The sequence below is a fragment of the Phaseolus vulgaris genome, chromosome 6 (genome assembly GCF_051622355.1).
Source record: "Phaseolus vulgaris cultivar YP4 chromosome 6, ASM5162235v1, whole genome shotgun sequence".
In the NCBI taxonomy this organism is placed as follows: Eukaryota; Viridiplantae; Streptophyta; class Magnoliopsida; order Fabales; family Fabaceae; genus Phaseolus; species Phaseolus vulgaris.
In genome coordinates, this window is record NC_143503.1 from 27803133 (window position 1) to 27928852 (window position 125720).

The 125720-nt window shown below is 30.2% G+C and overlaps 13 protein-coding genes across 26 annotated transcripts; 5 read left to right on the plus strand and 8 right to left on the minus strand.

Annotated features, from left to right (window-relative positions):
• The first annotated feature begins 5445 nt into the window (after positions 1–5445).
• Positions 5446–9782, plus strand: LOC137831812 (GRF-interacting factor 1). Of its 2 annotated transcripts, none has more exons than XM_068639636.1 (4): positions 5446–5883; positions 7034–7110; positions 8849–8933; positions 9143–9782. In XM_068639636.1, the coding sequence occupies exons 1-4, from the start codon at positions 5803–5805 to the stop codon at positions 9557–9559; spliced, it is 660 nt and encodes a 219-aa protein (XP_068495737.1). In that variant the 5' UTR covers positions 5446–5802; the 3' UTR covers positions 9560–9782. The 2 variants fall into 2 exon arrangements, with proteins under 2 accessions (XP_068495737.1, XP_090159590.1); XM_090303464.1 differs by lacking the exon at positions 5446–5883 and adding an exon at positions 6138–6349.
• A 15605-nt stretch (positions 9783–25387) lies between these two features.
• On the plus strand, positions 25388–39546 carry LOC137831813 (myosin-11). Of its 6 annotated transcripts, none has more exons than XM_068639639.2 (38): positions 25388–25693; positions 26096–26224; positions 27110–27253; positions 27345–27490; positions 27573–27729; positions 27867–27925; positions 28278–28437; positions 28512–28661; positions 28767–28903; positions 28997–29143; positions 29233–29334; positions 29640–29697; positions 29783–29884; positions 30370–30407; positions 30587–30713; positions 30796–30966; positions 31130–31261; positions 31397–31506; positions 31621–31681; positions 31938–32115; positions 32280–32485; positions 32566–32685; positions 33337–33435; positions 33527–33748; positions 34903–35042; positions 35368–35479; positions 35562–35606; positions 35735–35989; positions 36079–36234; positions 36324–36524; positions 36632–36775; positions 37562–37632; positions 37727–37826; positions 37925–37981; positions 38073–38129; positions 38207–38287; positions 38419–38501; positions 39068–39546. In XM_068639639.2, the coding sequence occupies exons 1-38, from the start codon at positions 25691–25693 to the stop codon at positions 39201–39203; spliced, it is 4596 nt and encodes a 1531-aa protein (XP_068495740.2). In that variant the 5' UTR covers positions 25388–25690; the 3' UTR covers positions 39204–39546. The 6 variants fall into 6 exon arrangements, with proteins under 6 accessions (XP_068495740.2, XP_090159563.1, XP_068495741.2 ...); XM_090303437.1 differs by having other exon boundaries at positions 25393–25693; positions 29623–29697; XM_068639640.2 differs by lacking the exon at positions 31130–31261 and having other exon boundaries at positions 25404–25693.
• A 1094-nt stretch (positions 39547–40640) lies between these two features.
• Positions 40641–43155, minus strand: LOC137831814 (F-box protein At5g03970). Of its 6 annotated transcripts, none has more exons than XM_068639643.2 (3): positions 42937–43155; positions 42529–42641; positions 40641–42403 (listed from the first exon to the last, which is right to left on the minus strand). In XM_068639643.2, the coding sequence occupies exon 3, from the start codon at positions 42380–42382 to the stop codon at positions 41174–41176; it is 1209 nt and encodes a 402-aa protein (XP_068495744.1). In that variant the 5' UTR covers positions 42383–42403; positions 42529–42641; positions 42937–43155; the 3' UTR covers positions 40641–41173. The 6 variants fall into 6 exon arrangements, with proteins under 6 accessions (XP_068495744.1, XP_068495745.1, XP_068495742.1 ...); XM_068639644.2 differs by having other exon boundaries at positions 42905–43010; XM_068639641.2 differs by lacking the exon at positions 42529–42641 and having other exon boundaries at positions 42937–43048.
• Positions 43156–47812: 4657 nt separating this feature from the next.
• LOC137831815 (inositol phosphorylceramide glucuronosyltransferase 1) lies at positions 47813–52824 on the minus strand. The gene is made up of 10 exons (XM_068639646.2): positions 52251–52824; positions 51991–52111; positions 51417–51602; positions 51112–51275; positions 50091–50198; positions 49780–49917; positions 49553–49687; positions 48965–49250; positions 48722–48845; positions 47813–48181 (listed from the first exon to the last, which is right to left on the minus strand). The coding sequence occupies exons 1-10, from the start codon at positions 52500–52502 to the stop codon at positions 48040–48042; spliced, it is 1656 nt and encodes a 551-aa protein (XP_068495747.2). The 5' UTR covers positions 52503–52824; the 3' UTR covers positions 47813–48039.
• A 909-nt stretch (positions 52825–53733) lies between these two features.
• Positions 53734–56860, minus strand: LOC137831816 (Profilin family protein). The gene is made up of 6 exons (XM_068639648.2): positions 56752–56860; positions 56548–56621; positions 56347–56416; positions 54888–54997; positions 54064–54178; positions 53734–53987 (listed from the first exon to the last, which is right to left on the minus strand). Exons 2-6 carry the CDS (start codon positions 56609–56611, stop codon positions 53903–53905), a joined length of 444 nt encoding a protein of 147 aa, XP_068495749.1. The 5' UTR covers positions 56612–56621; positions 56752–56860; the 3' UTR covers positions 53734–53902.
• A 963-nt stretch (positions 56861–57823) lies between these two features.
• Positions 57824–60575, minus strand: LOC137831817 (hypothetical protein At1g04090). The gene is made up of 2 exons (XM_068639649.2): positions 60205–60575; positions 57824–59526 (listed from the first exon to the last, which is right to left on the minus strand). Exons 1-2 carry the CDS (start codon positions 60317–60319, stop codon positions 57950–57952), a joined length of 1692 nt encoding a protein of 563 aa, XP_068495750.1. The 5' UTR covers positions 60320–60575; the 3' UTR covers positions 57824–57949.
• Positions 60576–63540: 2965 nt separating this feature from the next.
• On the minus strand, positions 63541–65017 carry LOC137833513 (uncharacterized). Its single transcript, XM_068641857.2, has one exon. The coding sequence runs from the start codon at positions 64817–64819 to the stop codon at positions 63704–63706; it is 1116 nt and encodes a 371-aa protein (XP_068497958.1). The 5' UTR covers positions 64820–65017; the 3' UTR covers positions 63541–63703.
• A 14287-nt stretch (positions 65018–79304) lies between these two features.
• On the plus strand, positions 79305–85944 carry SUVR4 (SET-domain containing protein lysine methyltransferase family protein). The gene is made up of 8 exons (XM_068639652.2): positions 79305–79627; positions 80034–80442; positions 81247–82082; positions 82287–82552; positions 82797–82863; positions 82947–82997; positions 83197–83290; positions 85547–85944. The coding sequence occupies exons 1-8, from the start codon at positions 79445–79447 to the stop codon at positions 85576–85578; spliced, it is 1938 nt and encodes a 645-aa protein (XP_068495753.2). The 5' UTR covers positions 79305–79444; the 3' UTR covers positions 85579–85944.
• Positions 85945–88526: 2582 nt separating this feature from the next.
• LOC137831819 (peroxygenase 2-like) lies at positions 88527–90248 on the minus strand. Its single transcript, XM_090303465.1, has 6 exons — positions 89934–90248; positions 89594–89743; positions 89307–89392; positions 89137–89231; positions 88927–89052; positions 88527–88830 (listed from the first exon to the last, which is right to left on the minus strand). Exons 1-6 carry the CDS (start codon positions 90043–90045, stop codon positions 88677–88679), a joined length of 723 nt encoding a protein of 240 aa, XP_090159591.1. The 5' UTR covers positions 90046–90248; the 3' UTR covers positions 88527–88676.
• Positions 90249–96942: 6694 nt separating this feature from the next.
• LOC137831820 (protein PHR1-LIKE 1) lies at positions 96943–101630 on the plus strand. 3 transcript variants are annotated; one of them, XM_068639654.2, is made up of 8 exons: positions 96943–97769; positions 98626–99170; positions 99659–99803; positions 99898–99974; positions 100065–100104; positions 100549–100606; positions 101021–101090; positions 101190–101630. In XM_068639654.2, the coding sequence occupies exons 2-8, from the start codon at positions 98664–98666 to the stop codon at positions 101502–101504; spliced, it is 1212 nt and encodes a 403-aa protein (XP_068495755.1). In that variant the 5' UTR covers positions 96943–97769; positions 98626–98663; the 3' UTR covers positions 101505–101630. The 3 variants fall into 3 exon arrangements, with proteins under 3 accessions (XP_068495755.1, XP_068495756.1, XP_090159592.1); XM_068639655.2 differs by lacking the exon at positions 96943–97769 and adding an exon at positions 97798–98535; XM_090303466.1 differs by lacking the exon at positions 96943–97769 and adding an exon at positions 97865–98015.
• Positions 101631–104044: 2414 nt separating this feature from the next.
• PEX12 (peroxin-12) lies at positions 104045–108840 on the plus strand. The gene is made up of 9 exons (XM_068639657.2): positions 104045–104352; positions 104429–104568; positions 104664–104901; positions 105118–105227; positions 106225–106299; positions 107567–107653; positions 107936–108022; positions 108287–108424; positions 108607–108840. Exons 1-9 carry the CDS (start codon positions 104139–104141, stop codon positions 108676–108678), a joined length of 1161 nt encoding a protein of 386 aa, XP_068495758.1. The 5' UTR covers positions 104045–104138; the 3' UTR covers positions 108679–108840.
• Positions 108841–108886: 46 nt separating this feature from the next.
• On the minus strand, positions 108887–111369 carry LOC137831822 (uncharacterized). Its single transcript, XM_068639656.2, has 4 exons — positions 111009–111369; positions 110828–110913; positions 109512–110742; positions 108887–109216 (listed from the first exon to the last, which is right to left on the minus strand). The coding sequence occupies exons 1-4, from the start codon at positions 111084–111086 to the stop codon at positions 109145–109147; spliced, it is 1467 nt and encodes a 488-aa protein (XP_068495757.2). The 5' UTR covers positions 111087–111369; the 3' UTR covers positions 108887–109144.
• A 2951-nt stretch (positions 111370–114320) lies between these two features.
• On the minus strand, positions 114321–118888 carry LOC137831824 (Ankyrin repeat family protein). Its single transcript, XM_068639660.2, has 3 exons — positions 118513–118888; positions 116244–118251; positions 114321–115131 (listed from the first exon to the last, which is right to left on the minus strand). Exons 2-3 carry the CDS (start codon positions 117915–117917, stop codon positions 114742–114744), a joined length of 2064 nt encoding a protein of 687 aa, XP_068495761.2. The 5' UTR covers positions 117918–118251; positions 118513–118888; the 3' UTR covers positions 114321–114741.
• Positions 118889–125720: the final 6832 nt, after the last annotated feature.

Here is a 125720-nt window from a genome sequence, read left to right on the forward strand (position 1 = left end):
TAACCTTTTATAAAAGAAATTGATCTTAGTTAAAGTGTGCAAAAACTCTTTGAAATAGATTTTCACAGATTTTGACGAAACCAAGTTTTGATAGAGTTGAATTCTTTAAATAATGGTTATTGAACTTATTGATTATTGATGAAACACTTAGTGTTGGTTGAGTTTAATTTTTTAAATAATAATTATTGAACTTATTAATGAAACACTTAGTGGATGTTCATTTGCATATGATTCTCTCAAACTTAACTTAATAATAGTTAGAAAAGTTTGAAGAAGTATTTAGTGAGGAGGTAGAAGTGATTGAATGAGTAATTCTTAAAGAGTAAAACTATATATTATAAATTTTTATAGGTTAGTATCACATATGAGTCATCATTAGTTATGGATCATTAGGAAATCATCATTGAATAGAAACTAATGGAAATCATCATTGAATAGAAACTAATGGAAATCATCATCAAATAAAAATTAATTTTAAAAACAAAAAATAATTAATCACTATATTAACTAAATTATATACTATTTTAGAAACTAATAAAATTATTGGTATTTAAAATAATTTCTATTATTAATAAAATTTATAAACTAGTTTTTAAATTAGTATTTAATTAATTACTAAAAGTTTTAGCTACAAATTGTATTTGTTGAAATAATTATGATCTATGAGCAATGCATTGATCTGAGTAATACTCAACTTGATAAGGTTTTAGTTTGAATTGTTTATTTGGAGAGGCAAACTTTTACAAAATTATTGTTGCAAACTCTTTTTTAGAGGAAATAACTATTCTCTATATTTGAAGCAATTTTAGTGGTAGATACTTTTTTCAAGTGTTTTAATGACTTTGCATAACTAAAAGATGTTGATTAAATTCGAATAATCTTACAATAATTGATATACTCATATAAGATAAGATAGACAGATCCTCTCATATTCATTTGGTGTTGTTTTTTAAAGAAAAAAAAACTTTTTATTTTTATTTTTCATCGTTTTCCAAATTAAGAAATTCAAAGAAGAAAACAGATCGTTCTTTTTCAAGATTTTAGAATAATTCATTGAATAATTATATTATAAAATGAAATTTTCATTTTTAAAGATAAATACTTTTTTATTTTAAGAAGGTCGTTTAGTAAATGATAAAATTGTCACTAAAAAAATTATGAAATAAAAATAATAATGTAAAAGATAAAAAATAATTAATTACTACATTTATTATAATTAAATATTAATTTAAAAACTAGTTAATAGATTTTATTAATAATAAAAATTATTTTAAATATTAATAATTTTTTAATTTTTAAAATAATATCTAATTTAATTAATAGTAATTAGTTTTTATTTAATATTTTTTATAGTGTGTAATTTATTTAAAACACTAAATTATCTCTTCTAACGAAATCTTTTTCAACACAGGATTAAAAATTAAATTTTAATCAACAAATTTAAAGAACACAAATAAGTAATTAGAGATAAAAATACATCAAATAAAGTCTTAATCTGTTGTACAATTTTACCGTATAAACTTGATATGACTTTTATATTAGTTTGCTTTTACTTTGTGATATTTTATTTTAAGGTCAAATTAAGATAGATTTAAACTTTTTTTATAAAAGATTTTAAGAAAAGAAACAAAAAATCACTTTTTATAGATTAAAATTAGTTTTTGTAAAAAAATCATTTAATTTTTCTAAATTTTTACTTTTAATTTGTGCAAAAACTAATTCTAATTCATAAAAAAAATCATTATATTATATTATATATATTATAAAAAAAAAACTCGTCAAATGCTTTAATTACCTTAACCCGACTCTATCATAAATTTCATGTATATTGTATTAATAGTTATTTTCTATTTTAAAATAATTGAATCTATATCGATAAAGGGATTTTCTTTTTAACAGTTTTTTTTATCAATTTTACCTTTATATTAATATTTATTTTATTGTTTTATCTTGAACATTTCAGTCATTTCATTATTAATATTTTAAGTATTTAATAAATAATTAATTATTTTTATAATTAATTGGAATTTTATTTTTATAATTAATATTCTATCATTTTGTAAAAAATTGTTATCAATTTTAAATTTTGAATGACGTTTTGTACGACATGGAGTAGTTTTTTTTTCATATTTTAATATCTCTTAAAAATCGTAGTTATTATTTTTTCTTATCATTTGGTTTCTTATTATTTCTTTGCAAAAAAATATATTCTTCTTCACGGATCACCTATTCTTCCCATCGCAAATGTGGCATTGAAGCTTCTCCAACTTCGCCAATAGAATTTTGAGTCTATGATCTTTCTCGCGCGAGGAAGGAAAGAGGTTCGCAAACAGACCTTTAAAGGGTGCTCACACTCTCTTATTGACAAATTCATTTTTTATTCCTCTTTGACAAATTTATCATTCTTTCATTTTTCTTTTGTTTATTTGTTCCATTAGATTGAGAATTATTAATAAATATAAAAATATTATTTTTTTCTTTATTGTTGTAGTAATATTCTGACTTTGGAAATGTTAATGATAAAAATAAAAAATGCAGACAATTTCAATTCTTTTCTTATTTTATCTTTATATAAAGAGGATTCTCCTTTTTAACTATGATTCTTTTCTTATTTTATCTTTTATATAAATATTTGATTTTATTTCATGATCATGGGCATTGTGTCATTTTCTAATTTTTCTAAAACATTTGGTATATGGAGGGACTCTTTTGAATTGAAAGAGAGGTGGATGAGATTTTTTTTTTGAATATTTCATTCATTTTCTATTTTCTAAATAACTAATTATTCTTATAATTAATTGAAAATGTTTTTTTTAAAACTAATGTATTGTCATTTTGTAAAAAGTAGTTATCAAATTTAAATTTTAAATATGGAGTATTTTGAAAAATATGGAAAGAAATAATTTATTAGACTTGGGACGTTTCATTATACTTGGGACGTTTCATTAGACTTGGGACGTTTCATTAGTCGTGGGACGTTTCATTAGACGTGGAACGTTTCATTAGACGTGAAACGTTTTATTAGATATGAAACGTTTCATTAGACGTGGGACGTTTCATTAGACGTGGGACGTTTCATTAGACGTGTGATGTTTTGATTAGACGTGTGATGTTTCATTAGACGTGTGACGTTTCATTAGACGTGGGGCGTTTCATTAGACGTGAGGCGTTTCATTAGACGTGGAACGTTTCATTAGACGTGGAACGTTTCATTAGACGTGGGACAGTTTCTTAGACGTGGGACAGTTTCTTAGACGTGGAACATTTCATTAGACGTGAAACGTTTCATTAGACGTAGAACGTTTCATTAGACGTGGGACAATTTCTTAGACGTGAGACAGTTTCTTATATGTGGGAAGCAAAATTTTTTTATCTCTTCTTATTATTTGGTTTAATTTAATTTTTAATATTAAACATAATTATATATAAATGATAAAAATAAAAAATACGTTGTTTAATGAAAAAATAATAAAATAAATATTAATATAAGGATAAAATTGATAAAGAAATTGTTATTGATGAAAATTATTTACATAGATATAAATAATATGATGTTTCTTCTATTTGTTTACCGTTATAACTTCTCTTCATTTTATTTTAAAATAATGAATCAAATAGTGTGAATTTGGTCTTATAAAAAATGTTATTTTAAGTTTAAGTGAGAGAAAGCATTATTGTTAAAAGATAAAGACACAATTATTTATTTTTATTTCTCTAATTTTTTCTTTAAATATAAAAACGAAATGTTTGTTTATCAGTTTTGAATAAAAGTTTCACGTTGGATATATAACTACAAAATATTTTATCACTCTGCATATTTAAGATATATGTAGTAGAAATTATTTAGTGCTTCATTCAGATTTTAATATCACAGTGAAAACTTGACATAGATTAATAATTAATCTGATTGATTATTAGACAAAACAAAATATATTACTACTCCTTCTACTTAATATTAAATTCTTTTAATATAATTACACATATCAATGAAAATATTTAATTTTAGTATGAATGTATTAAATTAAAATTATTATTAATAAATTTTTAAATTATCTTCTTTCTATTTATTAATATTAATATAAAATACAACTACTCATACTATTAAATAAAGAAGAAAAAGAAACAGGAGGAAATGTAAATAAAATAAATTTAGAATTATATTAAAAAATTTAATGAATTAGAAATTTTGATTTGCTATTAAGTATCATAGAATACTTACTAACTCAAGTAAATCGCATTGATTATAAGACAAAGTATTAAATATAAATAAATAATTTATTATTACAGTTAATAAAAATCTGAGTTATGTTTAAAAATTTAATAAATTATTAAATGCTTATTTACTAGTGTCATAAATATTAAATGCTCTACAATATTAATAGCAGTTTTGCTAACTATGTACATGTGTATTACATTAGACATGTAACAAAATATTAAATATTTAACTGATATTTTAACATATATAAAGTTAGTTTTAATGTCGTTATTTTTAATCTTGTTTATTTTAATTAATTTTTAAGAGACTGGAAACTTAAATTTTGAGAACGTAAACTTAACTGATCACATTATTTCATTAACATTTCCGACTCGATTAGAAAATATAAATTTATTTAAAATTAAAGTAAAGGTAAAAAAAATAAATAAGTTTCTTAATTTGTGTGAAATATCATAAAGAAAATGAGAGAATAGCATTTAATAGCTCCACTATGATAAATAAAACTTTAATTAGTTTTTTTAAAACATTGAATGTGGAGAGAGAGAAAAGTAGTGAGATTTATTGTAACAGTGAAAGGAAAAAAAAACGCATGGAATAAAAGGAAAACTGAAAAAGAGGAGAACAATGATTTGCACGAAGATCCAGGTTAATAAGGGTGATTAGAGAGAAAAGGAGCGCGTGAAAAAAAAGCGCGTGGGGAAGCGTATGAAAGCATCGGAATCTCTGACTGAAATCCTACGTCACCAACATCTGTATAGAGGGAGACCTAAGAGGACAAGGACAACGCCCTCTACACATTGTCATGTTTTATGTTTTATGTTTATCTCCCACACTCTCAGATACTCTCTTTTACCCTAAATTCTTTTTCTATCAACCTATCAATATTCCTTTTACTTTAAAGTGTTATATATTGAAAACCATGTAATATATTACAACTAAAATGGAATAATTTTAAAATTATAATTATAAATTGATGTTATTATAGTTGGAAAAAAACATTGTCCTTAGTTTAAAACATGCTGTTTTGTAAATTTAGTTGTTTTTTTTTGGGAAATGCTAAAATTTACCTTAGCTGTGAGAAGAGTTGGTCAAATTTGTTCTCCTTGTGTCTCTGATGTCATCTATCACGTGATCTAGAGAGAGAGAGAGAGGAAGAGAACACGCAGTTCAAGAGAGAGCGACCCCATAGTGGAAGAAAGAGTCAAAACCAATAAAATAGTAATAGCCCCAAGCCCAATGTTTTTGTTTTCTCTTCTCTCTCTTTCACTTTCTATTCACGCTTTCTAACATCTTCTTCCGTGTGTGGTAGCATCATTGTAATAGCCAACAACACCCAAGGGAAGGGAAAAGTGGGAACACACAGAAAGCCAGACCAGACCCAGAAAGAGAGAGAACCCAAGTCTTGTTTCTTTCTTTCCCTCTTCTCTCTTCTCTCTTCTCTCTGCACTTCCACTCTTCCTTCATTTGCAGCCTTCACCTTTCTTTCTTTTCTTTTCTTTCTTAGAGAGAGAAATTACCCATCATAACATAACATATCATATCATCATATCATATACTATATATAAAGAGATAATATTGCCTGAGAGATGCAACAGCACCTGATGCAGATGCAGCCCTTGATGGCAGCCTATTACCCCAACAACGTCACCACTGATCACATTCAGCAGGTCCTTCCCTCTTCTCCCTTTCTCCACCTATTCCCTTCTCTTCTCTTCTCTTCTTACTCTTACTCATCACACATATATCATACAACACATGTCTATGTATCTATGTATGTATATGTTATGTGTATGCATTCATTCATCATTCATGTCCCCTCTCCCTCTGCTCAGGGCCCTTTTGTCTCAGCACTGCTTGTGGGTCTTCTATTGTATGCCACTTTTAGAACCGTTTCCTTGTGCCGCTGCTTTTTAGTTTTCCTGTTCACACCCTTCTCTTATTCTGCTGCTTCTTCCTTGTCAGCTTCTGCTACCGCTTACGCTATTTCTTTCATCTTCCACACGCTGTATAAATATTCTGTGTACATGTGCTGTATCAGAGCTTTTATGACGCCTGCTTTTTTTCTCACCGCTTAGATCACATTTTCTGTAACCTTTCAGATCATACTATCTCATTCTCATAATTTCCTGTTTGGTATGCCATTCCTTAACTCTACCAACACCTCCTTCGCCCTCTTCTTTTAATGCACTTGCTTTAACTATACCCTCTCTCTGACTCTTCAATACTTCTTTCTGCTACTTCCATCCCTCTTTCACACTTGCTATTAATGCTCTAATGGCCCTCAAAAAACCTGAAATTTCATGTATAACTCTTTCAAGTGTATATCTTTTTCTCATTGAGGTAGATTTTGATGACATGCCTGCACTTGTGTATTAGTATTCAGATTTCATCAAGGTAACAACTTTTATCATAGGGAACATTTATAAAGCCGGTAAATGTTTGATCCAAGGGTGCGGTTTGATTAAGATGGTGCAGTTCTAGTTATTTACACAAATGGTAGAACAATTAAGAAGTTAAGACAGACAGATTGAGATCAGTGGAAGATATTGATTCATATACTATTTATAGTCTTAGTATATATTTACTACATGTTATTAACTAGAGTAACACTCTTCATTGTTTTCTAACATTCTTAAATCTACGTGCATCATATGGTGTTTTTTATTTATGGAAAGACAGTCCAGCAACAGCAAGGACTTTCTGTAACACTTGTTGGTCCCCTTCCCATTTATTTCATTATTTTTCGCAAGATTTATATGATATTATGATGATGTTAATCCTTGGTTTGACCTTTTACCCCCTTTTCTTTACAAACAGTACCTGGATGAGAACAAGTCCTTAATCCTGAAGATTGTTGAAAGCCAGAATTCTGGCAAGCTGAGCGAGTGTGCCGAGTAAGAATTAGACTAGTTATCCTTCTATATTCCAATTGAATTTTGTGTTTCTCATTTCCTAATCTAGTAATAATGTCTTTTAGTGTGTTTAGTTCTACATTCTATATGTGCTTTTTCTCATCCTACTTAGAAGTCAATAGTTATAGTTTTCACATCTCAAATTTGATTTCTTGTTTTCCAACAAATTTTCAGTATGGCAACTCTATGCTACTTCCACACTGATAACTTGGTTCAGTTTAATTAACTGTAATACCCTTGCGAACTAGATAGGGGACTCACCATCCCATCAAATATTTACATATTATGGCAGGTAAAGATTAAGCTTGTCAGCAAACTATCAAATGAAATTTGAAAGTGTGCCAGAAGAATGTTGCTGATTTGGTGTCATACACCAACCTGAGTGAAATTTACGTTATGTGATGAGCCTCTATTTAAATATTTAGGTAGGGCCTCTATTAGGATAACATAGGGATGAGAATGCAAAAAAAAAAAAAACACACTGATTTCAATAACTTGTTAACTCCATTAGGAGACATCTTACTGGGGAAACTAAAAAAAAAATTGATATTATCAAAGTATTAGAAATTAATATACATTTGAGTTAAAAGGAATCTGCTATGATTTAAGGTTTTCTTGCAGATTTTGCTTAAAGATACTATCTACAAAATTTTGACATTGTTTTTTCAAAACATAATACCTTTTTTATATATAAACTTTGCAATGTCCATGACTTCTAATCCTTTTCTGAATTTAAGTTTTGGGTTATCTTGTTTGATTATATCATGTGCACTTCTCTTTTGCTAGTTTCTTGTAAGATCTTTATTGTAGATGCTTTTAGTTCTTATATTCAATATGAAAGAGAAGTTGGGTGAGATTCTCACACTTTCTACATTCCCCACATGAATGGACTCTTCTGATTTAATGCTGTTTCTCTCAACCCTTTGATTCTTCCCTATCCTTTACCAAATACCCACCTTTCTCTCCAGAAAATTCTCTAGTTTTCTCATATTTCTGCAGTACAGAAAATAACTTGTTTACAATATGTCGTTCTATAATTCTGAAGATTCATTACTGTCAACTAGTCAGTCCAAGTGTATGATTTTTTGAAGTGAAAAAAAATAGAAGAAGTCATTGAAAAAATCTTCCTTCAGACGATTCTTTTATTTAAGTTTTGGTTTTGGATGTAGAGTCCAATGACGTCATTTGTCAATGTGTAACTGACTTCATTTAATGAAGTGAAGCTTGGTTGTTAGATGCAGTTGAAAGTAATAATGTATGGCTGAATTAACTTAATTATATTGAAAGGTTTCTAGTGGAAATCAAACTTGGGGTTGTTCCGTATACATAGAAAAAGAAGGGTTTTCTCCTCAATATCTGGACTGCTAGTGCAATCGTGCATTTTCTATTTGTTCAAGTATAGGTTGTGTTAGATGTAATATAAAATCCCTCAAGAGATTCATCTAATTACTTAAGCTGTTGAAATACTTCTTGAAGTTGAACAATACTTCTTATGATCACTCAAGAAAATTTCCCTTTCAAAACTAGCTTTCAGAGTTGAGTTGGGCCTATTTTGTTCTCAATTTTCATATGATATCAAAGTCTAGTGTAGTCTACTCTTGGCTATATCCTTCATTCAGAGATGTTCAGAACTAACTAGGCATGAGGGGATCTTAAGAATCTCACATGAGCTAACTTTTGGAGTTGATCTTAGACCAAGTTTATTCTCAAATTCTTACAGGAATCAAGCAAGGCTACAGAGAAATCTCATGTATTTGGCAGCAATAGCCGATTCTCAGCCCCAACCACCCACTATGCCTGGTCAGGTACATGATACCTTATCAAATTTTGCACTCATAACATGTCTATATTTCAATTTCCTCTCACATTAACAATCTCTTCATTCTTTATCTATGGCATTGAAATTGGTAGAAAGTAATTTTTCAACCTTTATCTAGACATTGCCTGAACCTCCAGCCCTTCATTGGCAACTCATGCATCTTTCACTACTAATTTAATGTTTTTGATGATGCAGTACCCTCCTAGTGGGATGATGCAGCAGGGAGCACACTACATGCAGGCTCAACAAGCACAGCAGATGACACCGCAACAGCTAATGGCTGCACGCTCCTCCCATTTGTATGCGCAGCAGTCATACTCAGCACTTCAACAGCAGCAAGTCATGCACAGTCAGTTGGGGGGGAGTTCAGGACTGCACATGCTGCAAAGTGAAGGGAGCAATATGAATGTGGGATCAGGCAGTGCAACAATAGGAGGTTCTGGAGGATTTCCTGATTTTGTCCGTGGCCCCACAGGGGAGAGTTTGCATGGAAGGAGCATGATTGGTGGAAGTGGCAAGCAGGATATTGGTGGCTCAGGTGATGGCAGAGGGGGAAGCTCAGGTGAAGGGGGTGAAAGCCTTTACCTCAAGTCTGCTGAAGATGGAAACTAGGCACACAACAAATGCCAAAATTACTGCAAACTTTTGGTTAGTTAACTAGTTAGGAGAAGTAGGCAATGACACCAAGGGCAAGTAGCTAAGTAGCTATGTGCAAAACTTGTCTGCTTATATAATGTTTGTTTACCTTGTAGTAGTGCTTGAGGCAAACCCTTGCCTTCATCTTTCTGCACAAATTAGTACATTTTCTGCCTTGATCAAAAGCATGTTTTTCCTACCTCTGCTGTTGATTTTATCAGAATAGTTTCTGTCACATTTTTAGTACTATCTTCTGTTTCCCTGCATCACTCAATGAATATTTCCTTGTAGATAATTATAATTAAAACTGATAGTAAATAAATGTTTTTAAATAAAAGTTATGCTGTAGATTTATAACAACTAATTTCAATTTTGATTTAAGACTATTTTTAAATTGAGAGTCAAGAGATCCAGAGCATTGCTTTTCATGTTAATTTTTATTTATTATAGGGTATAAATAGATTACATCTCAACTAACCTTCCTTTCTCTAACTTTAGTTAAAAAATTTCTTGAATTGATTGGCATAGATATCACTGAGCTCAATGTTATGATAGGAATGAGATTTGAATTTAGATCCTATATGCAAATTATTTGAACTTTTATCTGACATGGTGAATTAGTTTAGTTAAATCTAGCAGATACAACACATTGTGGAGCATAAAGTAGATTCAGTTCTTTAATAGAATTAAGTAGAAAACCATTGGATTTTTTTCTGCCTAACTTCAGTATGTGATTTGTATATTTTAAGGTTTAATTATTTTTATTTTAATTAGTTGAGATTATTTAGAATTAATTAAGTTTAATTTAAAAAATAAATCAGTTTACTTTTACAATAATTCTTTTAGTTTTCAATTTTATTTTTATTTAAATTTCTAGAGATTTGTCTAGAAATTGATATACTTAATAACTTTAAAAGTTTGGAAGCTAGGGAAATTTTAATAAAATTTGAAAGATTTTATAGGATTTGAAATTAGATCTTAAAGTTTTGAGTTTGTTTTAATGTTTGATATTTCGTTATTTTATGCTTTACAATAAAAAGTTTAAAGTATTGTAATCAATTCAATGAAGAACTTTTAAAAATTCATAGGTATATTCAATATTGGAATTATAATTTATCTATAAATCAAATTTGAAATAATTAGATAAATTGAAACAATTATGTGGGACTTCTTGAAGGTCTGAAATTTGGAATCATATGAAAATTTAAAATATTTTCATGGGAGTAGATTTGATTGATTTTAAAACTCAAAGAGTTAATTGATAAAAAAAATTAGAGCCTGTAATTTCAGATAGTTTTATTTGAAGGGATCAAATTCTAAATCTTTTAAATTTTACAATATAAACGTGTTTTTTCAATCCAATAACATTGAGTAATACATAATAGTTACTTAACAAAATAAAGGTAAAGATATGTACTGTTTGTCTCATATACCACTCTTTAGTCAAGATAGTCTCATTTTTAAAGTTTTCGCAAATTAATACACTTCTTAGCAATTTTAATGATGTATTTTTTTTCTTGAAAATATTAATTACACCATCTTCACATCCAAATATTTTAATTCATGATTCTATTGAAAAGTAAAAAGTGATTTCTCTTGCTTAATTAGAAATAAACATACTCACAAAGAGCTACAACTTTTACAGAAAAAAATGATAGTTTAACTTGCACTACAAAGTCATAACTAATGATCCAAAAATATCATTAGGACTTTAAACTAACAAGGATTCATCCTAAAACTCTAACAATCACATCACATGCAAACACTTATGTCCAAGTACATAATAGAACTTACTCAAAAGAAAAATGAGTAAAAATGAACTCAGTTTAACTAAAATTTTGATTGAGTAACTTTGTTCTATTCACTGTCTGAAGTTTAGTGGTTACATTTGATCGTCAGTCTGATGAAAGAGGTGGTCAGAATCTTAGAGATAATGCAAATGAGAAAAAGAGACAAAAATTTAGAGAAATGGTGATTATATTAAAATGAGACTTGAATAAATGATTTTTTATTTATATACACTTTTCACTTTAATAATAAAACATCCATGTGTCATTCTAATTAAACCACTTATACTCTAAAACTATTTTCTAGGTCCTTTTGTGAGTACTTGTCCTTCTAAACATGTAATTAAGGAAAGTTAGTCTTATCTTTTAATCCACTTTAGGCTAGAAGATCTCGGTGTGAAGATGACGTGGTCATAAGTTCCAAAACTTTATTGCATGGTTTGCTTGTTGGTTTGATTGAGATAGATGTTAATTAATGGAAATGATTGAAAACTTTAAACAATTGGATAAGTGATTGATTATTTAAATTAATTGTGATATTCATTATGAAGTTTAATCTTGGTTTTTACTTGACAAATTGGGTTTTAAAAATGAGGTATACTTGTTCTCAACCTCAAATCCACTCAACGGTTTTCTCTTACACTTAAGCAAAATTACATGTAGAGTTTGGGGTACTCTCGGTCTCGAATATGCTCAATGAAATTCCCAATTTGAGTTACAATTTTTAGGGTGCTCTTGACTCCAAATTCGCTCACCAAAATTTCCTTGTGCTAAGCGAATTTGTCTCGGCTTAAGCCCAAACTTTATGGGCTCGAGCCATTTTGACAACAATTGTAATTTTTGCTTAGCTATTTTTTTCCTTTTCTATAAGTCATGATATTCAATGAAATCTTTTTTAAAATTTATCATTTTGTAAATTGAAAGCGATTACAACATTTTAAGATCTATGTTTAATTAAATTTAAGGTCTATGTTTAATTAAATTTATGCAGCTTAAAGTGTTTAAAATAAGTAAATTTAACAATTATCGAAATATAAAGTAAATACTCATTTTATATTTGATTGATTCATGAAATTTTAAATAGCATGTGATTATTGTTGATGTTTCATAATTGTAAAGTATAATTTTTTGTGTGATTGAATGGTATGTTGACAAATGAGATAAAAAATAAATAATGTGGAATGCGATCGAGACATGGTATTTTCAGGAAAGAAATACCGTGTTGAGATTGTTAGAATGTGCATTGATTATGGATTCTTCTAGAATGAGATATACTTATTCAATTGGTATATTGAAATCATATAAATAAAGTTGATCAGGTGGTGAGAGTCAACGGAGATTGGAGATTCATATGAATTTGCCTGTGATTTGAAAAAACATCTGTATGACAAGTCATATGAGTTAACCTTATCATACAGGTTGGTTGGTTGAATTGATTCATATGCAGATGTGGTTGTGTGGATTTCACAACAGGAGTACTATGACAGGTGCAAATCTCTAAGTTTGAATCAATATACGAGTCTTCTAAAAATAGAGTCAAGTGTCTTTGTTTGGATGTCAATGAATTTTTGACATGAGTGGTATTAAACTATGTCAGTGGATTTCTGACATGAGTGACATGAGTGATGTGAAACATACAATATTTGGAGACACTTGATTGTTTCATATATTTAAAATAAATGAAGATTGATGATTCATATGATTATGATTGAATGATTCAAATGTAAAGTTTCATTAAAAATTTAAAAATCACTAACTTACCCTGTGTTTTTTTAAATCTACAATGATGATATGTGTTGCATCTAAGCATATGATGTTGGAGGTTATATGACTCCAAAGTGAAGATGATGAAGTTTTTTTTTTATTCTTTTGATGTTTTGTTTTAATGATGTATATAATTTAAAATTTGTATATGAAAGAATAATATTTTATGACATAATAATATGATGATTGAGAGTGTAATTTTTAATTTAAAATTAAAAAAATTTAAAAACGTATGAGTAAGTAATTTTATTGATTATTATTATAAAAAATACTCAATTCGGTGTAAATATAAAAAAAAATCTCTCTCTGGTTTGTTCTCCTTTTCTGAGTGGTGTCTCGAACCTTTGATTTGTATGACGATGGTTTCTTGATTTATCTTTTAACTCAAATTTTTTGAGTTGAGTTAGGATTGTTTTGTAATTCTAGGCGTCTGGCGGTGTGAGTGTTGAAATGAAGTATCTTAAGTATTTTATGTTTGTATAAGGGTTGGGTCACTCCTGAATCCTGAAATGGTTCACATTTATTTATTTTTTATTGTAAAAAAAGACAATTATCATGTTTAAAAAGGGTACCCATTTTAGTCATAATATAAAAATTAGGTTGAACTTATAATTATGTTGATCTCACTGGGTTAAATATTGGTTTTAACAATTATTATTACTCTACCTGAATGTGATTAAAAAATTAAAAACATTTAATACAAATATTAAGAAATATTTAATGGGATTTCATAAGTGTATTTCATAAAATAATTTTATTTTTTGAAATAGAATATCAATTTTCTTTTAGTTAAATCTTTCACATATTTCATAAAAGAATTTTAAATTTTGAAATAGAATATGATTTTTCTTTGATTACATCTTGTAAACCTTATTAAAAATAATGCATATGAATTTGAAAACATTTATTGTAAAAATTATTAATCTTACCATACATGGATTCATTAATAGATAATAACGTAAAAAAAAATCTTCAAATTGTCAATGTATTTAAAATAATATTTGTTCACGTTTCTATATATGCAATTATATGTTTTTTGGAATTATATGTTTACATTTAACAACATCGTGTTAAATTTTTAATTCACGTGAAATTAAAGTATTTATGATTAATCTCTATGTAAAATATCTTAATTTTTTTCAGGTTAATAATAATACTTCGTATAAAAAAAAGTGACTAAAATAATATAATATTGTCTCCCGATATATATGTAATAATTTCTTTCTCTCTCCCAAAGGAATAACACTTTGAATATGTTAAATCTATTTTTTAATTTTTTATCGTGTTTTGTTTTGTTAATTATTTTGGAGAAGAAAGAAGGAAGATCAAGTATGTCACTCAAAATAAATTTTGTGTTAAGAAAATCATTAAGTAAAACACATCTATACGTCTTAATCATAACATTAACTTGATAATAAATAGTATTAAATATTTAATAAAAAAAATTATTAAATAGAAATTAATTTTAAAGACAATAAATCATTAGTTATTATTAACTAGATTAGATGATATGTTAGACTAAATAAATTATTGATATCTAAATTAGTTTTTAATTTTTATAAATAATTTTAAATTTATTTCTAATTAGCTACCAAGACTTTAACTATCACTAATTTAATTAATAATTTACATTATTCTTATAAATACACATAAATGAAAATAAGATAAAGATATACATTTTTATAAATATACGTAAAAAAAAATAAAGATATATAATTTTTATAACAGTTAACCACAACAAACAATTGTTTAAGTAGATAATAAACAACCTATAAATTTAATATTTCATATAAGAATAATAATATTCAAAATCTTAGTGTGCATTCTAAATAAAAAGTTATAAAAAAAAAAATCTAATAAAAAACTCAAAAGACGACTTCAAACCACTTTTATCTTTAAATTCCAATCAAGATTATTTTTTCCATGAGAACTTTGACCCTATAAACACTACATATCCTTTTCGCTCTAAAACAATGCATATCCTTTTCGCTCTAAAACAATTCACAATATTTAACAAATTAAGAAAATAACTCCTTCCAACCAACAAAAACAAACCAAAATTCTCCGTCATTCAACAACCTACAACATCTTCTCTACAAGTGAAATAATACTATTACATACGGTCAAGAGAGAAAAATCAGTAACAATCATTGTTTGATTATTATACTTCCATAAACACTAGCATAAACGTATTGAATACGTATCATACAAGTAGACAGGGTGACGGCAAAACCGAGCGTGCAAGTTCTTTCCAGAAGTAATCTTCATCCAACTCCACAGAACCAGTGATCAACGATCTGTTGTTGTTGTAATGATGAAACTCCCTACCATCTTCTTCACTTCCACATACATCTCCACTTTGCATGACCCTTTCATGATGCATCAGAGTAGAACCACGTCCAACCTTGTTGGAGTCCTTGCCCGTGAGTTGTTGAACCACTGATCGAAACTCAGAAGCATCGCAGGCCCTCACCAACACAGGGCTCGATATGTAGGTTATTTTCACTGTTTTCTTCTGAGTTTTATTCATTATCTTTATGTTGCTGGAGTCCTTGCTCTGGAGGTAGAAATTGGGATCGTATCTCAGTTTTCCCATTCAAATGTGTGTTCTACTTCTAAAGATAAGTGTAATATGTTTGATGAGTGTAAAGGTGAGTGTTCTATGGCGCTTTTATAGCCTGAAATTTGAACTTGGTAATGAATAGTAAGAGGTGAGATTTCGTAGAAGGAGGGATATATATTATTTAATGTTTGAGGAAGATGACAAATTTGGAAAAAATGTGGAATGGGTGTAGAAAAGAGCCATGGCTATGATATGTTATGTTACTACTACGTGTATGGGTGAAGGGTTTTGTTTCGTTTTCATTAGGTGACTCACTCTTATATTGTTCTAAAATGACTGCGTAACATGGTCCTTCTCTGCTTTCCTTTTGTTTAATGTTTTTTTGTTTCATTTTTTACGATGTGGTTGTTTTCCAACTCTAGTCCTCACTATGATTCTAATATATTCCACTCCTTCTAGATTGCAAGAAAGAGCTTTAATTTGGGTTTGATTCAACTAATCTTATCTACGTGATTTCTTTCATTGATTGGTTTTTTATATGATAAATGAGATGAGGTTGGTGCTTTTTTATTGTTCATTCTCTGGGTGTTTAGAAAGTCTGTAGCGTGTTAAATAAAATAATATATGTAAGATTTCACATATCCAGAAAAAGAAAGTGAATAATTTTATAATATTTTAAGATATTTATTTTTATTAACTTGTGTCGACCAAAACCGAGTTAAAACAAAGGTCAAGTCATGAAAAGCAAAACCTTCGATGCACACTCTGACAGAATATACATAATTGTGATAAATATTCAAACTCAGTCAAAGAAACGGGGTTAAGGTAATCAATAATAGTAGAGCGGTATTTATTTTTACAAAAGCAGGGTAATTTTGTTTTTCATTATTACCTAAATGAACATAATTAAAAAAAGTTGGCATTGGATAAATCGTAATAATTAAAAAAAGTTGGCATGGATAAATCGTGTAATGATTGCACTGTAGTCATTAAACTGAAATAGTATATTTAAATATGATTTATATTTTTTCTTTTTTAAGAAAATCGTATATTGAAGTACAATTTGTGGGTTTTTTCTATTTTTGGTTTTGTATTTTTTTCATTTAAAATTTCTTTTTTTTTTAAAGAAAATTATACATTGAAGTATGACTTGTGTGTTTTCTTTTTAATTTTAGTTTCGTAAATCTTTTCAAATGAGTTTTTTTGTAATTTTTTTAATAAATATTGAATATTCAATGTTGGTTTTAATTTTTTTAAATTAACTTATTGAACTTTATTTATTTAAAAATATTTATTAGTTACAATATCACAAAAGTGAATAGTAATATTCTAATTAACTGTCTCATTAAAAAAATGGATTTAACCAGAGTAGTCTTTTATTTGTGTGAAAGAATATAGTATATGCAATGATATATTTAACACATTAATATCTCATCAACAACTAAAATCCCACAATTATGTAAATTTATAATATTTAATAATCTTTCATTCACGTTCAATTAACAATAACTTTTACTACAATACGACATTTTGGATAACTAACTTTAATCACAACATTTCTATCAATATGCTCGTCAATCTAGTTTTCAAATTTTTTTAATGTTCAAATATTTTAAACATCATATCATAACATGCATCATCATCTTCATACAAATTACATACACTTATAATTTTTTTGCCTTCCAACTAATTTTTTTTCTCCTACATCAAATATGTTTGCCACTTACAATAACACAATTTTCAACATATCATTAATGAATTGTTATAGACCCACGTCTTCACATAAATATGATCATGAAATTGAAAATAAAAAATATGAATATGAAGATGATAACACTAATAACGATAATATTTAATAAATATTTAATCACAAATTTTTATACAACTTCAATCACAAAAACTTAAACGACAAACTAAAAAATTAACTTGTGGGATAAACTCTCACAAATAAATATTTTCTTTAACTTTGTGTCTTATTTTTCTAAATCAATTTCCATTTTTTTTATATATATATGGTTCTTTAATATTATTATTTATTTTCAAACAGAGTCTTATTGTTTTATATTTTTCAAATAATGAACCACATTATTAAAAAAACATATAAATGAAAATAATTACAATAAATAATTATAAAGCATAATCAAATTAATATTTTTTTGTAATATAAATATTTTAATAAAAAAACAGAGAAAAACTGAAACCAAAAACGTAATATTCAATTTTTGTTAAGTTTTTTTGTAAAACTCATTTTCAAAAATTTGCAAAAGCAAAATTAAAAACAATAACACACAAATCGACCGTACTTTAATGTATGATTTCTTTAAAAAAAAAATAGAAATTATATTCAGTCTACTATTTCAATTAAATGAAAAAAAATTGCAAAATAAAAATTACAAAAATCACACAAATCGTATTTCAATGTAGGATTTCTTTAAAAAAAATAAAAATCTTATTCAAGTAGGATTTTCAGTTAAATGAAAAAAAATAAATATTTCAATGTATGATTTGAATTAGAAGATTGAATGCAGTCCAACATCATATGTTTAGATGCATGATTTCTTCTTTTGAAATAGTGTTCCAAGACATTATTTGTCTACTATAATAATTTGTTTTTTCAAATATGCCTATATACATAATATAAAAAACAAATTACCCTACTTTCGTAAGGCGCATGCTATTTTTTTTAGTATGAAAACGAGTTAAGGATTTTCTGGTCCTAACTCAAAATAAGTCATTTTATTATTAAGCCTTCGTATTTTATTTAAGTTTCTATGTTTTAATAAGTTAAGTAGAGATATATTTTATATGGTAGTATAAGTGTGATGGAATGATTAAAAGAAAATAAACTACTAAAAAAAATTATAAGTTTAGTAGAAATATATTCTATATACAGAATCAACTATTTATATTAGTTTATTGGAATATTAAACAATCGATATCATCATATAACAGTTTTATTTAAATTTATTTTAAATATAATCCTCTAATAATTGCTATAATATTATTATCTTTAGAAATTATTATTAATGTAAAAGTTATATATATTTAAAGAGATTTTTATTTATCACATTTGTCAAATTCTTGGTCATGTGTGTTAATAAAATAAATTGCTTTTAAAAAATGGTTTTTAATTAAATGAAAAATAGTTTGTGAAAATAATTTACTTTTGATATTAGTGTGTGCTTAGTTTTCAATTTAAAAGCTCAAAAGTATGTTGAGGAAAAAAAATTCCTGTTTGTTTATTTTTTAGGTGTCATGATTTTAAATAGAGTTCTAATATATTTTATCTAGAAAAAATAATGTTATTTTTTTAAATCTCGGTTTGAAAATAAATTTCATGTAATAGATATATTGTATTCCAAACATATTTAATCTTTTGTATCTTAAAATTATTCTCTCTAAGATTATAACAAATAAATAAAGACAATATTCCACTATTTTGTAAGTAAAGTCAAGAGTCAAGACTCAAGGTTATTGAAGTTCAGAAGAAAATGACATTTCACTACTATTAATCATTCAATCATTCAAACAAAGAATGAATAAAAAACCAAACAAACAAATAACATGTTCTTATCAATAAAACCAAAAAATATATAGAATCCAATGACTGTCACATGAAGATAGACATGTGATGTTTCTCTGGGAAACTGAAGGTGAATTAACTCTTTTCAAATTGAGATTCCTTTGATGGAATTTGTACTTTTGAAAATAGATTAAATATATATTTCTAGATGAATTTAATTGTATTTTGAATCCTTTGATTTAGTGTTAATATTTCATTAAAAAATTCTAAATATGATGAATGATTGTATCACTGAAATTCAATAAATGGAATACCTGTAGCATAACTCCTCCTTGTTCGTATCTGAAAAAAATTTAAAAAAGAATGTCTATATCAATAGTAGCTTAATCTTACCTATATATTCAATAAAATATCTCCATGTATAGAATAATTGACATCCTTTAAGTACTTTAGAGATCATTATTTCACACTTTTTATATTCATTTATTTAAGTTTTGAATAAATAATTTTCTAAGTTTAAATGTTATTTTTATTATTTTTTATTGTTAACCTTTGTTAGATTTGAAAGTATTGGTTTAAGGATATAGAGTTTTATGAACGTCAAAATAAGAGAAAATAAACCATATCAAAGCTTATATTTTCCTTTTCTTTACTATTTTCATGCATTTGTCTTTTAAATTTAATAAATTTATAGTTTATTAATTATTTTGAATCGTTTAACAATTATAATAGTGTTTATCATCAATACATTTAAGATATTGTTTATTTTAATGTTTATAATTTCATTAGGTCATATTTTATTTTTAAAAGACATTTTGATAGATTAAGAGATGAAAATGTATTTAAGTTTATGTAGTTTGAATTTACACAATATAATACTACTAGATATACCGAAATAAATTTTACAATAAAAATTGATATCAATAATCAAACTTTATAATAAATTGATATCCATATATATATATATATATATATATATATATATGTGTGTGAACAATTTGATCTTGCAATCACTCTACTCAAAATTAGCGAAAACCTTTAAATGTATAAGTTTGTTGCTTTTAATTGTGTTTTCAATAACAATGTAAATTTGTGGATATGTATTATTGGCAGTAGTGACGTGGCTAAACGTCAACCATCTAATTATATATGATTTCTGTACGTATGAGTGGTGGTATCATTATCATAGGAGTTTTTGCCTCCACATTTTCATAAATACTTTATATATTTTATATTTAAAATATTTATTTTACAATTATCTTATTTAAATTTTGTATTTTAATAAAGTTTGAGGTTAATTCAATCATTAAATAAGAATAAGTTTAATATTTTATTTACTGAACATATTATTAGAAATTTGTTTTTTTAGAAGAAAAAAAGAATTGGAGAGACCAATTGAAAAACCTTTAAAGAATAAGTCAAATATATAAACTTTTTATTGTTAGAAGGTTGAACATGAGTTTTCTAATACTTGGTGAAGAGGTTTAATGTGACTAAGATTTTTGAAGTTGAATATACAAATTCTGATGTTGGAAAGTTGAACGTGAGTTTTCTGAAACTTAATGTAAGAAGTCTAACATGACTCCAATTTTTTTGGAAAAAGTATACTTAAAATTTTCTATTGAATTAGTTATACAATTTGATATGTTCAACCACATAATACATTTGTTCGGCATTTTTTCCAAAGGAACGAGAGTGTTGTGTGAATTCAAAAGAGTTTAAAGAGTGAGATTGAATTAATGTAAGTACTCTACACATAATATAACACCTAATTTATTCAACTTCTGGAATTGCATTAATGTGCTATAAGAGGAAATTTGAAAGATTTTTTTTTTGCGTAAAGTGAGAAATTAAGTAGATTTTTTTTTTAAATATTACACATAATACTTTCTTATACGGATAACCATCATTCAATTATTTCATAATTAATTTTTTATTTATGAATAATAAAGATATATTTAAGATATCTCACAATTAAATTTGTATTTATGAATAATAAATATATATTTGCGAGTGAAAAATTCAAATTAAATAGGCATAAAGTACATATAATTGAGAAAATGTTAAGTTTAATTTTCGTTTCCACCAGCATAAATTTTCCAAATATGGTTGTTTCGCTCTTTAACATATTCAATTAGATTCTTTTTTTTCTTCTTTTTATTACATTAATTTTTAGATCTAAATAAGCTCAGCTTAGGGATATTTCAATATTATTATAATTAGTAATGTTAGGTTTTCAATTTAATGTGTTTGAGATGTTGTTTAAATGTTTGTTTTATCAACAAATAATTAAATTAAAAAAAATATTTGTTTTATCAACAAAGAATTAAATTAGAAAAAAAGTATTTAAGAGATATTTTAATTTGTATATAAAATAGTGTTTGAGGCTAAACTGTCTCTTTAGACTGACTTTACATAAGTGGATTATGTTACATTCATTCCATATCAACAAACACATTATAAAGTCATACATTATGAATCCATACATTACAATGACATAATCACAATATCACTTAGACAAAATGGTATGATCTATCTCTATATCTTTGACACTCTCAGTCTTAGCAGCAGTTGCAACAAATAGTTTTCTTCAACCTTAACAATATTCAATGTTTACAGTATGGTTTGTGTTTTTCATCGTTACAATATTGCAACTAGTATAATGAGTATGGCATGAGATATAAACTCTATCTACCTGGATTTACACCATAGACAACCTTTCGTGCAACTTAGGCACAAAGTTACAATTTCACCCAAGTAAAAGAAAAATACACTCATCAACAAGGACCTCAATCAAAAGTATGACAACTGTTTCACTTAGTCGAATCACGTCCCTTGTATTTTCACAACAAATATTTTATGCATATTTTTGGGTCTAATTATCAATTGGAGTATGAAAAGTTGACAAAGGTTTTACTCTCCAAAATCGGTTAAAGAGTGTCTCATTTTCTCCTGTAGCTTCGTTTCGTATTCTCTGATAAACATATCTCACTAAGTACAAGTTATCCTCTTTTTTCCATTCCCACAAAGTAAATAATATGTTTTTTTTTTGTTTTATCTTTAAAGTAATCTTGCATTAAAAGTAAAAGTGGATATTGGATTCCACCCTTTAATTAGTTAATATGAATACGAAAGAAAACAACATAAAATGAATAGACAAGGATGAAAAACACTAAATATATAAACTTGTGAGAGGTAATTCTTGTCTAGCTAGCACAAAATGCATAAAAGTATTTTGCACATGAACCATGCACACCTCACAGTACAAATCCTGGTTATAAGTGGGACAACTTTATCATGATCAATTTGTTGAAAATTTTTAGTAAGAAAAATTGAAAAAATTAATTACCACCAATAATCAATAATGTATACATATAAGACAATACAATATTATCTTAAACTAAAACATCAAAGTTTAGAATTTGTGATTTTTTTTTTTTTATACATCACTCAACTTTCTCATGTCTATTAAATATGAGACTTTCAATGAGTAAGAGCTTCTAGGTGTGTTAGAGATCTTGACTCCCCAATTTTTTTTTATACATATATAAATAATATTTTTAAAAAATTTAATATATTTTATATAGTTGACACTTTCAAAATTTGTATACATCTATAAAAAAAAATTTGACACCCCTAAAATATTTCCTAAAGATCCATCAATATTTTCAATAACATATTTGTATTTATAAAAGGACGGTGATCTTGGTGTTCATATGGATCATGGAATATTATAAATCTAAATACTACTTTCTAGTTTAAGCAAGATGTTGCAGCGGATGAATTAATTAATGTCTTCAACAATAACCAAGTTTCTGCATTCCAAACATTGATTCAAAGGCCACAAGTTTTAAATTGCACTTGATTTTTGACCTATGGACCAGTCTACATATGTGCAATATAGATTCTACTATTTAGATCGCAAACGCTATAATTATTATAAGGAAACAAAGTAATCACTAAATAAAATTATATTTTCTTCAAGACATTGACATGTTGTTTCATATGGTCAATAATTGGAAACATTTTGTAAACTATTATTGTTATTTTTATATATCTTTTTCTTCATCATGATTAACATTTATTTTTCTTAGGACTATGATTATGTTTCACAATAGTATATATAGATTGTAAGTTTTGCTGGTCATCAACAGACAGTTAGTTAATTAACCATATATTTTTTTAGCAAATTAAAAATGATCGGATAAAGTCTTTATTTGGGTGATATATACTTGATCTTGGGACATGAACATATAATTAGTCAAAGAAGCTTTTAGAATGTTTATATTAATTAAAACAGACTTAACTAACTTGTGGAATAATCTTCATCTCTGTGCCTGTAATTAGGTTCTTTAACATCGAATTGATTAGAAAAATAATCCAAAACCAAATCTATTTCTTTTAATTTTTGGATTTTTTTTGTTTTAAATTCAAGTTGAAATGAAAAAAAACAATTAAACCGCATGTAGTATTTCAAATTTAATGTTATATATTTAAAATTAACTGCGATGTTTAGTTTATCTAAACTTTATACATTGATGATAGGTATCAACTTTATAGCTCATAAGTAGATGTTGATTTGTTTGCCTTAAAGTGTGTTAAGAATTAAAAATACGAAAGTTGTGTAGAGTTTGAATATTTTGTGTTTTTTTTTTATAAATTTCTTATTATAGTTTTCGTAAATTTATTTTTCTTTAATTGTTTTTATTGAATTTATTTCCCTTGACTATTGTTTGTAGGATCACTGTGAAAGGTCAAAGTTTGAATGTGGCTACGTGGAAATATGGTCACGAAGACCACCTAAAGATTATAAATAAAATAAAATAAATTATTACGACAATTTCATCCAGTAATGAAGGTTTTTTTTTAATGTTCGAGGATTGACCAATCACAAAAGTGTAAAGATATTGTTTAATTTACTTAAAGTATATAAATCTTTTTTTTTTATGATCTCATGATGTCACACTGATATTTTAGATGCATTTTGGATGATTTTAATGTTGTTATCTCGACTAACGATTGCAAAGGAGTTGGTCTTAATCAGGTTTCTTATACTGTTTTTTTTATTGGATTAATAACAATGATCTTACTTGTATGCCTTTTTCTGTATATTGTTATATTTGGTGTAATGAGAGGAGAGAGTTACACAAAATTGATAGAAAATTAGATAGGATTTTATGTAATGGAGCGTGTCTGGATGAATGAGATTTTTGTAATTATAAAGTTATTGTAAAAAATTGTTCTGACCACTTCCCTGTTTTTGCTAGTAATTGTATACGAAAGGTTAAAGATATTTTCATTTCTTTTTCTATGTGACTTCAAGATCGTTCATGCATGAAGCTTATTCATGATTTTTGGACTAATCCGGTTGTTGGTTGTCCTATGTTTATTTTGCAACATAAGTTAAAAAGATTGAAAATTGAGTTTTAAGACTGGAATAAAAATTCTTTTAATAATGTTTATGAGACAATGTTTCTTAAAGAGGCTTCCTTCCTTGGTATTCAACAAAACTTAAAAATGACTAGTTTTTGTGATATTAATATTAATATTGAGAATAAACTACAATTATATGGAGTATCATTTAATATGACAAAAGGTTAAGATTTTGTTTTTAAGAATGTAACTATTATAAACAAGAAGATTATAAAAACACCTTAAATTTGATATAAAAACTGGAATTGATATTTATAAAATTTAAAAAGCAATATTTTACTTTCTTAAATTTTATATCATTTTCTTAAGATACACCTTAAATTTTACTTTAATCCTAATGAGCTCTTATTATGTCTAGAAATGCACATCTATCAACTTAAATACTTAAATTTTTCCATCGACATTTATTTACATTATAATTGATTCATTAATTTGATCTTTTTTATAAATATTTTTTTATATCACAATAGATTCAAAATATTTATCATAAACATCAATAATTCATTAATTATTTCTTATTCATTGCAATTAATTTCTTTAAATATTACAATATAATAAAAGTATGAACTTTATAAATAAAATAAAAAGGTGAAATTATTTGGATTAAAGAAAAAAACGTGAAAAATGAAGAAAAAATAATCGGAAATGAAGATTTTTTCTAAGATTAATTGAAATTAAGGAATTTTTGTTAATAATATTTTGACATTATAGGAATGAAAGTAAAGTGAAGAGAAGAAGAGAAGGGACCCCGCTAAAAGTGGTAAAGAGGAGAGTTGAATGCGCGAAAGCAAAGGGAAGAAGAAGAAGGTGGCGAAGTTACAGGAGGAGGTGTTGAACAATGTCGCGTTCTTTCCAACAACCAATCGATTCGCATTCCACTTCTCACTTCGTCTTCCACCTCCACCACCTTCACCTTACGCACGCTTCCATCTTCTCCTTCCTGCTCCTCACGCCTCAACCACGCCGTCGCCATTCCCTTCCATACTCCTCTTTATGCTGCCTAAGCCCTCCGTCGCTTTCCGCTTTACACCTCAATAATGGTACGTCGCACTCCGTCGCTTTCCGCTTTCCTCATAATTTTGTATCACTCTAACTATTTCCTATTTATCATTCACTTTCTTGTTAACTTGTTATTCTGCTGCTGTTTGCGCGCCAAACAATATGCTAAATTCTTGTATTGTAACCTACGATGCACCGATAGTTCAACTTGTGTCACATATTCGTATCGATATTATAGATTGTAACACTATGAGCAAGAATTCAGTAATTGTTCTTGATGTGTATTCGAGGGACGGGTAATATGTAAACATTGCCTCGTATGTATTATTTAAAAATTTGCATTTAAGGACTTTATTAGATTTGTTTAACTCTTTCGTATATTGCATGCGTTCTGTGCTGGTTTTTGTATTGATAAGATGATGATTTCTTATCTCCATCTGCAGGGGACTCCGGTGAATATTACTGCGGGTTCTTTTGTCTGGGCTGAAGATCCAGAAGTATCTTGGATTGATGGACAGGTATCAAAAATCAAGGGAAATGATGTTGAAATTGACACAACCAATGGAAAGAAGGTTTGTGCTTATTTGCATTCTTGAATAACTTCCATAGGGTACTAAATAGCGAAACAGTTCACCTCGATTGCTTCTATTAGTTGATATAAAAGAGCGAATAGCAGTGATGAGAATGGTTAACTTCTCTGTTGTGCTCAGTCTATGTTTATTGCACTGTTAGTCTGTAGTTGTATCTGCACTGCAATTACACGCAGAAACAGAAAATAAAGTGAAAGCACTGAACCTTACGGAAGAGATTCGGCAATGAATATTCTTTATTTGTTCTTGATCTTCTCAGTTTTGGCTTGATCTTTAAATGACCATCAGGATCTGTGGAATGCTTTTTTTTTGTCAGAAATCAAACTCCATGTTATAGACTTGGTACAAGGAGTACCGACCCCTTTACATGAGGAAAAAGAAAGAAACCATAAAATTTACAAGAGCTTGCAAGAACCCATAACAGACTCTAGAAAGACAAAAATATGCCCTTAGATTCTTCCTTAACTGCCCAATGTCTTCTGTCATTGCACAAAACCTCAAGAACAAAGCATACAAATCCAACCACAGTACCTTGTATCCTTTGAAGGCATGTCCCAGGATCTATGGAATGTTATTAATGTTTAACTTCCTGGAAATATTGTAAAAACTGTTGAACTTGTAAGCTAAATTATGGCCATTTCTCTTGTTTTCTTATCTTTTTTCTACTTTGATTGGGTTATCACCATTGGGGATTCTGTTCTGAAGTTAGACAAATAATTTTTTATTATACTCGTCCATTATTTTTTTATGCATTCCTTTGTGGCGAAATTGTCTTTTCTATTGCCTGTTTTGCTTGAAAAAAGGTGCAAAATATTGTAGTAAGGAAAAGAATCGTCACCCATGTTTTTATTTTGATTATTTCTATAGGTGCTCACAAAGTTATCAAAAATATATCCCAAAGATATGGAAGCTCCTGCGGGTGGAGTGGATGATATGACTAAGCTTTCCTATTTGCACGAGCCTGGAGTCCTTCAGAACTTAAAAATTAGATATGAATTGAATGAAATATATGTATGTCTCTCTCTTTCCTTTTATATGATAAAATCCAGCATTGTTTATTAGTCCAACAAGTTCTTACCTATTTTACTAATTGCCGTTGCAGACTTATACTGGTAATATTCTGATTGCAATAAATCCATTCCAAAGGCTACCTCATATTTATGATTCACACATGATGCAACAATACAAGGGAGCACCATTTGGAGAGTTAAGTCCTCATGTATTTGCCGTAGCTGATGTTGCATATAGGTAATCAAAACTCTTCTATTTATCCAAGTTCTGATGCTTTCACTGAACCAAATATATAGTCTGATGAATTCATTAAAACCAGGGCAATGATACACGAAGGAAAAAGCAATTCAATTTTGGTCAGTGGGGAAAGTGGAGCTGGTAAAACTGAAACTACAAAAATGCTTATGAGATATCTTGCCTTCTTAGGTGGTAGGGCTGCCACTGAAGGACGAACCGTTGAGCAACAAGTTCTTGAAGTATGATTGAACAGATTACCCTTTTTTTAAGTCTAATAATTCCTCATTATTTTATTTCAAGCTATGATATGGACCCTTTCTTTTTGTCTTGAACTTTGACTCATTTAAGACTTCTGTGTTAACTGATCTGAATGCAGTCAAATCCAGTTCTGGAAGCATTTGGCAATGCTAAAACTGTCAGGAATAACAATTCCAGGCAAGTCTTACAGCTGGGAAGTAAATAAGCTCTTGTTTTACTTCTCTGAGAAACCCTGATGTATAGATTAGTTTTGTTGTGTTTGTGACATGTGGGCAATAAAGGATTATTAGTGTTTCACTCTCCTCCATAACCTGATCTGATATAGTCTTCATTTTGTCTCATGGCAATCCCCCAGTTCTCTACTACATTACACTGCCAGAATATAAGACGCTAATAACAACAATTAACTTAATTTCTGTTTAACAATTTTGCTTTCCGTAATGAAACATTAACTGCCACATGATGCGTATTTAAGTTCAATTTCTTACCAATAATTTAGTTTTAAATTTTCCTTTTCTTAATTGTGCAGTCGTTTTGGTAAATTTGTTGAGATCCAATTTGACAAGAGTGGTAGAATCTCGGGAGCAGCTATTCGAACATACCTTTTGGAGAGATCTCGGGTTTGCCAGATTAGTGATCCTGAACGCAACTACCACTGCTTTTATTTTCTTTGTGCTGCACCACAGGAGGTTACTTGCTGCATTATTCACTTTTTGAGGGATTTGTTTTAATTATGTAAACTCATTGCAATGTTTGCTAACAGGAAATTGAGAAATACAAATTAGGAAATCCTAAAACGTTTCATTACCTGAACCAGTCAAAATGCTATGACCTGGCTGATATAAATGATTCTCGTGAGTATCTTGCTACCAGGAGAGCTATGGATATTGTTGGAATAAGCCAAAAAGAGCAGGTATTTCTTTTGCATGAGCATGAATTTAGCTTCTTTTTGTCTAGAAATGGAAAATTTATCCTCCCAGTTCTTACCTCTCCACTTCCCTTTCCGTTTTTCTGTAAGGAAGCAATTTTCAGAGTTGTTGCTGCGATTCTTCATATTGGGAATATTGAGTTTGCAAAAGGCAAGGAAATTGATTCATCAGTTCCAAAAGATGACAAAGCCAAATTCCACTTAGAAACTACTGCTGAGCTTCTTATGTATGTGTGCCACTGTATTGTCACTCTCCATACCCATATGATTTTGAACTGGCTTTAAGATGATTGCCATCATTGGATTTCCCACTTTATTAGGTGCAATGCTGGTTCCTTGGAAGATGCATTATGTAAGCGTGTCATGATCACCCCTGAGGAAGTTATAAAACGAAGCCTCGATCCCCAAAGTGCAGCAGTGAGCAGAGATGGCTTGGCAAAAACAATTTATTCTAGGCTCTTTGACTGGTAAGATGCTGAAAAATGAACCCATAAAATAGGTAAAGTATCTAGGATTCTGGTTTTGATCTTGGGTGCATTAATGTGGTGGTTAACAGGTTGGTGAACAAGATTAATAATTCAATTGGACAAGACTCCAGTTCTAAATCTTTGATTGGGGTGCTTGATATCTATGGTTTTGAAAGCTTTAAATCTAACAGGTAATATGTAGTTCAGAAGAAGAAATATGCCCATCTATACATGTACTTCACATTGTTGAAGAGAGAAATTCTATTATTTATTAAAATTAATTGGAAATCACAACTTTTGGTGGGTTCTACTTTTCATTCAATGAGTCTCTCTACAGATTTAGGAGTGGGACCATCTAAAACTGTGATTTTCAATCAATTCAACCCAATAATAAAAGAGTGTTGCTAACACTCCTCTTACTGAAAATGTTGAAAGCAACTACCTCTGCTTGTTTTCAATTTTTTGTAACTTATTTTCAGCCTATCATGCTCTGCAGTTTTGAGCAGTTCTGCATTAATTTCACAAACGAGAAGTTGCAGCAACATTTCAATCAGGCAACATCTCAGACCATGATAAGCACTTAAATTTTCTTATGACCATCTTTTCCCCGCTTAACATACTTTTTATGATGAATTACAGCACGTGTTTAAGATGGAGCAAGAAGAATACACGAAGGAGCAGATCAATTGGAGCTACATTGAATTTGTTGACAACCAAGATGTTTTGGACCTTATTGAAAAGGTCTTGCCGTATTTTTTTTTTTCACTCTTATATTCCGAAACTTAATGAAATAGAAAGCTATTGTTACTATACTTTTTTATACGCTTATTGCCTTATTAAATTCCATTCCACAATCTATTCCGAGGACAATGCATTTCCTTTAAATAATGAAATTCTGCTAAATCCCAATCGGCATAGATAAACTAAAGATTTACATCACAACTGGCAACATTTATAAAGGAGAAGCAACAGACGGGATGGGAGTGAGGGTGAACGTGAAAATAATTTTGGTTAAATGATTTGTGGCTTCTTTTGAACTGCAGCACAAGAGCCATATTGAGTATCTTTAAATTTACAATTAACTGCTGTTACTGATTGGTCTTTCACTTGGCTGTATTTTGGGTTATTTTACAGTCTGCCCAAATTCAATCCCTTTTTCAGGTTATCATTCCATTTTCTCTTTTTCTTTTTGTACTAATCTCTTACATTGTTTATCATTTGTACAGAAACCTGGAGGAATAATTGCACTCCTTGATGAAGCTTGGTAAATTATCGTTTTCTCCCTTGAATTTCTTCATTAAAGGATGGAGATTACCTTGCTAGTTAAATTTTATCCCTTTCCTTGTGGTGACACGAACCAGCTTTTGTCATATTGTTTTAAATCTAAACATCTTTGATACATTAATAACTTCTTCGTTCTAACTTCCCCCTCTTTTCTTGCAGTATGTTTCCAAAGTCCACACATGAAACATTTTCAAACAAACTTTATCAAACATTTAAGAATAACAAACGCTTTATTAAGCCAAAATTATCTCGAACAGATTTCACTATTTCTCATTATGCTGGCGAGGTATTATTTGATCCCATAGCACCGACTTCAGCCAAAAATGAGAAATCTTTGTTTATTCATTTCTACTGTCATAAATTTGCAGGTGCACTATCAGTCTGATCAGTTTCTGGACAAAAACAAAGATTATGTGGTTGCTGAGCATCAAGATTTATTGACTGCTTCCAAATGTCCATTTGTAGCAGGCCTTTTTCCTCTACTTCCAGAAGAGACATCCAAATCTTCTAAATTTTCTTCAATTGGTTCTCGATTTAAGGTGTCATTTTTTTCCTGGGCTTCATTGTTACACGTATGGATTTATTCAACAAAAAAAAAAGCATCACGCATTAACATGCACCCATGCCAGGGCTTACAAATTGAACTGTAATATTATAATCAGGAAGCTAACAAACCATGCTTTCATATCCTGAATGGTGCAGCTGCAACTACAGCAATTAATGGAAACACTAAGCTCTACAGAGCCTCATTACATTAGATGTGTGAAACCAAACAACCTCCTCAAGCCTGCAATTTTTGAGAATTCCAATATTATGCAGCAACTTCGCTGTGGTGTGAGTATAGTTTGAAAATATAACTTGATATTCCTCCTTTACTTCACTCTGTGTGATGGTTAGTACAAAAGTATGGCCCTGGTATCTTCGCATTTTCAACCTTTCTTCGGTGGTCTCTAATGCTTTCCCATACAGGGTGTTTTAGAGGCAATCAGAATCAGTTGTGCTGGCTACCCTACTCGCCGTGCTTTCTTTGAATTTATACACCGATTTTCCCTTCTTGCTCCAGAGATCACAGAAGCACAGTAAGAACACTTGTAATATCCTTTATGCAAAAGAAGAAAGTTTTATCTTTATAACCAACAGTTTGGTTCTAAATTTTTTGAGTGCTAAACTGCTGTTTTTTCACCTATGGGCAGTCATGATGAGAAGACTGTTTGTCAAAAGATTCTGGAAAAAGCACGGCTTAAAGGATATCAGGTACTTTAAAATGTTAAACTGGAGTCATTATTTCACTCTTGTTCTCTTTTTTAAATATCATCAAAGCTTGTATGACCTGAGCAACAACTACAATTCATGGATATGGTATCATTAATATATAGTACCTCTTTTTGGCTATAATTAAATAATGTCAACAATAGTATTGTGCATTTACATAACATGTATATATGTATATTGTTACGCTCCACTCCATTCAATGCCACAAAGTTCATTTGATTGGCTGTCAATTTTTTAGATTGGACAAACAAAGGTATTCCTAAGAGCAGGTCAGATGGCTGAACTAGATGCACAAAGAGCTCAAATGCTTGGTAATGCAGCAAAAACTATTCAACGGCGTATTCGAACCCATCAAGCTCGTAAACATTATCTTGCACTACGCAAGAAGACTACAATTGTGCAGTCTCTTTGGAGAGGTGAAATATTATAAAAAGGCATAGCCTAAATCATTTTTTAGTATAGGTCAATGTTGTATTGACTTCCCCAAATAGAATGGTGTGCCTAAGTTCCGAGGGACATCTTACTGCTTAATCAGTCTCCTTTCTCTACAGATTTTTCACATTCATGATATGTTTTGTAGGAAGACTTGCATTCAAATTCTATAAGAACTTGAGAAGGGAGGCAGCTGCAGTGAAAATTCAGAAGAATATACGCAGATATGAATCTAGGAAAACCTATACTAAACTCAAAGCATCAGTACTTACTGTGCAAACAGCTTTAAGGGCAATTGCTTCTCTCAAGGAGTTCAGATTTAGGAAACAGGCTAAGGCTTCCATCATTATTCAGGTCATAGTTGACTGCTATATGATTAGGAACATTGATAAGGGTTGTCAGTATTCAATATTTAAACTCTTGAAAAATTGCAGGCTCAGTGGCGGTGCCACAAATCTGCTTCATATTATAAGAAGCTCAAGAAAGGTTCAATTGTCACACAATGCCGATGGAGGGGTCTAATGGCCAGGAGAGAACTTAGGAAACTGAAAATGGTAATTTCTATATTTTTCCATTGTCTTTTTAACCATCCTGTCTTTTATCAGAATCCTGAGAAACAGGACAATGAAAACGCGAATGCATCCAACCTATATAACTGTCACAGAAGGCAAAATATAATATCTGATGTTTTCTGTTACAAAAACAAGTTTCATAACAGAAAGGTTTATAGTTTTATACAACGTTCATATATTTGTTTATCATTATTATTATCTTGATAAAGGGAAAACAAGATAAAAATTGTCCTCTATACAAATCGAAATTGGATTTTACCTTCATTTCTTAATATTAGAGCCAAAAATTTCATTCTTATTCTATTTTCTATTTTAACTTGTTATATCTTTAAATTGGATTTTACTAGTCATATCTTTAATGCAAAATATGTTGTAGACGTAAAATAAATCTTATACTGAACAGAATAAAAGAATATCCCATCCACATGAAGTGAAACTCATGTGATATTTCACGGGCACAATCCTTTTTCTATTTGGTAGTTTTATGAATGATAAAATGAAACCAATTAAGCTGCTCCTATATGACATTTTTTAATGTTAAAGTAGAACAAAGCCACAAACCTCACTGCATTATTCCTAATTCTTTTATATCTTTCTTTCTACCCTCAGTTAACATTCGTTTCCTTTTGCTAGGCTGCAAGAGAAACTGGTGCACTTAAAGAGGCAAAGGACAAGCTTGAAAAAAGAGTGGAGGAACTCACTTGGCGTCTTCAACTAGAGAAGAGTTTAAGGGTGAGATATACGCTTTGCAGATACATAAATTTTGGAAGATCAATTTCAGCATAAGAGACAGCCCTAAAGAAAACTATTTGGAATCCTGTAGAGCAACCTAGAAGAATCCAAAGCACAAGAGATAGCAAAACTGCAGAATTTACTGCAGGAGACGCAGAACAAAGTTGATGAAACCAATGCATTGCTTATAAAGGAGCGAGAGGCTGCAAGGAAAGCTATTGAAGAAGCACCTCCTGTTGTTCAAGAAACTCAGGTTATTGTTGAAGACACTCAGAAGATTGAATCACTATCATTGGAAATTGAGAGTCTAAAGGTAAGACAAATTGGTTTTACAACACTTAATCTCTGTTAGGCGACCCTAATTTCAACCATGCTTCTATTTCTGCATAAAATGCTTCTTAATAATAGTGAAATTTTGTGTAGAGAATGTATGCTTCAAGACACAACTAGTATCATTCGTAGAGTGGTTCATCAATTATTTTGCCTCTCTTACTACTTTTCATTTGTTGATCGGGACAAATTTTATAAAATAGAAAGAATGTGCATATTTTAGTGAGGGCCAGAAAAAATTTCAATAGGTGGATTATTCAGTGGGAAGATGCACTAAACCTAACTATACAAAATATCTAGTGTACTTGGAAAGAGAAACAACATTAAAAAGATGAACTGCACATAAAATGCTCTTATTTCCTAGAATGCTCCTATTTCCTACTGACATTATATAGACCAACTAGTAAGAGATAGATTCATAATTGATGCACATCAGATAGTTAATGTAAAAGACTAATCATCTTAGAAGTTTATAATATGTAAGAAAAGTATTAACTGAAATGTGTGTTTTGACCACACATGATTCTTTATTTATAATCAATAGTGCAACAATTAAGGGATCAAATAAGGAGTATAATCCCTAATTTTCAGCAATACAATATTTGCATATATCTTTCTAACACATTCCTTCAAGACCCTTTGAACTTCAAATGTAGACAATGCTTGCCAACTTCACCAATTGATCATGGAGGGTTTTATGCTGCATTGAAGCCCAATCATCCTAAAAGCTTTGGTTGTTAGACTCATGTAAATATTTTAATGGACATATTACTATACCAAGGAATATAAGTTTTGGAAAGTGTGTTTTTTAGGCCTAACTTGACTCTTATACGATCTTAGAAAGTGAGTTTTAGGCCTAATTAAATCTTATAAAATTGATTTGCAATGTGAGGTTTGCACCGGACTAGGAGCAGCCTTCACTCCATCAATATAGGCTCCGCACTTAATGAAGAGATTAAGATTGTTCCCCAGTATTATAATTTGGTCATATCTTTAGTTGATACGAAATCTCCAATAATAAGAATGATGTATTAAATGCTTATGCCTAAGGAGCATACTATCCTTTTAAGTTTATAGTAGTGGTAATTATGTTCTTTTATAATGGTTATCTCATCTAAATCGGGTTTATCTTCTCAGACCTCCCTTGAGTCAGAGAAGCAGAAAGTTGATGACTTTGAAATGAAATATAATGAGTCCCAAGCTTATTGTGAAGAAAAGAGTAAAATATTAGAAGACACGGAGAAGAAGGTTCGTCAGCTACAAGAATCCTTGACCAGGTAATATAAATAATGTAAAATAAGCTTAATGTCACTGTTCTCCCATGCTAATCAACAAGGAAAACTTTGGATTAGAGTGTACCTAATTCTTTTTGGAGTTTCTTTTTCATGAGAAGTATGATAATATTATTGGTATAGTGATCGAACATTATTCTTTCTTTCTCTTCGTCCTTGATAAAATTAATTATTAATATTATTGTTGTTACTACTATTTTTGATAAATTTATCACTACTTTCTAAAATCTTATCTTGAAAATTAATATATGAATGGTATCTACACTTAATTTGGTGAGATGAATGACCAAAATCTCATTTCTTTGATTAGACTAGAAGAGAAGATTGCTAATTCAGAATCAGAGAATCAAGTTCTACGTCAACAAGCTGTGTCAATGGCACCCAATAAGTTCCTCTCAGGACGCTCTAGATCTGTTATACAGGTACTCTTTGGAATGAATCTCAAACTTTATAGTAATATGAATGTAAAGTTCGGATATGACATTTTCTTGTCTCCATTTATAGCGACCGGATGGTGGACATATTGGAACGGAAGTAAAGCCAACTTCGGTAACTAAATTTATTTTAAATCTGTTACTTGTATCTTGGTTGTGTATTAGGATTAAATCTTTTGTTACTTGTCTTGGATATGTATGAGTATTTAACTTGTTTTCTTTTTCACTTGATAAACTAATCAGGATATGCATAGCACATCAATGAACCACAGGGAACAGACCGAAGTGGAGGATAAACCACAGAAATCACTCAATGAGAAACAACAGGAGAACCAAGAGTTGCTCATTAGATGCATTGCACAAAACCTAGGCTTTGCTGGGAATAGACCAGTTGCTGCTTGTATCGTATACAAATGCCTCTTGCATTGGAGATCATTTGAAGTGGACCGTACTAGCGTTTTTGATCGTCTAATCCAAACTATTGGTCACGCAGTTGAGGTGTAAAATGCTAAACTGGCGTGATAGTTCTCTTATTGTTTTCCCCTTTAGCATATTTATCATCACTAATAAGTTTTATTTGACCTCAGACGCAGGATAATAATGATGTCTTGGCTTATTGGTTATCCAATTCCTCTACACTTGTCTTGTTACTACAGCGCACACTAAAGGCAAGTGGTGCGGCTGGAATGGCTCCTCAACGTCGTCGATCTTCATCAGGGAGTCTGTTCGGGAGGGTGACACATGTAAATACAACTTCTTATTTAAACGGATTGAGTCCAGTTGAGAAACTTTCCATCTTTTGACAAGTAAAGTCTTTTTACTTTTGTTTCAGAGTTTCCGTGGAACTCCAGCTGGAGTCACCCTTCCCCTAATCAATGGTAGCATGAGCGGTGTAGATACGTTAAAAGTTGAAGCCAAGTACCCTGCTCTCCTTTTCAAACAGCAGCTTACAGCTTATGTGGAAAAGATATATGGAATGATTAGAGATAACTTGAAGAAAGAAATTTCTCCCCTGCTTGGATTATGCATCCAGGTATAACAATTTCTTCATTACTACTAAGTAAATTTATAAAGCTTTTCCTTTTCTGCATTGCCTTTTAAATTCACTGATTCAATATGTACTGTTTGAACATCATATAGGCACCCAGAACATCTAGAGCGAGCTTGGTGAAGGGATCATCACGTTCGGTTGCAAACACTGAAGCCCAGAAAGCTTTGATTGCTCACTGGCAGGGGATAGTTAAGAGCCTTGGGAACTTCTTAAATACTTTGAAAGAAAATCATGTTAGTCCAACCTCGTTTGACTTTGTCCCTTTATCTTCTTTTTTAATTGGTGCTTTCTCACAACAAATTTTGCTAGCAATGGTAGTTCTGTCTCTTCGCTTAGAAATTTGAATGTCAAATTAAATACATTCTTATAATTTATAATGAAATACATGATCTCCTTTTTGTCTCCAAAATTAGTCATCATTTTTTTTTTCTAATTTCAAATAGGCTTAAAAATGTTTATTTAATGTAAAATAAGTAAGTTTTGATTTGGATCTCTATAAAAGTATTGTCTTCGATCTTTCTTTTTCTAAAATAAAATTACTATTCTTTATCCCTAATATTGATATTAAGATAAATAACATTTATTTTAGAGATTTTTGCAAAAAAAAAATCAAAGCTTCGCATATCAACATTATATCATATGAGGGTCACTTAGGTGATCACTTGACTTTTCAACCAACACATAACAGTAGGGGGGAAAATCAATTATTATTTTTTTTTAATTTTAGAGTGATAAAAAATAAAGAAATTATTTTAAGAATAAAAAATAGAAAACTTTTATTTTACGTAGATTAAAAACATATTTATGCCTTTCAAATATTATATAAAATGGAGCTAGTAGTATACATCGGAAGTGTGCTACATGATTTTGTGATACTCAAGGAGGTAAATGTATTTTATCTTCCATTAGTTTGTGTTCATCTTTTCTTTGGTGAGCTATTATTATGCATGTATTATTTAGTATTGTTGGAGTAAAATATGTTCGTTCAGCTTAATCCATTCTCTGCTTCATTTTGGCAGGTTCCCCCGTTTTTGGTTCGTAAGGTGTTCACTCAAATATTTTCTTTCATCAATGTCCAACTTTTCAACAGGTTATTTTTTTCGACTTCCGTTGTATTGTGGTCATTTTGGTTCTAGAAATTTAATTCTCATTTTTATAATCTCGCATCCTCATTTTTCTTGTAGTCTTCTTCTAAGACGGGAGTGCTGCTCATTTAGTAATGGAGAATATGTGAAATCTGGTTTGGGGGAATTGGAGGATTGGTGCTGTGGCGCCACTGATGAGGTGCTCTACTTTACAGTGCTGTTATACATTGCCATTCTTTCTTTTAGGAAGGTATAAAAACTAACCTCGCCCCTCTCCCTTCTCTCTCGGGGATGCAGTACTGTGGTTCGGCATGGGATGAGCTCAGACATATAAGACAGGCTATTGGATTTTTGGTATCTATCTTGCCTGTATCCATCTGCATGGTCTTGTTGTAATGGTCAGATAGTAAATTTTAAAAACTGGTGTTCCCTGCCAATAATTTAGGTCATACATCAGAAACCAAGGAAAACGCTGAATGAAATAAGTCATGACCTGTGCCCAGTAAGTGAAAGCATCTTTCACTTTCTACTTAAAAATTCACTTTCTCGAATACTTAACATTCTTCACTATTTTTACAGGTCCTCAGCATACAGCAGCTATATCGGATTAGCACCATGTACTGGGATGACAAATATGGCACACATAGCGTATCCGCTGATGTATGTATTTACATTAAACTATTACTCAAACTATATTTAAAATCGTCTATGCCAGAAAGCCATGAGACCTTCATATCGAAGACGTGCAGAAAAACTATGCTGAGCTTTGCCGTATCTATGTTTTCTTCTAGGTTATATCCAATATGAGAGTGTTGATGACTGAAGATTCTAATAACGCAGTTAGTAATTCTTTCCTGTTGGATGATGATTCAAGGTAAGCCCAGTATTGTTCAATCATGAAATAATAGTTATTCAGATTTTCATTTTGTTTTTTAAACGCTTATTAATGTTTTATTTGACTCACATTTAATGTTCCATGTTACCAACAATTCTCATAATTAGTTTAAACTAAAGTTATGACTAAGTGCAAAATAAATATGACAACTGATAGAACCTTGTGGCGCCTCCAAGGGCTTAGCTTGGCAAGAGCATTGCAGTGTGCTCCCTTCAAAATTCTACTCAGATATCAATTGATAGGCTGTAGTTAATTATGACATTCCAAACTAATGAATTAAACCCTCTACAAAATGTTCGGGCTACCTGTTGAGTTTTATATCACGTCCCTTTCCAGAATATAAAATTCACCCAGTAGAGTCTAAACTACAATTTATGGCTGTTCATTGATTGGAGAGAAGCCATAGGTGTATTTAATTTTTACTGAATAAAATTTTGATTTCAGTGAATATGGTAGAATAAGGCCAAAACTCTATATTAAAGGCTTCTAGTTATTATATTAAATTTTGTATTGTCATTCACCGTGTGGAAGCATATGCTTTGCAGCATTCCGTTCTCTGTTGATGACTTAGCAAAGTCGAAGGAACTGATCGATGTCTCTGATTTAGAGCCCCCACCACTATTACATGAAAACACTGGCTTTAGTTTTCTGTTGCCACGCCCAGACGGACAGATTTCCTAGCAGAATTGACCGAATGCCACTCTTACCATTGTCCAGACATCAAATCATATTTAGTTAGAGTTTCTTACGGAGAAACTGATCTTTTTTTCTGCTTTCGTCTGCACAAAGAATATTGTATTCATAAGAAATTTATCTCTTGGTAGTTTGAAAAGGGGATTTTCTGGGTGGGAGTCAAAAGCATAAAAGTCCTTTTCCATAAAAATTTCCCCATCCTTTTTATCCACATTTCTCATTCACTGGTACCTTCTTTTTCATAGGATAAGATTTTGTACTTGAAGGATAGGAATTTTACCAACACAATACATTGTTTATGGACTTTATAGATTTACTTACTTTTTCATTTTATTTTATTACTTTCGAGTTCTATTTTAACCTGTTACTGTTACAATAAATTTTGATGTTCTTTTAATAATAAGCCAAGAATAAGGGCCCAGATTAGTTCATGACATTACAAGTATCGATAATTTTATTTAATATGATTTTTTAATGTTCGCTTAGACTTTGATTTTTTGAAAATTTATTTACTGTAATATTTTCTAATAAAAATGAACGACTTTACGGAACTACAAATTAAGGTTAAAAAACGGGTGAGTGACGAATACTTATAATTTTACAATAATCTAAAGAGGTCACTATCTGTCTATCACATCTCGCAATATCTTGTTATTCTTATATATAATTAGGCCTTTTCCATTTTATTTCCTTTATGCTTTTTCACTTGTTTACTTTTAAAAAATAGGCATGGATTAAGAAATATAATTAACGTTTTTATCATGTAATGATTGAACTTTCTAATATGACAGACATTAACCATTACTTCTCCTATGTGATATAAATGTTAAATTTTAAAATAAGCATAGAGGAGAACATGATTAAGAAAATAAAATTAGCATTAGCTCGAAGTTTTAAATAAACACATAATGTTTGTATAAAAATAGATAAACTGAAAACACACGGGAGAACATGATATTATTATACGCATGCAATTATGTAAAAATAACATTATCAGCATTGCTGTTCACTTCGAGTACGAGAACTCGGACACATTTGAAGAATCACGTTTTCTTTAACACAAAACAGCAATTTAAAAAAAGAAAAACAGCATTTAAAAACCTTATATATCTCCCCCATCCCCTAGAATTTTTAGTACTCATAATCACATTCTTACATTTAAATGTAATGATAACAACTTTTTATCTATTTTTTTCTCATTCTTTTCACAGCTCCAAACTAGAAAAGATAAAATTTCTTATTTTTTTACTCTTGCATTTTTGTCCATCCAAACAACATTTCTATTTTAATTTATTTTTCTACTATTATTTATATCCTTATTTTTTACTTCTCCATTTCACTATTAATTTAAACAAAGCATTACCTTACTCGGTTTAAATTTTTTATACAAAATTTTATAAATTTTTTTTAAAAATTAAAATAAAATTGAAAAAAATAATCCAAAACACCCTTAATCTTTAAAGAGACGAGTGTATGAGTAACAACAAATGCTTACCCTTACTTTCATACTTAGCACTAAAGGACCCCAAAAAGGATTGGGGTTTTAACTAGTATTCATACTAGAAGTTCCACAAGATCCCAAATCTGTACCACCAGCATTTCTTCTAGGAAAAGACTGGAGAACATATAAAAAGGGAATATTTTTCATTGTTTTGATAACACAGCAACCTACCAGCATGTACACCACCGAATCTATAAGAGAAGTGCAGGTCCTACTATGGCTAGACTTCAAAACGAACTACTATGCTAAAAGCTTAAGACCCGTTTACTTCTGTTTTCATCCTCTGTTCCATGTTTAATTTACAAAACTGCCGTTGTTTTCACAGTTTTCTGTAGAAAGCTTTCATAACAGGAAACAAATTGAAATTATGCCGACAGTTTTGTAAATTAAAAGTAAAAACATAAAATGAAAATAGAAAGAAGTAAATAAGCCCCTAAATTTGTCTTGTTTCATGTCGTCACGACGCACAGGATGCGTTTGGCCAAGATGGTAGAAAGTAAGGAACTATTTTGCTAGATTCCCAAGAAATGGAACCTCCTCGACCCTGATAATTAACAATTTCCACCGTTTTGGTCTCTAAATCACACAGCAAAATGTTCCACCCTGACCTTATGAAGACAGATGTAGAATTCCGTGGAAGGAATGACAGTAGCTGGGTTTCTTTAGAATGTGTGCTTAAAGATGGCATCTGCTTCCATAATACTTTAAAATTTAATCTCCACCTCAGAACCCACTTGTACTTCAGACGAATACAGTTGCAGTAGATGGATGAGTTGTTGGGTTCTGGTTCCTTCTCAAGCATCCATATCTCCACACCAATGTTATTGCTCTGACCATACTGCAAAACCCCATCCGATGACTCCCCAAGAACAGATTCCTCATGCTCACGTGTTAACGCGCCCATTGGTAGTCTAATCAAAGCTATATACCTGTCTCCAAGACGAGGATCATAAATGGCAAGTTTTCCCCATATTGCAAACCAGTGTACAACCCCTCCAACCACCATGCCTGCTGTCCTTGGCCGCAATGCAAAAGATGTTGAGCACATCAGAGTGGATTGCTTCCATTTTCCAGTCTTTGATGAGTACGTCTCAATTGAGACAGTATTGCGTTCCTTAAGCTTGCATTCACATCTTGCACGGATCACCTTGTAGCATGCCTCACCATCAAGACATTCCTCAACAATCAATGCCATGCACAGAACTTTATAGAACTGCTGAGGTTCTGGGAGTTGATACTTTTGCTTGGAGACGGTATTGTACACATAATATGTCTTTGGATGCAAGCCAGAAAGAATAATGCCATTGGAACTATCAACGAAATACCCACAACGTTTGAGGATTCCAGAGTGTTTCAAATCATCACCCTCTCCACAAGTGGACAAGAACGGAAGGGCAGGCTCCCAACGAGGGCGACGGTAGCCGTCCCTAGGTCTTCCAAGATATAAAAAGTTGCATACAAAAAACCCCACAAGTCTGAAACTTTGTCCCCATCGTCTGGTGTAGCCTTGACGAAAAGAAGGACTGGATATTACTCGCAGCCATATTTTTGATACAATAATTAATTTGTACACAGTTGATGGTGGTATCCGAAGTAGGATCTCATGCAGGATGTCATCACAATTAAGTGCAGAGCCATTAACACTGATTCGTTTCATCTTCTCCATTCTTGTCAGTCAAGTTATATCCTGCTAGGCACAAACTAACAGCATTTTCAGAAGAGCCAAAGAGAAGAACAGATATCTATTAACTGATAATGGGATACATAAGTTCATTCATTGATGATAAAATGATAAAAATCAAATAAAATAACCGCATGTTCATCATTGGTCTAGATTTTGCAACAGATGTCAAATTCAAAACCATTTCATTCGGACTCCAGATATCAGAGGAAAACCCACGAATTAACATCGCACTTTTTGTTTCCTGAAAGTTAAAAGTGAAACATATTCATGATATTCAACTCATTCTTCTACTTTTCTGAGGTTGATAAGTTACTAACATAACATGCAGGAGGTCATTTCCTAATCAACAAAAACTAATCAAAAGTCCATTTCGTTTGATGAAACCCACATGCATTTGCATAAAAAATTTGAACAGTAAATCCATCCCTTCTGCGAATAAATAAAATCTAAAACGGAAACTGAATAGCGCAGGATAATTGCATGCAAAGATTGTTCGAAACTTACAAGAAACGGAAATGGAAATTGGATTCACTCACCCATCAAATTTTGGGTTTCAAACCAGAGTGCTTGCCCTTGTCGTTTGATTTGATCGATGAAGTTAAAACAAAGGAAGAACATTTTATCAGACAAAAATCACTTTTATTGGTTGGGCTTTCACTCTTAATGGGTTGGGTTAAATTGTGGATCTGTCTTGCAAGGTTCTCTCGTCAACACAATGACCATTGTATTCTGCACCCCTTGTTTTAAAGCTGCACAACCATGGAGGTAATGAAATGTCAAAAATATCATCGTTCAGTTTTGTACATACCCTATTGGATGACAATCTCGTCACCCGAAACCTATTTTGAAATTTTGTGTACATTCTAAAATATACTTGGTGGAGAATGGATTAATTTATAATTTAACTCAATAAAACATAATTAAAGTGATTTTGTTTGGATTCACCATTCTCAGTTGGGTAATTGAATTGACTAATTAAAAAAATACTTCTTCAAAAATTAAAAATCAGAAAAAAAAAATGAACTATACATCAAGATTTACAACCATATAATTTAAGTTGAATTGGAGTTGTAACATAAATTGCAAGTAATTCATAAAATTGTATTATATTTCCCTGAGAAATCTGCCCCTTTATAAATAGGACCTCTAATCATGGCATTCCTAATCTTCCTTTTCTTTCTTCATCTTGAGTTGAGTTGGTGGAAGAAGATCATGAGGTTCTTGAGGTGCAAGATCAAGAATCTTCTTCTGGGGACTGAGTTGTTATTGGAGCCATGGCCAAATATAATAGCAGAACATCATCGGAGACAGCAAGAAACCTGAGTAAATCAATGTTCATAGTGCACTAGGCAAGTCTGATGCTTGGCTTTTCATATATGTTGTAAAATAAGGATGAGTATCATTTTCTGTTGTATCCATATAATTCAACATATATGTATTTATCTACATGTACTATCATCTTTTCTTCTCTTCCTGTTATAACTTGTTTGAAGTTCTTGTGTTTAACTTTGTTTCTGATGTTCAATGTGAAATACTGCATGTTAGAGCAAAATCATGGTGGATTCATGGTTTGGTGTTAATTATCTATGTATCCTCATAATTTTAATGAGAAATAATACTAAATAGGTTGCCTACAAAAATTCAGTGTCATTTATTTATTCAGTGTTAACTGATTATGGATTAATATTATTTTTTACTCATTTGATCTTTTATTTCTAAACTTAGTTGTTCCATTTTATTTTATTTTACTTTTTATTGTTCAATTTTCTTTTTTCCTTTACTTTTTATTCTTCAATTTCCTTTTCTATCTCTTTTATTTCTTTCCTCTTATTCACCTTTGTCACTCCCCTCCCAATATATAACCAATTTATATTAATATATAATATAAAAAATGTAAACTATTTCCTCCATCTCCGTGTGTATGAAACAATTTAATCATAATAACTCTTTAATTCTCTGTAAGTTTTATTCTTATTGAATCTAATAAAAAGTATTAAACATACTATCACAATATTCAATAAAAACTCAAAATTGTTTTGATAGTTAAAAATGAAATCCAAACCCACCTATTACCATCCAAATTTCAATTCATTTACATTTCAAAGTTCAAAATGTCATCATCTAAAAACTTATAAGAAAAATGTTCAGTAATTTTGGATAAAATTCATTAAATATGCGTATAAATGATTTACAGCAGTCAAAATTATTTTGTGTCCGTATAAGCTGGGGATGTGAGAAAGGAGGTTAAAATGACTTGGTTGATTGAAAAAATAAAATAAAAATTTTATAATACAACTTCCATTTTTATTTAATATCTTAAAACAAATTTTAAAATTTACATTCACTCATAAAGTGTAATTTGACTATATATCTAAGCAATATAAAACATACAAACTCTCAAGTTAAAAAATAAAGGAACATAAGACTATTATTATATATTTATAATAGGCTTGAGAAACTTTATTAAAATAAGATTAATTTTTATATAAGATTAAAAAAACCTTTAATGAAAAGAAAGAAAGAAAAATATGAAAAAGTTGAAAATAAAAATAAAATGTTTAAAAAATAAAGACATATACTTAATTAGATTAACAAGACAATTAATTATGTTTTTAAATTCATGTCATTATATTGCTAACGATTTATCAATATACTTAATAATGTAGTTAATATAATAGGTTATGGTTGATTTATTTTACATTTTGATTTGACATAGTGGTTTTGGCACTTGGGTTTTACTTGTATATTATATTTGAGCAACTATACTGTGCACGAATGGATGGTCTTCTTTCTTAATTAATATCTTCCATAAGATGATTTACCTTTTACATATATTATTAAATGTGCTCCTTGAAACGCAAAAAAAAAAACTAAGAAGGTACAAATATGTTTATTTATAAAGTAAATTGTTTCCTAGTGTCAAGCTTTTAGGATAAGATTATTTTGTCAACTCTTCCCTCCATTTGTCCATTTCAATCAGTTTCATTATTAAATATTAATTAATTAATTAACTTCTTAACTATTTAGTTAATGTGTTATTCACTTTGTTCCACATGAGAAAAATCATGTCCACTAAAATGTGAAGTATCATATTACACATAAACAAGATGGTCTAGAATATTATACTATATCTGATCGAAATGCTCTAAACAGTGCATCATATATAATCAAAACATTTTAAGACATACAATTGAATAGTACTTCAACTCTTAAAGTCGAGAACATCTTGACAACCTAACCTAAAGTGAAGGTCTCTTAAACATGAGTTTTGCAGATAATTTGTATTCGATGTTACACTAATACATAGATAACTGTGGTATCTGTGTTCATTTGGATTCATCAACAAGAGAGTTCAACACATCTCTATAAATAGATTTATTAATGTCAAGTCAATATATATTTAATTACATTTATTATTCTTAATTATAGAATATCATATACTAACTAGAACTTTTGATGACCTTTCCAAAGATCGAAATTCAAGACCTATTTGAAATCCGACAATGACAAAACCCAAACATTGAGGATGAGACATTACCGATCCATATAAAAAGAATTACTATATTAAAATTAATAAAATAGTCTAATCGATAAACAAAATAAGGCTAATGATTTTAAATAAAAATTGGAATCAAATTTATATATTTTTTAAAATATTATAACTAAATTGAAATTTTTTAATAAATAAAAGGGATAAAATTAAACTAAAGATAATTATTTAAATTTTCAACATAAATTAGTTATTAAAAAAATTAATAAATAACAAAAAAATATGTACCCCATTTAAATAGTTTATTTGCATACTTGTTCTCATATTTCATTACAAATATTCACTTCATGTATTATTTTTACGCTATTATTTGACATGAAAATTGTGTTTGTTTAATAGCATAATAATTAATACGTACTAACAACATAAAAATTCTTATAATATTATAATTTAATGGTAAAAATTACTTTAAAGTTGTGTTAAAGATGAATTTTAATTAATTATATCTGTTGATGCATATCTATTAAACTCTTCGTAATGTGCTAAACATGCAAATTTCATGAGACAAAATTCAATGGTCAAATTTTATCTTTGATTAAACCATGTTTCTATTCATTGAGTAAAAAGAGCCTATTTTTTTCAAAATTTATGGCTAGAATAAGAAAAAAAAGTAATGAAACAAAATATGAATAACGGAATAGAATATCTAAATTGATAATAAACTCATATTTTTAAATTAATCTTCCATAGGTTTCTATGATATTAACCCTCAGATAAGAAATAAAAAAGGTATTTTTTTATATATTTTAAGGTGATTTTTCTAAAAGTTAAAAGAAAATAGTTTTAATAATATTAGTGAATATTTTTTTCGAACTTCTATTTATTTTCCATTCATTGTTTTGTTTTGACTTGAAGTGGGAGTAGTTTGAAAGTGTTTAATTAATAAAAATAACCAAATCACTTTGGAAGTGTTTGTCTCACTAAAGTTTAATTATAGATAATATTGTATGAATTAGTCCAATATATGATTTTGTAGTGAGAATTCCACTACCACTTCACTCATGTTCACCCTATTAGGGTTATACTTTTTCATAATAATATTCTTTTTGTAAAACATTTTATATTTAAAAAGTCACTAAAACTAGTTAAAGCAAGTAAAGTCATATTTACCTATATATATATATATATATATATATATATATATATATATATATATATATATATATATATATATACACACGGGTATAAATAGGTCCTTTTTTTATATTATTTTATATTCATCAATTACTCTAACAGATTATTTTAATAAACACTTCTACTTCAATATAAAATTTACAAGAGTTAATTTATCAACTATTTTTATATAAAAAAAAAAAAAAACACTTACTAAGCTAGGTTGTTAATCTTACCAAACATTCAGTGACCCACCACAATAAACGACAAATGTAAGAAGAAATATTCTTCCTGCACCCCAATGTAACTCCATAATTTAAAAATATTCAAATTATATTTTAATATTTTTAATAATTTTTTTAAATTTTAAAATGTAGAATTTGAAGAGTTCGCAGATTATATAATCAAGAAATTAAAATTTGTTAATGTTTATATTCTGAAATTCTTTTTTATTTTGAATTGTATAATCTGAAATATAAATTTTAAATTGCACATTTTAAAATACAAAATTTGTATTTTAGAACGTGAACTTCAAAATATAAAATTTGCATTTCCCAATGTGCAATTCAAAATTTGTATTCTAAATTATACAATCCAAAATAAATAAATAAAAGGATAGAATTCAAAATGGATAATTTGGGTACTTTTGAAAGTATAGGGGTGTAGGAAGAAATCCCCATGTAACAATTAACCCTCTAAAACATAATCATACTCATGTCCACAGACACGATAACTCAATGAACAACAAGTTTCTGTAAAATGAAGTTTAACCACGTATAGCTATTACGTCTGATTTAAATAGAATAAGGTCATCCTCTCAAAAATAACAATAATATTACAACAAAACCTCTGCTAGAACATAGACAAAAATTCCCTACATACATTTTTCACAAAAACAACGTTACATGTGTAATCTGAAAAAGGGAATAGATTATCGACCATAGTTTACATCACTCACCACTTCCTACTGTCACAGTCAACATAGGAAACACGAGTTGCTGCTCCGAGCAATGTCACGTTCATCAAACCCTTTAAGAAATGATCGGATAGCAAGATGTTCCGATGCGTATGTCATGAAAGAAGCCAGTATTATGCCACCAACAACCATCAAACCTAACCTGTTAAAAATAAATATGTAAGTGTAATTTCAATCAAATATCTCATAATAAGTCTCAGCTTTTAGTTCCAAAAACTACTTCTACATCCATTCAAAGTTTGAGAAGGCATTCTAGAAGGTTTTGTTGACTTTCCACCCACCACAAATAATTGATGGTGCTCCCAATGTAATGTGTGGTGATGTAGGGAAAAAGGTCAAGACAAGATTCTAACAAGAATTAGAGAATGACAGGGAAAAAGAGTCAAACACAGAAAATTGGAAGTTATTTTATGGTCTCTTTGGATGAAAGAAGAAAAAAAAGAGATAACACGGAAAATAAGATAACAAGGCGTTTCCCTTTTGTCTGATTGAAGAAAAGAGAAAAGTTTACTTTTAGAAACAAAAGTTCAAAACTTTCTCATTTTCTCTTCAGTTCAAAATTGACCGAGTCAATGATACCAAAGACATGCCACTGGAAGAAAGCTAAGTTTCACGAACAAGAAAAAACGTTTTAGAAGTATTTTAACCAGACTTGCCATAACTATATTGGAAAACAAGTTACCTTACAAACAAGGCAGTTATTCCAAAAAGACAAGGCAAAGATGGAGCTGCAATGGCCAACAAAGCCATCCCTAAACCATAGTACCATGTAGTAATAGCACAAGATGACACGGGTCGCTGATGACCTGTAAATAAAGAGAGAATATAGGTTCAATAAAAATATTATAACAGAGAAAAGTATCTCAGTATCACAATTAAATGAAAAACAGAACCACAAAAGATGCTTCACTCTTGAAGAACATACGTTTTTCAGAATCATGGTTGGACGACCCAGGATCTGACAAGGAGGATGCTACTCGTGATCCCACTATTTTTCCCCACTGATAAATCAAACGGAGATAACCTCCAAATAATATAAAGAAAATTGTGTATGTCCACTCATACATCAAAAGCAATCCAGTCCATGGCATCACTTGCCGAGGAACAATCAAGAGTGATAATCCTAGAGACACCACTGCAACCATAAAACAGACACAGACAGAAAGACCACCCAAATAAGCAGGAACCTTGTTCTGAGCACCATGTAAGAGCTGCAAGATACCATAGAAACAAATCTTAGTATGTTAAAAGCACACATAAATCTAAGCATTAAGTTCAACCTTCCTCTCATTTGAAGCCATAACATGACCAGGTCATTTGATGATATGGATAATCAGTCATATAGACGTAGCTCCCTGAGCAGGAAAGAATGTCGGAGTTGGTGCCAGGGACTTGGGAGGAAGCCCCACACGAAGGGGCAATGTGTTTGTCTTTCATCAAATGATTTCACATGTGAGGTCCTTTGAATGACAAGATCCAAATCCCCACCCAGAAGACAGAAGAGAAAACCAACCTGATGGATTGAATTAGTCGTTGATGTCGAAATACTAGTATAAATAAGTGGCCCGCTTGATCTAATCCTATAATAAAGGTGTCTGGCTTGATCACATAGCGAGCTTCTACAAAATGAACTGAAGTGCCCTTGATTCTACAGAAAATACAATGTTATGAGACTTACATAAAGCTGTGCGAGCTTAATGCTTAGAGATTGGACAAGAATATCAATCCATTATAGCTTACCTTCATAAATGAATGATAGCATAAGAAAAGTAAGGCACATAAAGGTAGCAAAAAGAGAAATTTCACAAGAAAACTGTCTTTAGGATTTTGCCCCCCTCCAGTTCCAGGAAGGGATTCCTCAAGCTGTTCCCTTACATCCTAAAGCATACCACCAAGGTTAGAATAAACAAGTCAGTATACTTCTTATAACAAGCTTCAACTGGACAGTCGTAATTACTTAGACAAAATGTGGTCTTTATAATTATGACAATGAGAATTTTTTTTATAATATAACATCAGAACGAAAAATGATAATTGACTTGCAAATTTACCTGCCACACATCAACAGGTTTCAAAAGCCAAGAAGTCCACCAGTCCCAAGGCTTAAGGGGGCCCAGTGTATAGTGAATCACACGGAGTTCATTTTCGTCTACCATCCACTGGATAGATCAGCACGAAAGTTGGAATGTTAGGTAATAGAATTGAAAGATGAAATACAGATTAATGCTCAGAAAAATACATGTTGTAAAAGAACTTCTACATAATACTAACTTACCCCAATGCCAAAAAGGCTCCTCACTATACGAAGCTATGGGGGAGGGTCATTGAACATGATCCGAAAATAGGACTTAATGAAACAAAAATCTTAACAAGAGACTACTGATTTCTAAATGAAATAATTTTCACACGCCTATCACTACTTTTAAAAATAAGTGACAACATTTCAGAGTTGATTGCAAGCAAAAGTGTCTACAAACCACACATGCCTAAAAAGTAAGCTTCTAACATAAAGAGACAAGAAGAAAACGCTAAGTGGATGCCAAACCGATCATCACCTTGAGTCCTTGACCCATTAATAAGCTCAGATTAACATGTGCTGATTCTTATGTTGGTTTTCCATTGGGAAAGAGCCCAACGTACTTTTGCCTACAAGCAACTAATTATTACTTTATTGTTTGCTTGCATGAGAATTTGTGCTAGTGGAAAACCAAAAAACTGTAGAACTGCTACATAGCCAACAGTGAATTTTTTATTATATAGAAGCACTAAATAAATCCTTGGTCAACATTAATATAGGTCACTTGAATGCTATAACCTATTCCAATGATCACAAAAAATATCTGCTGAAAAGAAAGCACATATAAAACAAATCACAGCTGGACAGGCATGAAAGTGTAGTACTCTATCAGACAGGATAATCATTTATTTGTGCAATTAAACCTAGTAAATCTTCCATCTCAACTAAACTCATATGAGCAGATCCAGCATAATTAAGCTAAAATAGGGAATATATCTCCAATGCCTCACTGACTCTAACTACTCATTATCCCCACGTTACCTATATTCTAGTACCTTATTAGCAAGCATGTAAAGACCGACATCAGCATTATACAGTGTGGATAGTCGCTCCATTTCAGGAACTGGTCTGGAATTCAACACCTCAGGACTCAAATTCGGCTCAAAAACATGTGCATTGGGAAATCCAGAGAAATATGAATTGAGAAAACCTTGATCGCCTGCCAAAAGGAGAAAAACAGATGAAAACCATTGTTAAAAAGTTATCTGGTTTAAATTATATCGAGCAATATAGCAATTAAAAAAAATAATTCAAAAGAACAGAGTAATTGAATATAAAACTACCAAGAAATTGTTCTCACCTCCAGTGTAAGATGCAGTAGTTTTTATTTTGCTTATCATGTCATTAAAAACAGTTTGAGATGGCTCCACCACCATGACTCCCGAATTCAACCTCTCAGAATGCTTTAAATTTGCACAAAATTTCACACACTTGAAAAGATCGTCAATACTTTTAACCACAATAGTGTCCGCGTCAAGGTAAACAACTGCACATTCACATTCAGAACATAAACAGCCAATAAGCCACACACTGTACCCCTTATAAGAGAGAAAGCTTAAAACCAAAAGCCTAAACTGTATCTTCAAGTTTCAATTGATTCAAAAGCAACTAACAACTAACTGAAAAATAAAAGAAGACTTTAACTAAATGCAAGAGCATATTAAATACTCCCATTTCAAAAGCAAGAATTTAATTAGAACAACAACTTTAAAAATCATACTTGAGATGATTTTTCATTGATTGATAATCTAATAGTCTTTATTCAAGAAGTGCATGAAAATTAAACTCCCAACCTAAATGAGAATTATAAAGTCCATCCTTATTTCCACACTAAGACGATATACGCACACAAAAGGCCCAAAGAAAAATGTTACCTTTCTTGTAATCAGTCATGTTAAATATTTTTAGTTTTGTATAGACACCCCAAAATCTCTTTGGACGCACTCGATTAGGATTCGCCAGCAAACTAATCAACTCCACTATCCACCCGTCAGCCTTCAACAAATTCAAACACAAATCCACCAAATCAACAGTTAAAATCACAAACCACACAAAAGTAAGGTGTCAACAGAAAGATAAAGTTAAAAATTTCAAATCTTGTGGAAGACCCATTAAGAAGAAGATGATGATATACCCGGAGAAGGCTTTTGGCATAATCAGAGACACCATCGGAGACCAAGACCACCATGTCCTTGCTGGATCCAGTGTTACGTATTGATTTTCCCAGAACTCGAACACCCAACAAGAATTCGTCTCCGTACAAAAGAGTGACGTATGCTTCATCCGTTCTCTTGGTCTTGGATCCTACACACCCTTGGAATTGACCACAAACAAAAACTATGCAAATGATCGAACATAACCACCATGCAACACTATTTGGTTTCATTATAACTCGAATCCGATTCGCCACCGCCTTCTCTCTTTCTCTGTTGGGCTCTGACTTGAATTTATTGTCGCGGGTTACACAATGATTGAAAGTTGAATTGAATTTTCCAGCTCTGCTTTTCTCCGTCGTCTCTGACCCGAACTCTGGCTGTCTCCTCTGGCTGCGTGCTTGCGACTTCTGATCTGCTGCTGTGTGTTCCACGGCAAAACGCTGCCTCCCCCTCTATCATTTTCGAGGAAACCAAGAATAAATCACAATAATCCTCAAAAGCCTTATTCTTTTCTATTCTTTTAGCCTTCTTTTGTTCAAATATCTGAGGTACGAGAAAAAAATGGAAAGTAAATTAAAGAGAAAATAAAAAAGATTTTAAACTTTTGTTTTTCAAAATTAAGTCCTTTTTATTTTCTTTATAACTAAGAAAATATAGTTAAGAAAACTAAAAAAAAAATAGATTGTTATATGTATTTTTTTTTCTAAATGTAATTCAGTTGACGAGTGTGAATTCTTATAAATTCTCTAACAAATGTTCAATTCCTAACTGTGAAAAAAGTCATAAAATATCATATATATATATATATATATATATATATATATATATATATATATATATATATATATATATATATATAAATGAATCACATTTATATCTCTTGTGTGTAGGATCCGTGTAAAAGTAAAAGCGAATGAAATACCTTAAACCTTAAATATCTTGCTCATTTATACAAGTATTGAACATCTTATTTTGTTGTTTTTACTTGAGGTGGCGTGAGATTGTGATTAAGTAATTTGCGAATGTAAGGAAGTTTATTTTCAGAAGTTTCTTGATATATATATATATATATATATATATATATATATATATATTGCACGCTTTTTTTTTTTGAGCCTATTAATTTGATTTTACTAAGTCAATTTGTAACCTATTTAAATAAGCTCAGGAATATTATGGATAAGATGAAGTGTGTGTTTAGATAAATCTTTAAAATAATTATTTATATTTATAATTCATTATTCATATAACTGATTATAAAGATTTATATTTAAATATATTTTGTGAAAAATGATTTTCTGATATTTTATTTTGATTAGTTTGACCTGTGAACAAAATTGTTTCTTACGGTAAGATTATAAAAATCAGCATGAAATCAATTATAGTGACTATTTGGTATTTAAAATATTTCTGGTCATGGTTCTTAATTTAATACTTGGTTGAGATGAACCAAGAATACTCTTAGTAATGGTTGAGCCTCTCTCTCATACACTGTAACCTATGTGGTTCTGTCATGGCAATGGCTCCATCACCAAGATACATGGCTGCAACCATCTAAACAAAAATGGTAGTGAAAACAGAAAAAAGTTAGCCTTGTGGTTAGTGCATGCTACAGATCTGCAAGACAACTTCAAAGATTTTTTCGCCCTAATTGCCAAGTTAACTGATCAGCAGCTGCCATAGCGCGAGATGCTGGACCGATGGAACCTTCATACCTGTGAAACTGAATGATGAGTATAGTGCATTGATAGTTCATGATAAACAGGCTGAATTTGAATTATATATGCTTACAGAGCAACCAAGATATATGCTGCTGTTTGTATAACAATAACACCTTCACCGGCGGGCTTTGACGTGTTTATACACCTTGCACTAAACCAGTTCTCATGAATTGATGTGACCAAGTCTGCCATCCAAATTTCCATTAGTAAAGTATAAGATAAACTACAATGCACCACGACAATAGATAAAGTTACACATAGTTTCTAGAATGTGTAATATTTCCATATATATATGTGTGTGTGCGCGTGCACGCATCCACCCCAGGAAATGGTAAATTTTCAAATTTCTATGCCAAGTGTATGCTTGATAACACCTCCTTTTTTTCAAAAAGTTAATTATATTTTGATAAGTGTATGCTAAAAATATTCACACAGCTTGTGTGTTGTTTATGTTCTCCTAAAAAGATTGAAAATGTTGTAGTGGAAACTTCCATCGATTACGAATTTTATTCACAGACAGCCAAATATACTTATGGCATAAGTACAATTCTATTTTTAAATATCCTCAACTAACTTTTTAAACCACCAAAAAATGGCAGCACACAGTTCATAACAATATATGTCCGAGTAGAACACAGTATATTATCCCTCAACAGTATACAGTCTGAAACAAGAATCAAGACCATACATGCTCCAAGAGTTATTAAACCATAAGCCCAAAACTCCAAGAGTCTTAAACTCATATTAAATAGATATATTTCTTAAAGTGGTATTCTTCAGTTTCAGAAAATTAAAATGTCCTTTCCTTATGGTAGAGCGCATAAAAGAAGTTGAAGAACAGGAAGCAGCAACTAATTATTTAGGAAAACAAAATACAGATGAGTTTGAGCTTACACTGATTGGATCCAATAACGAAGAGCTCTGTCTGGAGTTTATTTTGTTTGATGAAGTCCATAAAGTGACTCAATTCCATGGGATTAGCTTTTATTCCTTCTTGTGCAGCACTGCCAGCCTCAAATAACTCAATTGGTAAATCCAATATTTCTAGAAATAAAAAAGAAAATCCCAGCTAAAGAAGTGCCACCCAAAGCAAGCATGAAGTTTAGCAGGCAATGCGTACAAAATTTTCAGAAATAAACACTTAAGATTCTTCAACCACAGAAAGCATTGAAAAATAAAAAAAAAGATCTTCAAACAAAAAACACAGAACAACTTACAATGTCACAACTACTTTTGTTTTTAGACTAAAAAATACAACGTAACAATAACAGTTTTGCTGAATAGATACAATGATATTAACCAGGCAAGACATTTCCTTTGATCCTAAGGAATGAACCTGATATAAACTGAAGAGGAAGGAGCATCAAGAACAATCTGTGCGGCCTTACAAAGCACAGGGTCGTTACAACGTGGCTAATGTTTAAAATATTTGACACTAGGACATGCACATATACATATAATCAAATGAAACTAAATACAAACATGACAAAAGATCTAATTGCAAATCAAGATTTATAATGAAGCACTTTGTCTCTCAATAAATAATCCAAAAAACAAGAAAATGAATTATCTCTCAACAAAGGTTTATTCACCTTCTCAAGGACAAAAATAACTTCCTAAGGTTTACATTTATCTAATGATAATGAGCAGCGCCAAGAATAATAAAATGGACATTTATTTTATTTTATTTTATATTATATTCTAAGTAAGAGAGCTTTTTAAATGTTTAAAAATTGATTACTTTTACAATGTTGATCTCTTTAACGAGAATAGTCAAATGGAGATATCAGCTCAAGTGTCTGAGCCAACAAAAAAATAGAAGTCAATGTTGAAAACGTGTTTGATACTCTTAGACAACTTAAGTAAAAGGAGTCACTCTGCTTCATGGGGCTAGCTTTGGGTACTTGATGAAGCATTCATTCATGTATGTTTCAAGCAACAATAGTGACCCTTGTTTTGTTGTTTCAAGCAGTTCAGGTGCGTCCTTAGAGCAATAACAACGGCAAAATCTTATTCACTAGGAGGTGTAGCCTTATTAGAGCATAACTAGAAAATAGTACTCCATCCAGAAGGGCTAAATAAGCACGGGTATAAAATTTATGATCAACATAAACTGGTATTATCATGGAAGCCTAGGACAAGATAGTTTATTTAGAATTCGCACAAGTTCAATATGAAATAAAAACTCATCCAAACTGCAAGATAAGAGCTTCAATTATTTATAACCTAGACTGTAGGCAACAGATTTACGTTTCCATTCATTCCATATAATTTTCCATCATAAAGAAAAACCACACCTGATAAAAAAAGAACACTAAAATACATAACAAGAATCAAACACAATCCTTCTTACATGGTAGATAACAATCGAGATGGTCCAGTGGGGTCATGATTAATTAGCAAAGCAGCTTTTAACGGATGACCTAGAAGTAGTAGGATCAGAATATGAGATACATATAACAAAATTACAGTATTTACAAAATTAATTTTCCAAAATTAATATTAACAATTCAACAAATATATGAATGTGGCTTGAAAGCAAAATCTTGCTGACCAGAATAACCAATGTTAGTAGAAGCCCACTTATCCCATGCTTTATGCACAAACGCCCAATCCATTGTGTCGCGCCTGATAAAGAAAATAAAAAAAGTAAACAAACAGTTCAGTGATTAGATTGGATTAACGTTCTTTGCAGTTTAACTTGAACAAAACAGGAAAATTAATCAGAAATAGTAAAATAAAAGCATTGGGTGAAAACCTAGATGGATGGAGGAAGAAGATACAGAGAGAAAGAGAGAGTCTTGGACAGAGGATCTGCTGGTTCAGGTTTCTGACCTTAATGTTTTTGTTTGTTCAATAAAGAGTAGTGTTATATCTGTTAAAATTTATCTTGTAAATTTTCCTATTATTTTATATAAAAAATGTAATAAAAATTGTTATATTCATTGTTTTCAAATATAAACTATATTCGTTAATTATTATGTAAAAATAGTATAAAGTTGTTAAAAAATTATTAATTAAAATTAATATAAACATTCATTTTACATGCTAAAATCGATAACATTAAATATTCTTCACCTTCGTTTCCATTTAATTGTGCAAAAAAAATACACCGCTATTAAAAATAAATCTTTCTTTCTAATGAGAAACATGTGTTATAATATTTTTGTTTCTTATGTTCATATGAATATCTTTTTAAGAGATAACCAAAAGATATGGATATTAAAATATTTTTTATTGTATTAAAACACATAATTTCATTTATTTAATTTAGTGTTTAAATATTGTAAAGCTTAATTTTTTATTAAATCTAATAACTACTAATATAATAGTTGAGATTAATTATCACAATATAATGGATACAACAATCTAACTAATATATCAGATGATTTTGTTCGTTATAGTTAATTTTATCTATTAGATTGTGACACTTAATCTCATCCATGGTTAGGATTAATCTATCTTAATTTCATTAGTTTGATACTAACTATTAATCTCATTTGTTAAATACCAACATTTAATCTCATCGTTGATTGTTAACCTCATTCATTATATTATTAATCCTGTTTTAAATTGTTGAAGTTAATCTCATTCATTATATTATTAATCCCTGTTTTAAATTGTTGAAGTTAATCTCATGAGTTAGATTGTGTCAGTTAATTTTATACTTTAAATAGTGTGAATAAAAAAAATTGTTTATTGATCATGGAGTGCTAATGTTGTTTGTCATGTCTGTCTCATGTTTCCATTGTATTAAACACTATGTTCCTCACGTATGTCTATTCATATATTTCTCTCTTCTCTGTTTTTCACCTTTTCTTCTGCTAAAATAAAAAAAATGTTCATGTATTAATTTAGATTCCAATCCCTTTTTACACCAAAGAATCACTGATATGGTTTAGAGAATACAAAAACCAAAGTAAAGTATGAGAAGAAGTGATGAAGAAGTGAGGGGATTAGTAGCACTTTTCATCTCCTTCCCAGTTGGCCTTTCCCTTTGGACCAATTGGTCCCTCTTCACCATAAAGCTCAGTAGGAAACAATTCAAACAAATTCACCACAGATAATCTAACATACACTGGAAGCAGATTTATCAACTTGTCTATTTCAGAACGTGAGCCATACACAATAGCAGGACCCCACTCTCTCATATACTGCAACCAACTTGGTTCTGCAATAGCTCCCTCACCAAGATACTCAGCCGCAACAACCTTGTATCTGCTGCTGGAATCCACTGCAAGTTTACTTCTAGCTGCTTCATTCCTTGCTCCTATTCCAAGTTTGGATGCTCCCTGAAGGTAGATTCCAGCATGAGGAAAACTTGCATGGCCATGCCTTGATGAATAAACAACTGGTTTGTTTCCTTCAATAAACTCCAAGTTGAATGCATTTATCCACTCTCCTCCACTGTGCTGAGAAAAGAATACAGACCATAGTTCTCCTGTGAAGTTGCTCACACGAAGGGTGAAGTGCTCCCAGTCACCCACGTGTTCACCAATCTTGTTCATCTCAATGTTCACCAACCCCACTTGAAGTATGCCAGGTCCATTGAAGGGGCAAAATACCCACATAGCAATATCAGTAAATGTTCCTCCCAAAGCTGGTTTTACATGAACGTAGAGTTCTGCACTCTCTATATCTCCCTTCTTTATATTACTTCTTGCATCATTATCTCTAGGAAAATCTATCCAAAAAGCACCATCATTTGTTCCACCACTTGGTAAGTTTGAACCCTGGTTATCTATTGCTTTACCCTTCTCACTGCCTCTTGAATACACAACTGCTCCGTTTTTGAAAAACCATTGCACTGATGATGGCAAGTATATCTCATCAGGGTGGAAGTACACAGTGGGGCCATAATGGTTAATGAGTGCATGAACTTGGTCTAAGTTTGGCATGGCATGTAAAGTGGAGTCAAGATTCTTCAAGCAAGCAATATCTGCCACTTGTTCATAGTCAGAGTAGGTGCTGCAGAAGAATGTCCCAACTGATACACCTCTACTCCACATCCCTCTTTTGCAAGGCCTTGTGTTCCAAACCTTGAATGAAACTTTTGAAAACTTTGAGTTCATAGACAGTAATAGATCACAGGTCTCGCAATTTTCTGTCAGATCGGCTCGCACGCATCTAACTTGTTCAACTTCAGGTTCATCTGGTGTCTTAGTAACCACTATGCCCATTGCTTTGTACCCAAATGGAGGATTTGGCAACCAAAAATAACCACTTCCATCATGTGGTGAATCAGCACTCCATATCAAAGAGTAGTTAATTGGTTTTCTAAGAGCTGGAGATTCAGCTTCGGGCTCAGAAGAAGTCTCACGAGCCACAAGAACATGTCCTCTCAGTGGCTGATCATTGGACTGGCAATAGTGACCAAGGCAGAAAAAATCATCTGGAATCTCCAAAGGTTTGTAAAATACGAAACCTTGAGATTTACCACGTGACCTTGGGCTGCTCCAAACCCTCTCAAACTTCCTTATTTTCAAAACTTCTAGGCTTCCAAGGCTTATCCTTCCTCTAGCAAAACCAGCACCTGAGACCATATTATCCTCAAACATTTGATGGCACAACAATATAGAAAGTCAAATAGGAGCCAACATAATTAAAGAATTATTGATGTCAAGAATTCAACTTACAAATGGTAAGGACACTATGTCCACTCCCTTCAGGGTTAAGGCAACTAATCATGTTTAACCCGAAGTTAAGATATTTGGTACAGTTAACTATTATTTCATCATCAAAGAAGTGATTGTATCTTAAAAAAATTAAGCAAGATGTCAAAATAATGGAATGACACATAAAGAATTACAAATCTCTCTTCTGATCTAACTATATATGCCAAAAAGCTGTTAAATATTGAACCATCAAAGCTCTAGTTCAAGAAAACATTCAGACCATTATTACATCAACAAGATTATTCACGAGTATCAATTTGGATCAACACAGGAATAGTTGAAAGCATCAGAGGAAAAAAGAACATGGTCTAAAAAAGTAAATTAATTGTGTGATTGATTTAAGGTTTGAAACTTTAAATATCCAAGCTTTAGCTTGAATGTAAACATACATGGTAATTAAACTAAGATTTTGAAACATAAACTAATCATGCCTAAAGGAACGCAGCTGATATAATCCAACAGATAATGTTTTTGGATATAAACAGATTCTAAGAAAAAGAAAAGAACAGCCACAGAAGATACACGAAAGCACACACCTTGTGGCCATTGTGGAAGAGGTGCTGGCAGAGAGAAGGGCTCTGGCTCAGAAGGGTAGGATTCAGGAACACTGTTCCACCAAAAACAGTCACAGCTAAACATCTCTGACACCATCACCAGCAAAGAAAGTGGCAGAGATGGTTTATTCTTCAGAGTCCTCTCCAAAGTTCTGAATCAAAGGGTGGAGGAGAAAGGAGGAGGATTTTTAATGTGTTGTTGATGGAAAACAGGAAAATGCGTGAACTACTCTGCCCCTCTTTATATCTGCGTTGACCAGTGACAACAACAAAAGAGGAAAAACATGGTCCATTTAATTTTCTTTCTACGCACTCTTGCTGATTCATCGTCTTCATGTACATCTCTTTCTTGCTTAACATAACCCTTTTGCCCACACAAATATCCTCATGGACATGTAAAAAAAAATCAATTTTGTTGCATAAGAGTGAATTAAATACTGTAATTCACTTCTCACAAGTATTTTTAACTCAATTGTTCATAGTTTTATAGAAGAAAATGATTATTAAATTTAAGAATCAGAGTACATATTTACTACCCAATTATTTACTGCTTGCTTACCATGTAGTGAAATGAAGTGGATGAAGCAAAAACAAAACAACAAAAGGAAAAATGCGATTTGTGGGTTACAGTTGTGAAGCGATTGAGGATGTCATGTCAGTGTCAATTCTTAGAAAAAACGTATAATCGTAAATAACACGTTGCTTTTCACCATTAATGTATTTCAATTACTTTTATCAAGCATATATTCTATTGCCTTCAATATATCAATACACCAAATCCTTAGCTTAAAAGTTAAAAGATTATTCTCATTCAATTTGTTGAATGTGTAAGTAGATATAAAAATATTTTATAATAGAGAAAAGTAGTTTTTGTTGAGAACATAAATAATAAAAAACATACATTTCACATTGTTTATAAAAAATAATTATTGACAATAGAAATTAATAAATATGAACCACTTCAGGGATGGTTCAACCTGTATAAAAAAAACTCAATCCAACTCACCTAATTGGATCCTAAGATTCCACCTAAAAGAACAAATTCCTGAAAAAAAACATCAACAAATCATTCTCTTACAAAATACCAGATAGTCAAAACATCAGTTAGAAAAAAAGAAAATAGTAGCATGAGACTTGACAGTGACTCACGACCAAACATTTAATTGAACCAAGGCAAAAATTTTTGGAACGTCAGTCACGCCCCTATTAAAAATTACATTGTTCTTATGTTTCCACAACTCGCTTACCATCCAAACAGCTTCCAATACATCTTTTGAAGCATTTCTGAGTCTGAAATGGGAAAAATTCAGCAAAGGAGCATACGTTGTGAAACACGAATTGCACTCCAATCCATTCAAAATAATGACTCCAAACTAGCCAAGCAAATCTACACTCAAAAAACAAATGTCGACAGGACTCCTCCTCCACCCTGCAGAAACTACACAACAAATGACTATCTAACACGATCTCACACTTTCCCAAATTGACCCTGGTGACTATCTTATTTTTCAGCACCCTCCAAGCAATAACGAGTGCAGAAGGTTACGATTTACACCTCCTATCCTCCCCTTATCAACTTCCTCTAAGACGATTATAAACTGAATCAACCGTAAAAAAAAATAAAAGCATACTTAGATTAAAAGTTAAAGATTATCATTTCATTTCATATTAGTCAAATACAAAATATTTAATCAATTTTAATGAAAAATATCATAACTAAGTATATTTATGGTATAAGTATATTATATTAGAGTGTGTATTTTTATAATAACAATTATTTTATGATATGATTTGTAATTATTAATATTGTATAATTAAATAAAATATTATTAATAAAAATATGTATAAACAGTTTGACAAAATTAAATTTATTTTATATTATATTTCCGAGTTGTTTGTGATGGATTATCCAACGCAATTTATAAGGGATATTTTCGTTACAATCAGTGAAAAAAACATATTAAATATGTTTTTATTTCATATTTTGTCAGAGTATGTAAAATTTGCGGCCCACTGGAAAAAAAGTTGAGGAGTCTATTTTTTATAACATTGCTCTGGTAACATATTAATTTTTTTAGGAAATTTTGTTTATTTTATGACAGAATCAATTTCCTCATGAAATTCTTTTTTTAATTTTTTTACTATTAATTATGTTTTTACTTCTTTAATTATTAACTAGCGGGAACACAGGCACTGACGTGTGCATGTGTATCCGGATTTTTTATTTTTTTAGTATTTTTTTTATTTTTTAAAAATAATTTTTCTTAATAACATTAAAATGAGAAGTTAAAGAGTAGTGAAGAGAGAAAGTGGGAAGTAGGTACCTATATAGGAGAGAGAAAGTTGAAAGTAGGATATGTGGGTTATGTGTAATGGAGAATCATAAAATCTCTTTCTTAAATCAATTTTAATAAAAAAAAATATCAGTTTAAATCAGAAAAGTAACGTAACAAATTTTCAGCTAGGTCCACAAAATATTACATTATTTAATAGAGAAAAAAATCTTTAAAACAGAAAAGTAACTAATCAATCTCTTCACTCTCTCCACTCTCCCCATTCTCTCCACTCTCCAGTTAAATAATAACAAATAAAATAAATAAAAAATTTATTTTATTAATTTTTGAAATTATAAAATGTCCAAATAACCAAAATAAATTAATACAATAAATTATTAAGTAAGGATAAAATAAAAAAATAAATTAAGAGCAGTTAAGAGGAAAATAAAAAATGACACAATGACCATAATAAAATTAAATATTAATATAAAGATAAAATAGGAAAAAAAAATTAAGAGGAGTTAAGAGGGGAATCCCTTTATATATAGGTATTTATGAACTAAATATGCAGTAGATGTTTTTTAGTCTAATGCATTTGTGGTAGAATATTACTTTTTAAAAATATTTTAAGTTTTTTTCTTGCTACTTCACAACTACCAAAAAAAGATAAATTATGAAAATTGATTTCCTATTTACCACGTGTCTCTTTATTCTCTCAACAATTTTTTTAGCCCACTTTTAGACTTTCAAAAAATGCTTTATATTTTAGTTGTTTCTTACTAAGTTAAACTAATCATTTTTTTTTGTATAATTTATATTATTTAATAAGTATGAAAAATTGACATACTTTTTACTCAGGGATCATTATGCAAAGTAGGAGAAATTAAAAAAACATAAATGAATTGACTCATTTAATACAATATTATTAAATTAGTTGTCAACCTATTTATAATATATATATATATATATTAATTAAAAAATAAGTATAATGTAATAGTAAAGTAGAGTTGTGATCATAATATTATTTTTTTATGTATGAATTTTATAAAACAAAAGTAATGGTGTGATCTTTACCATGTATTTTATGGGTTTTATATCAATAATATCAAAAAAATTATAACATCAACTTTGTTGCTTTGTGAATTATGGAATGAATATGTGTTCCTCATCCCCCAAATATTAGTGAAGTTCCTTTTCTCAATTCCTCAAATATACGATTCATCGTAAGTCAGTTCCGACGACGCCGCCGTAAGACGACTCATCCCATCTCCGTTCTTCCTCCGGCGGTTCCCCTTCGCGCAAGTAATCGTAATCTCACACCCAAACACCGATCCGAAGCACGACGGCCCGCCGCGCCTCGAGCCACGCCTCGAGCCACCCCTCGGCGTCTGTCCCTCGCGCGGCGACGTCTGCTTCAGCTTCCTCCGCTCATCGTCGTAATCCTCATACGCCGGACTAAGCTCCATCCTCCACTTCTCCATTTTCTTCTTCATCACTTCCGTCCCGCTATTCTCCGACCACCCGTCAATCGTCGAGCTATCCGCCGTACGCGGCGGCGGCATGGGGTACAACCCCTTCGAGATCGCCGAAGCAACCATCGATGGCGACGGCCCCACGTCGGAAATGAGCGAGTCTCCGTTGAAGACGCCGCCTTTCCTCACACCCACTTCCGAATCCTGCTCATCGTAGAAGTAACGTTTCGCATTCCCGTGGTAGGCGTAATCATCGATGGTGGAATCGTTTTTCTCGCTCTGATAACGTTGTAGCGTCAGAAGACTAGTAGTATCCGAAGGCGAGTGTTCTTCACGGTCCTCCTCGGTAACTGCGTGTTTGTTTTTTCTAGATTCCGTTGGGTCATAGTAACCGCCATCGGAGGAGCTTAGGTCGGAATACAGTGGCATGCTCCGCATGGTGCTGTCGAGGAGGGTGACACCGATGTTGAGGATCCCCTGGGTCCGACCGGAGGGGCGGCGAATCTGGACCGCGACGAAGCGGAGCTTTGGTTTCCTGTTGGTGGGGAGGAGGTCTGAGACGAGGATGCCGACGGTGCCGATGAGGACTGGGCTGAGCCATGCCTGAGTGTAGATTTCTATCGTTATGACTGCGTCATCGGAATCGAGGAATTGGTCGTCAACGCGGAACACGAACTTCTCGTTCCACGTGGGGTTGGTGTGACCCTCTTGGTCAACTTGGGTGGTGAGTTTGCGGTCTGGGTGGAGCCAGCCCACGGCGTAGGCCCGAACTGGTTTGGAGACCCGGGGCAGATCTTGCGCCGACATCACATTGATTTCCAGCAGCTGGTATCCTGCAACCTGGGACATGATTTTGGAAGCTTGGACGGAACTTGACGGCGAGGATGATAGCTGCTACGGTGGTTCGGTGGTCACACTACCACACACACCCTTCGCAATGCAAAACTCTTTCTATCTCTCTCACTCGTGGCTGGTTCTTATATATCTTAGGCTCATTCGCGTGTGGCTGCCATTTCAGACACACGCGAAGGTTACTTTGTTTGTCAAACTTACTGGATTACATCACAATACAGGTGTGTCTTCTTTCGTGTGCTGGGAAGAGGAAACGGAAAAAACAAATTTTTAATAATCATTAATTGTAAAATTAGGTTGAATAGGAAGCTTCTTCAAAATGCATCATTTTTACACTATTCAATTTTTAGCTAAAACTTTTTCATGAAATTATTTTGCAATCAAAATTTAACTAATTTTAATTATTTTTTGTTTTTTTCCGATATATGTATAGTTTCATATTCTTTAAGAATCAAATAAAAAAAATATATATATATATATTTTAGATCTTTTTTAAAAATAAAATCGTAACACAATTATAAAAAAAAAATTCAATATCTCAAATGTTGATTAAACTTATTATACCATCTCAACGAATTTGATATAAAAACATTTCTATATAAAATAATTTTCAACCATTTGATATCCAATTTTAATAATTATTTATTCTTGAAAATACGAACTGTGATTAAAATTTAAAATGATTTTTTTTTTTAATGTGGCATTTTTATTTTTCAATTGTTAAATTAATGCTTGATTGTATTTTAGTTTTTTATTGTTTGCTATTTTTTAATGTATATTTACAAAAGCAACCATACTTTTTGGTAAAAGATATTCAAGACTTGCTTACTTGTATATATTAAGATTTTGATTTTTTTTTTTATAAAAAAGTATATCAATTGAGAGCCTTGCATTATCTGACAACTAAAATAAATTTATTCTTAAAATTTAGTTTTTGAAACATATAAGTAAATTTTCACTTAACTTTCAGTAATAATAGTTTAAAATATATATATATATATATATATATATATATATTTCTTACTTTGAAATATACTTTTCAAGATTGCTCCAAAGTTCATAGTGATTGATTGATTACTGAGTATAATTTTAGCTTTTGAATTGAAAATGTGACTTGATAAACTTGCATACTTCTCTTTTCTCTTTTTTTTCTACTTTTGAATCAAAGTCACAATAAAGATCATATTTTTTACTACTTTTTTTTCAAATCTTTTGTAGCACTTGGAGTTTTGTGGTGTTACTTAGTAGATGTATACACTTGTGTGTTGTTCTTTTTTATAGGGTTTCAACTAGCGTACATTCTTGAATGAGTTTCATAGTGTAGTGTATATGAAGTATGTATGCAACTTTGTTTTTTAATAATAGTGAAACAATTCAATTTGGGTTGTGTGGAGTAAGATTGAGTTAGAAAATCTAACATTTTATTTTCATCATTATCGAAATTAATATTTTATTCTCAACATTAAATAAGAATAAAAATTAGAAAAGTCTAATTCCAAAATAATAAAAGAAGTTTACTGAATATTATGAAACTTTTCAAATCTATGAAATCTATAATTCTAAAATGTCTACAATTGAATAAATTATTTATGTAAGGATTGCATAAATTTAATAAGGAATTATTACAACAAAATAAATGATTATTTTTGTTATGACTTTTAAGATATAGAGAGGAAGAAAATAATTTATATGGACCACTCACAAGACACTATAAATATATCATAATCGATTGTATGGACTTCAATGCTAATAATAGATCAAAGTATAACTATATAAAATCTCAATGAATGAGTAAGAAAAGTTGAATCAAATATGACCTTTGAGATAGAGCCACAAAAAAAACGTCAATAAAATGCGAGATGATGAAAGTTGGAAAAAACTATGTAATCAAATATGTATGACATATAATAACCCAAAATAGATCTATCAGGTGCAAGATGAGTGTTTCATAACAAGCTATACAAGCAATGTAAGATTGTCATAAACAAAGTTAAGTTACTAGTTAAAGGTTACTCACAACAAGAAGGTATAATTTATTGGTATCAAAACCCTTTATTTGTTAGGGATGCACAAGTTAGGAGAAACACGAATTAAGGGAGATACCTACATTGTAAGTTCTAAGCCAATTTTTTATGTTGAGGAATATGAGTTATAGGCTGTAAGAATGATTAGTCATCTTGAAACACTAAATCTTTGGGAGGTAGTGAAAACTCGAGTAGCTTGTGAAAATCTAACCGTGACTCAAATAAAGTATCACAGGAGATGAAAAAAAAAAGAAAAAGACAAAAATGTATCATTTTTTTCTTCTATACAAAAATATATTTTTACAAGAATTATGAATTTCAAATTTGTCAAATAGATTTGGGATTATCTTAATAAAGAATATTCTTGTTGTGAAATAACTATAAGCATTCAAATAGCATAAAGCATAAAGGAGAAAAAAATAATTAAAAGTTATGTTGATCAGCTCATGGGTATTGTAGGAACTAATGGAAGAAAATAAGATAAGGCAAAAGGTTGTAGCAACTGATTAAACGTAATTGCACAAAATTTGCAAAACTAATCTAATTCATTTTGATTTACTCAATCATATATATATATATATATATATATATATATATATATAATAATAATAATAATAATAATAATAATAATAAAATTACAATTACTGAAAGTTATAAAATAGGAATACTAACAAACTTGTAAACTAACCATTAATGCAATATAACAGTAAAATAGTTTAAGGGTAATAAAATCATAATTAATAATAATAAAATCTGAATAACCAACATCCTCCCTTAATTCTGATTTGGAACAACCTTCCCAATTTGACTTATGATATTATTTTTCTCAATCGCCATCAATTCTTCATTCATATCCTTTTGCCATTTTGGGTGTTGAATGGCATCGACAAGTCTCACAGGCTCTGATTCTGCAAGAAAAGCAAAGTGAACCAAATTTCCATTGTCATCAACTTCATCATCAAGATTTACTTCGCAATCTTGAAGATGTACAGGTTGTCGCTGCTGCCTTCTTGGTCGCTCCATCATAGTTGCAATTGGAGTTGCAACTTCAGGTTGAACTACAGCTTCAGGTTGAACTGTAGGTGCTTCACTCCATCTTCCACATCATCGTTCAAAACGTAAATATATCGTTTTTTCGAATCCATTTCAGTTGTTGCATTCCATTGCCATTCCTCATCTTCGGCAAATGTAACATCACGACTAATAATCACCTTCTTTATAACCAATGAAAATGGTCTTCACTGCCTTATCATCCAACTTTGATCTTGCTGTCTTAGGGACATGGGCATAAGTAATGGACCCAAATACTTTCAAGTGTTGCACATTGGGCTTGATTCCGCTCCGAGTGGGTGTTCTGTTTATCAAATATACCGCACATGTTACGGCTTGAGCCCAAAAATAATCTGGCATACCTTTCGCTTTAAGCATGCTCCTCGCCATGTCCATGATTGTTCTATTCTTTCTCTCAGCAACTCCGTTGTGTTGAGGTGTGTAGGGACAAATTATGTTATGTTGCAACCCAAGTTCTTCACAGTGCCTCTTGAATTCATTAGACTTGTACTCTCCTCCTCCATCACTACGCACCATCTTAATTTGTCTGTCACTCTCTCTTTCAACAAATGCTTTAAATATTTTAAAGCAATGGAATACCTCATCCTTGCTCTTCAATACATAAATCTAGGTTTTCCTTGAAAAATCATCAATAAAGGTTAAAAAATACTTATTACCTCCAACTGATGATATGTTCATCGGGCCACAAACATCTGTATGAACAAGCTCTAAAGGAAATTTTGCACGCCAAGAATGCAAGCCTCACACAATTGATCAGAGTGATGAATATGGGGTAAACTATTCACTAAATTTCTTTTGGAAAGATTTTCCAAACTCTAAAAATTTAAGTGTCCAAAGCGTAAATGCCATAACCACGATTCATTATTAACTATTGCATTCAAGCACTTGAAATCACCCATATGAATATCTACTGGGAACATGCGGTTTTTTGATAAAAAGGATTTAAGAATCAAACTACCTTTTTTATCAAAAATTGATAATTTATTTTCAACTATGTGCATCACATAACCCTTCTCGGCCAGCTGCCCCATACTCAACAAATTACTTTTCATATCAGGTACATAGAAAACATCATAGATGTACCTGTGATCACCATTCTTCAATGTAATAAGAATTCGCCCTTTTCCAGTCACCGGAACGAACCTGCCATCACCGAATTTCACTTTTGTGCGAAATGAGTCATCCAAATCTGCAAACAACTCCTTCTTACCACACATGTGATTTGTGCAACCTGTATCCAAATACCAAGTCTGATTGTTTGGAGTTTCATTTGATGTGGCTGCCATTAGTACTGCATGATCCTCTTCATCTTGTTCGTGATTACTTTCTTCTTGAGCACAATTGGCAGCATGATTATCGTTTATGACAATTATAACACTCAACATTTGATTTATTATAAATGCCTCCTCGTCCTCCGCGACCACGTTCCCCGCGCCAAGCGCCTCCATGATGTTGGCCACCACGACCTTTGCTGAAATAGCTACCATGTTCTTGATAGGAGCTACCAATTGAGACTTGTGCTTGTAAAACCTGTTCAATTGGTTTTTCAATCTTATTGTCATTCATCCGCTGCTCATGCGCTCGTAGAGAACCAGACAATAACCTTACTGTCATTTTTGAAATGTCATTGGTCTCTTCAATTGCGGCAACAACATGTTCAAATCTGGGAGTTAAAGACCTCAAAATCTTTTCCACCTTTGCCTGTTCTGAATGTGTTTCACCATTGCTCTTCATCTGATTTGTCAAGGCAAGAACTTTGTTTATATAGACATCAACAGTCTCTGTGGTTTCCATCAAATAGAGACTGATAATTGGGTAGGGTTCATGATAACAGACTAGCTCTTGATACCAGTTGTAGGAACCAATTGAAGGAAATAAGAGAAGGCAAAAGGTTGTAGCAACTGATTAAACGTAATTACACAAAATTGCAAAACTGATCTAATTCATTTTGATTTACTCAATCATATATATATATATATATATAATAATAATAAAATTAGAATTATTGAAAGCTATAAAATAGGAATAGTAACAAACTTGTAAACTAACCATTAATGCAATATAACACTAAGATAGTTTAAGGGTAATAAAATCAGAATTAATAATAATAAAATTTGAATAACCAACAGGTATAAGAAATAATTGCAACTTTTCGAGAAACCCTTTCTTGATGAAAAAAATTGTTAAATTTTTTTTTGTTACTAGTAAAATAGTGGAAGCGGACCTATTAGCTATCATCTTAGAAGAAATGATAAATAATTTATAGGCTCAAGAGAAGAAAAAAAAAACAATGAAACAATAGAATAATGTACAATGTGCTTTTCATGTAAAAGAACAAAATTTTAAAAGTGATAAAAACTAAAAAGAAGAATAAATGAAAGAACAAAAGGAAAGAAAACTCCAACAATTAGTTAGGTGAGAACATTCCTCTTTGTTCACATTGCAAAGATAAATCATGCAAATGAAAAATGTTAGTGGAGGTCAGATGTGAAGTGTAAAAAATACAGTGATTTGGAACATGTAAAACAAATTTGCATGTATAAATAAATAAAAAGGAAAATGTGACCTTAGAGAAGAAAGAAGATGAACAACTCTTTATTGTAGCATGTCTTACTACAACCAACACTTCTGAGGACTCGTGGTTAATAGATAGTGACTACACAAAACATATAAACAAGGATGAGAAACCTTTTAGAGAGCTTGACAAGTTTGAAATATATCTCTGATGACATTGACCAAAATTTGCTTAGAGCACAGTTTGTGGAAAAATGTTTCAAAGTCTTAATTGAATTGTTTGATCAAAGACATAAAAGGCAAGATGTGTTCAAAATGAAAATGAGATCTAAAAGTTATTCTCTAAATCTAATGGAGGAGGAGCAAATAAAATTTTTAAGCACAACCATTAATGTTGATTTATGGCACAAAGACTCATACAAAGGTATCCAAATAATTGAAAACAAGTTGAGAAATTGTGTGACTTGCCAATTTTGTAAGCTAGTCAGAAAACCATTTTTTCAAATCACTTGAAGAACCATAATATACTTTCAGTGACCTATAATATACTATGTTCATGTATCAAATACAATTATAATAGAAAAAACATAACAATTACACAAAATGATATCAGAATCAACATATAATGTTATCATATTCATTTCAAATTGAACAAACTCTATTTTAACAATTTTCATACATTATACATTATAGGTTAATGTAAGTACAAACCTACATAAAATAGAAAGCAACAAATAAACACCTTTTAAGACTACTCATATTAAACATTACTTATTAGAGACTAATATTTAACCAATTCTAAATGCTTCATGTCTATAAACCCCAGTCAAGGAGAATTGATTGTACAAAATTGTACACTGATATTGTGTTCTAGCAATGTAATAATTTTCTCTCAGCTTCTCACCATCATATAATGTCTTAATTTATATAATTTAGAACACAATTAAAATGAAGATAAGTATTGTTTTAACAATGAGTTTTGTATTTAATACTTTAAAAAATAAACTATTTGATCATATAATTTCATATATGTGATTTTATTCATAAAATAAAGTATTATACTAAACAAAATTTGTGAAAAAAATATTTTTAATTGTCTAGATAATTTAATTAAAAAATAAGTTTAAACAAAATTTGTGAAAAAATATTTTTAATTGTCTAGATAATTTTGATTAAAAAATAAGTTTTGAGTGTGGAAGTAAGGAACAATAATTTGTCTCGATTTCAAACAATTTAAAAAATATTAATTAGTATATTGATTATTAGTGTCTTAATTTGAAGCATTTATAGTAATTAATATAGAAGACTTTTAATTTAATAATTAATTAAAATATTTTTGTACATGTTTTATTATTTTATTTTTAATTATATTTATAAAAATAATATTTTAGTTGAATAACTAATCTTAATAATTCCATTAATATGTAAAACTTACAGTAAATGTTAACCAAAACAAATAAAAAAAATGTTATTAAGTAAAATTAACTAAAAGAATAGTAAAAATAAATTGTTATATCCATAAAAAAAATAACTACACACTTATGATATATTTTGTAACCTCGCACCACATTCTATCTCTCTGACATACTCTTCCTGCCAATTTATAACATAGAATAAATACTAATTTTCGAAGTATTAGATATTTTATTTAAAAATATATTTGATTTTTGAAGTATTACATAATTGATAATCAATTGAATGATATTTGATTAACTGATCAATGATATGTTTTTAATGTTGCGTTGATTTCAACATATTTTTTAAATTTAAAATTACTTGAAAACATATAATTATATATATATATATATATATATATATTTACCTGTATTATTTTATTGAATGCTCAAATAATTAAAACAACACAAATTATAATCAATGTAATTAATTATTTTATGAATCAAAAAATAGAAAAATTGACCACTTGATAGTTGATTGATATAATTTCAGTTATTTATGAATTTTAATTGTATTTATATTTTAAAAAATAAAACACTAACTAAATTTATAATTTCATTAATCCCTATATATAAAAAGTTTAATTGTATTTTTATTTCGAGAAATACTGTATAAATTTATCAGTTAAATTTAAAAATAATTATTTTTGGTATTTTTTATTTTAGTTCCTAGGCCGTAGAGAACTAAAATAATTTTTCAATTGTTGCTTTAGCCTTGTAAATTTAATGTTTTGAAAAAATAAAATCATATTTTTGAAATATAAATAACTGAAAATAATTTTTGAAACTAATATGACTATTTTATTGCTCTATTTAAATATAAAAATTAAAAAAAAAATCATATACCCAGTTTAACCTAAATGTAAATACTTTTAACCGGGTACTGAACCGTTACGGTCCCTATTTATACTCTGAATTGGAAAAAGTTATGATTGCGAATAAACAGTAACCATTCCTCTTCCTTGCCCTTTCATCTCCGTCTTTTCACTACTGCAGCTTTTTCATCATTGCAGCTTTTTCATCATTTGAACGGCATTATCTCAGTCGCGTCTGAAAGACCACTTCTCAGATTGATGTGATTATCTTCAATGCTCTTTTTGTTTATCCAGGTGAGTAGGTGTTTAAACTATACTCTTGTTTTCAGAGCAATGTATTTGTCTTGTTCATATGTGCTGTCATGGTTTGAAAGGAAGAAGAGTTTAAATCTGGAATTGAAAGAAATTGCATTCTTTATTGATCATATGAATAACTATCTCATTGTTATTATTTTTATGTGAACATATCATTAGGTTTCGATTCCTTTTAAACTTACCTTTGTTTGTCTAAAAATTTGTTGTATTACCAGTAGAAATGGTAGAAATAAACAGCATTTACTTATTCTTTTGAGTTTAGTTTTTGTGTGCTATTGGTGTAATTTTTTTATGCTGCTAATTCTTTATTTATTTATTTTTATCTATGACCTAGTACCGGCAGTATTTATAAAAAAATTATTGTAGTCACGATTGATTTTTTTTTATAACTTTTATTAAAAAAATTGATTGTAATTGGGATTGTCACTCCTTCATAGGATTTACGGATTAAGAAAAGCATTTGAATTTGAATTTGCTCTTTACTTAACATTAAGAAATTACTCTTGTTTTCAATTTTGTGACACTCTACTTCTATGTAGAAGTTAATATATTTACATTCACATTAAATATATATCACAAATCTCTTCTTACTCTCATCACTTAGTAGTATTCATCACTTATTAGTATTCGTGATTTCAATACATCAATAGAATCAAAATATTTTCATATAGATGAATTCATAATAAATGTACATATTAATATTGAATGTGGACACATTGAGTAGATTTGAGGTAAATAGCTCATAAAAAATTGTATCTCAATCCGCTTGAGCGCGGATTTGAGGTAGAGAACACCCTTCTTAATCCGTTTGAGCACAGAGTTAGTGTTTAGTGGATTTAAGGCATAGAATATCCCAACAACTAAAAAATAGCCTATATATATATAGTCTTGATATGTGTGTATATATACACACACAAATATATCTCATTTAAATCACAATTTTACAATTATATATGATACTCAAACTTTGAAACAAATCTCACAATCAAACTAAACAGTTAATCACTTATCTAATTGTTTAAACTTTAAACAATTTTCATCAAATAACATTTATTTCACTCAACAAAACAACTATGCAAGATAAATATAAAAAAACTTATGACATTCATGTTTAGATCCTCTAGCCTGCAGCTCTATTGAAAGATAAAATTAGTTTTCCTTACCTCATTAGAAAGATGAACACTCATAAAGAACTCCAATTCTTAGAGAGAGTAAGAATAACTTAACATGCACAAGAGAGTTTGATAAATGATTTGAATACATGACTAGGATATTGATTTAGAAAATACTAATCCTAGAACAACAAAAACCATATGTAAATAAAAATTGGAACTTAAACTTTGCTCTATTCACTCACAAAAGTACATAGGTGGTCTCCCTCCCTTAATATAATGAAGGTTGTAATTAGAAATCTAGAGAGAAGACAAAGAAGGAAAATAAAATGGTTTATAGAAAGATGATTATTATTTTAAATTGAGACCTGGACAATTGATATAATTGATTTTTCTATTTATATGATTTTTTTAATAATAAAATATTGAATAATTTAATATAATTTTTTTTATATTAACTTTTTATTTAAATAATCAAATATTCAATATTTTTTAAGTCATTATATTTAACCATTTGGAATTTGAATTTAATATTTAAATATATTTTTAGTAACTAACCTTCTTATAATTAATTTTTAGTTATTTTTTTTATAAATTAGTTATTTAAAAAAAATTATTGTTTGAGTTCTTAAAAATAATTAGCAAAGATTAGTTTTAAAAAAATGGTATTGGTCTTACTGTACCCATTGTATTAATATTTTTGTTTATGTAGTAAATGAATGACACATCATTAATGTACACATGTGATAGTTAATCTATTCTAAAATAAGGTATGCCATATGTTAATTTTTTTTATAAGTGAAATTGGTTCCATGAGTGAATATGTAAATTTTTTAGAAATTTATATTTTGTTGGTTTTTTAAGGATTAAAATTAGTTGTGTTTTTTATGGGCTAATTTTTAATTATTTTTTGAAAACCTAAAAATAATTATGTCAAATTGAGTGGCTTAAAAACATTTATGCCCTGTTAAGTTAAAAGCTAGCAAAAAGTGATGATTAATATATTTTGTACACCATTAAATAGACTAAATCATAATTGGCCAAGTTTGGTACATGATTTGAGTCTTTTTTTTTTTTTTTTTTGCAGTTGATTGATTTTAGAAAAAAAATGTATTTTAATTCCAATCCTCAAAAATTTGGTATACCTTTTTTTAAGTCTTATGTAACCCTATGCCAACATAGTTATTTAAGATTTTTTTAACAAATTGAAAAGCAAAAATTGAAAAAAAAATCTACTTATGGACCCTTTTTTAAAAATTCCAAAATCTAGGGACTAAAATTATGGGACAAATAGAAGGGTTAAAATTATGGAAAAGTAATTTTTAAAAAATGAAAATTTCAATTTTATCTTAATTACAAGTTGGTACTGTGTATCATACTTGTATTATTAAAAAATTTCAAGTATTCCAAATGTACAATTTTAAGCTTTCATGTTCTCATTATATCAATGTTATGTTATGTTAGTGGATTTCCATTAATGAAAAAACTAAAATCGTAATATATGATAACCCAATTGACCAATTGAAATATAAAATACTTTAATTAATAGTTAATCAAATGTTTTGATTAAATTCTAACTTTTGATATTTTTCATGTCAATCTAGTCTCATTCTTTTTTTTACAATTTTATTTTGCTGGCTTCATATAATTTGCCTTTTTGTTTCTATCCTTAATTTTTGCTCTATATTTTAGTTCTTTTTAGTCTAATGGAACCCTATATAGCTAGCTAGCATGTTTATTTAAGGAGCAATTAAGAAATACTTTAATTAATTACAAAAGATTGAAAGAAGTAAACATACATATTTAGGATTGGTTTAAAATTGTAAAAATATTAAAATTTGGATATTAAAATCATGGAGGGAAATAGGTGAACAGAAGTTATGGGAAAATTATTTTTAAATGGGAACTAAAATGCAAGTTTTGACTTCATTGCACTTTCTCAGGTTTTCAATTGTATGAATGGGTCTTTACTTCAACTGTGTGATTTTAATCTATCAAATTTTTGTGATATTAATAGGTTTTAATTGTATCAAAGTTATGTTTAAAAGTAAGATGTGTACATAGGAAAATAAGTAATTCCTTTATACTGTCATAGACATAGATATATAGTTATAAATAAATAAATTTATTGTTTATGTTAAATTTAAATTTAAATTTTTAAAGAAATGACTTTTTAAGAACTACAATAAGGAATTATAATAAAATTTAATAAACTCACTTACCAGTTTTAATTTCTTTATATTGTGTTTTCTTACAATATTCAAGCAGTAATAAATAAAATAGTATAAATAAATAAACTTTTCCTATAATTTTATTATTTATTTCTTTATATTACTTAAGAAATGTAAAGAAAGTGGTTTTTTTCTTCTTCTTGCTTTATCTACGGGTGCGGGTTGTGGGTCTCAAATGAACGTTTAGTGGTTTGTAATTAGCACATGGTAAATGTTTTATTTTTATATAAATATTATAATTTTTTATGATATATTTAAATATGAAAATTCTGTTTTCAATTATTATAAAAATTTAATTATGAATAATTTTTTAATTATTGTTATTTTTGAAATTAACATTAAAATTGAAGTAATAAATGGGAATAAAAGATAATAGACGAGAATAAATGTTTGAGAATATCAAATATATAGATAACAATAAAAAGAGAGTTGATTACGAGAACTCCAAAAGATTTTGTTTTGTTTCTTCACAAAGACATACATAATTTGAAATAATGAATGAAATTATGTGGGAACTATTTAAAAAAAGGATATAAAAATGCTTGAAAGAGGTGCTCTAAGTTATTCTCTCTGGCTGTGAAATGGAACTGAGCCCCCGAATTCTTTTTTTCCCTTGAAAGGACAGTATTGATATTTTGTGTGATTTCCTTTTCCTTACTTACCATAAATTCCAACCAACTCTCCCCAAATTTTTAACTTATAACATTATATCAAAATATACTATTTAGATGAATACAAATATAATTTAACATTGATGCAAATGTGCTCGATTTCTGTTTGTTTTTATTCTGAAAATAAACCCCAAAATTTTGTATCTACATTTACATTTGGCGTGTGTTTGTTTTCTAGTTTCAATTCCCATTTTTCTAGTTCTAAACTAAGCTTGGCAGAGAAAAATGTTAGATTTACATGGAAGGTAGAAGAGTTTTTGCAAACACCCTCTTATAAATTGAACATAATTCTATCCTGAAATCTTTCGTTTTTTATTTTAGAGATATATTGCAAAATTATTTAGCTTTTGCAACGACGGAACAAATAATTACTATTATTATACTCAGTGCACAATACTAATTTTCATTGATGGATAAGAATATAATTAATATATATATATATATATATTTTTGTTTCTAAATAAATTGAGAAAATATTTTTTTTATTTGGTTAGTTTTAAGATCCCGTGTCTTGACTATTTCTTGGGTCTCGGTTATTTGTAGGGTTTTGGTTGGGATGTGTAACATACATGTTAGTATTCAGAAATCAGAGCAATAGTTGCAGTATGAAAATGTATCTTTCACCAGGTGACATTCACTTATTTACAAAGGTGAGTGAAAGCTCTATTCATATTATGCTTATATTATCACGATTTTTTAGATTATTTTTTCTGCTTGACAATACGAACTGATTAGAGTATTAATTGATTTTTAATCATTATTTAGTCTAATTTGCATTCTCAATCTCATTAAGACTTCAGTTAGAATGTATCAAATACACCAGTATCTCAAGCTCTATAGGTTTTAAGTGTTGAGAGCCTATGTTTTTTGAAAGAAAATTTTTTATTTCTCTTTGAACAACCGAGTTGTACTTGGTCATCTCTCCTAGCCTCCTTAGGTTGAGGTTGTAGACTAAAGAGTCCTTGGTATGAAGTAGGATGGAAGCTTGTCCCCCTTTGAGATATGTGAAAAAAATCTAAGGGTTGGGAAATGAAGAGGCATGAGGATTGGTGTCACGATTCACGACCTATATGTAGAGGTGTTTCTTTATCCATAAATGCTTATACGAGTTTTGAGATATATAAGGTTAGTCATGTATTCCTCGATGCACACACTATATCAAGTTTAAAGAGGAATTTCTACTAGTATGAGATTCTATTATGAGATATAAAATTATATATTTATATGTATTACACAACTATTTCCTATTGTAGTCTATCCCTGAGATTTAGAAGCTTCATTTTCATCTCTCAAAATATCTGTTCACATACAACATAACATGATAATTGTAGATTTGATAAATGTAAAATAAGCTAACTATTCAACAATAACTACTCACAAGTCACATTGTACTGACCACCTTGTCGGTACCCCGAGAAACTCGACTATGCTACTCACATGGTAAGATTATTGTTGATCCAACCCCAGTGTATCTCACTGTAGTGTCAAGGCATGCCTTTAGTATTTGCCTATCGACTCCTCACCACCTAATATCTAGGAACTTGAGATCTCATTCAATTTGCTCTATCATAACTCACTATACTTAATGCAAATTGTATTTTATGGACACCAATCTCAACTCTACTCGACCTCATACGGAAACAGTAAATTATGAGCATCAATTCCTCACTTTCCTTGACCTCACATTACTTAATTTAAAATACAAAGAAAATAAGTATTCAATAACATTTCAATGTCATTTTGGTAGAAGTTAAAAACATCCAACTTTTTTTTTTGGCTGTTTTTGTTGTTTTAGTGACAGTTAAATTATTATTTAGCTCATTATTTCAAATAACAAGTTATTGATCCAAATCTCAACTTCATTTTATCTTAGATTCCCAGACCACATTTTTTCATGATCAAAATTTAATTAGAAAAGTTCTAAAGAAACTCCTAAAAGTAAATAGATTTACAATTAACCATTTACAAATGTGATTAAGTAGAGTTTCTCATTCATTTGTCGATTTTTTACTAATTCTTTTAGATATATAATTTGACCGAGATTCAACTTATTTACCTAAAAAAATACGATATATATATTATTTATAAACTGTTTCTTAACATTTATAAATAAGATAGTTTATATTTAACTTTTACAAAAAAATATTTTCCTATAATATTTTTTTTAGTAAATAAGTTGAAACTCTTATATATATATATATATATTTATACGTTACACCTTTCATAATTTGAAGCTTCCCTCTAACATTATTTTTAATTCTTCGAACCTGTACAGGAAGAAGAATAATATTTGGTCATATAAAATCCAAACTGATACGTAGCTTTGGTAAAGGTCGTTAGAGCACAGTCTTTTTGTACAGGTGTCTCTCTTTGGTAGTGTTTTGATTCAGGTGGCACTTATTTGTTGGAGCTATCATGGCCCCTACTGGAAGAGCTGAGAAGGCCTTTAGCTTTATGATGACCTTAGGAATTTCTATGGAGGAGGTGAAGCCAGTGTTGATAAAGCTACTAAGAGTTTATGAAGGAAATTGGGAACTTATTGAAGATGATACTTATCGAACACTGGTAGATGCGTACTTTGATTTTGATAAAGACAAGGTTTCCTCTAAATTCATTGTTTTATTTTACACACACTTGCAAATTTTGGTTGTAACTTTTAATTCTAAAATTTTAGATGTGAATTTTTTTTTGTTAGCGTGATACTAGATGATCACATAAAATAATATTAGTTATCATCTGACACTATGTTGATGTGATTTAACTATAACTCTACTTTTCACGATTATCAATAATATAGTTAAAACATGTTAATTGTTATAATATCAACCAATAGTAAAATAATATTATTAAATATCTTTCGGAAAATCCACATAAGAAACTAAAATCACAAAATTTAAAACTCAATTTACATACTTGGAAGCGTCCTCGAGAAGTTGAGAATTTGGCTTAGTTTTTGTTTTTCCTGCATAATTTAAAAGTTAATGCCGTTGCCTTCTTTAAATAGGTAGTTGAAGGTGAGAGAAAACCTAATGGCAGTGGTTATGGTGGACAAAACTCAACAGGGGAACCGTCCTTGGTAGATAGTGACGACTGTCATTTATTAACCATGGACAGCTCAAGCAAAATGTTAAGTCTAGAAGACAGAAAAATATCATCAAAGAACTTTGAGCGGAAAAACATTAAGCCATCTCAAACAATAACGGAAGATGTTAAGCCCAAAACCAGTTCACAGGCATCACATTCAACGTTCAGTGAGGTAAAAAAGATCTCTAATTTACCTCGTGGGGCAGCTAAAGATGGAGAATCTTACCCTGAGAAAGCTTCATCTGCAGGGCCCCGTGGCCAGTTCGAGAATAACACTGTGAAGCCAAGAGCTAAGAAACCCAAGTTACTCACTTCGACGAATCATAATGGTAACCCTGCTTTCCTTGTAAAATTTCTTCTTTTTAAATTAAAACATTTGCATTGATTTTTATGGGATGCATGAATCCCTTTTGGTTAACATTCGTATGTAGGTTTTTTCTTTAGATTTAAGAGCTTAGCCACACTGTGTAGGTATCCATGGTTGATGTTTGGATGAGTTTCTTAAAGACTTTCAGAAAAAAATATCTTTTTTATAAGAAAAGATTAGTTTATGAATGAATTGAAAATTAAAAAAATTATATAAGAACAATTTAAATTTTTTTCTTATATTTTGTGAAAAAAAAGGATTTTTTTAGGAATTTGAAATTGAAAATGAAAGTTGCTTGTATGTGGTTTGTTTTCTTTGAAAGTTTCCTTTTAATAATTTGATCTTAAGTGTACTTTAATCTTAAATCTTATAAATTGGTTTCAGGGTTTCTAAATTTAGTATTGCAGCTATTTATATACTACAAAATTGGTCTTAATGAAATGTCTTTTAAGATAAAATCATCTCAAGAGTTACTAACACCAAAATGGACAATAGACATTGTCTCATATCTATGACTCTAGTGGTACCAACTAATTGAATATAGGAACAAACACCATGTTCATTCCAATATAACAAATTTCAGCCTTTCAATTTAATTTCTTATATAATATATAATAAATCACTATTAGCCTAATTATCTTACAAATCATTATAGGATAGATGTTATTAAGCTCTGATATCCAACAATGTGGTTGTTTTCAGTTCATATTGTTTTTTGTGATAATTATTGATGTGTAGTTAAGTTCTTGTTGATTTTCTTCTGCAGGAGATATTTGTGTTAAACCTCTGTCAACTCAGGATCAGGTTTTGCAGAGTAATATTACGATCGCTAGTTCTTCACGTCTTGAAGAAGTTAAAATATCTTTGAATTGTGACTCAGCCTTGTCAGGACTAAACTTCAGTATTCCTGATTTGGACGTTGTTATGAGGTTCATGGACAGGAAGTACCTTAGCTCTTGCAAAACTGTTGACCCTCCATTTTCTACGGCAAAGCTATTGAATGATCTTTGTAGTATTTTTCTCAAGTTGGGGCTTCGAAAGGGATCAAATTCCAACCAGGTCAATTCGCATTCACAACAACACGTTATTCAAGGAGAAAGGAAACCCTTTAATTTTATCAGTGACATAACAAAAGGTTCAGAAAAGGTGAAAATATCATTAATAGATGAATTTGGTAGTGACGCCTTGCCAAAGTTTAATTACATACCATACAATACAATATATCAAAGTGCTATTGTAAGTATTTCTTTAGCCCGGATTTCGGATGAGGGTTGCTGTTCTGATTGTTCAGGCGACTGTCTTTCATCATCATTGCCTTGTGCGTGTGCTCGGGAAACTGGTGGAGAGTTTGCTTACACTCCTCAAGGTTTGTTGAAAGAAGAATTTCTAAAAGCTTGCGTGACTATGAAGAATGAACCCCAAGAACATCATTATGTGTACTGTCAAGAGTGCCCTTTAGAGAAGTCCAAGAACGAGTACATGCCTGAACGATGCAAGGGGCATATGGTTAGGAAATTTATAAAGGAATGTTGGAGGAAATGCGGATGTCACATGCTTTGTGGGAATCGATTAGTGCAACGAGGTATTACATGCAAATTGCAGGTATGAAATTCTCTGAATACTCTTACAATAACTTAATGCCAATTGATAACAATCATGAGAAAATCGCTGTACAAAATTTAGCTGTGTAGTCAAAAGCCTCCAAAGTGATAGTTGTTGTTCTTGCAATTGGATCGGTGCATCATTAGGAGTGCTACAATCGTTGTATTCGATTTGATGAATCTATTGTCGTCTTTTCTTCTTCAGGTGTTCTTAACTCGACAAGGTAAAGGTTGGGGCCTTAGAACGTTAGAAGATTTGCCAAAAGGAACTTTTATATGTGAATATGTTGGAGAAATATTAACCAATATGGAGTTATACGATAGGATAATGGAAGAGAGTTGGAATGAAAGACATACATATCCTTTAACTCTTGATGCGGACTGGGGCTCAGAAAAGGGGTTAAAGGATGAGGAGGCACTATGTTTAGATGCAACATATAATGGAAATGTTGGAAGGTTCGTCAATCATAGGTAATCATGTTCCTAAATGAAACCTTTCTGAAATTCAACTTTGTCTGGTGAATACTAGAATTTAATTATCTGCTAAGTGATATTCAATCAACAACAACTTCTTTGTCCACTTCTTGCTTTCATTTAAAATGTTTCTTTAATTATGTTATTAGTTCGACAGTTCTTTAATTTAAATATGTTATTGAAAATTGAATCTTATACCATTCATACAAAATGAGTTACTTACTGATCATTTAAATTGCAGATGCTATGATGCAAATCTCATAGACATTCCCGTTGAAATAGAGAGTCCAGATCACCATTATTATCATGTAATGATTGGTTGATTTTATATTCACATGTTCTTATTTTTTAGTAACACAATAAAAGTTCTGTTTTTGTTCCATTTATGCAGCTTGCCTTCTTTACCAACAAGAATGTGAGTGCGTATGAGGAATTGACATGGGTAAGTCAGTTGGACCATAATGAGCCGGGCTTTTTATTGTGCGTTTGTTTATTATTTAATTCACAATATAAAATAATTTATCTATATAAAAACTAAAATTAAAAGTACACTCAATATATTTTATCAATAAAATAAAATTAGAATTTCAGAGACGCTACTATCATAATCAATCCTCATACGTAAATGACATTATGTGCAGGATTATGGTATTGATTTTGCTGATGAAGATCATCCTATTAAAGCATTTCGGTGTTCTTGTGGAAGCACCTTATGCCGTGATAAGAAACAAAAAGGTTAGTTTAATTAATCAATTGTTCTCCTTAGTTGTGGAAATACTCACCCCTAGATGCGTCATACAATATAAATAAATGTTTGTTTTTTACTTTTTCGAAGATGCACTTCGTATCAATTTGCATCCCAGCATTAAAAGTAACATAAATTTTACACTTAATCTTTGGAAGAAGACACTATATGTGAACAACGTTTGGAATGTCAATTATATATGCATAGCCTTCGACTACACAGTAATTTATTACTAAAATCTAACCTAATTAATGCAAAAGGCATAGGTAAATTTAATAATGTTAGGGAAAGTCTGCAACCTTCTCCACTTAATCTCTGGATATTGTTTATTACACTTGAGCAAAGGAAAAAAGAAAATATATTTTAGATAGCTTTGACAAGTATCTCTTATGTTCTCATATTATATTGAACTCTAGATTAATATGAAATGCAATGAAAGGGAGGAACTCAACAACTATTTAGTAAAGCCTATTGTAAGCCCATTACGAGTCTATGCTATTATTTCCCAAGAACTTGAAACATATGTACCAAGTTGAAGAAAAATAAATTCAATCCAAGTTGGTCATTGGATCCAACAAACTCTTTAGAACTACTTTTCTCAAATAAAATGACGAATATTTATCATGGCAAGGAAAAGACACAATAGTCATTCTGGGCGCCATCACTAATCAACTGCAATAGATCTGATTGCATCCTTTGGTTGCCAATCTAGCTTTGAGGTGATCAACTTTACCATTGGGTCAAACTTTAATGCATAAATCAAGTGATATCTAATATTCTTTCCAGATGGAAGATGATATGGTTTTGGTGGATTATGGGTGGCATTTAGGTTGTTAGAAGCAAGAGGAACAAAGGACTCAATTAATGACAAAAGTTGGACTCAATGAAAATCCTGTATAGAAGGAGATAAGAAAGGAGTATGTTCAAAAAAGGTGAACTTACAAATATTTCAGGAAGACCATTTGTTGACTCTTGCTGAGAACTTATCAAAATTTGAGGATATATCATGAGCAAAATATTCTGTCGAGAAGAATAACCTTTTTCTCTACTTTTGATGAGTGGAGATGTCCTAAGTGATCAGCTAAAAATTAAAGAGATGGGGATGCAAAACAAGACACAAAATAAATTAGTTCAAAAGTAGTATAAGTCTTAATGCAAAATAGATAAATCAGAATTAATTTCCCCTCCTTTCGTAAGTACAAAATGGACACTTGTGAAAGCAATATGCAAACAAAAGAAAAGAAAATAGAGTAAAATAGAATAATAACACCAATAATTTCTTACCAGTGAGAAAACTTCTTCAACTTGAAAAGATTACAATATTTGTTTCTCTCACACTAAGAGTAACACTTAATCTCATTCAATAAGAATGAAATACAATGTTTCTCTAATCTCTTTATTAGGATTCTAATCTCATGTGGATATCAATACTATCATACTTTCTATGTTATTTTTTTTCAGTTGCTTGTTTTTTCTCTTCCTAATAAGTTCTCTTTATATAGAGAAGGAGAGTAAGACTTCATCATACATAAATAATGAATATTTAATGTTTGTCACATTTTCAAGATACCTTGAAAAACTATCTTCAACTTTCAAGGTTGGACTTCATAGTCTTCAAGAGTGATATAATTCCAAGACATTGAAATACCCATAATTAAATATATTCAATGGATCAATTACAAAGATTTATTGGTTATGGTCATCCATTAATTAAGGAGAAATTTTAAAAAAACTTTTATAACTAATGGTGGGAGAACCTAAGAGGAGTAAAACGAAAACTTTACAAAGAGTAAATGGGAGCCAAACATTCAAACTACAAGGAAGGACAAGTAAGGTTTGAAATGGGACATAAATAGAAGGGGTGTGTGGGCAACACATGCTTGAGAAGTGTGACACGTGTGAGATAGATTCTGCCTTCAGAATTGTGGAGGTTGTTGACAAGGAGATGCTGCTCAGATATCAACTTGAGAAAAACAGGAGAGCTAACATTTCAGAGAGCTTGTCCAAGTCTCTTCTATATAGAAACTGTAGATTAATCCAAGGTACAATGAAAGAGAGAAAAAAAGAGTAGGAAATAAAAAGGACAATTAGGTATACATATTAGTTAAAATTCTAAACAACTTTTTAAAGTGTGCTTCTAATAAACGTATTTTAACAATTATGTTCTAATAAATAATTTTTGTATTGTTGCTGCTTGAACGACTAAATAAGAAGACTTTGATTTATGATTGCTCAACTTTTACTAGGGAAAGGAAAAATGAAAAAACCAAGTTCATGAAAAGAAGAGGAATGTATGAACAGAAGCAATCAAAGTGAATGAAGTTTGTCTTTTGACATTTTCTCTCCAAAGACACCTTCTGCGAAGCAATCCATGATCAACTGGGTGCCATCGATTTAGATGCCGATGCTTAGTTACTATTCATCATTTGGGATGGAAAATAAATATTCAGGTGGCTAGACGTACAAGTGAGAATAGTTTTCACTTTTATTTGTTCATTTTGTTTGCAAAAGTGCTTTTGACTTTTGTTGTTAATTGTTTTGTAACATCTCGCCCTTTAAGGGAAATCTAAGGAGTTCCATGTGAATTTAAAAGAATAGGAGATTGATATTTTAAGACACTTTTGGTATAAAAATTCTTCTATGTCATTTTTTTTTTGGATTTTTATAATTAAGATTGTGTAGTTTGAATTATAATAAATTCATGTATTACAAATATAAAATATTTTAAAAATTACAAGTTTAGAAGGTTGAAAATGTGTAGTTTTTAAGAGAACATTACTATTACAAGAGTCAATAAAAAAATATTTAGATTAAGAAAAGTAAAATCAATACAAGTTTTTGAAAACTTTTAATGGTTGATTGATTATAATTCAGTATTCTCTTCTATTAGTCCTTTATGCGCTAATAGTTTCTTACGTCTTTACCATATCCAACCAATAATTTTATAATATTAAACACTAAAATAAGCATGATTATGTAAGTTCTTAATCTTTAAATTATATTATTTGTTAATAATAGCAAACCTTCATTAGTTAATATCAGCAACCCCTCCATTATGTACATGAACATATATTCTATTATTTTATATTCTATAAAACCTTATATTTTATAAATTCTTGTAATCTTTTCTATGCTAAATTACACTATATAGTTTATATTTATCTTTTTTCTTAATCTCTCTTTTGCATATTTCTACTCTTTATTTTCTCTTACATGGTATCAGAATTATTCATGATCTCTTCTACTTCCGTTGTCAATACTACAACCTCTTTTACCACTTAATCATCAATAATTATAAAATAATTGAACCTATGTTTGTTATTAATCAATATTTTTTTATTTCATTTCAAACATATTCAAACATCAATAATTCAATTTTATCTAATTCAATTAAGATAAAATATCAGTATTCTTCCATTTCAAAACATACCCAAACATCAAATAACTACATTAAACATAGCCAATTCAAAAACATCAATATTCTTCCTTCCATTTCAATAACGTTGGAAGTATGTTAGTACATTCCTCATCCATTCTAATCCAATTTGCAAATTAAGATTCTGTCGAAAAATATAGAATAAACATATAATTAAAATTAATGGTTCAATCGTACAAAATAAAATATAATTTTATTCCCAGAATAAATAGGAAAAAAAGAAATGATGGTTCAACTCAATTTGAAGAAACGTTATCCGCCTTTTTTTTTCTTTCATATCTTATAATGTATTCAAACATTGGTGCCAAGGACTCCACAATTAATTTATTATCAACCATTCAATCATTCAATATGTACTACCAAAACCTTTTGCATCATAAGGGCATACTTCAATCAGATTTTGTTTTGATAAGGAATGAATGGTTCAGTCAATATGGTCATTGTACAAAATAAAATATGATGATATGGGTTCAGATTCAGATGATAGGAAGTCAACCACTAGGTATACAGTTTTCCTTGGTACTAATCCTACAAACAAAAGGTAGTCTCACAAAGCATGATCGAGTATAGCAGCAACTCTAGCCGAAATCAAGAGGACAACCAATATACTACACGAGTTATGCATTTCACTTCCAACTCCATCCATCTATATTGATAATCTTGGAGTTGTCCTTCTTGCTGCTAATCCTATCATGCACCCTAAGAGAAAACACTTTGATCCTGATCTTCATTTTGCTCATGATTATATTCAACAGAAGCAACTTCACCTTACTCATATTCCTGACACCACTCAAACAGTTGATATACTTACTAAGTCATTGACTGGTCCTTTTTTTCACTCTTTTCGGACTAAACTAATGGTTGTTCCTAATCCAACCATTAGTTTAAGGAGAATATTAGTTAATAACAACAACCCTTCATTAGTTAATAATAGCAACCCTCCATTATGTACACTACCATACATTCTATTATTTTATATTCTATAAAACCCTATAATCTCTTCTTTTACTAAATACACTTTATAGTTTATCTTTGCTTTATCTCTTACATCTCTCATCTACATATTCCTATCCCTACTCTCTGTTTTCTCTTTTATATATATATATATATATATATATATATATATATATATATATATATGTTCAAGTAAAATAATTTTATCAAATTTAAAATGAAATTTCAATAATATTATTAGTAATGCTCCCTCTATATAGTTTAAGAACTTATACAGGGGTAATGGAAATAATAGTTGTGTTTATTATCAGCTTCAACAAAGAGAATGATTTGTGTTAAATGTGTAATGGTAAATGAAAGGGCCAACAAAAATATAAGAAAGTGTCAACGATTTAAATGAAATTGTTTGTTGATCAATTTTTATTCTAAAACTAATTTAAATACTTTCAAATTTCAAAATGGTTTTGTTTTTGGAATTAAGTCTATGTAAGACAGGATGCTCATGATGGATTAAATCTTAAGGATTTGTTTTAGGATTATCCATTGAAAAGAGAATTAATCAATGATACTCTCTTAATTATAAAAAAAAATGTTAGAATTAATTAACAATTAAAACCAATTTGTCTGAATTCAAAGAACTAAAACTATTATCATACCTTAGGAGGAAGAGTCTTCCTATGATCAATTTTGTTTTTCAAAAGTTTCATGGCATGGTTTCTTTAAGTTTTGATCTGTAAGTATGTGAAAGATTGAGAGAAAAAGATGAAATAGAGAAGAAGTTAGAAATTGATAGACGATTTGGTTTAGGGTTTGGTATAACTGGTTTAGGGATTAACACAGAGAACAGCCATTAGTCTTCTAGAAAAGAGCACACAGATAACTGGTAGACGATTTGGTATAAACAAACCGCAATTTTGTTTGCTAATTTTGGTGAACTTAACAGTGAAAACTATAATCCTAACAGTGAAAATCTGAAGAAGCTGTTGTCAAGCCATCTTTCCAGCAGCACCTTTGCGATGTTTAGCACAATACTCAAATAAGCTCCCATCAAAGCAACGCCTCACAGCTTCTTTTGTCAGATACCCTTGTTCATCTTTTGCAAGGATATACAACACTCCCCACTCAAATTTGCTAGCAACCCTGCAATGGTTTCAAGAGATTCACCCATTTTCAGTCCAGAATTCTCAACATTTGTTGTGCATGCAAGAAGTTTAAGAAAGAGGAAAAAGAGAGGACCAGCCAAAGAAGTCAAATGCAACTCTGTTTGCTTCAGTCATGTGCCACAGCTCCCTCAAGGACAATTTATCAGGCACGTCTCGAGCATACTTACTGAAAATGAATTCCAGATTTGCTGGCGTGAACCTGCAATGTTGTTTTAGCCACAACACAGTGTTACCATTTATTGAAGTAGGGATTAACATTCAACGAGTCATTTTCTGGACTTACCTTCCCTCTGTGTCATAGCCACCACTGTCACTTCCATGCTTGGCCTTATGTATGTTTATTATGTGAATTGGGAAAAAAGGTGAAGGTAGCCATGTCTGTGACAAAAATCAGAACATGTAACAAGTGGAAGTAATAATGGTAAGGTAAATGATACAGGAAGAGTGTCTCACAGGAAGAGTAGGATAACTGAGAGCTACATGAATAACAATCGAAAACACGAAGGAAAGAATCATGTTGAAACCCAGTGCACGAAATCCTACAAAATCACAAAAACAAACAAGCTTATCCATAAAGCAACACACTAACAGAAGGTGAAGAATTTTACAATCATATGCTTAATTAGTTTCACTTTTTTATTTTCTTCGGATACTAAACTTATACATTTGTTATATCTGAACACAAAAATACAATTGAATTGAACCAAAATCATAAAAATAGACATACAAAAAAACATTACCCTTGTATGTCTCCCATGGGTAAACGACACCATCATTGTTAAGGTCGAAGAAGGAGACATGTTGCTGAAGTACTGACATGTCGTTGTGTTTGTAGCCCCACGTTCCATTCACATTCTCTGTGTCAGGGGCACTCAAAGCTCGTGGCAAATCTGAATTTTAGAAAAACAAACTCAAAGTCCGCAAGTGCAAAGGTCAAATTTGATCAAACCCCATTAAAACTTCCTCCTTTGGGACCCTTAATTGGATTACATCATAACTAAAATGTCCATAGAGAAATCCTTAACTTCGACAAACATCATTAATTGAAACAAAAAGCAAAATAAGAAGAGAATGGATCACATGGTTTGGAGAGCTTGGTGTCCAAGTCCTCTGCGACCTTTCTCTGAGCAGTTACTGGTGCCTTCTCTGCCACAGTTGCCATGGATTCGTTGGATGCTTCCACCGTTGTCATGTTGAAGAAGCGAGTTTTGGTTCAGGAAATGGAAATGGGTTTGTTTTCTTTGGAATTGGTTGTGATGTGAGTTTTGTTAGTGTTGGAAGTGGTGGGTGCAGAATAATAAGGAAGAACGAAAGAAGTGTTGCGAAGAGAGGAGAAGAAGGGACACTGCACGCTACCAGTGACAGATTCTTCCTCGTGACTCGCGTTTGTTGGACACGTGGCATGTTCTTTTGGATATCTTATATTATTACTTTTTTTCTTGTCGTAATCCCAATTTTGTCGTTCTTCGATGTTCAATCATTCTTTCATACGCAACAAAAAAGGAAACTTGACGTGACGACACTCTCACTCTTTCACACAAAACCTTCAAAATCCCACATTTTTATTATTTCTTCATTCTTATTATTTAAATTCATACTATTTCATAACAGTATTAATTTAATTTAATCAAAGACTTCGATTTCGTGTTCAAAATATATAATTAAATTAAATACTTAAAAGGGAGTTCTTTCTCTCTCCAACTTCTTGTTTATGGCTTCAAATCAATAACTTTTTTTTTTTCTATTTTATCGGCTACAAATTGGCTTGTGTGGTGATTCCACCAGTTTTGGAGTGTTTTTATGAGTTCAACTATTTGCTTGATGGAGGAATGAGTTTAAATGATTGACGAGTGAAATGTGAAGAAGAAAAAACAATAAGTTACCTAATTGTTGTCATGTCTTGTCCAAAAAAGTATATGAAATTTTTGTTTGGCTGGGCCAAACTTTTAATAAGGACAAGATAATCATTTCATCAAGAGTTTTTATTCTTACACCTTTATACGTTCTTGTGTTATTTTTATGAGTTTTTATATTTTAATTTTTTTAAAGTTTAAATATATGAAATTTATGGTGGGATGATAGTTTATAATCCGGATGAAGTTGGATGGTGTAATCTATAATAATATTTTTTTTTAAATATATTTCATATTTTATAATTCATAAGCTAATTTTTGAATATGAGATTACTTTTTCAAGTTATATATATATATATATATATATATATATATATTAAATGGCTTATGAATTTTATAAATCTAGATAACACTTTTAAATTTATGAATTATGTAATATAGAATATATTTAAAAAATGAAAAAAAATGAAACACTAAAATCATTAACATACCACGTGAAAAAGGTGTGTGAGGTTTTAAGAATTAATTTACGTTTTTATTTAAAGATAAAAAGATATTTTTACATTTAGGTTGTGTTTGGATTGGAGAGAAGATTTGAGGAAGTGAGTTTGAAGTTATTTGAGAAGAAAATGTAAAGCAAATGAGGTTGTTTTATATTAAGGTATGTTACATAGAATTTGTGAGGAAAGTTGATTGATGTTTATGAGTTATATGATGGTTGTAAGGAGATTTTCAACATTTTAAAAATGTGTAGAATGTAAGTTTATAGATTTACCCTTATCTTTAAAAATATTTGAATAATAAAATATAAGATATTTTTTTGTGTAAATTTTAGTTAATTAAAATATTTGATGTAAAAAATATTTATTTCTATTTAATAGTTTTATTTTATTATAAATACATATAAAAAATATTTTCATAAAATCAAATCAAAATCAAATTTATTATTTTTATTATTATATTATTATTTAATAATTTTATTTTAATTATTATTAAATATGTAATTTATATTTTTTTTATTGTAATATATATAAAGTGTCATTTTATATGTATAAAAAATAATTAAAAGTGATTTTGGTTTTTCTAATGGCTCAATTCCCTATCTAGTACCATTTACATCTTTATTTCCCTATCTAGCACCCTTTTGTTTTTATTTCCCTATCTAGCACCCTTTTGTTTTTATTTCCCTATCTAGCACCCTTTTGTTTTTATTTCCCTATCTAGCACTCTTTTATTTTTTATTTCCCTATCTAGCACCATTTTAAAAATAATTAAATAAATAATAAATTATTATTTTTTTAATAATTTTAATTTTGAATGCATTAAAAAATAAATATTTTTAATGTTTAAAATAATTAGAAATATAATTAATGAATAAATAAATGAGTTTTTACAAAATAAAAATAAAAAAGTAATAAATTAAAAATGTTTAGTTTAAATTTTTTTTTTAAATGAAGAAAATAAAAAATTAAACTCTACAACAACATAAAAGTTGAATCTATAAACATAAATTAGTATTTATTTTTATTATTATTGATGATGTAATCATGTTAATTTCAAGTAAAAAATACAGGACATATTTATATAAAAAAACAAAGTCAATTAGTATTAATTAATAGTGGACACATAAATAATATTGAAGTATTTACCTAAATGCAAAATTCTAAAAAAAACTAATACAAATGTTACACTTAATGCTTAAAAATGAGACCAAAAAAATAAGTATAGAAAATAAAAACATCAACAATAAAATAAAAACAAAAAATATATATAAATAAAGAATGACAGAAAAAAAATAAACAACTAAAAACATAAAAGATATAAAATAAAGGCAAAACAAAATAAGTAAAGATAAAAGATATAAAAAAATTCGAACAAGATAAAGATAAGAGATATAAGGCGATATTAAATAAGTATATGTTGATCATAAAAAGGAAAATAAATAAAAGATGATCATTCATTTGATATTTTCTTCAGTGGTACATTAAATAGTTTGTGCAAAATGAAACATAATTAATGACGAGAATTGCACAATCCAGTAATTTTTTTTATAATTTTAATTTTGAATGCATTAAAAAAATATATTTTTAGTATTTAAAATAGTTAGAAATATAATTAATGAATAAAAACATAAATATAAATAAATAAAGAATGACAGAAAAAATAATAATAACTAGAAACATATTAAATGAATGATCATCTTTCATTTATTTTCCTTTTTATGATCAACATATACTTATTTAGTATCGTCTTATATCTCTTATATTTATCTTGTTTTGATTTATTTGATTTTTTTATATCTTTTATCTTTATCTTATTTTGTTTTTCCTTTATTTTATACCTTTTATGTTTTTAGTTATTATTATTTTTTCTGCAATCTTTATTTATTTATTTATGGTTTTTGTTTTTATTTTATTGTTGTTGTTTTTATTTTCTAGACTTGTTTATTTTTGCATTTTTTTCTTCTCATTTTTAAGCATTAAGTGTAACATTTGTATTAGTTTTTTTTAGAATTTTGCATTTAGGTAAACACTTCAATATTATTTATGTGTCCACTATTAATTAATACTAATTGACTTTGGTTTTTTTTATAAATATGTCCTGTATTTTTTACTTGAAATTAACATGATTACATCATCAATAATAATAAAAATAAATACTAATGTATGTTTATAGATTCAACTTTTATGTTGTTGTAGAGTTTAATTTTTTATTTTCTTCATTTTAAAAAATAATAATTTTAAACTAAACATTTTTAATTTATTACTTTTTTGTTTTTATTTTGTAAAAACTCATTTATTTATTCATTAATTATATTTCTAATTATTTTAAACATTAAAAATATTTATTTTTTAATGCATTCAAAATTAAAATTATTAAAAAAATAATAATTTATTATTTATTTATTTATTTTTAAAATGGTGTTAGATAGGGAAATAAAAAATAAAAGAGTGCTAGATAGGGAAATAAAAATAAAAGGGTGCTAGATAGGGAAATAAAAACAAAAGAATGCTAAATAGGGAAATAAAGATATAAATGGTGCTAGATAGAGAATTGAACCTTTTTCTAATAGTATTATGTAAATTTCTTTGCTTTTCTTCGCTTCACTAGAGAATTTCTCAAATAATCACTTTTTACTTCTCGCAATTGAAGGGATACAAATGCAAACGAAGAATTGGTATGGGTGTCACAAGAAGAAACAGTTTTTTTATCAACCGTATGGAGTTACAGGTATAATAGTCCTTTCCTTTTGTCTCTCTCCTTAGATAGTTTCTTCTTCTATTCCTATATTTTTCATCCTCTACCCTACATTCTTTAAAATGTCAAAATTATCCTTTCACAGTTTAATTTAAAATAGGAGTTTTGTAAAAAAAAAAAAATTCTAGAATAAAGATTTCGTAAACAAAGAGTATTTCTAAAATGGGAAATCCAGAAGATAAAAAATTATTATAAAATATTATTTTTGTAATACATTTTTCTAATTTTCAGATTGGTAAATCTGAAATTAATAAAACGTGTTAAAAAAATATGTGTCGAAAATGTTTTGAAAGAGTAATCTATAAGTTATTTTTAAAATGAATAAAACAGTTTTTTTCTATAAGAAATTTGTTAGGATGCAGGAAAAAATTTGTTAGGGTATAGGAAGGGCTTCTTCTTTCTGTACCTCCACGTTTTTCTTCCTGCACCCGACAATTTTTAATATCTTAAGATTAACCTTAACCTCTAATTTGAAAAGGAGCACCATGTTGGACTTTCTTTGTCATTGATTATCTTCATCATTGAATATCAATCACCGATGGAGGTTTTTGTAGTTGTTCGAGGCAAGATGGAGGAGTACGCTATGTTGCCGAAGTGTTGTTTGGGTTGTAGAGGTAAGAGTAAAACTTTTTTTTAGGAGCATGGTGGTTATGGAGATTTTGGGGTTACCAGATATCGGGATCCGGTAATGTATTCCGGATTCATGAATTCGGAATTGATTAAATTGTGTTTTTCGAATGAGGGGTGTTCCGGAAGCAAATTTTGCATAAATTGTTGATTTCCATAATACTGAATCCGGAAGTCTAATTCTGTTACGGATTGGTGAATCTGGAATGTTTTTTTTTTAATTATAGATTTCTGAATCCAGAATGCATATTTCTATTACGGATTGACAAATCCAGAATGTTTTTTTTTTAATGATGGATTTCTGAATGTGGAATGTATATTTTGAATTACGGATTGGTGGATCCGAAAATTTACCGAAAGTGTCAATTCGAAAATTTTCCAGATTCCATAATCCAGAATCTAAAAAAATAAGTACAGTTTAAGTGAATTTTGAGGTTTTAAAAAAATAATAGGGATAATATGGTCTTTGCATGATATTGTGGGAGTGCAGAAAGAAAAATGTAGGGGTGCAGGAAGAAACTGCTTACAGGAAGAAACTGCCTACAGGAAGAAACAGCCTACAGGAAGAAACAGCCTCTCCTTATTACGTATAGGCCGAACCCATTTTGCTCATCTTGTTGGTCCGTTTAATCATTGAATAGTGAATTCTAGTCCAAACACACACATATGTATATATACATGCATGTGTATTAGTTTGAAGTGTATGTTAAAAAAAAAAATAATACAAAAATTAATTTGTGGCGTAGATATTTTAGTTTTGGTTTTTCTTATAAATTAATTATTCTATCAGTGATGAAATAAAAAATATACTCGTAAAAATAATGATAGTAAATTCAGGTTGATAGTTGTAGCTATTAAATTTACTTCCTGTGGTTATTAGGAAATTCTTATGTTTGTAATTTATCTACTTTATTAGTTTATAGCGAAGGTTTAAAAATTAATTAATTAACAAGAAAATAACAATAACAAATAAAATGGTTCTTTGTAATTGCAGTAATAACGAGATAATCTTCTACATAAATTAAATATTAAAACATTTCATAGTATATAATAAATTATAAATTTAATTTTATAAATCAATTTTATAAAATTGAATTATACTCAAAGTTAAATTTTTAATAAATATTTAATTAAAATTAATTAACAGATTTATGTCTTTTTTATTAAACTAAAGTATGACTAGAGGTCATTGCTGATGAAACAAAAAAAATATGAGTAGAGGGATAAAATTAAAACCATTAAACAATTTTTTTATTCTGATATTTTTTACATATAATTTAAATTTGATTTTTGGGAGTAAAATAAACATTTTAAATATTATTTCTGTTTTGCTTATTTAGTTTATGATAACTGTTTCAATGGAAGACTTATTTCATGTAATTAAATTTTAAATTTGAATATGAAAATGATATGCTTGTGTATGTACATGCGATTTTTTCATTAATATCAGTCTCTATCTTTTACTATGCCATATTTATATTCATTTTCCATTCTATTCCTTTCTCTCTTTCTCTCCATGTGTCAATTAACATTATACATTCACTGCACCTGGACTGCAGGGAATAAATAAAAATTGCATCCAATGTTTGGAAAAACAATCACCCTTTGGTGCCACCAAGACTTGTTATCTTCTTTTTCTGTCCAAGTTTGAAATTTGAGAATATTTGTTAATTCCTATTCTTTGCAACACAATTATAATTATTACAGTATCTCTTCAATTCAATCTCCATAAAACTAAGGTGGGGAAAAAGAGAAGGAAATAAATAGTAGAAAATTACAGTGTTTTGATGTAGGAAAAATGAGTGAAAAATGAATATATTTAAATAAAATATTATAGATGATATGATTGATGTGATTGAAAAAAATTAAAAAAATGTGTTGTGTTATTTATAAATTATTCAAAATTTATGAAGAATTTTAATTAAAATAAAAATAAATGTTTAAATTAATGTAATTTGCAATCTTAATTAGTATAAGTCTCAATCGATTATGCATCAACGTAATAAATTAAGGTTTATATGTTAATTATTAAGTGCACAAATTTAATTATTACGAAAATTGTCTAACCCATTATAAAAATAATAAAAAAATCAATTAAAGTAAGGAGATTAATTAATTATAAACTCAAATGTAATTATTATACCTATTGGTTTCATATTTTTATAACACAACTTTCTCTTTTGAAAAATAGTTTTTTACACTGACAATACACTTTATTTTTGAATTCATGCATTTATAATTTTTCAATATTTTCTAAATCATCATGTGACCTCATTTGTAACAAATTAAGGAAAGTGTTCTTAATATGTTATAACTTTCACCAAATTCTTAAAAAACATCCATCCACATTCATTTTTAATTTCCCATAAAAGAAGATAGTCATGATTCACCTTTCTTAGCCAACCATTCAAAAGTAGATGTTCTCATTTGAGAGAGAGCCTACTCCCCCTCTTTCCTCCCTTTACATTCTACACAAATTGATCTCAAATTCTCTATACTATACTAGTAAAGTGTTTAACCTTTCTCAGCATCCAAATCCTTTTATCTAGTGAAGCAACTCCATCATAGGAGAGCAAGTTGTTGGGAGAAGAAAGTGGCACCATGAACTTGCCAAAAGGAATTAGAAAGTGACATCATGTGGATTGACCATTTTGGACACTCACTTCACACCCAACAACATCAGCAGCCTTTCGTCTTCATCAGCAGCCAACACCAACACCACCATGCACTTTACTTTACCCTTTTTTTTATATTTTCCATTTTCCATTTCATTATTTCCTTTGTGTTATCAAAGTCAACAACTTGCAAATGCAACCAAAACAAAACAAACCCAATCACAATAAATGGTCTAAAATCTGACGGCCCAGAACCAACCTGTCCCCACGTGTTCGAGCCGCAGGATGTTTTTTTTTGGGTTCAGTTGTTCTTACCATAATCATGACAAGTAGAATCAGAAGCAAGAGCCTTGAACGGACAGAGTTTGGATTCTAAGATTGTTTGTTTGAGTTAAACACGACAAACTCAAACACGTGTGCATTACATTTCTTTCCCCCTCCTCCTCTTCTTCTCTATCTCTCTCTTACCCTCCGTTTTGTAGTTGGATTCCTCAGCGGTTCAGATTCCGTTCTGATTTTTCCCAATTCCAAAATCATCACTCATCGTCGTCATCCCTTTAAAGGTAAGCTTTTCGGCTGCGCCGTTTTTTTGTTCCATTCGCGCACTTTCAGTTTTTCTGCCTTTAACCACTCCGTGGCTTGGTTATGTTTTCACATGATTTTCTTTATCTCTTGAGATTCTGTGTGCCTTGTTAATTTTTGTAATTTCAGTTCTTTTTAATGAAATTCTTTGAATCTGGGCACTTTGATGGGTTGAATTGGGTGGTCTCAACGAAGGGTTATGGGCTGCAAAAGAGGCATCTTGCGTGGTGGGTTCGTTTTCTTTATTTTGTGGTTGTAAAGAGGGTGGCGTGGCCGTTCTGGTGTTTCTGTGTCACGGACTTCGACACCTGTAATGCTTTTAACTAACTGCGAATTTCGATTTGAAGACCCCTTAAAAACTCTTTTCTTCAAGCCTCCCTTCTGCCAAAGCTGATGCTTGAACTGCACTTGTTTTTTAATGGCTTAGTGTTAAATTTCAGCAGCTTCAAGGCTAAACCAATATACATACTGTGTTAAAGTGCTGCAGATTTTCCTTTTGTACTCTACATAAGTTGTAGATACTGTGAATCAAATTACGTTTTTTCTGAGCTTGTATTTACTGGCTTATTATTTTCTTCAAAATATTTTGTCTTTCTTTGGATAATGTCCTGGAAAATTGTGATGTGTTTGGGTATTGGATAACCCTGTTGTAGTACTTCTGTCTGTGTGTTCTAGTGCTTTTATGACTTCAGCTACTTACTTCTCAGAGGATTAAGCTGAAATTCTTGACCTGTGAGATATGAAAAGGCATAAAGACATTAGCTTACCAAATTACTGTATTTTTATTATTAGAGGTTGATTAGCTAACATACAACTTGTTTTTTATGTTGAAATCAGGACTTACAAAACTGATTCACTTGGGAGACTCGAGAGCTATGTCTTCATCTTCTCGTGTTCTTCCCACTCCCCTTGAAAACAAGTATATGAAACCCCCAGATTCTTGTCATCTTTCACCTGCCAGTGATCTGGCTGCGAATTCTGTCTCATCAAATTCAGTCAGAAGTGCTGCGAATCCTGATGGCACCCTTTTTTCCTATGCTTCACAGCATGATAAGCAATATGAAGATCCCCCCTTTGTTCCTCAGACATTGGGTGACAATGTGTCTTCTGAAATACACTCAACAACATTCATTTCTCACCCTCATGAAAACGAAGATATTACCTGGGGACCAGATCCATTTCAGGATATTATTGGGTTTCCTGAAAATATTTCTGCCCAGCATGATCAGGTGGTAGAGAATGGCTGTTACATAAATGATGATAATGTCAAAAGAACCGATTTTGGGGAGTGGGTTGATCAGTTAATGTCAATTGATGATTCTCTTCACCCAAACTGGAGTCAGCTTCTTGGTGATGACAATGTAGCAGAACCAAAACCAAAGGTATGTTTCTCAAGCTGATTTTGCAAATACCTGTCACATATCTGTGAAATTACTAGGACGAGTATGTGGCATCTCATTTTTGGTTGCTTCTTTATAGTCTATGGGTCATGACTTTTGTACGTGAATGAACTAGTCACTGATGCATATGAAAATTAAGTTAATCTTGATTTTTTTATCTTGTTATAACAAGTGACTAAATGATCTCCATAAATGTCCATGAGTTTCCCCTTCCTTCGCCTTTCTGCATGGAGATTATTGTGGAGCATTTAGGTGATCAGTTCATCACCTTGTACATCTGAATTTGTGTATACAGTTCATTCCCTCTTCTCTTCTATGATGTGTATATGGGATTCTTAACAGTTTGAACTCTATTTTTATCATGCACCTTAACCTCTTCGTTCTATAGTTTCTCTTATTTGTAGATTGATTTATTTATTACTGTAAAAGCTGCTGAAACATATCCTACTCCATTAATGCATGCATTTCAGGTTCCTCAGCTGCTTGATATACCATCTGGAGAAGTTGTTGGCAATTCAGCAGCAACCACACCACAGACTAAGACTAGAATGCGTTGGACTCCAGAACTTCACGAGGCCTTTGTGGAAGCAGTCAATCAACTTGGTGGTAGTGAGAGTATGTTTGCGTCCATAATCTCATTCTTTTTAACCTTCTTCTTCTCTCTTGAGTGTTTCTTGTTATCTCATGATGTTAATTACTTAACACTCAGGGGCTACTCCGAAGGGTGTGTTGAATGTAATGAAAGTTGATGGCCTTACCATCTATCATGTAAAAAGCCACTTGCAGGTACAACTTTGATTTATCATCCTCTTAAATAGCTTGTAGGTGTAAGTCAATTTATTTAATCTAATGTTTTCCAAATATTTTTAATTTCAGAAGTATAGAACTGCCAGATACAAACCAGAGCCATCCGAAGGTATGCTAAAGTGTAATTAGGAATTATATTGTGCCTATAACCTGGTTTCAAGTAAGATGTTCTTCTGTTTGGAATATGAAATGCTTTTTTATATGAATCATTCTTATTCAAACTTCCTTAACCCATTTGCTTTCAGAGAGACAGAATAGGAAGGAAAGAACATTTAAAAGAAATGGGAATTTCTCTTGATTGTTGGAGGAGAATGAAAATTTTAAAAGTTCAAAATTTTCTCTCCTCATTTTAAAGTTCAATTTTTTTTCTCGTTTTCTCCCATCCAAACAAATAGAAAGTGTAGATGGTCATTTTCTCTGCCATTCTCCTGACTTTGTTCAGTACCGTGTCTTTAGGTCACATTGCAATCATTATAAGCACACAGAAAGTCCCTTTTTATTGTTTGACAAAAGAGAGTAAGGGTGTGAATGAGCTGCTTTTCTATGCATGCAGGAACGTCTGAGAAAAAGGCGACTCCAATAGAAGAAATGAAATCTCTAGACTTAAAAACGTGAGTTCTCTCTCTCTCCTTCTCTGTGCATCAGCATGCATGTTAGTTATTAGAGAATGTAACATTTTCTCAGTTTAACTCTCCTCTGATTATTATGTAATTTAATTTGAGATTCTTGGAGATCCCACATCAACTAAAAAGACATTTTATAATATATAAGTTGGTAGAAATTTCATCTTCTAAAGTTTTATAAGGTTAAATTAGGTTTAAAGTGTACTTCTTAATATAATATCATAATCATTTAAAATTTATGGTCTCGGCATGAGGGAAGTTATATAAGTGAGTGCAACCTCATATGTTGTTATTGTTATGCTACCATTTTCATGTCATATATGAACAAAATGGTTTTTAAGATTCCTTTCTCTATCTTAGAATGATCAACAATGATCAGAAACATACTCTGGTTTTTTGCAGGAGTAAAGGGATCACTGAAGCATTACGATTGCAGATGGAACTCCAGAAGCGACTTCACGAGCAACTTGAGGTTGTTAAGTTATTAGTACTTGAGATTCACTTGAGGGGTGTTAGTGGTGTTTAGTTTCTCTTTCTTTCTGACACTGTAACTGTTGTGTTGTGTATGCAGATCCAAAGAAAGTTGCAGATTCAAATTGAAGACCAAGGAAAACGTCTTCAGATGATGTTTGAGAAACAAAGAGAGATGGGTGACAAGAAGGTTAATGGCTCCTCCGATGAGGCTGCCACGGCCACCCCTGCCGCTCCATCAGACAGTGTGCTTCCTTCTTCTCCTCCAGTAGAAACCTCAAATGAGGGACGTGAGAAAAGCATGGAAGAAGAGAAGGAAGAAAGCACAAAGCAAAAGGCAAGGGAAGGTGAAGAAGTAATAAATGAAGATGAAGATGAAGTTGCACCAGCTACAAAGAGGGTGAAAAGTTCATAACAGTAGGATTGTTTATGTAGAGATAATAATTGGGATATAATTCATTGCCTCGATTTGTTAAATATTCTTGAACTTGTTTGGACTCCATGGAAGCTGTAGAAATATTATTGGATCTAGGGATGTTTCGACTTTCTTATCGTTTTCTTTTTCCTTTCAAAATATCTCATAAATAGTGTTAACTAGTACGTTGACCCGTGAATTTTTTTAATATTTTATATTTAAATATTAATATTAAAAATAATAAATTTATTTAGATATATATAAATTATTAAGTTGATGAAATGAAATTAAATATATGGCAATAGTATAAGTTTACCTACTTTTAGTATATTAATGAATTTAATATAATATAATATAAATAATTAAAAATTTATGATTATATTTTTGTCATAATAAATACATTACAATATCAATACAATAAAATAATTTGAACAAATACATTATTATATAAATAATTATCTAATACTATGTCTCTTTACGTATTTATGGTAAAGTCCTCTTCATCAAGCTCATGCTATCTTCCTACTCTAATTTAATCTGCAAAAAAAAAACTCTCCAAAAAATCTTTGTAATTAAAAAATAGAATTCAGTAGATTATACCAAGTAAAATTATTACAAAAAACTATCGGTAAATGTGTGTTTCTCCCATAAACAAATTGTAGACAAAATCATATTAAATTATGAATTCACCTTTTATGATATAAATTAAATTAAAGTGTAATGTAATATAATACAAATAAAACATAATGAAATATAAATACAATGAAATACTATTATATAAATAACTAAAGATCTTAAAAACCATACAACAATAATAAACAGGTTTCTAGATAAAAAAAAAAACAACAATTAATACTTGAATGACTAATTAATAATAAACAATATACAAAGAATAAAACGAATATAAACATTCTCTAATATTAACACAAAATATATATAATAAAAAATATGATAAAGATTTTTATGATTTTAATATACTGGCAATTGTTATAGCGTTAAACATATGTAATAATGCCAACATATAGTGAATATAATATAAACATAAAGAGTACCTAACTGTTCAGTTTCTCGTATCACATCCAAAGATAATCTTGTCTCCTTCACGAAAAGAATGAAGACTACAAAAATTCTTCCACCCTTTGCCAAGTTTAATCCGTCTAGGAGGAGGCTTCCCTTTCAAGACCTTGCATTCCACATCCATTAGTAGACCATGCAGAGTAACCTTATTGAATCTCCCTTGTCGAATATATTGTGAAAATTTAGCAGGAAGATCCTACAACAATATCAAAATAATAAGAAAATAGAAATGAAGTAGAATATAATACAGAACATTTTTAAATAAATCAATTTTATACTAACCATATAACTGAGTTTGATACTTAATCGAAACAACTTTATGAAAAAATGATCAAAGGGACCAATGCTTAAAGGTTCGTTCCCTTCAATTTCTTTCAAATAACGATTTATTCCACTATGAGGGACGTCATCCATATAAACAGTTATGGAAGACGTTGTGACCCACATAACGGAATAAAATGTAGTTATCATATATGAAACCATAAAAATCAAACAAATTAAACCATCCACTCAATATTTCCGGCGACAATAAATTTTCATTATATTTCACTATATGAACGTTTCCTTCTGAATCAGTCAAGGTCCACTCCTTTCCCAGTTCTTTTTGAAACTCGATGGCGAAAGCCCGATCTACATAACCAAGCTATTGTTTATGAAATAAAGAAAAAAAAAATGTCAGCAAATGAAGAAAATGTTGAAAAGAAGAAATTTTGGAAAAAAAATATAAATATACATACTTCACCACGGCTATTCATGCACCAAAAGACTCGTCTTGTTTGAAGTCTAATGATTTCTTCAGCATTGGGCGCCATTAAATGAGTAATGGAGAAAACACCAAGAACTCAGTAGGAGAGAAAAAAAATAATAGAGAAACCATCATAAAGAAAGTAGTAGAGCACCAGAAAGAAAGTAGCAGAGAATGATATTTTATAGAAGATTTAAGTAAAAATGAGTACGGTTGTTAATAATAAAAAGCACCACAATATTATGACATTTGGTTTGTCTAGTGTCTCTTTCATTTCAAATACATCATTAATTAATTAATAATCATTTAATAATATTAAAAAATAACAATTAAACTGAATTATAACACTCATACTACAATATAATAATAGAGAATACGTAATTATATAAATAAACAATGAAATTAAAATGATATTTAAGTCAATTTAACAAATAAAAATATGTAATATTTTGTATTATTAATAAATTCAAATTATCATAACAAATTTAGGTTATATTTTTCATGTAGGAGCACAGCAAACGATGGTTATTCATATAAACTAAATGTTAATGATGAACAAAATTATCTAAAAATACTCAACAAAATACTGAGATTTTATTTTGGTAAAAAAAAGGAAGAAGAGTTTAATTTTAATATATTATGATTATGGTCAATTAATTAATTTTTTTAATTGTATTTCAAAATTATTATTATAAAAAGTAATTATATTTTTACAATTAACAAATAACGGGTAAACAAAGAAAAGAGAGAGCAGATAAATGGGAAGGAGGTGGGCATGGCGGTGGCTGGTGTGGCGGGATTGAAAGAGAGAGATGTTGTTCCAGGTGGGCGGGCAAGGCAGCCGCCCCACCTTCTTCGAGATGGCGGCGGCTCAGCAGCTTCCGGCAAGTCTCCGCGGCGCTCTCACTTACTCCATCGGCGTCTTGGCCTTACGCAGACCCTTCCTTCACAAGCTCCTAGACTTCGAAGACGAATCCTTCGCCTTACTCATGCTCGTACTCGAATCTCACACTTTACGAACCACAGGTACACCCAAAACCACACTCTCCATCATGCATAGCACCAATTACTCCTGCTCATTCCTCTTATTTCCTCATTCTAGATGCTTCTTTTTCGGAATCTCTGTACGGTCTTCGAAGAAGACCGGCCAATATCACCGCCAAGATTGACGATTCAGCTTCTGCCACCGGCGGTGGAGGCAGCTTGCGGAGACGCCAGAGGATTCTTTCCGTTGTTTTTTTGGTACTGTTGTTGTGCTCCTTATGTTATGTTATCGTGTAACCCTAATTGCTGCTTCTTAATTTCCTCCGTTGTGACCGATTACTGCGTTGGAACAGGTTGTGTTGCCGTATTTGAAATCTAAGTTGCATTCAATCTACAACCGAGAGAGGGACGCGAGGCTTCAAGCCACTCTATGGGGAGATGAAAACGGACGATATGATGATAGCGGAGGAGATTATTCTCCAGTTTCAACGCCAACCTCTGACGCCGGTGCCTCCGTTACAATGCGTATCACTAAAAGAGTTCAGAAAATTGTAGGGTTTTGCTACCCGTGGTTACACGCTAGTACTGAGGGTATCATAAATACAAGTTGATAAGAGTTAGCATTTGTGTATCCTGATTTTTTTTTTCCAAATACTTGTCTATTCGGATAAACACAAATCGACTCGATTTTAAGAATTCGAATAATTTTTTTATTCAAGGATATGCATTCGTTCTATCTGTAACGACAAACTATTCTCTAGAGTTTGAATATCTTTCAGTGTCTAATGTAGGATCTTTGCAATGCAGGTTTGCAATTTGCTTACCAGATGTTATACTTGTTGGATGCTACTGGATACTACTCGCTAGCGCTGCACGCACTTGGGATTCATGTCTGTCGTGCTACTGGACAAGAGCTGGTAGTTATGAATTAGGATATTATTACATTTAGAAAAATCTTCATTATTTTGTGTTGTTTGAAAAAGAAAATATAATTACCGGTGCATGTTTCATGTGACAAAGATTTACTCTTTTACAACTGACTGTTTTCTAGTGAACTACAATTTTAGTCCCTGAAAATTGTGTAGTGTTGTCATAATAATCCTGAAATTGAGAAAATGTAAAATAAATCCTTGAAATTGAAACTACTGTCACTTTAGTCCCTCACATGTCCAACTTAAAATCATGATCATCCTTAGGTTTTATAACTTATTAATATCATTTTAGTCCCCAATGGAATTGTAGCTCATTTCACAAAGGGACTAAAAGGAATACAATTTACAGTTTCAGGGATACTAGAAACTAAGTTAATATGAGGAACTGAAATGAGAGGACTAATTTGACTATTTACTCGATTTTTTTTTCTTCTGCACGGGAACACTATCAATATTCTCAAGGTTGCCATATATTAGCAGCCTCCTTGTTCCCAAAATGTAATTGAGTCAAATAATAACTTTTCCAGCGTTCCTGAGTTGTCAACATATAAAATTATTTTTATACCATGGTGTTTGTTAAGTGCTGTTGTGTTATAGGTTTCATGTTTGTTTGCTTGTGGGTGCATGTTATAGTGGCTGATGAGTAGAATTATGGAAGAAAATCATTTATGGGCATAAATTGGTTAGTGCATGATCCTTCCAAGAATATCAAATCTTGTTTCAAATGTGATGAGCGTCTGCACCATCAATCTGTCATGTACCTATGTTCTACTTTATGCTAATTGTGTTTGAGAAAACATATACTATTCTATTATTTGCATTCTTCGTTATATTAGACTCAAATAAGTTATTCAACGTAACAATTTGTGAGTTGCTTTACAGCTTAATAATTCTCTAATTGTTTGGTTAACACCAGAAAGTAAATTTGACATTTCTGTTTATATGATTGATTTTTCTATTCTCTCCTTTCGTGTCAAGATAGATGGATATGTCTTCTAGAATTTCGAAGATGCGTAATCGTGAACGTGAGAGACTTCGTGGCCCTCAATGGTTGAAGGTATGCGATTTTGTTATCAGTATGATGACTTTATCTTTCCCTGACTTTCCATGAATTAAGAAACTGAAGTAGTTAATACTCTTATACTTTATTGACGTTGTCCATGGCTTTCTATCTTTTCATAATGAACTGAATCCCTTGTGTGTATTGCCCACACAGGGTTATGCATTTATAAATAAGAAATACAAAGATATGGGTCTAAGCCAGTTACATCAAACAATTTTCAATTTTTTTTTTCTCTTTTTGTTTTGGGGCTGGTCAAATATTTGATTTTCACACCCAGACATAGTTCAATTTATAAATCAATGTATAAGGTTTTGTGAGTATGTTTCTGGAAAATAAATTGTCACTGTATTTTTTTGTACAAATTATTTTGCCATCATTCAATTCATGGGTTCTTTGCACTTGTTTCTTTGGTGAATTATTTTCTAAATTCTAATTCTGACGGAGTTTATCCTACTATCACCACTTTTTTAGGTAAATTTTTTTTTGCTTCCTATCTGATTTTTGTTTGACAAAATATCCTTTCCTTTCTCATTACTCTTATTGAAGTTGGATTGCTTACTTAAATTAGTGTATTGAAGAATTTGTAATTCTGGTTTAGAATTTTAAGATGAACTCATATCATTTTGGATCTTTATTTAGACAAAATTAGTAGGCTCTATACTCGACTTTAAATAAGTTATATTCCTTATTAATAAGAGAGATCAAACCAACTACCGATACAGAAAATAGTGTTGGACTGTATTCATCATGTGTACAATTATATAAAGAGAGCACCCCTCATGGTCTCAGTCTATGTAAACAAATATTTTATAAAGTTTAGATTTTTTTTTTCTGAGATCACATCTAACAATTACAGCCAATCCCTCTTACACCAAAAGGTACTTTTTGCTTACCATTTATTGCTTATATTTAAAGGTCTAAAATTATTTTATAATGAGTAATTTTAAGTCAGTTTTAAAGTTCAACAATAAATTTCTCCTTTGACATCATTAAACTATAATATGAATGATGTTCATACAAATAAAATCTTTATAATGTAGTCCAGAAAAGTCATTGTGAACAACCAATTGAGAAGTAGAACTGCTGCGTTGTACCTGTAGCTTTCAAGTATTGGGTCTGCATTGTGAGAAACTTACTGTGTAATCAAAACCTTTTATGTTAGGTTGTGCAGGATAAAATGATTAAACGCTCCTTCTGTATGACTATGAATAAATGTTCTGTCTATGCTCCATTTTAATGACATGATATATTCGTATCTCAGACATTGCAAAGAGCATTACTTAGCTGTACGTACACTGTTCTTGATTATGCACAAACCGGTTTGATTGCAGCAGTGTTCTTCTTTAAGGTGAGATGACTATCCATATATATATGTGTGTATTTCGTTTTTCATTGAGTACTAACAATACGCTGAAAGATTAACAAACAATACCATAGCTTGGTAGATTGGCGAGAAGTTTCCAATTCTAGATTTTATCTGTGTCCACCAGTTTGGTATAATTAAATAATTAAATATTGCTACAAACGAGGGTGATCACTATTGGCTCAAGCCTCTTGTTCCATTGCTGGCTGGGTTCCGTGTAAATATGTTTAGCTTTGTATGTATAATTATCAATGTGAAATTATGTAGATGATGGAATGGTGGTACCAATCTGCTGAGGAGAGAATGTCAGCTCCAACAGTATATCCTCCGCCCCCTCCTCCTCCTCCACCAAAGGTGAAGAAGCAAATTTTAAGTGTTAACTAGTTGTTTATATTACCGGAGCCTGAATTATAAATTATTATAGACAAACTGATTACAACTATTTTCAGCTTTCATTTCATTGTAGAGGTTTCTTTTTCACAATTCACTTGAATCATCTAATATGTAGTGTCACACTGTCAGTAATTTTAGAAGTAATAAAAAAATGAGCTGGTTATTGCTGGTTCATTGCCTACTATAATGAACTGTGAGCCTAATATATATGTATAATATAAACAGGTAGGGAAAGATGGGATACCACTACCACCGGACAGGACAATTTGTCCCTTGTGTTCACAGAAGCGTGTAAATCCATCTGTAGTTACAGTTTCGGGGTTTGCCTTCTGCTATGCTTGCATATTTAAATATATTACTCAGGTGAGTGTTCTATCTGATTTTGATGGCTAATTTAAACTATCGGTATCCAAATCACTTTACCATGCATAGAATTGCTCAGAGTGATTCACTCAATCAGCTAAATAACAGTGTTACCTCACCAGCCTCACTTTTTTCTTTTTTTGATCTAATCTAATGCTAGTTTTCGGTTTTCCACATTACAGTATAAGCGCTGCCCAATTACGTTAATGCCTGCAACAGTTGACCAGATCAGGAGACTCTTTCACGATGTCTAGGTCCCAGTTGAGCGGGGTTCTTAGAATTGCAGTTATTTTATTTTTTTGCAAATCTTTTCTTTTGTTGAATACATGGGGACAACTATTGATGCACATGTATGTATATATAACTCGACCCCAGTAATTTTGTGGCGTCATTTTTTTTATCTTTATCTTAGAGTTGTATATACGTCATCATCTCTAAGTGGCTGCTGCCAATACAAAAAAATGCAAATTGAGACAACGTTTTATATTTCTAGACCTGATTTATACTGAATAGTGAAAGTAATAATTGAGACAAAATCTGCGCACAGCAGCAACTGCGAAAGTAAGAATTTCAATTTAGAAAATCTAGGCATCAATTGATCAAAGAACTCAAAACAAGCTACTTAAGCAAAAAAAATGGTTTATGCTTGTCGTTAATATTCTTCCAGGGCTAGAACAAAAATCACGCCGTTGAACCCATTGGACCATTGTCCAAAACTTCTTATACACTAGCGTCAAATGCTCCTAGTAGTCTGGTCTGTAATGCTGTTGAACTCCTCTTTGGTGTTACATCCTGCAATATAAGCAATTCAGATTTGCTCAGCTATAGTTACTATTTGCTTTGAACCAAAGCTATAGTTGATTTAGTTAAGTTCTTGAATAAAACATTAATTATTATATTTGTAGACTAAAATACTTCTATTTTAATGTAGTTTTAAAATTTGACGCTTTAGTATATATAAACAAGGGTAAAATTTGAAAAATCATTTCAAATATCTTGAATTTGTAAAAGAAATATAATTTTAGTACAAAACTAAATTGCTAAAATAACTACAGTTTTAGATTATATATACATATTTCACACTTACCTTTCCTGTGAATCGAAAATCCATGCTCTGTTCTGTGTGAGTCCAGTAGCTTCCAACAGTACCTATGATGGGTGTCTCGTCCGGACTCCGGCTTCTAAACCTTCTTGAAGGTGCAGATAAAGAATACTTCCTGATCTCTTCAACTGTTAATGCTCCTAAAATTGGCCTATCCTCGTGACTCCACGGTGAACCTCTTCTTCCTTTTGGTGTCTGTTCTCCCACAGAACTGGTACTGTTAATGGAAACAGGCGTGGTTTCCGATTCAACCAACCAGCTCGAGAGGCTGGTGTCTACCCCAATTTCTTGCCTTCTTTTGTTGTCACTGAACATCCTAGCCTTGGGATTTGACAGCTTCAAAGTAGGCTCTGGACTAACGGGTTTGTTAGCATCTTGCACTACCAAGTTGATGTTTTCTTTATCCATCTTCAGTGGATGCTCTTCTGTTGCTTTGACTGCCCTCCCTTTGTTAAGATTCTTGATTGGATTCATCACTGAGGAAACATCTGGAATCCTTCCTTGTGCTTCTTTTTGTGTGATGCGGTTTGTAGCGTAGGCTGACACTAGACTGTCAACTTCATTCTCTGCTTCAGCTGATGAAATTCGTATTCTAGAATCGCCAGATAGAGAAAACAAAGATTCCGAAGACTCTTCTTGCACCCATGTTCGGTTAACAACAGCGCTTTCTTCCCCCCTTTCTCTCTTCCCACTGTGAGGATCATCATCTTCAAGCATAGAATCCAAATCACTTGCATCTAAATTAACCTCATCGTATTCGTCAACGGGGCAATTTCTATACCTATACTGTAGGACAGGGTGAGTCGCTTTCCCCTTTTCTCCTTCGTTGTAGTCCAACTTCTCCATTAGTCCCTTGCCAGAATATTCTTCTTCCTTCTCCTTGGATGGATTTTCACTGGTAAATTTTTCAGTTGGACTCAGAACCGGCGACCCAAATGCTAGAGATACCTCTCTTGTGCATACCAGTTGTATTGGACTATTAACTTCAGGCTCAACTGTTTCGGCATCTGAAACTTTTTTTCTAGAACAAACGCACAGAGAGAACAGTGACTCCGAAGACTCTTCCTGATGCAATCTTTCACTGATCTCATCATCTCCTTCATGCCTGATCTCATCCTTCTTCTCATCTATCTGAGGTTCTTCCCCTTCTCTTGACGCCTTCTCCCGCTCCTCCTTGATTTCAACACTGGTACTTAACTGCTCTTCATTTTTTATCCTGAAAGCGTAAACAAAGAGATAACTACACAGGCAATCAAATCAAATAAGATCACAAACAAGTCATAACAAAATGAACAGCTTACTTTGATTCTGCTATGCAATCAATGAGCTCTTCAACAGCAGTCTTCTGCCGTGCAAGAGGTTCAACAGCTCCTTCTCCCACATGGGTCTGTGATAAATTTTAGAGAAACTTCAAACGTTAAGAGATATATGAAGACTGAGAAAAAGAAAGAAAGAAAGAAAGATAGAGCAAAACGAGCTTACTTGTGTGTGAGTTGCATCCTTAGAACGCAATTGGTTGCGACGTTTGGAAGTATGAAAACATGATAGAAAGCAGGTCATGATTAATTAATGAAATTGTGCTGTGTAAAGTGACTTTGTTGGTAAAGAAGAGAGAAGAGTGAGATTGTTGAGGAGGTGTTGTCATGGGAAGGGAGAGGAACAGAGAAAAAGGGATTTTTAGGAACCGAGAGAAACAAACGGTCATGAAAAAGGCTTCAGAATCTCGGAGCGCACCTTTTTCAAATTTGACCGTTAAGATTCAGTCCCACATCACTTTTCGCTCCTAATTCATCACAAATCAAACTCCAATCTACTCCCAAACGTCTGCGTTTCACACAAGTTCACTATTTCAATTTTCAATACCTTAAATAAAAACAATTTAAAGAACTCAATAAATGCTATTCAATATCCTTTAACACTATTAAAATACAATAAAAACGTGTATGTATATAAATATAATAGCATTAAATTCATTTTTATTAAATTTTATAAATATGTATTTCTATTGATAAATAATGAAAATGAAGTAAAAATCATTAATATTGAGAATAACTTTAGCATATTATTTTTAAAATTTAACAAAATTATTCAAATTAATTACTTTTATTTATACGTAAGATTATGTTAAAAGTTAATTACACGGGAGTATTTTATATTGGTTATTTTAATAATATATTTTATATGCTAAATGTTTTAAATTAAATAATAATATATTTTCTGGAAATAACATTGGAGCCACTCAAATTTAACACCATCCTTTAAAACCTTGTTATTTTCAATGATGTGCGTAGTTTTGTTTAGGCTAAGATTCAATTTCAATGCATGTAGTTTTTAATGTACAATTCTAATTCTATAAAATTTAATTTTATATTTAGTCCTTTTAGTTTTTTTTTTTAAATGAAACAATTTCGCTCATTTGTTAATATATGATTCAATTTTTGATAAAATAATGTTAATATATATGTTAGAATAATATGCATTAAAGTTAATTGTCAAAATTATTATTATTATTTAACCTAAATGAATAATTGTCCGTATCATTACTTACAATTAGATGACCTAATAATAAATAATAAATGTTTTACTTTATTTATAATTAAAATTTTATCAAAACTAAATTTATTTGACATTGGTATGATTATAAGTAGCAAAAGTATATTTAATTATTTTTCATTTTAAAAGGAGCGTCTTATTAACACACTGCACCTTGTAAATTAACTGAAATGTGTTGAAATTGAAACTTTAAATTTCAGTTTTTTATCATTAGAAGAAAAAATCAGGGATCATAATGAATAAATGATAACTGTCACTAATTGAAATATTTCGTTGAAATTCCAACATTAAATTTCAGTTTATTATCGTTAGAATAAAAAAATATGAGAATACTTTTACCTATTAAATGAATATTACCTTATTAATTAAGAACAGTGTTTTAGTAGTATTATGTAAATCTAGAAATAAAATGATGATTTTGTATAAAGTAATGGAATAATTTGAAAGAGGCCAAAGATAAAAATGAATATTCAACTCAGTACATTTGTTTTGAAAAAACTAAAAGAGTGTATTTGAATAAAGCGAAGTCAAGGATATTTGAATAGACTCTGTGACTTAGCCCATATAAATAATAAAAAAAACATTTTTTATAATAGTTTTCTTCATTTTATTGAATTTGTTTATATGAAAAAAAAAACTATTTGTTGCTATTTTTGAAAACTTTCTCGTCCAATTAATATGATTAATTTAATTAATTAATCAATCAATCAATCAAATTATTAAAAAAAACATCTAAAAAATCTAAGTGTCCTTATTAAATAAATAAAAAATATATAACTTAATTATTCGTATTAGGATTTAATTTTTTTATATTATTATTTATTTTCTTAATCAATTATTATGGATTCTAGTTATTCGTATTATGATTTATTATATCATTTACTGTTTGTTTTAGGATTTATTATATCATTCACTAGATTTGTTGCTTGTTTAAGATTTATGATTGTATTCTTGTTTGATTGTGATAAAATTATTTTTATAATTATGTGAGAAAGATATTTTTTAACTTATTTGTTAGTATCAAATCTTAATTTTTTAATTAGTTTTGAGGGTTGGAATCTTCTCTACCACTACACAACGTCTTAAATGTAAGTGATAAAACTTGTTTAAGGTATGTTGGTGTGTATCAGTACATAACTTTTCAATTTTTTGAGTGATAATAATTATTAAAGGTAGATGGAAACTTATCTACCACTAGAAGAGCTATAGTGCAATTTAATGCGAGAAAGAATGAGAATGAAAAGTAATAAATTCTTAAATTTAGTGTTATGAACCTCTACAGTCTTTCTTATATTTAATGCAGAGAATTATTAAATTGAGTGGAAACAAGATTGATGAGTATGAGTTGTAACCAAAGCAACTTATAATTATACTAATGTTTATGCACAATGAACATTGTTTTGCTTTGCATAATCACTACTACAACGTGTACAATTCAACAACCTGGCATTTATTATTATCATTATGGGTATATTAAACTAGATTAACAGAGCTTATGGTGCAATTTTTTAAAGCTAATGGGAGATAGATTAACAGATTTGAAGAGCACAGATGATGAAAGAGTGTGTTATGAATTGGTTTTTTGTAGTTGCTTTATTTTCCGGCTATTTATATCATCAGAATGTTTATAGAAAGTGAAGGCATGGTGGGTCTCACATACTTACATCCCATTCGTCACTGTGCTCCTCTATTTTTGCCCTTCAATTAATGCTAATTCTTATGCTCCACTCACTTCTTTTTTCTATACAACATAAGAAATAAAATAAAAACAAAAATATATATTTTCCTATTTTTCTAATAACCTAAAACCACATAAAAAAATATAAAAATCCATACCTTTTTCAATTTAAAGTTGTGCACTTAGCATAACTTATTATTGTAATATTTTTAAAATTTATTTATTCTATTAAATTTGTGGAGAAATTACACTATAACGATAAATTTTCTGATCTACTTAGTGCTTGCTTGTGAGATGGAAGTAGAGATAAAGGGGGAAAGGAAACGAGTTATTTGAGCAGAAAATATTACTTTGACACTGTAAAATAAGATAAATTAATTCTATGTACTATTGATGGTAATTAAAAAAACAAAATAATTTAGAACTTGTTCTTTTCCGATATTAATGTTTTTTGAATTTATATTGTATTGTCATATTTTATTTCTATTAAAAATGAATAATGAAAAAAAGAATATTGAAATTGAAGCAGTAGGTGAGTAAATGGTGTTAAAATATCCAAAATGTTGAAATAGAGAAACTAGAGATTAGCACTCACGAAAATTTAAAATCGATAATCATCGACATAGGTGTAGATACAAATCGTAGGTAGTAGTATCTAAGGACAACTAGAATGAAGCCAAGCGAGATTAGGGAGCGATACACCCTTGCTCTTCAATTCCTCTTCACTGGCAATACAACAATTTATAGAACAAGACAAAGCTTTCTTTGCAAAACGAGGAAAAAAAAAATTAAAGGCACCTTTTTCTTAACTAATAACAATTGGTTGCCCAAGAAATTTCTAGTAAATTCTTGGAGAAACCCTCCAACATAGAACTATAATGTCAGCTGTGGCTGTGTGCACAAAGAAAGACCAATTTTCTCTGCCAACAAGTATCAAAGCCTCAAGCAATTTAACCCAGAGATACCATACCACCATTCTACTTGCTACTCTTCTTCTACGTCCTCCGTCCTCTGATGCACTCCATCTCCACCTTTTGCCGCTGTCTGCTGCTTCTTATGTTTCTTACTTTTGGCTTTCTTTGCCTTCATTCTGCGTTTCTTCTCATTGGCGTCCACCCACTTGTAGTCCGCAGGTATGTTGAAAGGATCAACTTCATCCTTGTATCTGTGACTATCAGAGTCACTGGACTGCCCCCCACGACTTCCTTTCATCCATGAAATCCACGAACTAGAGCCATCTGATTCCTTGGATTTGGCATCGTGGAAATGTGCTGGGCTAGAGAGTGGAGTTGAAAACTCCTCCACAGGCTGAAGCTCCTCAAATTTTGTAAAAGTGACAAGAACCCTGATGGTAGGAACTATCGGAATAGCAACCTGAGTACCAGAGGTTATTATTATCATTAAAACCAAAAACTTTTATAAACAGGTATGGATGCTGAAAAAATGTGATGACAGAGAGTAGCAGACTGGTAGAAATCAGGTATAAATTGCACCAACACTCAAACAAAATTTGATTTCTTTGAAGTAGATCAGCTAAGTGCCTGATCATCTAACTCCTGGTCAACTGAAATATAAACTATTCAATGAGGAAAGTCTAAGTGTGATAATCATCTGTATCTGCGAAAGGCCAAAACAGAGAGGGAGTAACATTAAATCTAGAAAAACCCCTCCAGTTCATTGTCTTATCCAGACAATAGCAGCAAATCTTGGCTTTACACAGGATACACAATTTTGTATCATTTAATAATAGGTTGGCATAGTTTAAATTAACAATTAACAGTACAGGTGTACCGTGTGAATATGATATTCACTCAAAAAGACACATATAATCTACTCATGAACAAATAAAGTACAAGAAACAACAGAAAAGATAAACCCATTCAGTCAGAATCTCATTAAACTTGTGAAACTTCAAATGTTCGTTAGGTATGTGTGTTTTGTCATGAAAAATCATGAGAAAGATTGTAAAATGGGACATTCTTGTGCATTTTGGAGGGTGCAGATCTGTGAACAGTGCGAAATCACTGATTTTGCTCGTAAGATTGTGAGATCATAAATCTTTTGCGAGCCAATTTTTGCTGATGCAGCCAGGTTTAGTGGGTTCAGTTTTGCAACCCAGTTTGCAAAAGAAAATCTGACTTTGGCCTAGGGTTCTGTTTTCGGATGTTCTGATTTTGTCCTCTGGTTATATGATCTAATCTTTGATTTGGTGCTTCCAGTGCCTGTTATGACTCGCACGTGAACTAATGGATATGAATGAACCTTCAATTTAGGTTTACGAGTTTAGTTAACTATTCACTTGGTATCATATTTATTATGCAAAAATATATACTTAAGTATAACTTTCATTTTCAGTATGATATGAAGTTTTAGCTGACTCTATGCCAAAAAAAACCAACTACAGGAGATATGGGCATGCTGTACTGCGAGTGCAGAGCAACAGTTCATAACATATAAAGAACTAGTGGTTATGGTATTTAGATTACCTTGACAGGAAAAGTTCCATGAGGAAGCTTAGTTGTCAAAAGTTCTCTGAGTCTTCTAATAGCCTTAACCTTATTTGCTAAGATGTCAAGTAGAGGCAGAAGCTCATCAGTTTTCAGAGGAAAATCTGGCGTCAACCACAACACGGGCCTTAAACCCTTTTTATACTCACTCTCATTCTTTGACTCGGTGTTTGTTCCTTTCTTCTTCTTCTTTTTATTGATTTTGTCTTTTCCCTTCTTAATATCTCCACTATCCTCCTTCAGAGACTCAGATGCTAACTTTTGTTGATCAACAGATCTCTGATTGCTACCTTCTGAGCCAAACTTGGAATTTTTCTTCACACTTTTGGAATCCTCAGGGTCATCACTGCTGCTCTTCAAACTTTTCTTGTTCCAACCAAACCAGCTCTTCTTTTCTTTAACCATGCCATTGGCTTCAGAATTCTCACAGGAAGCTGCAGAACCATTTTCTTGACCATCAAAGGCTCCATTTTCCTCATCCTCATATGCACCATTAGAGTTTCCCATATGTAGTGCAGAATCCAATTGCATTCTTTCCTCAGCAGTCAGAACATCATCATATTCGTCATTGTTTTCCCCATTTATCATGCTTTCTCCATCCTCCACAGCAAAAAGCTCTTCATCAGTCATAGCACCTGGAACCCGCCTTGACTTCACACTAACCATCACATGAAGCATGTCATACACTTTTGCCTTCCAACTCCCAACCATCTCAGTCTTCTCCTGCCGCCTCCAATTTAAATGGGGAACAAGCTCAGCCTGAGTAACGTCAATACCTGGTCTATACATATTTGTCTGAGACATCAAGGAAACTTCGTGAGCAACTTCAGACTCTGTTGGCTGTGTACCAGCTCCTTCCAAAGCATTCGTAATTTCCTTCTCCTTATGAGAAAGAGCAATCAAAGAACCAGGTGGCAGAGTTAAGTTACCCTCCTCTGCAACATAGCCCTCTCCAAGGAACAAAAATGTCTGGTCCGATCGTTGGATACGCAAGCCATCAAAACCAGCAAGGGTCATATCAGCACGGAGATTAGACCCACGCTTCCAAATCCGATAAGTGTCAGAAGGAGCTATTCGCCCAATAAAAGGAATGACAGAGCTCTCAAAATGAAAACTTATCTCCATATAAAAATCACGAATTCGGGACGCTGAAGCAACAATGCGGGGAAGCCTACGACACCATTTGGCCCAAGCCAAAGGTTGATAGTGCCGTGCAATAATCATGGCAATAGCTTCCTCTCTAGTGCACACTGCTTCTTGGAGAGCACTCCAACCATGTTCATTCTGTAGACTCCAATCCGCACCAGCAGCCATCAGAATCTCAGCAGACACTGGATCCCGAAGTCGCACTGCAAGGTGAAGAGGGGTCTCCCTACCAGGAACATCACGGCGATCAATAACAGCAGAAACCTCATCCGAATGAAGTTCAGCAGCAAGAGATTCAGCCTCCGTGATGACCTCCCCAGCCTTAGCAAGCCGGGGAAGGGATGCAACAATGCGCCTCAGGGCAGCATGGTCGCGCCTGGCAACAGCCAAGTGAGCAGGACTCTGTGCGTATCTACTTAAATCTTCCATCAATTTCTCTCCCACCTCTCTCTTGTCCCTTCTCCCCGCTCCTAGGCTACTATCATGAATGATTCCATTGCCTTCCATTATCCGTACACCTTGAGTTACGAAGCAGAAACAGCACACACTTCACGCATACCTTGGCCTTGCCCTACCCACTCAAATCAAACAATTCACGCCGTTCCAACGACAAGGGAAGACCACAAAAATGAGTAATCCGAGTCTATTTGCTGCCCAATTCCAACCCTCCTTTCCCCGCCACAATGAAGCAACCTCCACTATCAAATTACAAGAGATTACTCCACTTGCATTAACGATTTCGAAGCAATAACGGCAAAAGCAAGATTTAGCGAACTGTTTTTGCTCCAAAATCCTATTTTGGTCCGGAGCCCAAGTATGCAGCAAGCCGATCCAATCAAATCTGCAAACAAAACAAGTCTGAGCCTAAACCACCGAACAAAGTTACAAGCACGGAGTGCCAAGACTTATAATTAAACCCACTTAGCGTGTGTCCATTAAACAAAAAGTCTCGAATTGTAACCGCTTCCAGAAAAAAATAATGTTGTAAAATATAAATTAAAAATCAGAAGCAGAACAACAGAGAAAGCAAGAAAAAAAAAAGAGAGAATAAGATTGGCGTGTTGGGAAGAATTAAGAAAGAGAGGAAAGAAGAATGGAAGACCTGCGTAGGGCGAGAAGGCGAGAGGATCCGAGGAGTTGAGAGGGGATGTGTTGGAGGAGCAGAGGGTGTGATGGTTAGGGTTCTTGAGAGAGAATTGAAATTGAAATTGGGAGAGAGAAAGAGAGATGGGGAGATCGGAGGGTGGGAATGAAAGGGGAGAGATGAGATCGAAGGGTGAGGATGGATTGGCGAGGGAGGGAGCATTAATGCTGACAAATGACAACACGAGAGGACTCAAAAGGATAGAGGACGGAATCGGTCACGACTCGGTCCTCCACTCTGACTCGGAGGTCCCTCCCCAACATCCCGCGCTCTACTGTTCTCTGTCCGTCTCTGTTTACCCTTTCATTTTTTCCATTTCATTTTATCTTTCTTTAATCTTACTTTTCCCCCACTTATATAAATAACTTCAATTCACGATTCCTAACACTAAATAACTTATCTTAAAAATAACTTACATTTTCTAATTTATTCAATTTTTTTTTTATTCTGATAAAGTTTTTCGATTACCACCAGATTCAATTATCGTACATAAAATTATTTAAATATGAAACAATTATAGTTAATGTTGGTTTAAATAAAATTCAGTCAACATTTTAAAAAATTGAAACAAACTATTAATAAATAATAATGTTCGTGTTAATAATAAAAAAAATATTATAGATATTTAAATAATCACGACTGACATAAAAAAAATATTTGGGGTAGATCTTCTTAAGACTGGTGTAAAATAGATTCTCTATTTTTTCATAATTAAGTTTTGGAATATTCTTTATATGTGTCGTCTTGATTTGTACTTAACTTTTAATTGATATTCAATTAACATATTAGATAAAATGGAACTTGACATAATCAAAACACATGCACACACGATTTAATCAGCGTTTATAAAATGCAATTGATTCATGTCTTTTAAGTTTTTGGGTTGTTTTATTTAACCATCCAATCAAAATATTTAGGGTGTTGTATGTTTGCTCTAACATGTTGAGCATGAAATAATAATGATTTACGATGATAACAAAAATAATTATGCTAATTTAAATAAAAATTTATACTATTTTAAATAAATAAAAACTCAGTCAACATCATCCAAAATTAGTTGTCCAACAATATTCTAATCTTACTTGCATAGAGGACTCCTAAACCAAAATCAAGTTGTGGAGAATATGAAAAAAATATACATAAATTTGAAAATCAAAATTTTAAATAATTACTTTTAGGTAGAATTTGAAATTATGTTTTTTAAGTAATCCAAATACTCTTGTAAAATTATTGAATTTCAAATTCTTTTTGAAACTCCTTCCCAAACAATATCCTTTGTTATAAAGTATTTCAAATTTTCCATACAAATAAACTACTAAAAATTTCTCATCCAAACACAATATAAGAAAATTAACGATTTAATTCAATCATACAAAGTATAACAATACTAGTATACACTAAAATTTGCTCAAATATGCTAAAAACAATTTCGTTCAAACGAGACATAATCATATCCTTAAAACAAATTTCCAAAATTTATTCTTACATAATTTTGTTAAAAAAGCAGTGTGGTTACATATCCATAAAATATAAAAGTCAAATATTTAATTATTTATAATAATTCCATGTATTCTTATTTCATCATAACTTGATTAGACTTCATAAATATTGATTTATTTTAACATAAGTAAATTTAAAACAAGTTAAAATATTATTTCAAGTTGATTTCCAATCATGTTCATATAATAACAATGAAAGTAAGAGTTGACTCATGGATAGAGGATTCACAAGTGTAATCTGTTTTAGTGATCTAATAAAAATATCATCCTATTCCACTATTTCAAGTTCATCAAACAAACAATTGTAAACATTAAAAATTGGTCTTGTCAAATAAAATATTAATTAATCAATATTATATATCTACATTGGAAAAGAATATGAGATTTGGACATGTCTTTTAAACGGTATATTCGTGTCGGACACATGTATTTGAAATCGACACTCACATTCTCAATACATGCATCGGTTAAGTGTCTAATTCAAAACATATTTGTTGGATTTTTGACAATTCTAATATTGTTCTAATACAATTTAAAAAAGAGAAATACATTGATTTTCTAAAAACTAAAATTTATTGTATAAAATTTTATTATAATTACAAAAATAAGGAACAATTTCTTTTAAACTAGTCATGAAAAATATTTTTCTGCTAAAAAAAAACTGAAACATACTTGTGCACATAAATTTTCATTGTCAATTTATATAATTCATAATTATATAATATATAGATCTATATCTTCATGTCTTACATTTTAGAGATTATACGTATCTCCGTGTTTGTGTTATATCAGTGTTTGTGTTACATAAAGAAGTTATCAGTAAAAAGTTCACATAAGAATTATTATTTTTTAAATGAAGACAAATCCTAGAACTTGGAAAATAATTTTATTTTTTACATAAGATCTTGTATATAATGTTTGAGGTCCAAATTAATATTGAAACTTACAATTAGCTATGAGGGATATATCATTTGAGCGATATATCATTTAAGGATGTGTATTAATATTTACGTATAAAATTTACCATAGTTACAATTTTGTTTTTAGGTAAAACGTTTATACTTAAAATGAGAGTCTACAATATGCACATATAAAACTTTAGAAATGAGTTTATATATATCAAAACCCTAAAACCTAATTGGTATAAAATCGTCTTGAGTTGTTTTATCACCTTGACAAATTTATCCAAACATAGAAATCATTCATATGATTTTGCTTTTGTATTTAAGATATCCTCTATCACATACATACTTGCATATTAAAACTTAAACACATGACTTTTTGGTAAATATTCACTACTTAGCTTCTCTAACACCTAACCAACTAATGTGTTTGAGTATTGTTTCTTCACAACTCACCAAATTTCACCTTTTTAGTCACATCCTTAAACTACAACATAAACATACCATACTTATTTATACCTTGATAAACATCATTTGAAAAATCAAAATATTGCATGCTAGGTATAATAAATCATATTCTAGTTTGGAAACCTCACTCACACCGAAGTTTGATAAATTTGGTCATTGATTACATATAAATTTTAAAACTATTGTTAAATAGATAAATAATGATCATTTATCATCCTATACTACTAATGATCTTTTTTTCTATAATTTCGAAGATAAAAATTTATCCTAAAATATTTATCATAAATTTAAACCAAGCAACCTAGTGAAACTTTCCATATTGCAGTCATGACTTTCACTCATTGTCAAGGAATCTATTTTCAAAAGTTTTATTACCAAACATTTTTTCATGGATGATAAAGTATTTTACATAAACATTTTAATTAAGAATTTGGAAAATAATATGTTCCTCATTTGGAGCTCTACATAATTTTGCACTAGATTTATGAATTGTTGTATTTTTCTTTTTTTTATGTTTCCTGTAACCCTATTTCTTTTAAAAAAATCATGTTAGTTTGATAATTGTAGAAGTGGATATGTAAATACACTTGTAAACTTATATTTTCATTAAAAAACAAAATGTAAGGCTCTTAAATCTATTATTCAATAAGAATGTCTACATAATTTATATTAATAAAAGGGTTTTTAATAAAAAAAAATTATTAATTTTTCACATATATATATATATATCAATAGTTACAAATAATATTGTATTAAAATATAAATTACTTTTCGTAAATTTAAATGGTTTACAACTTAATAAAATTAATCATTTCATATTATAATTTAACTATATATAAATAAAGTAAACCATATTTATTTATTATTTATTATAGTCATATGAAATTTAACATTTACTACATGTACTTTACAAACTAAAATATCAGTTTTGTACATTATTTAACGCACATGTGTTGGGTATATATAGCAGATAAATGAAAATAGTAAATATGTATATTTAATATGTCTGATGAATTTAACGTATTGAAACTACAGTACTTGTTTTTTTTTTCTCTAGTCAAATGTATTTATGGCTCCAATTATAATTCAATATGCATAAGTTAAATTAAACTATTTATTATGACTTTAGTTAAAATACATATTTCTTAAGAAACCTTGTTATTTTATTATTTGAGTAATGACCAGTTTTTCATTTGTAATATGAGGTGCGAATTACCAAAACTTTTTTATTATTATATAAGATACAAATATATTTGATGTTGTGAACTGCATAGGTCGGTATCGAATGAGTTATGGACAAATTAGTATTTGGTTTGTGCTGACTGACACAGTTAAAATTATTAAGCTCGAACATAAGGTTAGCAGGTCCAAAAAGTGATTAAGCATTAGATAATATATTTTTAATTATGATTCAAACTTTAATCCGGACGCACAACAACAAATTTATGACAATGATATAAATAATTACAAGTTTCGAAAAAAATGTATGTCATCATCACACATTTATTACACCGAGATCTTACTTAAACGTAGTGTCTTTTGCATATACCAGTGCATTCCGATCTAGTGTTGATGAAGGAGTGAAAAATAATAAAAGAAGATAAGGGATAACCATTCAAGTCAAGAAATTTACTTAATGAAGTAAAAAATAAGGAAGGTAACCGACCGATCGAAGAATAAAAATAAGGTAATAGTTATCTAAGTCCCAATCATACAAGAACAATAACATGTTTAAAGTTTACTATATAATAAATTATTAAAATTTTTTAAATTTAATTATTGATTATAACTTTGAATAAAAAGATAATAAATAATAGTTTAGTCGAAGACAACAATCATTCACACCCAGTTACTGGCTTCACAAGAGTACATCATAAACCATCATTTTTAATGTATGCGTACCTTCAAATATACTTGTTTTATAGAATTTCACTTTAGGGTGGCTACTATTTCAATGGTAGAATTTTGAGATAACTTAATTTGTAATTATCCTACATTAACACAATTCTTTGACTATGAAAAGTTATATATAATCATCATTTTTTTTATCCATAACAATTAACTTATGTGTATATTGTGGAATTAAGGATATGCTTTTATGTGAAAAATCAATATTTAAATTTGTTAATATATAAAGTAAAATACTAACGTTGATTAACGTTATTTCAAATTAATGAAATTAAATTTATTTTTAGTAACTAATTGGACATACTTCTCAATGTTCAAAAGATGTAATAAAAAAACACCTTCAAAAGTTATATTAATGATTTTGTTATTCACAAAGAGACTTGTCCCCACTCTCATTCTGCTCATAATTTTTATTTTTAGTTTTTTTTTGTGAGTGGCACTCAAACGCTCATGAAGTTTCTTTGGTTTTAAGGTGCTATCATTCATATTTAAATTATCACAGTTAAAGGTAAAGTTTGCTTTCACGAATCTCAAGTTACATCTAGTGATTATTCAAAAGTTATAACATTTTTTTGTAGAATATGAAATTAAGTAAAAATTGAATTAATTTTTTTTATAAGTAATTATGTAGTGTAGAATTTTGATCTCTAGTTTATTTTCCTTGTTTTGCATTCATCCTAATTCTTGAACTATATGTTATATTATGGAGACATAATGAAAATTTACGCAAAGTTTTAATTTGATTGGTAGGGGTTGTTGGGTTGTATGTTAGATTATATAAGGAGTTATCTAGGTAGGTAATTTACAACAACCTAGCTAGCTAGGTTTGTTAATGGTTTTACATTTTATGAATGCACAATACGTTGTCTTTAATATTTTTTTTAATGTATTTCAAATTATTTTTTAAAAATAATAGTAAATTTGTAAACTTATATTTTATATTTTTAATAAAAATTAAAAAATTCATCACATTACTTTCGAACTTCAATAAATTTTTTCCACAAATTCATTCTACATACCTTAATCCAAATAATCTCATATTTCTCACAATTTCATATCAAAACACTCGAAATTATTGTCTCAAATCATTACCTAATTCAAATAAACCATAATGAAAAATTATGCTAAAATTTTATTCTTTATTTTAGTTATTGATTAAAAATATATTTATCCTTTTGTATTTATTGAAACTGTCTATAAAGTGATATATTTCACGAGTTGGATACTTCTTCTACTACAAGTGTTTTCTATTTCTTAAAAAAAATATTCTTCAATAAATTTGTAGAATTTGCTTTAAGTTTTAAAAATGTTTTTTTTTCATTTTTTATTTTTTACAAAAAGTTTTATTTCTATTTTGGTCATTATCATTTATATTATATGTTAAATGAGTATGTCATCGATTTATACGAACGACACGTTTTTTCTTTTAATTTTGGTTTCTCTAGAGGAAAAAAAATAATCAAAACGTTGTAAACAATACTGTTTTTCTTTTATTATATTTTACATCCCTTATTTTTTGGATCTTTCTTATTTAATAGTAAAACTCAATTGATGAAAAAATATGCATAAAATCATATACCGATATTTATCCTTATTGAGTTTCACTATTCAATAAAGAAGACTACAAGAAATAAGGTCACAAACCTTAATTGAAAGAAAAAAAAATATTATTTCTACTACTACATTGCTTATTTTTTTGATTTAAATAAAATAATTTAAAAAAATATATGTTAGTTCTATACTTAAAAGAATGCCAATGAATAATAGAGATTAAAGTAAAAAAAAATACAAATAACTAAAATAAAAAAAAACTACAAATTCATTGGGAATAAAAGATGATTTTATATATATATATATATATATATATATATATATATATATATATATATATTAGTTCATGACTGAACTGTATAAGTAAACAAAAGATAATAAAATAAAAATATTTTTTATCAAAGACTACAAACAGATTTTTATATTGAGATCATAAATCAAATTCATAAATATATGTAGAAAAAACATTTAAGCCTTAATTTTAATTAATAACTTTAATTTTACACAACTTTTTAGCAATTTTTTTGTACATTTGAACATTTAATATGACTTTCAATTGAAGCTCATACATGAAAGATAAATAAGTGTTTATGTGATGACCCAATATAAATAAGATTTTTGACTATTACAAATTAATTGAAATTGAAATATAACAATGAGTTATTAGGAGAAAGTCTAATGCATCTTATATCTTGTTATCATTAAAGGTTATCTTCTTAACTTATGTTCTGTTTTTTTTATAGGACATACTTTATTATTTAAAAATATTTTCAAATGTTATTATTGTATATAATTTTATTATTATATGTATTTTGTATTTGGTATTGTTAGTGATAAA

Bases quoted from the DNA above. Each gene is read 5' to 3' on its own strand.
- LOC137831812 (XM_068639636.1), top strand. From the start codon at position 5,803: ATGCAACAGCACCTGATGCAGATGCAGCCCTTGATGGCAGCCTATTAC. The intron at 5,884-7,033 runs GTCCTTCCCTCT...CTTTACAAACAG, and splicing joins CCACTGATCACATTCAGCAG to TACCTGGATGAGAACAAGTC. The intron at 8,934-9,142 runs GTACATGATACC...TTGATGATGCAG, and splicing joins CACCCACTATGCCTGGTCAG to TACCCTCCTAGTGGGATGAT.
- LOC137831813 (XM_068639639.2), top strand. The intron at 29,144-29,232 runs GTAAGATGCTGA...GGTGGTTAACAG, and splicing joins TATTCTAGGCTCTTTGACTG to GTTGGTGAACAAGATTAATA. The intron at 38,502-39,067 runs GTAAGCCCAGTA...TATGCTTTGCAG, and splicing joins CTGTTGGATGATGATTCAAG to CATTCCGTTCTCTGTTGATG.
- LOC137831814 (XM_068639643.2), bottom strand. From the start codon at position 42,382: ATGGAGAAGATGAAACGAATCAGTGTTAATGGCTCTGCACTTAATTGT.
- LOC137831815 (XM_068639646.2), bottom strand. From the start codon at position 52,502: ATGAAACCAAATAGTGTTGCATGGTGGTTATGTTCGATCATTTGCATA. The intron at 51,276-51,416 runs GTGAGAACAATT...TCCTTTTGGCAG, and splicing joins TACTGCATCTTACACTGGAG to GCGATCAAGGTTTTCTCAAT. The intron at 48,182-48,721 runs GTAACTTGTTTT...TATTTTTAACAG, and splicing joins ATAACTGCCTTGTTTGTAAG to GTTAGGTTTGATGGTTGTTG.
- LOC137831816 (XM_068639648.2), bottom strand. From the start codon at position 56,611: ATGGATTGGGCGTTTGTGCATAAAGCATGGGATAAGTGGGCTTCTACT. The intron at 54,998-56,346 runs GTAAGAAGGATT...TGAGGCTGGCAG, and splicing joins TCTCGATTGTTATCTACCAT to TGCTGCACAAGAAGGAATAA. The intron at 54,179-54,887 runs GTAAGCTCAAAC...TTTGGATGGCAG, and splicing joins CGTTATTGGATCCAATCAGT to ACTTGGTCACATCAATTCAT.
- LOC137831817 (XM_068639649.2), bottom strand. From the start codon at position 60,319: ATGGTGTCAGAGATGTTTAGCTGTGACTGTTTTTGGTGGAACAGTGTT. The intron at 59,527-60,204 runs GTGTGTGCTTTC...ATATGGTCTCAG, and splicing joins TCTTCCACAATGGCCACAAG to GTGCTGGTTTTGCTAGAGGA.
- LOC137833513 (XM_068641857.2), bottom strand. From the start codon at position 64,819: ATGTCCCAGGTTGCAGGATACCAGCTGCTGGAAATCAATGTGATGTCG.
- SUVR4 (XM_068639652.2), top strand. From the start codon at position 79,445: ATGGCCCCTACTGGAAGAGCTGAGAAGGCCTTTAGCTTTATGATGACC. The intron at 80,443-81,246 runs GTAACCCTGCTT...TTTCTTCTGCAG, and splicing joins CACTTCGACGAATCATAATG to GAGATATTTGTGTTAAACCT. The intron at 83,291-85,546 runs GTTAGTTTAATT...AACTTTTACTAG, and splicing joins CCGTGATAAGAAACAAAAAG to GGAAAGGAAAAATGAAAAAA.
- LOC137831819 (XM_090303465.1), bottom strand. From the start codon at position 90,045: ATGACAACGGTGGAAGCATCCAACGAATCCATGGCAACTGTGGCAGAG. The intron at 89,232-89,306 runs GTGAGACACTCT...TTTTTGTCACAG, and splicing joins TCAGTTATCCTACTCTTCCT to ACATGGCTACCTTCACCTTT. The intron at 88,831-88,926 runs GTCCTCTCTTTT...AAACCATTGCAG, and splicing joins GCATTTGACTTCTTTGGCTG to GGTTGCTAGCAAATTTGAGT.
- LOC137831820 (XM_090303466.1), top strand. From the start codon at position 97,988: ATGGGCTGCAAAAGAGGCATCTTGCGTG. The intron at 99,804-99,897 runs GTATGTTTGCGT...CTTAACACTCAG, and splicing joins TCAACTTGGTGGTAGTGAGA to GGGCTACTCCGAAGGGTGTG. The intron at 101,091-101,189 runs GTTGTTAAGTTA...TTGTGTATGCAG, and splicing joins GACTTCACGAGCAACTTGAG to ATCCAAAGAAAGTTGCAGAT.
- PEX12 (XM_068639657.2), top strand. From the start codon at position 104,139: ATGTTGTTCCAGGTGGGCGGGCAAGGCAGCCGCCCCACCTTCTTCGAG. The intron at 104,569-104,663 runs GTACTGTTGTTG...GCGTTGGAACAG, and splicing joins TTCTTTCCGTTGTTTTTTTG to GTTGTGTTGCCGTATTTGAA. The intron at 108,425-108,606 runs GTGAGTGTTCTA...TCCACATTACAG, and splicing joins TATTTAAATATATTACTCAG to TATAAGCGCTGCCCAATTAC.
- LOC137831822 (XM_068639656.2), bottom strand. From the start codon at position 111,086: ATGACCTGCTTTCTATCATGTTTTCATACTTCCAAACGTCGCAACCAA. The intron at 110,914-111,008 runs GTAAGCTCGTTT...AATTTATCACAG, and splicing joins AGGATGCAACTCACACACAA to ACCCATGTGGGAGAAGGAGC. The intron at 109,217-109,511 runs GTAAGTGTGAAA...CTTATATTGCAG, and splicing joins ATTTTCGATTCACAGGAAAG to GATGTAACACCAAAGAGGAG.
- LOC137831824 (XM_068639660.2), bottom strand. From the start codon at position 117,917: ATGGAAGGCAATGGAATCATTCATGATAGTAGCCTAGGAGCGGGGAGA. The intron at 115,132-116,243 runs GTAATCTAAATA...TCTGGTACTCAG, and splicing joins ATGGAACTTTTCCTGTCAAG to GTTGCTATTCCGATAGTTCC.